Below are 119,637 nucleotides of genomic sequence, written 5' to 3'. Positions count from 1 at the left end.
AAAATAAGCATGCATATCTAACACCCCGGACTTTTAATATCACACGCAATATAAGTCTCCCGCAACATTATTTCACTTTTTTCCCTCCTTGGACAGAAACTGACACGATAAATATAGGGTCGATCGAATTTTTAGAATTCTTGCATTTTCTCATATCTCTCATGAGGGTTACAGAAATGATTCCCTGAAATCTTTTTGACTCGCAAGAGAAAAAGCTTAAAAAAGATTATTTCGAGTATCTTAAGGGGTCTCCCTAATTAGAATTTCAAAATATCGATTTTTTTTATTGCATTTTTCGAAAGTATACATATTTATTAAAATAATTACTAAAATAAAATCAACATGTCAACTAAAACTACTAAAGACAAAAAACATGTCAACAGAGTTTCTTTCATTAGAATTTGCCCGTAAGGATCTTTTGTGTAAAGGAATCTAATTTTCTACGAAAATTTGTAAGTGATATTGTATTGTAATTTTTCCTCAAGAGTTGTATCTCAATGTTTAGATTTATCCCATAATTTTCATAACTTATACTTTGGAAAACCTCCAAATGCAATACACTTCGCGAAATGTTTTAATTCCGCTAACTTAAAATCTAATAAATTAATCAACTTCGACTTACACGTGGCGTACACAAACAAAAAACATCCAAGAATTCAACAAAAGATATGTCGAGAAACTTTGGAATCACTCCATTACATTGCGAACACGTGAACTACTCGATCGAAAACTACATTCTCAAACGCATCAAATCCTTCGATATAACCAACTGTGGAAATCTCTAATTGACGCCGGATGGCTTACAACAGTCATAATGACCAAATATAATAACGGAGCTAATCAATACCCTTCATTGTAAAAAATTTGATTTCGTTAAGTGAAAAAAAAGTTATACACGCATATCGATTTTCAGGTATTTGTAATTTTACCCTAGCGGATTGTACGACCAGGCATTGGTCAAAAAAAGTACAAAAACGACCGAAGTTGGTCGTTTTTCGGTTGTTTTCGACCAATTTCGGTCGTTTTTGTACTTTTTTTGACCAATGCCTGGTCGTTCAATCCGCTAGGGTAAAGACTACATCGATATGGGTGCTAGAATGAACAATAGATTGAAATAAAAAGAACTTGTCATACTTCAACCAAATTTTATTTTACAGATCATTGGTATTAAACGATAAAAAAAACTTTCATTGACAAACATGAAACTACACAAGAAAAAGATAAACTTGCAAACATTTTCAGGGAAAAAATGATACCTTAACGAGTACAATTTGTTGGTTTATTGACCCTTTCTTTCTCTGTCCTTCTCGTTTCATTGGTGTGCTGAAAAATTCGAGTAAGAATTGCGAGGACAAGATCCGAAGCTTTGAAATTTTTATTTAGGAATTTCATCGCACATTGGTGAAGAAAAAAAGTTAGAAAACAAAAAAGGTAAAACAAAGTCCGCGAATCTATAAAATAATTTCGAACTTAAGTCTCGCGAAATTCGAATCGCGAACGCTAAAAATATTGTATTCGCGTATTATTTTTTTTTAACTGTTGGGAAAACGACGTTTTTATAGAAAAAAAGCTCCGACAAATGTTTTGTTTCCTGCACATGATTTTCATTCGCATTCATTTTTCTTCTTTGCATCATATTTTTCTACTATTTTTAAGTTTTACTCATTTTTTTTGTCTACTGTTGAAGATTGAGGACATTTTGGCTCGAAGGCAAATAAGTGACATTTCTTGAATGCGATAATGGGTAGACGATGTTCTTGGCAGCTTCGATTCTTTTCAATTTGACGAGACCATCACCCGCGTCTCCGAGCGATTTTGCCAATAAACTGGCCGCCTGAGCGTCACTTCGGCGCTGATAATCGATGCTTTCTTTTGTTGTTCCGCTCTTTTTACCAGAAACGAGCTTTTTTTGCGTCTTGCTGTGCTACTTGCTTCAATTCAATCGCCTGACTGAAGTCTTTGCCGAATGTCAAGTGTGTCTGTAGAGAAAATATCATTGATAACATTGGGATTTTTATATGAACAAAATATAAAATGTAGTTGAGTCGTTCCCATAAAAAATTAGCAATATTCTTTCTAATAAACTTTGACTATATTCTATAATTAGTAGAAGAATTAACTACTCGTAGAAGTTTTTTTATCACTCCAAAACTGTAACGATATTAATTCCGATTGATAAAATGAACAATGTTAAGATATGTATTTTCGTAAAATTAAAAAATCTTTTAAAAACATTTGTTCCGTCATAATTATTTGCATTCTTAAATGGATTGAAATTTAAATATTTTTTCTCGAAGGCTTTTCGAATATATTCTACCTATACTTGGTGGCTACTCTTCTGACTTGTTACAAGAAAAAAATGCATAGTGATAAATGCGTAAATAAGGAAAATAATTGTACTTACTTTTTTCACGACCCTGTCCACGTATAAATCGCTAAATGAGGCTCAATGCGAGTATTTGGAGTCGACCGAGTAATTTTTTTGTCAAGGTCGTTATATTTTTGCCAATGTCCTCCTATTCTTCGTGCGTGTGCAACGTAATGTTTTGGTAAGTATTCCACAATTCCCGCAAGACTGGAAACGTATAAAACACATTTTCAAACATACATGGATTCCAAGAACTATTGAAAAATAATCTTAAGTGATTCTACCTGTACTCTCGACTGTCTTTGTTAAGACCCAGACGCAGGAATAATGGAAACTGTCCTAATGATGTGTTTACGGTCTTTTTCAAATTTTTTCGCTCACGAACATCTAGTTCGATGAAAATATGGTGACCGCATTCCCTTGTAAGGGTGCATGTTTTCTGGTGACAAATCTGACATTCAATGTTTCCTTGTTGCGAAGAAAATTGTAGAGCTTCTTCGAGTGCTGAGAAACCTTGCTGCTCGATGATGCTGTGATTTGGAGCTATACTTGTATTGAACATTGAAGTCGTTCCACATTCCAGGCATTTTTTAATATTGATAACGCTGGGCTCAGAAGATAGCGCTTCCTGAATGATAAATGAAATATTGCACTCAGCATCGATTTCAAATGCAAACGGTTTTCCATTTACTGTTCCTTGCTGTTTGGGAGTAAATATATCGGCTAGAATTTTAGCTCTTTCTGTATACAAGTTCTTCGACACCCCGTTCTTAATAAACTCTGATATGAAATTCAATGTTTTGTTCGATGACTTTTCCAAAAAATAAAAATATTCCGGGTTATCCATTCCAGCAGTTGCCAAAAGTTGACTAACGGCGTCAAAAGAACATGTATTCCTGACGAAATAAGTGCACTTTTCGAATTTAACCGAAGTAGAAATCGACCCATTTTGCAGAAGTGCAGATTTCACCATGTGAGTATTTTTTTTTTCCGTTGCACGTAAATTTTGCTGTCGAATCTCTCGGTACGGTCCAAAGAATTTCGAGCATTTTGCAGGCTGATTTGAATTTTCAATCACAGGGGAAGAAACATTGGTCTGCAGGTCCAAACTTTTTTCGAAAATACTGTAAATGAGCTCACCATTATCCTTCAAAGGATCGAGTTTTTCATAACTGTGATCGAATTGAGTATGGATATGTAACTTATCTTGTATTTTTTCATTGGATCTATTTTGACAGTTGGTTTTTGATGTAGCAGCAGGAGTTTGATTGAATGTCGATGACGCATTTTCTAGGTTATGAATTTTGCAATCTTCAGCATTATGTCTACGTTTGTCGAAACACACTGCGTTTCCTCTTCCTCCCCAATCTTCGAAAGCGACGAAGTCAGAATCATCGACATTTTCTTCTTCTTTTTGATTATCAAGAGATATTTCCACAGTATGGGACACATTGTTGAGAATGTCAATATTCACATCTTCAATTTCTTTCATAACCTCAGAATTGACATGCCAGATATCGTGAATCTCAGTGTTCACGATTTCAGTCTCTTCCACAGCGTTTACACTTATGGCCGACTTTATCTTTTTTTTGTGCAAACGATCGTTATTGTACTGCACAATTTTACCGGAAAATATGCAGTTGGCTTCTTCATTATCTTTCATGTGTTCTATGAGAAATTTTTTAGCAGCAATTGGCAGAGTATAGTGTTTTAGTACATTTCTTTTCTGATCCTTAAAATACTCTTCAGCATAACAGGAAGTAGCTCGTGGAGTGTTTTTCGGCATTCCAACAGCCGTCCAAATAGGAAATTCTTTAGCCAATTTAATGAGAGGCTCAATAAAGTCCGGCAGGTAGAAAGCGTTGAGAGTCTCACCCTGACTAATCTCTTTCTGAGCTCGTGCTTGCACACCGTCCACCCATTTTCCTATACAAGAATCCTGGTCGTTCGCAATATCTTCTTCAGTTTCTATGACACCAGCAGCAGCTTTGGTTTTACTAAACTGATTACCGAATGGAGTGTCGCGTTTCTTTGAGTTACATTCCGTATCATCTGTGATACCTCCTTCAGAAATCAGATTTTCCAACATTTTTCTTGCATCCTTAGGAGATGATATTCCTGATAGATCAATGACAGAATCTTCGTGAGTGTTAAACGCAACAACGACAGTGAGCATCAAAACTTTTTCAAAGTTTTGTAAAATATGGCATTCTACCATTAGCGCAACACAACGCACGAAAAAGTCTTTGATAGCTCGTTGACTTGCAGCTTTCAAACTTTTCCAGTCGCATACCATACGAATAGTATGTGCCACATCTACTCTTATGAGTGATGGTGGTTGTACAGGAATACCATCAAGCGCAGCCATGATGGCAAGGAATCGATCATTTATATACTGCTTCAATGGTTTATTATTGAATGCCAAGCTAATAGCCATCAGAAGAGCACGAGAATAATCACAAACGGTCTCGCTAGGAATTGGTGCACCATTTAGAATCCATCTGGAGAGCCATGTTGCAAGTGTCAAGGCGTCATGTCGTTCAGATATCATTTGATATACGCACGCTGTAGTTCCATTGAAATTAATAACAACAGCATACAAAAAGATGTGACCAGACTTAGTACCATTCCTACGGCACAAGCGTGAGACCAAACTTCCTGTGGCGTCTATGCATACCGTTGCTTTATTTTCTTTAACACGACGAAACTCTTTGTATAGGCGATATTGCGCTGGCGATGCATATAAAACCGCAAATGGGATATTTCTAACTTCATCGATCACATCAATGAATTGCGAACTTAAAGCCATTTCTTCGATGGAAGCAACGACGTCAAGTCCGTGACTTTTCTCGATCCCAAGTTCTTTATCGTTTCCTTCTTTCTTAGCCTGACGACACACATTAGCTCCCGGGAGAATAGGCGGTTCGGTATCCCCTGGCAACATCAACTTACCCGCCAGATTTTTTCGATATTTGGTAGCTCCTTCTGTTTTTAAATCTTTATATGCTTCTAATCTTCTTTTTCCTCTGAAATCTCTCTTTACAGATTTATGTTTTGTTCCTCGCGTATCGTGCAATTTTAGTGAAAATATTATGCCTTTGTCGCCAATTTTTTTGTCAGCCCAACCGCGTATAACCGAATTAGGACACCGCTTATCTTTGCAGTATGCATAAAATTTTATGCGATAACCGCTATCATCTGGAAGTTCTCGTACCTTCGACCTCTTGAAATGAATTGCACAAGGTATTCTGAACTGGCACCAAATTGCACGGGTAACAACGTCAGCCCATACTCCTGATCGTAATTTCAACTTTTTTGTAGTGTCGTCTGGCTTCATTTTGTCCCATTCTTCTTCCGTTAAAGTAATGTTTTTCGTCAATCCATCATTATTTTTTTGAGGAGAATCATAACTCTCCGTGGTAGCATCACTGTTATTATTTTCATCGAATTCGCTTTCACTAGAAAATACTTTATATTCACTGTTCGAGTTATTAGGTTGAACAACAGTTATTCCCATTTCCTTCTTCGCTTTTGTCAAAATCTCTCGTCGGTCCTCCTTGACATTGGTGTACACACATTGTGCAGTCCATTTGAATCCTTTATCCACCAAATCTTTGGAAATTTGCTGCCATATTTGATCTGACCAGGAAGGGAATTTGTTTGAGCGAAAGCGGTCAATAAATTTTTTCACTGCCTCAATTGCAAATCTTTCCGGAACTGCACTTTGACGAGGCATTGCTTGCCGTTGAACCTGTATAATATAAACTTCAATTTAAAATATATTCAGCTTTTATTCACATATATTTAGCTTTTATTCACACATTTCCTGAATTCATAATATACAATAATTTGTATTTTTACTGTTTTTCTTACTCTATACATACTCTTAATGTACTTTAACGGAGAAAGAAAACTAAAAAACAAATCAAAACAATAAAAAGCGTGCACATTGTTTTGTGCAAAAAAAATCTCTTTAAATGTACATAACTTCATAGAAATTTATTGAATGTTTAGTGTAAATTGCAATGTTTTTTGCTAGATTTTTCAACGATCAGTAAGTCTTGATTTTTTCAATAAATAAAAACCCAATACAAAGGAAATAGACAGAATTATCACACAATCACTGTTCATACAGCGTGAACCGCTAAAAGTTACTTTCATTCATTCTCACTCTTTGGATGAATTCTTCGCAATGATGATTTCTCAAAATTGGTCTCTACTAGTACTTGAAATGACAACTATTCTTTTTGTCAAAAAAATATAGTTTTGATATTTGCTGTATGACGCTAAGCATAAACCCAATATTTGTTCAATATAATGGACCCCGTTTCGATAATGACACCTATTTTTTGTTCTTAAAATTTTTGGATACTGGAATATTTTTCATTTTGACAATTCAATCTAAAAATTGTTGAATAATATGAGTAATAATGTGGAATGGAATAATAATGCAGTTCCAATTTTGGGTGGAGAAATTTTTTTGTCGTCATAACTATTATAATTAATCAAATTTATTCAAATCGCAAATACCTTGAACAATGATGTCAGATGTCGAAGCACCTTGGCCACCCTTTGGAACTGCTGCCACAATCGCGATGTTTGTGCGTTTCAATTTGCGAAAACAAATATTTTTTCCCACGTTTACAAAACACACGTACCTTGGAAAGATTGTAAGCAAAAATAAGTTATTTCAGCCATTTATGTCGTGAATATCCATCGACATTAATTGACCTAATCGAAAATGTATATTTAGTTTTTCGTATTTCGTCTATTTTAAACTTCAATACACTAAATTCGGTTTGAAAATCCTCTTAGAAAATTGAGACAAAATGATGTTGGAAAGAATGGTCATTTGCAGTAGTGATAAAAATTCCGATAAGCATATAACCAATCTTGATTCGGTTAAATAAAAATATAATTTTTATATTTTTTTATCACAAATATACCGAACATAACTCGTAAAAAAATAAATCAGTTTTACAATTTTATGCGTATTTACTACTTTACCTCATTTGTGTTTCCATTCAGTTGCAAATTTATACAATGTAAGTGCCAAAAAACGCGGGAGACTTCTGATTTCTATTGTTTACATCTTTGGCCACTGTTGATATGGCGTTTCGCCACCGCTATTTCTGGTGGATTTCCATGTTTGCTGTTCAATCCAATTTTAACTAATCAAATTCAAGGATCAGCGAACAACGAAAAATATTGTTTTTAAAAAAGTTCAAATACGCAATTCAATAAAAATAAAAAGAACCTCAATAAAGACGTTTTTCAGGGACTCGGTTTTACTCTTTCTACATATTGAAAATTATAACGTGTAATATGTTATAACCCTTCAAGTAATCGAAAAATCTGGGTACAAAATGCCTTAGATTGTGACAGCAGGGTTGATGTACCATTAACATAATTAACGGGCAATAAACGAAATTATTTATTTATTTCTCATTCTTTTAAGAAAACCGAATAAACTCAAATAACGCCCATCAAGAAAATTGCAAATATTCGAAAGAAATACCATGAAGATCCGTCACAATCTTAGAACAACATCCATACAGTACCGTAATCTGTATACGACGTCCTCAATATACGTCTGTATGATTTCGGAGCTGTATAGGAAGTTACATAGACTCGATTGAAGATAAAAAAAATGATGTATCTGTTATACGTTTTATCTACCCCAAAATAGTTGACTTTACAGAAACAATGAAGAAAGTGCTTTAGTAGCCTAAATGTTTTTGCGTCATTAATCAATATTATTCTTTGTGCTTAAGCAAACATCATTTGAAATCAAATTGAAAGTGGCAACAATGCAATAGACATTATTCACTTATTCGTCTGAATAAGGCATGAAAATATTATGGAACAATCATAATCCAAGATACATGTATACAATCTAAAAAGAAGATTAACGGTATAAAAGATTTAATTGTTGAAATGTAATGAAATTAGTTTTTCTGTATTAATTAGAGCCAAGAATTTATATAGATTTTACACTGAATAATTTGTTCAGAATAGAAATATTTTATTTCTTCCATTCATGTAATGTTGTAAAGTCTCATATTTCAGAGAAGTCATCAGTCGTTAGTTGACCACGATAAAGATGAAAAATTAGTTTGTTTAATAATAGAAATAAAACGATAGAATTCTATTCCAAAAATGCAAAGATTATAGATAATGGTAATTGACAAGTGAATAAACTAATTATGTTTACCTTTGTATCTGACATGTTTATGATTCCACTCTATGCAAGTGATATTGGCAAGTGGTTCAAAATTCAACCAGCCCATTGTAAGATCCAGAGCCAGTGATGTCTTTTTATTTCTTCCAATGTGGGTCCGATTTAGAAAAAATTGATTAGCTAAAAATAAATTTTCATAAATTGAATTCAAATTGAAAAAACTTATGGTAGAGATACCTCCATTAATTACTATTATTATTATTATTATTATTATTATTATTATTATTATTATTATTATTATTTAAACATAACCTAGCACAAAAAAAATTATGTGCAAGGTTATGTGGCTTGATTTTTATAAAGGAGAAAACGCTATCTCGTTTCCTATTACTTTCTTGAAATCTCTCATAAGAAGCAAGAATTTCTATTTGAGGAAAAAACCTGGATCATAGTAAATTTGGAAAAATGATCCAAAAGTTTGTAATATTTTTCATGTGTCTCAACAGGTTCTGCAGTGAGATCACTGATTATGAAATATTTTGATGGATTGGAATCACTGTGAGTTCGAATTCCATTTTACTTGCTCCATTCACTTATGGAGTACAGAACAATTATTTTATGCATATTATAAATAATAATTAAAAAAATAAAATTTATGCATATATTGCATATGATAAAGATTGTGCAAAAAAATATCTTTGAGGTGTGTTTGTGTGATGGTGTTAGCAGATACGCTTGATAACAATTCCAGAATATTGCTCTAAATGCAAAAATAAAATACAACGAATTACGCTGTCAGTGGTATAACACTTCTGTTTGCTATACAAAAGAAGTTAAACCATTGAATAAATGGATAACAAAATTATACTTGCTTTCTGCATTTTTTTATTTCAATAATCTTACACAAGAACACTACGCTTATAAATCACAGTTTCAGTGATACGTTTTTATAAACAAATTGGAGCCACGTTTGTCGCTTTTTTCATTATATTGTGCTAATCGATGTTTTTCTAAACGGTGACTTCGACTTTCTTTAAAAAATAGCGAATTATTGTCTCATTTTTCACTTTTACATTGGAGTTATTGAGGTTAAACACGAAAAATTCAATTTGATTGAATTCTTTATTATTGATAAAGAATTCGAACTAATGCCTCCCTCACGAAATTTGAAATCAATGTTTAATTGGCCGATTCACTTTTATTTATTCTTTATAATCAACATAAAGCTATATCAACGAAATACAGCAGCCACTCAAAAGTTCGATTTGAAATAGGATTAAACATAAAATACACGCGATATGCGAATATGAGTATGATGGGTATGATGCAATACGGGAAAAAATCAGCTGCTACCACGCCTCTATCATATCGAGTGGTGAATCTGTTGCCAGCCAGAGAACTAATTGAACTCGATGCTACATAAAAAAGAGGATGAGCGATTCTTTTCTCATAGGATATTGTACCGTTACATGCACTTAATATGTAAATCAGATTAAAAAAATAGTGTTATGGCTTTTTACCAATGTAAATATTCTATTAAAAAATTGGGTTGTTGTAAACTATCTCTGAAACTATTCACAAAAACCACTCGATTTTTTTTCTCATTATCAGGTCAGAATCGACCTTGAAAATTTACATTGATAGTTATTAATATATGAAGCGAAGCATGGAAAAAAATATAAAAATCTTATCGATCGAAACCTAGCAATGAGGAAAAAAGTTTTAGAAAAGGTTCGGAAGAACACGATAAAAAAAACAGAAAATCTGCTCTATATACTTGGAATTTCAAATGAAATAAATCTTTTGCAAGGGAAACTGATTGTCTCATCTTTTTTTTCAAAACTTGCCATGAATAATTAACAATTATATAATCAATTATTAATCTACTTATTTTACAGCTTGATATAAAAAAAAAAGTAGGAATTAGGTTCTGACTTTGGGTGATTTATTGAGCAATCCCAATTGCATTCAATAAGCATTGTTTCATTATAGTCCCATAATTAGATAGCATTTGTAGCGGTATCAATTGGATAATATATTAATACAATAGAAGGATTTAAAAAAAAGCCGACAATACTCCATTTCGTTTTCAGAGCACGTTGATACAAACATTCAGCTTCAGACCAGTTTGCTTGCCAAACGTAGAAAATCAAACTCATTCAATATCAATCATCCATCCTCAATAAATACCTATTTTTTAGAATTATTACCTGTCACATACCTGATGCCTAGCAATCGCTTTTCACAATGCTACAAACTATAATGATGTCGGTTACAACTCACCATGAGCCCACGTTCATGTAGTATGAAAATTTCGACTCATCTGCCTCTCAACTCCACGTGTTTGAGGAAGAGGAAATTCTGACCATGATGTGTATTATAGTGCGCGCGCGTATATTCAAATATGTATCCAGACATATGCGCAAGTGAAAGTAGTATATTTTGCGTGTCTAATCCAGCCATTGTATTGCAAACGTCTCGGCGACGAGGTTGGCGATGCAAATGACGACGAAAACACCTAGAATTGAAAATAAAAAATAAATTATATATTTTGAAACTTCTGCCATTTCTGCTTGGTGAATGTTCTTATTTTGATAATAACATTATTTCATTTTCAAAACTGAAAAAATTCCGTTGATCTCGAAAAAAGAAATAACAGAAATGATTGTTAGGGATTTAAATAAATATGTGATCAGATTTGATTGATCGTTCAAATTGTATATTTATTATTGATTATTGATACAAAGAAAAATTAATGAATTAGCAATTGCTTGGGCATTTTGAATTGATTGAAGTATAATTTTTCTCCTTCTGGGTAATAAAAAATGAGGAATAACTGATCATGAGCAAGCATAAAATGATTTTCTTCAGTTATCTAATCTATTGCAGCTATTATTTCGATTAAAGTCAATTCAGGTGAGTGGTGTTTATGTATTCTCAAATGTTTGACATTGGCAACGATTGTTAACACTGCTTATGGAACAATTTATTCACTGATTCTCGGAAAATTTTGAACCTAAAAAATAGAATATAAAGTTTGATTACATGACATCACGAGAAGTATTTATTTATGGCTTATGCTTGAGAAGCATTTCAATTAATTTTTATAAGATTTCTGTTACTTAACATTTATTTGGATTTCATAAAATCAAGGAAATTATTGGAAATATCAAAATGTTTCACATAGGAAAAGTATTGATCCTCATTACTATTAGTTACAACTCATTATAAAAAAATATTTTCCGTAAATGAGTTAATTTCAGTACTACTTGTGTTACGAAATATATGATTTATCCTCAGGGCGCATGGATTTTCATTTGACTATTCAATTTATATTGGATGTCCGTTTGGAGAAATCATGAATTTAATGTATTTATTTTAAACATAATCATAAGAAAAAAAAACGGAATTTTAAAGTTATTCTAGAAAATCAACAAATTGATTTAATATGATTACTAGTACAATCATCTGATCGATTGCCATAAAAGTTTTCCAGTAGTTTTTCGATATTTCTCGGGTTTTTATTGTTCGATATCAATGCCTAACTACTTCCAGATATCTGAAGTTCCAGAGGTTTTATATATTCATGTTATTCATCCTCAAAGTAATTTGCTTACTTATTCGTAGAAATGGTCACCAGTGTTTAATCTTCGAATTCCATTCTGGTGCTTGCGATTGTACAGTATTAGTTGGTCTTTCCGTGAGAGCCGCAGCAGCGGCTGTAGAATTCGTGTAGTTTTGTTTTTCCTCGAGTGTTTCGACTTTCTTGATTCATCCTCTTTTTCACTGGCCACGTCATCCTAACTACTACGTCTTTGTTCTTCGCCACGATTTTCCTTCTCGAATACGCGTTTGAAATACACGAACTGAACGAGCTCGCTCACATTTTTTGACAACTTTATAAGGGTTTTCAAAATACGTGCTGCTATCTGCCTGTTGCGTCTGAAAATATTTACAACAGATGGAGAAATTTTATTTCTTTTTACTAAAAAAAGTACAAGGTGAATTTCGAACAAACCTTCGTAATATCTGATTCAGCCATGTTTTCCGATCTAAGTATTGGGTAGTAAATGTTTAAACTAAGCAATTGTTTTGCTCGCTTCTTTCGTGAACTTTGGCTTCACTGATCCAATCCAACGACGTGAATATGCTTTCATATGAATATAATGCTCAATAGTTGATCGCTGTAAAAACAAACAAATAATCAATCAATAGATTTTTCTCAATTACGGTAGTTAAAAGCGAACGACAGAATCACGTTCTTGCTTAGGATCTTCCGTGCAAAAGTGAATCATATTATTCCAAAACTGCATTATCGTTTTCCTGTATACTCTCAGCAACAGAATTTTCCTTATTCAAAATATCCACGTCACTGTGAAAAGCAAGTACCCAGCCATCTTCTTCCATTGAATTTCTATATTTGTTCATTCTCACAACATGATTGCTGATTACCTGATCTTGATCGGAATCTATGACACCCAACATCACAAACTGAAGATCAAATCGAGGCAATGAATCTTGAAGCCCGATATTTACCATTTTTCGTTCAAGAAATCCATTAAATCATTTTGTTTGCAATTTAAGCCTTGTGCCTTGAGCGTCGAATACAATACTCCGAATCGCAACGGACGTATAACGGTATAACGGACGAGCCCGAACTCAACAAACTGAAAATCATTTTGAATTTTATAATAAAACGGTAAATAATAATAGTAATAATATTAACGTAATTGCACAATCGAACACAATCTTATTTCAGCGGTGTGTTTTTACGTGCTTTTTTCATAATGGACATTTATAAATATTGAAAAATCACATTTTTTTCCAAAATTCAAAAATACCTCTCTTGTCCAGTATCGCGATCGGATTCCGAATCACTTAGATTATGAGCACTTATCCTTCCAGTTCTTTTAGGCGGAGGCTCTTCGTCATCGCCTTCTTCTACATTGTTGCATGTCCAGTGCATTTTTGTCCGGGCTTTTAGCTAGAACTTTTTGATGTAACTCATTGTAGATATGTTTCAATAACTGTCTGGCTCTTTTTCTTTTCTGCGGATTCATCCTATATTTATCTAATTCTCGCTGTAAAATAAACGAAAAACTATGAATAATTTGTATGGGAAAGTGCACATTCTCACACTGGAGATCAAGTTTTGTTGAGTCGTTCAAAAACTTCGATGAATGGATTTGACAAAAAAAATTTTCCTTTCAGGTAACCTAGCTTCGTTTGATAACGTCAAAATTTCGTAGAACTCAAAATTTGCATGCATTCACGAAATTTTTAGCTTCAACAGATCTTGTTTCCGGTATAGCTGAGTTTTGTACGTACTCAAAAGATATTATTCCATCATTTTTAAGAATTTTTCTACATTTTGTTGATGCATAATAAATTTACAGAATTAATATTCAATTTAGATTGAAGGTTAAGAGAATTTCGTTTTTTTCGGGATAATTTTGAAAATGAAACCACCGTGGAGCAGGTAAAAAAAAATCGAGTTCCGTACCTTCAATTCCCGTGTATCCATTTCATCATAATTCCTTGGTGTCGTGAGTTCCTGTGACACTGTCATTCTAGACTTTTTTTTGCGGTGTTTTTTGTCTTCCATGATTGTTCTTACTGGCAGAAGTTCTTTCGGACATTGAAACGGAGAGTGACATCAGTTTCCTCACAGAGTTCGAGGAATCAAAGTTAAAACATGGCGAATACCTCTGACGACTAGCGCAAGGCTCAAGTCTATGCAATTCCCCGAAATGAATGGGTGAAAATTGGTCGAAAGAATTTTCCTCACTAGTCTATAAATGGCCAGGACTTTCGTTATTTTCCTGTGAATTTTCTTTGTTCGGAGCTCCTGCGTTGTTCATGGGAAGGTCTCTAAGATTTTTACGATCTTTTCGTTTTTCAAAATCCGATGACGTGTCACTTGTTCCACGGTATATTGATCTTTTTTTCCATCTACGTGGAACAAACTGACTTTCGAGAAGAATAAATCTCGTTGTCTGGCGAAGGACTCACGGTTGTCTGAGAAAAATTATCTACGTTTTTGGAGCTTCATGTAAAAATTTCTACATTTCGTCTGAACGAGTCGAAATATAGGCGTTCCGACGTACTGTCTTTACTTGCCTTTCCCTCCTTATCCATTAAAAGTTCGCCTTCGTTTTCTGTTACTGAATAAAATTAATGCAAAAATTGTGGAGGATCAAATTGTATAATAATAAATTTGACAAGATTAGATTTTGCTTACCTCGATGTCGGTTATTTCGCTCCATTTGATGTCTAAACTGGTCAAACCACTTAGTGTTTTGACTGTCAAACTATCCACAAATTTCTAATACTTTTTTATGTCTATGGTAAATTTTCGCAGTGTGATACGATCGCCGAGGGGAACACGTTTGGATTGAACATCGGTGCACCATGTGCCCACACGATCTGAAGGTTCTCAAACTTATTATTGAAGTGATGAGAGCTTTCGAGACTTTCTTTTCGTTTCTTCTTTGAACTTTTTTCAATGGAATGCACTTCAGGCACCATGGGTGCTTCAGGTTTTATTTCGATGCGTTTTTTCATGACTTCTGCTAGAGGTGACGTTGATGTCGTTGGATTTCCATTGGATACTTGCTGATGAGTTGTATCGTTGCTACGTTCTTTAATATTACTCGCAGTTGTCGAATCTAGAACAAATCCACAATCTTATTTGGAAAAGCAAAACATTAGAAGCTTAAGTTAATTTCTCTGGCTGATTATATCTTATAATTGATATTTATGAACAGAGAACAAGAGCATTCTGTACCTTGGTTTTGCGATTGACGATTGTATCCTGTAGTATAATAATTCTGATTCAAAGTTGATTATTGATGAGAGCCATTGGAATACTGGGGAAAAGGCGTAAGATTGGTAGTAGCGTCGTTACTAGCTCTGGTATACCTTGAATTATTTCCCAGCTGGACATAAGCAGGTTATGCCCATCTTGTGGTAAACCGTACGAGTTCTTGTGGGTCATACTGCTAAGTGTAGTAATTTTGGAAATTTTAATAACCGGAACTGTAAAAATAAGTTTAAAGTTCTGAGTCGTACACATATCCGGGATGGCTTCAGTACAAGTCTGTTGAGGAAGATGAGATACTTTGTGAACTGTTGCCATAATTACGAGATGGTGATTGTTTTATTCTGATGAGTGCTCCCTGAGCAATTTTCTTGGTTGTAAGCAACTTGATGGTTCGATGGAACGCTGTCAAACGTCGATTTCTGCCTTGCTCTTTAAAACAAATAACCTGGAGCTCCTCAAACTTCAAACGGAATTGTTACGATACATCCTTAAGCAAAACATTGTACGGCAAGTAAACCATGGACACTTGCTTGTCAGTTACGTTAAGCACGTAGCCACTGGAAAGAGAAAAATAAAAAAAACTCAATAAACATTGCAAAACTCGAGCTGAATTCGCATGGAACGATATTCCGAGATTTGAAACTGACTTATCGGTTCGCTGAGGATTTATTCTGGGTTTTTATTCTGTCACGTTACTCACCAATACCAAAAACCATCATTGTTACGTTTCGCAGCTTAAAGTCGACCCTCTCTGACCGAGTCGAGAGGGAGATGTGAATCTTTCAAGTCCTGACAAACTTTCCAAAGTTTCACCATCAAATTCTGCACACAAAAATCAAATTTGAGCAAAATAGAAGTTTATAATCTTGAATTATTTTTAATTTATATACATTTGGAGTTCAAAATCAAAATTAAATTTTAGAGAAAACGAAAAATCGGTATTTCAATGAATATCAAAAAATCAAGATGAAATTGTTGAATAAAATTTGAATGAACAAAATAATTTCAATGAACATCAAAAAATCGAGATGAAATCGTTGAATAAAATTTGAATGAATAAAATAAAATGACATATCGATTTGCACTAAAAATACTTTTCGCAGTCTCAAAGAGTCATTAGCCCCGGCAATAATTTGACTAGGAAAGTGAAAAATTGTCACCTTCAATTCATCCTTACTTAGATTCGAGACGTTGAACGGTCAAGTTCTCCGGATTAGCAACCATCGTTACGTGGACGTCAAAATATTCAGACTTCTCCGATCTTCGAGGTCAGATAGGCCTTCGCGTATTCTTCGATATCGAAAGTGCTTCAAGAGCTTCGAGAGTTAATTCTCTCAACGAGTTTTGTGGATTTCACATTGTTGATTCCGTCCTCGTCGATGCTGTAATACCAAAAGTGACGCAAATACAAAACTGCGAATTATAGTGGCATGTCTATAGTCGGAAATATTTGAACACATTTAAAACTCACATTTTGATGCCTTTGTATTCATGAGCCAGAGTGTTATTGATCGATCCGAGAATATTATGGGGTGGTGATTTTCTCCGTGACCATATGTCCTCTAAAAATTCTTCGATTTCCGTCTTGTCAGGTCTTGTCTCACTCACAACCCAAACATGAATTATAGGTTATGTTCGTCGCCATAAGCGTCACAGCGGGATTTTGACAACATTTGATTTATCCATTTCTCGGATAAACAATGATCAAACAAACGTTCAAACAATATTATTTGTTTCAAACAAACGATTCCGAATCGATTGGCGTGTGAAAAAATCAATTTTGAAACAGTGGCGGCTAATTTAACGCTATTTTTTGTTTCGTTTGTTTGTCAACAAATATTGTCAAACAAACGTTTAAATTAATCAAACATTCACAAACTAACGCCAAACAATCAGAATGAATAAAAAAAAATGGTAAAAATCAAAATCGAGGGGCTAATTTTATATAGCTGCAGCACAGCTGGTAACAGCAGTCATAAATTCGATCGATATACATATATATATACAAACCAATACAAACCGTGTGTCAGTTTTTGATCGCATGAACAGAGTTTCGACATTACGAAGTGCGTGCGGGATAAATAAAAAAATAATTTTCGTCATCTAAAGAAGTGCATATAACTATTTATTTTGTTAAAATTTATGATATATTAAATCGGTATCAAAGCGGCCGCGTAAATGTAGTCTGTGATGTGTGTGTGAAAAAGAATATAAAAAATGCGCGATGCATATGTCAATGAAACTTTTCAAGATTTCATTATTTCGTTCGATTGGAAATAAGTGTTGACTGAAATAATCCTTCAATTAAACCAGATTACAAAATATTGTCCAGTGCGAATATATCGTCACTGGCGTGGTTATATATCATGTGTAAATAGGTTATACATACGAATAAATAGAACAAAAACACACGGAACTGTTAGAATGATATTAGAAACTTTACTTGAATAAATGTTCTCTAATTTATTTCTTGTGTCAACATTATATATAAACATTCCCATATTTTGCTTGATATTCAGTTTGGCTCTGCCCTCTCCGATCCTTGTTTTCACCCCATCAGTTTGCAGAGGATCGATACATATTATTAATTCGTTCCCTAATATGTGTCCTATGATTTTCTACTCCTTCTTCATGATGATAGTGGTAACATGATTCGAGAGGTTTCTAACCATAATCTTGAATTGCACATTTTGTAAATCAGATTTTCAAAAAAATTTCTGGTCTTGGTATACTGGGTAGTTATTCTTTTCCCATTAGGTCTGTCGAGTGATAAATTTGGAAACTAACTACAAATATGGAATTATTATAAAAAAAATTCATTCCGATAAGTCTACAGTTGCTCAGTTTTGGATGTGATCAAATATAATGCCTACCAACATCCCCAGAAACTTACAGAATTTCTGAATGCAATGTGCGCTATGTCATTTTAATGGGACATCATGACTTTTGACAACTTTTCATTATAATGCTGTAGATTCGGATCATTGAAATACAGCGAAAATCTGCAAACTATACAATTTATATACTGTGCCATTCATTTTACATTTTGACTCTAACCGTAACATATATATGAAGTAAAAAATTGATTATAAAAGTCTTCAGTTGCTCATTTATGGATAGATTTGAAATTGCTGTCTTCGAAGCTCATTGCGCAGATACATTGAACCGCAGCAGATACCTGCGAACTCTGAAATTTCTGTGGATAGATATATATGCTATGGATCACCCCTTATCTTTGATTATGGTAATATGTAATGGAACTTGGTTCAGCAAGTTTTAAGGTGTTTCTTTTCAAATAGTATTGAAAATGTATTACTGTGGTATGGAGCGAAAACCTTCAAACTTTCATATTTTTGTGGCGCAGCATGTGTGCTAATACTGCGGTATGGAGCGAATACCTGCAAACTTTCATATGTTTGTGTCGCAGCATGTGTGCCCATCATTTAAATTTTTTACTCCAACCGTAACATATAATCTCAAAAATTCATCCCAAAAGTCTTCAGCTTTACTAATTAACTTAATTTTCCTTTTTCTAAATTCTATGCTGAATTTCTGAATTTCTAAATTTATTTCTAAATTATCCTGAAATTAAATTGTTTACCTCCACAACCAATGCAGGTACCTTAAACGTCTTTGAATTCCGTTGCTCTGTTGAATTAAGTATGCTCAGTTTTTTTTGCTTCTTTGAGTTCTAACATAATAAATGTTTCCAGGTGCCTTTTTTCGGCAACTATCAAACTGTAGATAATTGGATCGCAGCGGCCACTTGCAAACTTTGGAAATATATTTCGTCGGGGGTACGTTTTGGAAGACACGAAAATGTCTAGATTCAGAATGCAAAAGCGACATTTAAAAATGGCCAATTCTGTTGGATTTGTTGAGTCTTGAATTTGATCTATCTTTCCTCTTTTCCTTTCTTTTTTCTAACGTTATAAGCTGAAAATCACATCTCGGGCCGCAACACGCATTGCTCCATGCTCTTGAGTTCCCAATGGACAAAACATATTAGAAGACAAGGAGAAAAATCACCAAAGTCCAAGAACAAACCTCTATCGAAATAGTTCCAATACAATTTTGACGAAAAATAGGTCTATTTTCGTGGAAACCAAAGTTACAAGCCGAAAAACATATCTCGGCCTCCAACCTGCTTTCCACCGTGCTCTTGGGTTCCTAATTGACAAAACATATTAGAGTTAAAGGAAAAAGATTGCCAAAGTCCAAGAACAGACCTGTGAAGAAATATTTGCAGTACATTTTTGACGAAAAATAGGTCTTTTTTTTGTGGAAACTAACGATATAAGCCGAAAATCATATCGCAGCCTCCAACCCGCTTTCGACCGTGCTCTTTGATTCCTAATTGATAAAACACATTAGAGTACATGGAAAAAAATCCTCAAAGTCCAAGGACAGACCTGTGACGAAATATTTTCAGTACTATTTTGACGAAAAATAGGTCTTTTTTCGTGAAAACCAACGTTATAAGCCGAAAATCATAAATAATTCGTAGAAATTTAAACTAAAATCCTATAGTCAACTGAACATAAATAAGGAACTTTAGAGAAAAAATACGTGATATCAAACCATAAACTTCCCCTAGGAAAAAAAAGGTTGGGACAAGTACATTGATGGTCCCTCGTTTGCTAATAAATCCATCCATAAAAAAACTTTAAAAAAAATTTTCTTTAAAAATTGTCAAAAAAATTATTTTATAAAAAAAAAATACAGTACAATTCGAAAAAAAATTCACAAATCTAGAAAAAACATTATGTTTAAAAAAAAAATATTCTGTATCTATTTTTTAAAGTTCAAAAAAATCAAATAACAAGTAAAAAATAAAAAACCGAAAAATCGCGTTTGAAATCATTATGCAAACCGATGCCTCATCCTTCTTATTTGATTCGAACAGCTAAATCAATTGAAAAAAATTCCATCTAATTTACGTGCAGCATTAAAATTTATTATATCAATTCGAGGCCAAGTATTTTCTAATGAATTGAAAAAAGTTACCACTTGAGTTACGTACAGCACTAAAATTTATGATATCAATCAGTGGACAAGTATTTTATTAGTAACTCCAAATTTTGACATTATTAAAATGTTCTAAGAAGCTTTTAAATCCAAAAAAAATCACATGAAAGCTAGTCATTCGTTACTCTATGGTGCCAAAGACTTATGAGAAAATCGATTTTTCTCAGACTTTCAGGATCCTTTGGTATTATTCACAAAATTCAACGTCGATTGGATCGATACAAATTATGTTTAAATATGTGTTAAAAGTACTTGTCCGGCCCATCACTATTCATTCAATAAAAAATCAATCATAAAAAAATGAAATTGTACGGCAGAATCTGGTTAAAAATTTGTTGAAATGCGATTCATTATTAGTTTAATGCTTTTAATAATAGTAGAGGTTAGTTCTTAGTCCGTATGGAATTCGTTCGCTGGAAGAATAAGTAGGAAGTAAGAATTGACATCATTGAATATAAACTGGAGAGTTATTTTGGAAGCATGAACATATATATTATGTACAATTTGTTTCATTTATCGATGCAGAATAAAATCCCTTGTATATTGCGGAATAATTTGTTTCCGTTTTTTATTAAATTAGTGCAACTAAGTAAAAATTACGTAAAGATAATTCTCTCAATTCCCTCTGCATGAATACTTGTGACTTGTGAACCATCAGTTCTAGACAAGCCCTGATTTTTATTTGGATAAACAATTTAAACGGAAAGTGATGGGCCGGACAAGTACTTTTAACACATATTTAAACATAATTTGTATCGATCCAATCGACGTTGAATTTTGTGAATAATACCAAAGGATCCTGAAAGTCTGAGAAAAATCGATTTTCTTATAAGTCTTTGCCACCATAGAGTAACGAATGACTAGCTTTCATGTGATTTTTTTTGGATTTAAAAGCTTCTTAGAACATTTTAATAATGTCAAAATTTGGAGTTACTAATAAAATACTTGTCCACTGATTGATATCATAAATTTTAGTGCTGTACGTAACTCAAGTGGTAACTTTTTTCAATTCATTAGAAAATACTTGGCCTCGAATTGATATAATAAATTTTAATGCTGCACGTAAATTAGATGGAATTTTTTTCAATTGATTTAGCTGTTCGAATCAAATAAGAAGGATGAGGCATCGGTTTGCATAATGATTTCAAACGCGATTTTTCGGTTTTTTATTTTTTACTTGTTATTTGATTTTTTTGAACTTTAAAAAATAGATACAGAATATTTTTTTTTTAAACATGTTTTTTCTAGATTTGTGAATTTTTTTTCGAATTGTACTGTATTTTTTTTTTATAAAATAATTTTTTTGACAATTTTTAAAGAAAATTTTTTTTAAAGTTTTTTTATGGATATGAATTTCTGCTTATAACATCCAATATCATGACAAAAACTCGTTATTTCACAAAATGGGAAGTGAAAACACGTTGCATTGGCGTGTCTCGATTGCAATGACAAATTTTTCCCTATTTCTTCAGTTTCTTTTGCCTATTTGGAACTGAAAATCATGGTGCAAGGTCGATTATCAGCGGAGACATGAATTTCGCCTTATAACATACAATTTCATGATAAAAACTCGTTTTGTCACGAAATTGGAAGTGAAAAAAAATTGCCTTGGCTTCTCTCAGGGTCGTGAGGATTTTTTCCCCGTTTCTTGAGTTCCTTTTGCCTATTTGAAATTGAAAATCATGGGAGATTCCCGACTTTTAGCGGAGATATGAATTTCTGCTTATAACATCCAATATCATGATAAAAACTCGTTATTTCACAAAATGGGAAGTGAAAACACGTTTCATCGGCGTGTCTCGATTGCAATGACAAATTTTTCCCTGTTTCTTCAGTTTCTTTTGCCTATTTGGAACTGAAGGTCATGGTGAAAGGTCGATTTCCAGCGGAGGCATGAATTTCGCCTTATAACATACAATTTCATGATAAAAACTCGTTTTTCCACGAAATTGGAAGTGAAAAAACATTGCCTTGGCTTCTCTCCAGGGTCGTGAGGATTTTTTTCCCGTTTCTTGAGTTCCTTTTCCCTATTTGAAATTGAAAATCATGTAAGAATCCCGAATCTTAGCGGAGATATGAATTTCTGCTTATAACATCCAATATCATGATAAAAACTCGTTATTTCACAAAATGGGAAGTGAAAACACGTTGCATTGGCGTGTCTCGATTGCAATGACAAATTTTTCCCTATTTCTTCAGTTTCTTTTGCCTATTTGGAACTGAAAATCATGGTGGAAGGTCGATTTCCAGCGGAGACATGAATTTCGCCTTATAACATACAATTTCATGATAAAAACTCGTTTTTCCACGAAAATGGAAGTGAAAAAACATTGCCTTGGCTTCTCTCCAGGGCCGTGAGGTTTTTTTCCCCGTTTCTTGAGTTCCTTTTGCCTATTTGAAATTGAAAATCATGGGAGATTCCCGACTTTTAGCGGAGATATGAATTTCTGCTTATAACATCCAATATCATGATAAAAACTCGTTATTTCACAAAATGGGAAGTGAAAACACGTTCCATTGGCGTGTCTCGATTGCAATGACAAATTTTTCCCGGTTTCTTCAGTTTCCTTTGTCTATTTGGAACTGAAGATCATGGGAGAATGTCGATTTTCAGCGGAGACATGAATTTCGCCTTATAAAGTTCAATTTCATGATATAAACTAGTTTTTTCACGAAATTGGAAGTGAAAACACGTTGCCTTGGAGTGTCTCGGGGGCAATGAGAAATTTTTCCTTGTTTCTTCAGTTTCTTTTGCCTATTTAGAACTGAAGATCATGGTGGAAGGTCGATTTCCAGCGGAGGCATGAATTTCGCTTTGTAACATACAATTTCATGATAAAAACTCGTTTTTTCCACGAAATTGGAAGTGAAAAAACGTTGCATTGGTTTCTCTCCAGGGTCGTGAGGTTTTTTTCCCGTTTCGTGAGTACCTATTGCCTATTTGAAATTGAAAATCATGGAAGAATCCCGACTTTTAGCGGAGATATGAATTTCTGCTTATAACATCCAATATCATGATGAAAACTCGTTATTTCACAAAATGGGAAGTGAAAACACGTTGCCTTGGCGTCTCTCGAGGGCAATGAGAAATTTCTCCCTGTTTCTTCAGTTTCTCTTGCCTATTTGGAACTGAAGAACATGGTGGAAGGCCAATTTTCAGCGGAGACATGAATTTCGCCTTACAACCTTCAATTTCATGATAAAAACTCGTTTTTCCACGAAAATGGAAGTGAAAAAACATTGCCTTGGCTTCTCTCCAGGGTCGTGAGGATTTTTTTCCCGGTTCTTGAGTTCCTTTTCCCTATTTGAAATTGAAAATCATGGAAGAATCCCGACTTTTAGCGGAGGTATGAATTTCTGCTTATAACATCCAATATCATGATAAAAACTCGTTTTTTCACGAAAATGGAAGTGAAAACTCTTTGCCTTGGCGTGTCTCGGGGGTAATGAGAAATTTTTCCTTGTTTCTTCAGATTCTTTTGGCTATTTGGAACTGAAGATCATGGTGGAAGGGCGATTTTCAGCAGCGACATGAATTTCGCCTTATAACATACAATTTCATGTTATAAACTAGTTTTTTCACGAAATTGGAAGTGAAAAAAAATTGCCTTGGCTTCTCTCCAGGGTCGTGAGGATTTTTTTCCCGTTTCTTGAGTTCCTTTTCCCTATTTGAAATTGAAAATCATGGAAGAATCCCGAATCTTAGCGGAGATATGAATTTCTGCTTATAACATCCAATATCATGATAAAAACTCGTTATTTCACAAAATGGGAAGTGAAAACACGTTGCATTGGCGTGTCTCGATTGCAATGACAAATTTTTCCCTATTTCTTCAGTTTCTTTTGCCTATTTGGAACTGAAAATCATGGTGGAAGGTCGATTTCCAGCGGAGACATGAATTTCGCCTTATAACATACAATTTCATGATAAAAACTCGTTATTTCACAAAATGGGAAGTGAAAACACGTTGCATTGGCGTGTCTCGATTGCAATGACAAATTTTTCCCGGTTTCTTCAGTTTCCTTTGCCTATTTGGAACTGAAGATCATGGGAGAATGTCGATTTTCAGCGGAGACATGAATTTCGCCTTATAAAGTTCAATTTCATGATATAAACTAGTTTTTTCACGAAATTGGAAGTGAAAACACTTTGCCTTGGCGTCTCTCGAGAGCAATGAGAAATTTCTTCCTGTTTCTACAGTTTCTTTTCCCTATTTGGAACTGAAAATCATGGTGGAAGGTCGATTTTCAGCAGCGACATGAATTTCGCCTTATAACATACAATTTCATGATAAAAACTCGTTTTTTCACGAAATTGGAAGTGAAAAAACGTTGCCTTGGTTTCTCTCCAGGGTCGTGAGGTTTTTTTCCCGTTTCGTGAGTTCCTTTTCCCTATTTGAAATTGAAAATCATGGAAGAATCCCGACTTTTAGCGGAGGTATGAATTTCTGCTCATAACATCCAATATCATGATAAAAACTCATTTTCTCACAAAATGGGAAGTGAAAACACGTTGCATTGGCGTGTCTCGATTTCAATGACAAATTTTTCCCTGTTTCTTCAGTTTCTTTTGTCTATTTGGAACTGAAGATCATGGTGGAAGGTCGATTTCCAGCGGAGACATGAATTTCGCCTTATAACATACAATTTCATGATAAATACTCGTTTTTCCACGAAATTGGAAGTGAAAAAACGTTGCCTTGGTTTCTCTCCAGGGTCGTGAGGTTTTTTTCCCGTTTCTTGAGTTCCTTTTGCCTATTTGAAATTGAAAATCATGGAAGAATGCCGACTTTTAGCGGAGATATGAATTTCTGCTTATAACATCCAATATAATGATAAAAACTCGTTATTTCAAAAAATGGGAAGTGAAAACACGTTGCCTTGGCGTGTCTCGGGGGCAATGAGGAATTTTTCCTTGTTTCTTCAGTTTTTTTTCCCTATTTGGAACTGAAGATCATGGTGGAAGGTCGATTTTCAGCAGCGACATGAATTTCGACTTATAACATACAATTTCATGATAAAAACTCGTTTTTTCACGAAATTCGAAGTGAAAAAACGTTGCCTTGGTTTCTCTCCAGGGTCGTGAGGTTTTTTTCCCGATTCTTGAGTTCCTTTTGCCTATTTGAAATTGAAAATCATGGAAGAATCCCGACTCTTAGCGGAGATATGAATTTCTGCTTATAACATCCAATATCATGATAAAAACTCGTTATTTCACAAAATGGGAAGTGAAAACACGTTGCATTGGCGTGTCTCGATTGCAATGACAAATTTTTCCCTATTTCTTCAGTTTCTTTTGCCTATTTGGAACTGAAAATCATGGTGGAAGGTCGATTTCCAGCGGAGACCTGAATTTCGCCTTATAACATACAATTTCATGATAAAAACTCGTTTTTCCACGAAAATGGAAGTGAAAAAACATTGCCTTGGCTTCTCTCCAGGGCCGTGAGGATATTTTCCCCGTTTCTTGAGTTCCTTTTGCCTATTTGAAATTGAAAATCATGGGAGATTCCCGACTTTTAGCGGAGATATGAATTTCTGCTTATAACATCCAATATCATGATAAAAACTCGTTATTTCACAAAATGGGAAGTGAAAACACGTTCCATTGGCGTGTCTCGATTGCAATGACAAATTTTTCCCGGTTTCTTCAGTTTCCTTTGTCTATTTGGAACTGAAGATCATGGGAGAATGTCGATTTTCAGCGGAGACATGAATTTCGCCTTATAAAGTTCAATTTCATGATATAAACTAGTTTTTTCACGAAATTGGAAGTGAAAACACGTTGCCTTGGCGTCTCTCGAGAGCAATGAGAAATTTCTCCCTGTTTCTACAGTTTCTTTTCCCTATTTGGAACTGAAGATCATGGTGGAAGGTCGATTTTCAGCAGCGACATGAATTTCGCCTTATAACATACAATTTCATGATAAAAACTCGTTTTTTCACGAAATTGGAAGTGAAAAAACGTTGCCTTGGTTTCTCTCCAGGGTCGTGAGGTTTTTTTCCCGTTTCTTGAGTTCCTTTTCCCTTTTTGAAATTGAAAATCATGGAAGAATATCGACTTTTAGCGGAGATATGAATTTCTGCTTATAACATCCAATATCATGATAAAAACTCGTTTTTTCACCAAATGGGAAGTGAAAACACGTTGCCTTGGCGTGTCTCGGGGGCAATGAGAAATTTTTCCTTGTTCCTTCAGTTTCTTTTGCCTATTTGGAACTGAAGATCATGGTGGAAGGTCGATTTCCAGCGGAGACATGAATTTCGCCTTATAACATACAATTTCATGATAAAAACTCGTTTTTCCACGAAATTGGAAGTGAAAAAACGTTGCCTTGGTTTCTCTCCAGGGTCGTGAGGTTTTTTTCCCGTTTCTTGAGTTCCTTTTGCCTATTTGAAATTGAAAATCATGGGAGATTCCCGACTTTTAGCGGAGATATGAATTTCTGCTTATAACATCCAATATCATGATAAAAACTCGTTTTTTCACGAAATTGGAAGTGAAAAAATATTGCCTTGGCTTCTCTCAGGGTCGTGAGGATTTTTTTCCCGTTTCTTGAGTTCCTTTTCCCTATTTGAAATTAAAAATCATGGAAGAATCCCGACTTTTAGCGGAGATATGAATTTCTGCTTATAACATCCAATATCATGATAAAAACTCGTTATTTCAAAAAATGGGAAGTGAAAACACGTTGCATTGGCGTGTCTCGATTGCAATGACAAATTTTTCCCTGTTTCTTCAGTTTCTTTTGCCTATTTGGAACTGAAGATCATGGTGGAAGGTCGATTTCCAGCGGAGGCATGAATTTCGCTTTGTAACATACAATTTCATGATAAAAACTCGTTTTTTCACGAAATTGGAAGTGAAAAAACGTTGCCTTGGTTTCTCTCCAGGGTCGTGAAGTTTTTTTCCCGTTTCTTGAGTTCCATTTCCCTATTTGAAATTAAAAATCATGGAAGAATCCCGACTTTTAGCGGAGATATGAATTTCTTTTATAACATCCAATATCATGATAAAAACTCGTTTTTTCACAAAATGGAAAGTGAAAACACGTTGCATTAGCGTGTCTTGATTGCAATGACAAATTTGTCCCTGTTTCTTCAGTTTCTTTTGACGATTTGGAACTGAAGATCATGGTGGAACGTCGATTTACAGCGGAGACATGACTTTCGCCTTACAACCTTCAATTTCATGATCTAAACTAGTTTTTTCACGAAATTGGAAGTGAAAACACGTTGCCTTGGCGTGTCTCGGGGGCAATGAGAAATTTTTCCTTTTTTCTTCAGTTTCTTTTGCCTATTTGGAACTGAAGATGATGGTGGAAGGTCGATTTTCAGCGGAGACATGAATTTCGCCTTATAACATCCAATATCATGATAAAAACTCGTTATTTCACAAACTGGGAAGTGAAAACATGTTGCATTAGCGTGTCTCGATTGCAATGACAAATTTTTCCCTGTTTGTTCAGTTTCTTTTGTCTATTTGGAACTGAAGATCATGGTGGAAGGTCGATTTACAGCGGAGACATGAATTTCGCCTTACAACCTTCAATTTCATGATATAAACTAGTTTTTTCACGAAATTGGAAGTGAAAAAAAATTGCCTTGGCTTCTCTCCAGGGTCGTGAAGTTTTTTTCCCGATTCTTGAGTTCCTTTTGCCTATTTGAAATTGAAAATCATGGAAGAATCCCGACTCCTAGCGGAGATATGAATTTCTGCTTATAACATCCAATATCATGACAAAAACTCGTTATTTCAAAAAATGGGAAGTGAAAACACGTTGCCTTGGCGTGTCTCGGGGGCAATGAGGAATTTTTCCTTGTTTCTTCAGTTTCTTTTCCCTATTTGGAACTGAAGATCATGGTGGAAGGTCGATTTTCAGCAGCGACATGAATTTCGCCTTATAACATACAATTTCATGATAAAAACTCGTTTTTTCACCAAATTGGAAGTGAAAAAACGTTGCCTTGGTTTCTCTCCAGGGTCGTGAGGTTTTTTTCCCGTTTCTTGAGTTCCTTTTCCCTTTTTGAAATTGAAAATCATGGAAGAATATCGACTTTTAGCGGAGATATGAATTTCTGATTATAACATCCAATATCATGATAAAAACTCGTTTTTTCACCAAATGGGAAGTGAAAACACGTTGCCTTGGCGTGTCTCGGGGGCAATGAGAAATTTTTCCTTGTTCCTTCAGTTTCTTTTGCCTATTTGGAACTGAAGATCATGGTGGAAGGTCGATTTCCAGCGGAGACATGAATTTCGCCTTATAACATACAATTTCATGATAAAAACTCGTTTTTCCACGAAATTGGAAGTGAAAAAACGTTGCCTTGATTTCTCTCCAGGGTCGTGAGGTTTTTTTTCCGTTTCTTGAGTTCCTTTTGCCTATTTGAAATTGAAAATCATGGGAGATTCCCGACTTTTAGCGGAGATATGAATTTCTGCTTATAACATCCAATATCATGATAAAAACTCGTTTTTTCACGAAATTGGAAGTGAAAAAAAATTGCCTTGGCTTCTCTCCAGGGTCGTGAGGTTTTTTTCCCGATTCTTGAGTTCCTTTTGCCTATTTGAAATTGAAAATCATGGAAGAATCCCGACTCTTAGCGGAGATATGAATTTCTGCTTATAACATCCAATATCATGACAAAAACTCGTTATTTCACAAAATGGGAAGTGAAAACACGTTGCATTGGCGTGTCTCGATTGCAATGACAAATTTTTCCCTATTTCTTCAGTTTCTTTTGCCTATTTGGAACTGAAAATCATGGTGCAAGGTCGATTATCAGCGGAGACATGAATTTCGCCTTATAACATACAATTTCATGATAAAAACTCGTTTTGTCACGAAATTGGAAGTGAAAAAAAATTGCCTTGGCTTCTCTCAGGGTCGTGAGGATTTTTTCCCCGTTTCTTGAGTTCCTTTTGCCTATTTGAAATTGAAAATCATGGGAGATTCCCGACTTTTAGCGGAGATATGAATTTCTGCTTATAACATCCAATATCATGATAAAAACTCGTTATTTCACAAAATGGGAAGTGAAAACACGTTTCATCGGCGTGTCTCGATTGCAATGACAAATTTTTCCCTGTTTCTTCAGTTTCTTTTGCCTATTTGGAACTGAAGGTCATGGTGGAAGGTCGATTTCCAGCGGAGGCATGAATTTCGCCTTATAACATACAATTTCATGATAAAAACTCGTTTTTCCACGAAATTGGAAGTGAAAAAACATTGCCTTGGCTTCTCTCCAGGGTCGTGAGGATTTTTTTCCCGTTTCTTGAGTTCCTTTTCCCTATTTGAAATTGAAAATCATGGAAGAATCCCGAATCTTAGCGGAGATATGAATTTCTGCTTATAACATCCAATATCATGATAAAAACTCGTTATTTCACAAAATGGGAAGTGAAAACACGTTGCATTGGCGTGTCTCGATTGCAATGACAAATTTTTCCCTATTTCTTCAGTTTCTTTTGCGTATTGGAACTGAAAATCATGGTGGAAGGTCGATTTCCAGCGGAGGCATGAATTTCGCTTTGTAACATACAATTTCATGATAAAAACTCGTTTTTTCCACGAAATTGGAAGTGAAAAAACGTTGCATTGGTTTCTCTCCAGGGTCGTGAGGTTTTTTTCCCGTTTCGTGAGTACCTATTGCCTATTTGAAATTGAAAATCATGGAAGAAGCCCGACTTTTAGCGGAGATATGAATTTCTGCTTATAACATCCAATATCATGATGAAAACTCGTTATTTCACAAAATGGGAAGTGAAAACACGTTGCCTTGGCGTCTCTCGAGGGCAATGAGAAATTTCTCCCTGTTTCTTCAGTTTCTCTTGCCTATTTGGAACTGAAGATCATGGTGGAAGGCCAATTTTCAGCGGAGACATGAATTTCGCCTTATAACATACAATTTCATGATAAAAACTCGTTTTTCTACGAAATCGGAAGTGAAAAACCATTGCCTTGGCTTCTCTCCAGGACCGTGAGGTTTTTTTCCCTTTTTCTTGAGTTCCTTATTTCTATTGGAAATTGAAAGTTATGGAAGAATCCCGGCTTTTAGCGGAGATATGGATTTCTGCTTATAACATCCAATATCATGATAAAAACTCGTTTTTTCACAAAATGGGAAGTGAAAACACGTTGCCTTGGCGTGTCTCGGGGGCAATGAGAAATTTTTCCTTGTTTCTTCAGTTTCTTTTGCCTATTTGGAACTGAAGATCATGGTGGAAGGTCGATTTCCAGCGGAGACATGAATTTCGCCTTATAACATACAATTTCATGATAAAAACTCGTTTTTCCACGAAATTGGAAGTGAAAAACCATTGCCTTGGCTTCTCTCCAGGGCCGTGAGGATTTTTTCCCTGTTTCTTGAGTTCCTTATTTCTATTGGAAATTGAAAATTATGGAAGAATCCCGGCTTTTAGCGGAGATATGGATTTCTGCTTATAACATCCAATATCATGATAAAAACTCGTTATTTCACAAAATGGGAAGTGAAAACTCGTTGCATTGGCGTGTCTCGATTGCAATGACAAATTTTTCCCTGTTTCTTCAGTTTCTTTTGTCTATTTGGAACTGAAGATCATGGTGGAAGGTCGATTTACAGCGGAGACATGAATTTCGCCTTACAACCTTCAATTTCATGATAAAAACTCGTTTTTCCACGAAAATGGAAGTGAAAAAACATTGCCTTGGCTTCTCTCCAGGGTCGTGAGGATTTTTTTCCCGGTTCTTGAGTTCCTTTTCCCTATTTGAAATTGAAAATCATGGAAGAATCCCGACTTTTAGCGGAGGTATGAATTTCTGCTTATAACATCCAATATCATGATAAAAACTCGTTTTTTCACGAAAATGGAAGTGAAAACTCTTTGCCTTGGCGTGTCTCGGGGGTAATGAGAAATTTTTCCTTGTTTCTTCAGATTCTTTTGGCTATTTGGAACTGAAGATCATGGTGGAAGGGCGATTTTCAGCAGCGACATGAATTTCGCCTTATAACATACAATTTCATGTTATAAACTAGTTTTTTCACGAAATTGGAAGTGAAAAAAAATTGCCTTGGCTTCTCTCCAGGGTCGTGAGGATTTTTTTCCCGTTTCTTGAGTTCCTTTTCCCTATTTGAAATTGAAAATCATGGAAGAATCCCGAATCTTAGCGGAGATATGAATTTCTGCTTATAACATCCAATATCATGATAAAAACTCGTTATTTCACAAAATGGGAAGTGAAAACACGTTGCATTGGCGTGTCTCGATTGCAATGACAAATTTTTCCCTATTTCTTCAGTTTCTTTTGCCTATTTGGAACTGAAAATCATGGTGGAAGGTCGATTTCCAGCGGAGACATGAATTTCGCCTTATAACATACAATTTCATGATAAAAACTCGTTATTTCACAAAATGGGAAGTGAAAACACGTTGCATTGGCGTGTCTCGATTGCAATGACAAATTTTGCCCGGTTTCTTCAGTTTCCTTTGCCTATTTGGAACTGAAGATCATGGGAGAATGTCGATTTTCAGCGGAGACATGAATTTCGCCTTATAAAGTTCAATTTCATGATATAAACTAGTTTTTTCACGAAATTGGAAGTGAAAACACTTTGCCTTGGCGTCTCTCGAGAGCAATGAGAAATTTCTTCCTGTTTCTACAGTTTCTTTTCCCTATTTGGAACTGAAGATCATGGTGGAAGGTCGATTTTCAGCAGCGACATGAATTTCGCCTTATAACATACAATTTCATGATAAAAACTCGTTTTTTCACGAAATTGGAAGTGAAAAAACGTTGCCTTGGTTTCTCTCCAGGGTCGTGAGGTTTTTTTCCCGTTTCGTGAGTTCCTTTTCCCTATTTGAAATTGAAAATCATGGAAGAATCCCGACTTTTAGCGGAGGTATGAATTTCTGCTCATAACATCCAATATCATGATAAAAACTCATTTTCTCACAAAATGGGAAGTGAAAACACGTTGCATTGGCGTGTCTCGATTTCAATGACAAATTTTTCCCTGTTTCTTCAGTTTCTTTTGTCTATTTGGAACTGAAGATCATGGTGGAAGGTCGATTTCCAGCGGAGACATGAATTTCGCCTTATAACATACAATTTCATGATAAATACTCGTTTTTCCACGAAATTGGAAGTGAAAAAACGTTGCCTTGGTTTCTCTCCAGGGTCGTGAGGTTTTTTTCCCGTTTCTTGAGTTCCTTTTGCCTATTTGAAATTGAAAATCATGGGAGATTCCCGACTTTTAGCGGAGATATGAATTTCTGCTTATAACATCCAATATCATGATAAAAACTCGTTATTTCACAAAATGGGAAGTGAAAACACGTTGCATTGGCGTGTCTCGATTGCAATGACAAATTTTTCCCTATTTCTTCAGTTTCTTTTGCCTATTTGGAACTGAAAATCATGGTGGAAGGTCGATTTCCAGCGGAGACCTGAATTTCGCCTTATAACATACAATTTCATGATAAAAACTCGTTTTTCCACGAAAATGGAAGTGAAAAAACATTGCCTTGGCTTCTCTCCAGGGCCGTGAGGATATTTTCCCCGTTTCTTGAGTTCCTTTTGCCTATTTGAAATTGAAAATCATGGGAGATTCCCGACTTTTAGCGGAGATATGAATTTCTGCTTATAACATCCAATATCATGATAAAAACTCGTTATTTCACAAAATGGGAAGTGAAAACACGTTCCATTGGCGTGTCTCGATTGCAATGACAAATTTTTCCCGGTTTCTTCAGTTTCCTTTGTCTATTTGGAACTGAAGATCATGGGAGAATGTCGATTTTCAGCGGAGACATGAATTTCGCCTTATAAAGTTCAATTTCATGATATAAACTAGTTTTTTCACGAAATTGGAAGTGAAAACACGTTGCCTTGGCGTCTCTCGAGAGCAATGAGAAATTTCTCCCTGTTTCTACAGTTTCTTTTCCCTATTTGGAACTGAAGATCATGGTGGAAGGTCGATTTTCAGCAGCGACATGAATTTCGCCTTATAACATACAATTTCATGATAAAAACTCGTTTTTTCACGAAATTGGAAGTGAAAAAACGTTGCCTTGGTTTCTCTCCAGGGTCGTGAGGTTTTTTTCCCGTTTCTTGAGTTCCTTTTCCCTTTTTGAAATTGAAAATCATGGAAGAATATCGACTTTTAGCGGAGATATGAATTTCTGCTTATAACATCCAATATCATGATAAAAACTCGTTTTTTCACCAAATGGGAAGTGAAAACACGTTGCCTTGGCGTGTCTCGGGGGCAATGAGAAATTTTTCCTTGTTCCTTCAGTTTCTTTTGCCTATTTGGAACTGAAGATCATGGTGGAAGGTCGATTTCCAGCGGAGACATGAATTTCGCCTTATAACATACAATTTCATGATAAAAACTCGTTTTTCCACGAAATTGGAAGTGAAAAAACGTTGCCTTGGTTTCTCTCCAGGGTCGTGAGGTTTTTTTCCCGTTTCTTGAGTTCCTTTTGCCTATTTGAAATTGAAAATCATGGGAGATTCCCGACTTTTAGCGGAGATATGAATTTCTGCTTATAACATCCAATATCATGATAAAAACTCGTTTTTTCACGAAATTGGAAGTGAAAAAATATTGCCTTGGCTTCTCTCAGGGTCGTGAGGATTTTTTTCCCGTTTCTTGAGTTCCTTTTCCCTATTTGAAATTAAAAATCATGGAAGAATCCCGACTTTTAGCGGAGATATGAATTTCTGCTTATAACATCCAATATCATGATAAAAACTCGTTATTTCAAAAAATGGGAAGTGAAAACACGTTGCATTGGCGTGTCTCGATTGCAATGACAAATTTTTCCCTGTTTCTTCAGTTTCTTTTGCCTATTTGGAACTGAAGATCATGGTGGAAGGTCGATTTCCAGCGGAGGCATGAATTTCGCTTTGTAACATACAATTTCATGATAAAAACTCGTTTTTTCACGAAATTGGAAGTGAAAAAACGTTGCCTTGGTTTCTCTCCAGGGTCGTGAAGTTTTTTTCCCGTTTCTTGAGTTCCATTTCCCTATTTGAAATTAAAAATCATGGAAGAATCCCGACTTTTAGCGGAGATATGAATTTCTTTTATAACATCCAATATCATGATAAAAACTCGTTTTTTCACAAAATGGAAAGTGAAAACACGTTGCATTAGCGTGTCTTGATTGCAATGACAAATTTGTCCCTGTTTCTTCAGTTTCTTTTGACGATTTGGAACTGAAGATCATGGTGGAACGTCGATTTACAGCGGAGACATGACTTTCGCCTTACAACCTTCAATTTCATGATCTAAACTAGTTTTTTCACGAAATTGGAAGTGAAAACACGTTGCCTTGGCGTGTCTCGGGGGCAATGAGAAATTTTTCCTTTTTTCTTCAGTTTCTTTTGCCTATTTGGAACTGAAGATGATGGTGGAAGGTCGATTTTCAGCGGAGACATGAATTTCGCCTTATAACATCCAATATCATGATAAAAACTCGTTATTTCACAAACTGGGAAGTGAAAACATGTTGCATTAGCGTGTCTCGATTGCAATGACAAATTTTTCCCTGTTTGTTCAGTTTCTTTTGTCTATTTGGAACTGAAGATCATGGTGGAAGGTCGATTTACAGCGGAGACATGAATTTCGCCTTACAACCTTCAATTTCATGATATAAACTAGTTTTTTCACGAAATTGGAAGTGAAAAAAAATTGCCTTGGCTTCTCTCCAGGGTCGTGAAGTTTTTTTCCCGATTCTTGAGTTCCTTTTGCCTATTTGAAATTGAAAATCATGGAAGAATCCCGACTCCTAGCGGAGATATGAATTTCTGCTTATAACATCCAATATCATGACAAAAACTCGTTATTTCAAAAAATGGGAAGTGAAAACACGTTGCCTTGGCGTGTCTCGGGGGCAATGAGGAATTTTTCCTTGTTTCTTCAGTTTCTTTTCCCTATTTGGAACTGAAGATCATGGTGGAAGGTCGATTTTCAGCAGCGACATGAATTTCGCCTTATAACATACAATTTCATGATAAAAACTCGTTTTTTCACCAAATTGGAAGTGAAAAAACGTTGCCTTGGTTTCTCTCCAGGGTCGTGAGGTTTTTTTCCCGTTTCTTGAGTTCCTTTTCCCTTTTTGAAATTGAAAATCATGGAAGAATATCGACTTTTAGCGGAGATATGAATTTCTGATTATAACATCCAATATCATGATAAAAACTCGTTTTTTCACCAAATGGGAAGTGAAAACACGTTGCCTTGGCGTGTCTCGGGGGCAATGAGAAATTTTTCCTTGTTCCTTCAGTTTCTTTTGCCTATTTGGAACTGAAGATCATGGTGGAAGGTCGATTTCCAGCGGAGACATGAATTTCGCCTTATAACATACAATTTCATGATAAAAACTCGTTTTTCCACGAAATTGGAAGTGAAAAAACGTTGCCTTGATTTCTCTCCAGGGTCGTGAGGTTTTTTTTCCGTTTCTTGAGTTCCTTTTGCCTATTTGAAATTGAAAATCATGGGAGATTCCCGACTTTTAGCGGAGATATGAATTTCTGCTTATAACATCCAATATCATGATAAAAACTCGTTTTTTCACGAAATTGGAAGTGAAAAAAAATTGCCTTGGCTTCTCTCCAGGGTCGTGAGGTTTTTTTCCCGATTCTTGAGTTCCTTTTGCCTATTTGAAATTGAAAATCATGGAAGAATCCCGACTCTTAGCGGAGATATGAATTTCTGCTTATAACATCCAATATCATGACAAAAACTCGTTATTTCACAAAATGGGAAGTGAAAACACGTTGCATTGGCGTGTCTCGATTGCAATGACAAATTTTTCCCTATTTCTTCAGTTTCTTTTGCCTATTTGGAACTGAAAATCATGGTGCAAGGTCGATTATCAGCGGAGACATGAATTTCGCCTTATAACATACAATTTCATGATAAAAACTCGTTTTGTCACGAAATTGGAAGTGAAAAAAAATTGCCTTGGCTTCTCTCAGGGTCGTGAGGATTTTTTCCCCGTTTCTTGAGTTCCTTTTGCCTATTTGAAATTGAAAATCATGGGAGATTCCCGACTTTTAGCGGAGATATGAATTTCTGCTTATAACATCCAATATCATGATAAAAACTCGTTATTTCACAAAATGGGAAGTGAAAACACGTTTCATCGGCGTGTCTCGATTGCAATGACAAATTTTTCCCTGTTTCTTCAGTTTCTTTTGCCTATTTGGAACTGAAGGTCATGGTGGAAGGTCGATTTCCAGCGGAGGCATGAATTTCGCCTTATAACATACAATTTCATGATAAAAACTCGTTTTTCCACGAAATTGGAAGTGAAAAAACATTGCCTTGGCTTCTCTCCAGGGTCGTGAGGATTTTTTTCCCGTTTCTTGAGTTCCTTTTCCCTATTTGAAATTGAAAATCATGGAAGAATCCCGAATCTTAGCGGAGATATGAATTTCTGCTTATAACATCCAATATCATGATAAAAACTCGTTATTTCACAAAATGGGAAGTGAAAACACGTTGCATTGGCGTGTCTCGATTGCAATGACAAATTTTTCCCTATTTCTTCAGTTTCTTTTGCGTATTGGAACTGAAAATCATGGTGGAAGGTCGATTTCCAGCGGAGGCATGAATTTCGCTTTGTAACATACAATTTCATGATAAAAACTCGTTTTTTCCACGAAATTGGAAGTGAAAAAACGTTGCATTGGTTTCTCTCCAGGGTCGTGAGGTTTTTTTCCCGTTTCGTGAGTACCTATTGCCTATTTGAAATTGAAAATCATGGAAGAAGCCCGACTTTTAGCGGAGATATGAATTTCTGCTTATAACATCCAATATCATGATGAAAACTCGTTATTTCACAAAATGGGAAGTGAAAACACGTTGCCTTGGCGTCTCTCGAGGGCAATGAGAAATTTCTCCCTGTTTCTTCAGTTTCTCTTGCCTATTTGGAACTGAAGATCATGGTGGAAGGCCAATTTTCAGCGGAGACATGAATTTCGCCTTATAACATACAATTTCATGATAAAAACTCGTTTTTCTACGAAATCGGAAGTGAAAAACCATTGCCTTGGCTTCTCTCCAGGACCGTGAGGTTTTTTTCCCTTTTTCTTGAGTTCCTTATTTCTATTGGAAATTGAAAGTTATGGAAGAATCCCGGCTTTTAGCGGAGATATGGATTTCTGCTTATAACATCCAATATCATGATAAAAACTCGTTTTTTCACAAAATGGGAAGTGAAAACACGTTGCCTTGGCGTGTCTCGGGGGCAATGAGAAATTTTTCCTTGTTTCTTCAGTTTCTTTTGCCTATTTGGAACTGAAGATCATGGTGGAAGGTCGATTTCCAGCGGAGACATGAATTTCGCCTTATAACATACAATTTCATGATAAAAACTCGTTTTTCCACGAAATTGGAAGTGAAAAACCATTGCCTTGGCTTCTCTCCAGGGCCGTGAGGATTTTTTCCCTGTTTCTTGAGTTCCTTATTTCTATTGGAAATTGAAAATTATGGAAGAATCCCGGCTTTTAGCGGAGATATGGATTTCTGCTTATAACATCCAATATCATGATAAAAACTCGTTATTTCACAAAATGGGAAGTGAAAACTCGTTGCATTGGCGTGTCTCGATTGCAATGACAAATTTTTCCCTGTTTCTTCAGTTTCTTTTGTCTATTTGGAACTGAAGATCATGGTGGAAGGTCGATTTACAGCGGAGACATGAATTTCGCCTTACAACCTTCAATTTCATGATAAAAACTCGTTTTTCCACGAAAATGGAAGTGAAAAAACATTGCCTTGGCTTCTCTCCAGGGTCGTGAGGATTTTTTTCCCGGTTCTTGAGTTCCTTTTCCCTATTTGAAATTGAAAATCATGGAAGAATCCCGACTTTTAGCGGAGGTATGAATTTCTGCTTATAACATCCAATATCATGATAAAAACTCGTTTTTTCACGAAAATGGAAGTGAAAACTCTTTGCCTTGGCGTGTCTCGGGGGTAATGAGAAATTTTTCCTTGTTTCTTCAGATTCTTTTGGCTATTTGGAACTGAAGATCATGGTGGAAGGGCGATTTTCAGCAGCGACATGAATTTCGCCTTATAACATACAATTTCATGTTATAAACTAGTTTTTTCACGAAATTGGAAGTGAAAAAAAATTGCCTTGGCTTCTCTCCAGGGTCGTGAGGATTTTTTTCCCGTTTCTTGAGTTCCTTTTCCCTATTTGAAATTGAAAATCATGGAAGAATCCCGAATCTTAGCGGAGATATGAATTTCTGCTTATAACATCCAATATCATGATAAAAACTCGTTATTTCACAAAATGGGAAGTGAAAACACGTTGCATTGGCGTGTCTCGATTGCAATGACAAATTTTTCCCTATTTCTTCAGTTTCTTTTGCCTATTTGGAACTGAAAATCATGGTGGAAGGTCGATTTCCAGCGGAGACATGAATTTCGCCTTATAACATACAATTTCATGATAAAAACTCGTTATTTCACAAAATGGGAAGTGAAAACACGTTGCATTGGCGTGTCTCGATTGCAATGACAAATTTTGCCCGGTTTCTTCAGTTTCCTTTGCCTATTTGGAACTGAAGATCATGGGAGAATGTCGATTTTCAGCGGAGACATGAATTTCGCCTTATAAAGTTCAATTTCATGATATAAACTAGTTTTTTCACGAAATTGGAAGTGAAAACACTTTGCCTTGGCGTCTCTCGAGAGCAATGAGAAATTTCTTCCTGTTTCTACAGTTTCTTTTCCCTATTTGGAACTGAAGATCATGGTGGAAGGTCGATTTTCAGCAGCGACATGAATTTCGCCTTATAACATACAATTTCATGATAAAAACTCGTTTTTTCACGAAATTGGAAGTGAAAAAACGTTGCCTTGGTTTCTCTCCAGGGTCGTGAGGTTTTTTTCCCGTTTCGTGAGTTCCTTTTCCCTATTTGAAATTGAAAATCATGGAAGAATCCCGACTTTTAGCGGAGGTATGAATTTCTGCTCATAACATCCAATATCATGATAAAAACTCATTTTCTCACAAAATGGGAAGTGAAAACACGTTGCATTGGCGTGTCTCGATTTCAATGACAAATTTTTCCCTGTTTCTTCAGTTTCTTTTGTCTATTTGGAACTGAAGATCATGGTGGAAGGTCGATTTCCAGCGGAGACATGAATTTCGCCTTATAACATACAATTTCATGATAAATACTCGTTTTTCCACGAAATTGGAAGTGAAAAAACGTTGCCTTGGTTTCTCTCCAGGGTCGTGAGGTTTTTTTCCCGTTTCTTGAGTTCCTTTTGCCTATTTGAAATTGAAAATCATGGGAGATTCCCGACTTTTAGCGGAGATATGAATTTCTGCTTATAACATCCAATATCATGATAAAAACTCGTTATTTCACAAAATGGGAAGTGAAAACACGTTGCATTGGCGTGTCTCGATTGCAATGACAAATTTTTCCCTATTTCTTCAGTTTCTTTTGCCTATTTGGAACTGAAAATCATGGTGGAAGGTCGATTTCCAGCGGAGACCTGAATTTCGCCTTATAACATACAATTTCATGATAAAAACTCGTTTTTCCACGAAAATGGAAGTGAAAAAACATTGCCTTGGCTTCTCTCCAGGGCCGTGAGGATATTTTCCCCGTTTCTTGAGTTCCTTTTGCCTATTTGAAATTGAAAATCATGGGAGATTCCCGACTTTTAGCGGAGATATGAATTTCTGCTTATAACATCCAATATCATGATAAAAACTCGTTATTTCACAAAATGGGAAGTGAAAACACGTTCCATTGGCGTGTCTCGATTGCAATGACAAATTTTTCCCGGTTTCTTCAGTTTCCTTTGTCTATTTGGAACTGAAGATCATGGGAGAATGTCGATTTTCAGCGGAGACATGAATTTCGCCTTATAAAGTTCAATTTCATGATATAAACTAGTTTTTTCACGAAATTGGAAGTGAAAACACGTTGCCTTGGCGTCTCTCGAGAGCAATGAGAAATTTCTCCCTGTTTCTACAGTTTCTTTTCCCTATTTGGAACTGAAGATCATGGTGGAAGGTCGATTTTCAGCAGCGACATGAATTTCGCCTTATAACATACAATTTCATGATAAAAACTCGTTTTTTCACGAAATTGGAAGTGAAAAAACGTTGCCTTGGTTTCTCTCCAGGGTCGTGAGGTTTTTTTCCCGTTTCTTGAGTTCCTTTTCCCTTTTTGAAATTGAAAATCATGGAAGAATATCGACTTTTAGCGGAGATATGAATTTCTGCTTATAACATCCAATATCATGATAAAAACTCGTTTTTTCACCAAATGGGAAGTGAAAACACGTTGCCTTGGCGTGTCTCGGGGGCAATGAGAAATTTTTCCTTGTTCCTTCAGTTTCTTTTGCCTATTTGGAACTGAAGATCATGGTGGAAGGTCGATTTCCAGCGGAGACATGAATTTCGCCTTATAACATACAATTTCATGATAAAAACTCGTTTTTCCACGAAATTGGAAGTGAAAAAACGTTGCCTTGGTTTCTCTCCAGGGTCGTGAGGTTTTTTTCCCGTTTCTTGAGTTCCTTTTGCCTATTTGAAATTGAAAATCATGGGAGATTCCCGACTTTTAGCGGAGATATGAATTTCTGCTTATAACATCCAATATCATGATAAAAACTCGTTTTTTCACGAAATTGGAAGTGAAAAAATATTGCCTTGGCTTCTCTCAGGGTCGTGAGGATTTTTTTCCCGTTTCTTGAGTTCCTTTTCCCTATTTGAAATTAAAAATCATGGAAGAATCCCGACTTTTAGCGGAGATATGAATTTCTGCTTATAACATCCAATATCATGATAAAAACTCGTTATTTCAAAAAATGGGAAGTGAAAACACGTTGCATTGGCGTGTCTCGATTGCAATGACAAATTTTTCCCTGTTTCTTCAGTTTCTTTTGCCTATTTGGAACTGAAGATCATGGTGGAAGGTCGATTTCCAGCGGAGGCATGAATTTCGCTTTGTAACATACAATTTCATGATAAAAACTCGTTTTTTCACGAAATTGGAAGTGAAAAAACGTTGCCTTGGTTTCTCTCCAGGGTCGTGAAGTTTTTTTCCCGTTTCTTGAGTTCCATTTCCCTATTTGAAATTAAAAATCATGGAAGAATCCCGACTTTTAGCGGAGATATGAATTTCTTTTATAACATCCAATATCATGATAAAAACTCGTTTTTTCACAAAATGGAAAGTGAAAACACGTTGCATTAGCGTGTCTTGATTGCAATGACAAATTTGTCCCTGTTTCTTCAGTTTCTTTTGACGATTTGGAACTGAAGATCATGGTGGAACGTCGATTTACAGCGGAGACATGACTTTCGCCTTACAACCTTCAATTTCATGATCTAAACTAGTTTTTTCACGAAATTGGAAGTGAAAACACGTTGCCTTGGCGTGTCTCGGGGGCAATGAGAAATTTTTCCTTTTTTCTTCAGTTTCTTTTGCCTATTTGGAACTGAAGATGATGGTGGAAGGTCGATTTTCAGCGGAGACATGAATTTCGCCTTATAACATCCAATATCATGATAAAAACTCGTTATTTCACAAACTGGGAAGTGAAAACATGTTGCATTAGCGTGTCTCGATTGCAATGACAAATTTTTCCCTGTTTGTTCAGTTTCTTTTGTCTATTTGGAACTGAAGATCATGGTGGAAGGTCGATTTACAGCGGAGACATGAATTTCGCCTTACAACCTTCAATTTCATGATATAAACTAGTTTTTTCACGAAATTGGAAGTGAAAAAAAATTGCCTTGGCTTCTCTCCAGGGTCGTGAAGTTTTTTTCCCGATTCTTGAGTTCCTTTTGCCTATTTGAAATTGAAAATCATGGAAGAATCCCGACTCCTAGCGGAGATATGAATTTCTGCTTATAACATCCAATATCATGACAAAAACTCGTTATTTCAAAAAATGGGAAGTGAAAACACGTTGCCTTGGCGTGTCTCGGGGGCAATGAGGAATTTTTCCTTGTTTCTTCAGTTTCTTTTCCCTATTTGGAACTGAAGATCATGGTGGAAGGTCGATTTTCAGCAGCGACATGAATTTCGCCTTATAACATACAATTTCATGATAAAAACTCGTTTTTTCACCAAATTGGAAGTGAAAAAACGTTGCCTTGGTTTCTCTCCAGGGTCGTGAGGTTTTTTTCCCGTTTCTTGAGTTCCTTTTCCCTTTTTGAAATTGAAAATCATGGAAGAATATCGACTTTTAGCGGAGATATGAATTTCTGATTATAACATCCAATATCATGATAAAAACTCGTTTTTTCACCAAATGGGAAGTGAAAACACGTTGCCTTGGCGTGTCTCGGGGGCAATGAGAAATTTTTCCTTGTTCCTTCAGTTTCTTTTGCCTATTTGGAACTGAAGATCATGGTGGAAGGTCGATTTCCAGCGGAGACATGAATTTCGCCTTATAACATACAATTTCATGATAAAAACTCGTTTTTCCACGAAATTGGAAGTGAAAAAACGTTGCCTTGATTTCTCTCCAGGGTCGTGAGGTTTTTTTTCCGTTTCTTGAGTTCCTTTTGCCTATTTGAAATTGAAAATCATGGGAGATTCCCGACTTTTAGCGGAGATATGAATTTCTGCTTATAACATCCAATATCATGATAAAAACTCGTTTTTTCACGAAATTGGAAGTGAAAAAAAATTGCCTTGGCTTCTCTCCAGGGTCGTGAGGTTTTTTTCCCGATTCTTGAGTTCCTTTTGCCTATTTGAAATTGAAAATCATGGAAGAATCCCGACTCTTAGCGGAGATATGAATTTCTGCTTATAACATCCAATATCATGACAAAAACTCGTTATTTCACAAAATGGGAAGTGAAAACACGTTGCATTGGCGTGTCTCGATTGCAATGACAAATTTTTCCCTATTTCTTCAGTTTCTTTTGCCTATTTGGAACTGAAAATCATGGTGCAAGGTCGATTATCAGCGGAGACATGAATTTCGCCTTATAACATACAATTTCATGATAAAAACTCGTTTTGTCACGAAATTGGAAGTGAAAAAAAATTGCCTTGGCTTCTCTCAGGGTCGTGAGGATTTTTTCCCCGTTTCTTGAGTTCCTTTTGCCTATTTGAAATTGAAAATCATGGGAGATTCCCGACTTTTAGCGGAGATATGAATTTCTGCTTATAACATCCAATATCATGATAAAAACTCGTTATTTCACAAAATGGGAAGTGAAAACACGTTTCATCGGCGTGTCTCGATTGCAATGACAAATTTTTCCCTGTTTCTTCAGTTTCTTTTGCCTATTTGGAACTGAAGGTCATGGTGGAAGGTCGATTTCCAGCGGAGGCATGAATTTCGCCTTATAACATACAATTTCATGATAAAAACTCGTTTTTCCACGAAATTGGAAGTGAAAAAACATTGCCTTGGCTTCTCTCCAGGGTCGTGAGGATTTTTTTCCCGTTTCTTGAGTTCCTTTTCCCTATTTGAAATTGAAAATCATGGAAGAATCCCGAATCTTAGCGGAGATATGAATTTCTGCTTATAACATCCAATATCATGATAAAAACTCGTTATTTCACAAAATGGGAAGTGAAAACACGTTGCATTGGCGTGTCTCGATTGCAATGACAAATTTTTCCCTATTTCTTCAGTTTCTTTTGCGTATTGGAACTGAAAATCATGGTGGAAGGTCGATTTCCAGCGGAGGCATGAATTTCGCTTTGTAACATACAATTTCATGATAAAAACTCGTTTTTTCCACGAAATTGGAAGTGAAAAAACGTTGCATTGGTTTCTCTCCAGGGTCGTGAGGTTTTTTTCCCGTTTCGTGAGTACCTATTGCCTATTTGAAATTGAAAATCATGGAAGAAGCCCGACTTTTAGCGGAGATATGAATTTCTGCTTATAACATCCAATATCATGATGAAAACTCGTTATTTCACAAAATGGGAAGTGAAAACACGTTGCCTTGGCGTCTCTCGAGGGCAATGAGAAATTTCTCCCTGTTTCTTCAGTTTCTCTTGCCTATTTGGAACTGAAGATCATGGTGGAAGGCCAATTTTCAGCGGAGACATGAATTTCGCCTTATAACATACAATTTCATGATAAAAACTCGTTTTTCTACGAAATCGGAAGTGAAAAACCATTGCCTTGGCTTCTCTCCAGGACCGTGAGGTTTTTTTCCCTTTTTCTTGAGTTCCTTATTTCTATTGGAAATTGAAAGTTATGGAAGAATCCCGGCTTTTAGCGGAGATATGGATTTCTGCTTATAACATCCAATATCATGATAAAAACTCGTTTTTTCACAAAATGGGAAGTGAAAACACGTTGCCTTGGCGTGTCTCGGGGGCAATGAGAAATTTTTCCTTGTTTCTTCAGTTTCTTTTGCCTATTTGGAACTGAAGATCATGGTGGAAGGTCGATTTCCAGCGGAGACATGAATTTCGCCTTATAACATACAATTTCATGATAAAAACTCGTTTTTCCACGAAATTGGAAGTGAAAAACCATTGCCTTGGCTTCTCTCCAGGGCCGTGAGGATTTTTTCCCTGTTTCTTGAGTTCCTTATTTCTATTGGAAATTGAAAATTATGGAAGAATCCCGGCTTTTAGCGGAGATATGGATTTCTGCTTATAACATCCAATATCATGATAAAAACTCGTTATTTCACAAAATGGGAAGTGAAAACTCGTTGCATTGGCGTGTCTCGATTGCAATGACAAATTTTTCCCTGTTTCTTCAGTTTCTTTTGTCTATTTGGAACTGAAGATCATGGTGGAAGGTCGATTTACAGCGGAGACATGAATTTCGCCTTACAACCTTCAATTTCATGATAAAAACTCGTTTTTCCACGAAAATGGAAGTGAAAAAACATTGCCTTGGCTTCTCTCCAGGGTCGTGAGGATTTTTTTCCCGGTTCTTGAGTTCCTTTTCCCTATTTGAAATTGAAAATCATGGAAGAATCCCGACTTTTAGCGGAGGTATGAATTTCTGCTTATAACATCCAATATCATGATAAAAACTCGTTTTTTCACGAAAATGGAAGTGAAAACTCTTTGCCTTGGCGTGTCTCGGGGGTAATGAGAAATTTTTCCTTGTTTCTTCAGATTCTTTTGGCTATTTGGAACTGAAGATCATGGTGGAAGGGCGATTTTCAGCAGCGACATGAATTTCGCCTTATAACATACAATTTCATGTTATAAACTAGTTTTTTCACGAAATTGGAAGTGAAAAAAAATTGCCTTGGCTTCTCTCCAGGGTCGTGAGGATTTTTTTCCCGTTTCTTGAGTTCCTTTTCCCTATTTGAAATTGAAAATCATGGAAGAATCCCGAATCTTAGCGGAGATATGAATTTCTGCTTATAACATCCAATATCATGATAAAAACTCGTTATTTCACAAAATGGGAAGTGAAAACACGTTGCATTGGCGTGTCTCGATTGCAATGACAAATTTTTCCCTATTTCTTCAGTTTCTTTTGCCTATTTGGAACTGAAAATCATGGTGGAAGGTCGATTTCCAGCGGAGACATGAATTTCGCCTTATAACATACAATTTCATGATAAAAACTCGTTATTTCACAAAATGGGAAGTGAAAACACGTTGCATTGGCGTGTCTCGATTGCAATGACAAATTTTGCCCGGTTTCTTCAGTTTCCTTTGCCTATTTGGAACTGAAGATCATGGGAGAATGTCGATTTTCAGCGGAGACATGAATTTCGCCTTATAAAGTTCAATTTCATGATATAAACTAGTTTTTTCACGAAATTGGAAGTGAAAACACTTTGCCTTGGCGTCTCTCGAGAGCAATGAGAAATTTCTTCCTGTTTCTACAGTTTCTTTTCCCTATTTGGAACTGAAGATCATGGTGGAAGGTCGATTTTCAGCAGCGACATGAATTTCGCCTTATAACATACAATTTCATGATAAAAACTCGTTTTTTCACGAAATTGGAAGTGAAAAAACGTTGCCTTGGTTTCTCTCCAGGGTCGTGAGGTTTTTTTCCCGTTTCGTGAGTTCCTTTTCCCTATTTGAAATTGAAAATCATGGAAGAATCCCGACTTTTAGCGGAGGTATGAATTTCTGCTCATAACATCCAATATCATGATAAAAACTCATTTTCTCACAAAATGGGAAGTGAAAACACGTTGCATTGGCGTGTCTCGATTTCAATGACAAATTTTTCCCTGTTTCTTCAGTTTCTTTTGTCTATTTGGAACTGAAGATCATGGTGGAAGGTCGATTTCCAGCGGAGACATGAATTTCGCCTTATAACATACAATTTCATGATAAATACTCGTTTTTCCACGAAATTGGAAGTGAAAAAACGTTGCCTTGGTTTCTCTCCAGGGTCGTGAGGTTTTTTTCCCGTTTCTTGAGTTCCTTTTGCCTATTTGAAATTGAAAATCATGGAAGAATCCCGACTTTTAGCGGAGATATGAATTTCTGCTTATAACATCCAATATAATGATAAAAACTCGTTATTTCAAAAAATGGGAAGTGAAAACACGTTGCCTTGGCGTGTCTCGGGGGCAATGAGGAATTTTTCCTTGTTTCTTCAGTTTTTTTTCCCTATTTGGAACTGAAGATCATGGTGGAAGGTCGATTTTCAGCAGCGACATGAATTTCGACTTAAAACATACAATTTCATGATAAAAACTCGTTTTTTCACGAAATTCGAAGTGAAAAAACGTTGCCTTGGTTTCTCTCCAGGGTCGTGAGGTTTTTTTCCCGATTCTTGAGTTCCTTTTGCCTATTTGAAATTGAAAATCATGGAAGAATCCCGACTCTTAGCGGAGATATGAATTTCTGCTTATAACATCCAATATCATGATAAAAACTCGTTATTTCACAAAATGGGAAGTGAAAACACGTTGCATTGGCGTGTCTCGATTGCAATGACAAATTTTTCCCTATTTCTTCAGTTTCTTTTGCCTATTTGGAACTGAAAATCATGGTGGAAGGTCGATTTCCAGCGGAGACCTGAATTTCGCCTTATAACATACAATTTCATGATAAAAACTCGTTTTTCCACGAAAATGGAAGTGAAAAAACATTGCCTTGGCTTCTCTCCAGGGCCGTGAGGATATTTTCCCCGTTTCTTGAGTTCCTTTTGCCTATTTGAAATTGAAAATCATGGGAGATTCCCGACTTTTAGCGGAGATATGAATTTCTGCTTATAACATCCAATATCATGATAAAAACTCGTTATTTCACAAAATGGGAAGTGAAAACACGTTCCATTGGCGTGTCTCGATTGCAATGACAAATTTTTCCCGGTTTCTTCAGTTTCCTTTGTCTATTTGGAACTGAAGATCATGGGAGAATGTCGATTTTCAGCGGAGACATGAATTTCGCCTTATAAAGTTCAATTTCATGATATAAACTAGTTTTTTCACGAAATTGGAAGTGAAAACACGTTGCCTTGGCGTCTCTCGAGAGCAATGAGAAATTTCTCCCTGTTTCTACAGTTTCTTTTCCCTATTTGGAACTGAAGATCATGGTGGAAGGTCGATTTTCAGCAGCGACATGAATTTCGCCTTATAACATACAATTTCATGATAAAAACTCGTTTTTTCACCAAATTGGAAGTGAAAAAACGTTGCCTTGGTTTCTCTCCAGGGTCGTGAGGTTTTTTTCCCGTTTCTTGAGTTCCTTTTCCCTTTTTGAAATTGAAAATCATGGAAGAATATCGACTTTTAGCGGAGATATGAATTTCTGATTATAACATCCAATATCATGATAAAAACTCGTTTTTTCACCAAATGGGAAGTGAAAACTCGTTGCCTTGGCGTGTCTCGGGGGCAATGAGAAATTTTTCCTTGTTCCTTCAGTTTCTTTTGCCTATTTGGAACTGAAGATCATGGTGGAAGGTCGATTTCCAGCGGAGACATGAATTTCGCCTTATAACATACAATTTCATGATAAAAACTCGTTTTTCCACGAAATTGGAAGTGAAAAAACGTTGCCTTGATTTCTCTCCAGGGTCGTGAGGTTTTTTTCCCGTTTCTTGAGTTCCTTTTGCCTATTTGAAATTGAAAATCATGGGAGATTCCCGACTTTTAGCGGAGATATGAATTTCTGCTTATAACATCCAATATCATGATAAAAACTCGTTTTTTCACGAAATTGGAAGTGAAAAAAAATTGCCTTGGCTTCTCTCCAGGGTCGTGAGGTTTTTTTCCCGATTCTTGAGTTCCTTTTGCCTATTTGAAATTGAAAATCATGGAAGAATCCCGACTCTTAGCGGAGATATGAATTTCTGCTTATAACATCCAATATCATGACAAAAACTCGTTATTTCACAAAATGGGAAGTGAAAACACGTTGCATTGGCGTGTCTCGATTGCAATGACAAATTTTTCCCTATTTCTTCAGTTTCTTTTGCCTATTTGGAACTGAAAATCATGGTGGAAGGTCGATTTCTAGCGGAGACATGAATTTCGCCTTATAACATACAATTTCATGATAAAAACTCGTTTTTCCACGAAAATGGAAGTGAAAAAACATTGCCTTGGCTTCTCTCCAGGGCCGTGAGGATATTTACCCCGTTTCTTGAGTTCCTTTTGCCTATTTGAAATAGAAAATTATGGGAGAATCCCGACTTTTAGCGGAGATATGAATTTCTGCTTATAACATCCAATATCATGATAAAAACTCGTTTTTTCACGAAATTGGAAGTGAAAACACGTTGCCTTGGCGTGTCTCGGGGGCAATGAGAAATTTTTTCTTGTTCCTTCAGTTTCTTTTGCCTATTTGGAACTGAAGATCATGATGGAAGGTCGATTTTCGGCGGAGACATGAATTTCGCCTTATAACATCCAATTTCATGATAAAAACTCGTTATTTCACAAAATGGGAAGTGAAAACACGTTCCATTGGCGTGTCTCGATTGCAATGACAAATTTTTCCCGGTTTCTTCAGTTTCCTTTGTCTATTTGGAACTGAAGATCATGGGAGAATGTCGATTTTCAGCGGAGACATGAATTTCGCCTTATAAAGTTCAATTTCATGATATAAACTAGTTTTTTCACGAAATTGGAAGTGAAAACACGTTGCCTTGGCGTCTCTCGAGAGCAATGAGAAATTTCTCCCTGTTTCTACAGTTTCTTTTCCCTATTTGGAACTGAAGATCATGGTGGAAGGTCGATTTTCAGCAGCGACATGAATTTCGCCTTATAACATACAATTTCATGATAAAAACTCGTTTTTTCACCAAATTGGAAGTGAAAAAACGTTGCCTTGGTTTCTCTCCAGGGTCGTGAGGTTTTTTTCCCGTTTCTTGAGTTCCTTTTCCCTTTTTGAAATTGAAAATCATGGAAGAATATCGATATTTAGCGGAGATATGAATTTCTTTTATAACATCCAATATCATGATAAAAACTCGTTTTTTCACAAAATGGAAAGTGAAAACACGTTGCATTAGCGTGTCTTGATTGCAATGACAAATTTGTCCCTGTTTCTTCAGTTTCTTTTGACGATTTGGAACTGAAGATCATGGTGGAACGTCGATTTACAGCGGAGACATGACTTTCGCCTTACAACCTTCAATTTCATGATCTAAACTAGTTTATTCACGAAATTGGAAGTGAAAACACGTTGCCTTGGCGTGTCTCGGGGGCAATGAGAAATTTTTCCTTTTTTCTTCAGTTTCTTTTGCCTATTTGGAACTGAAGATGATGGTGGAAGGTCGATTTTCAGCGGAGACATGAATTTCGCCTTACAACCTTCAATTTCATGATATAAACTAGTTTTTTCACGAAATTGGAAGTGAAAAAAAATTGCCTTGGCTTCTCTCCAGGGTCGTGAAGTTTTTTTCCCGATTCTTGAGTTCCTTTTGCCTATTTGAAATTGAAAATCATGGAAGAATCCCGACTCTTAGCGGAGATATGAATTTCTGCTTATAACATCCAATATCATGACAAAAACTCGTTATTTCAAAAAATGGGAAGTGAAAACACGTTGCCTTGGCGTGTCTCGATTGCAATGACAAATTTTTCCCTGTTTGTTCAGTTTCTTTTGTCTATTTGGAACTGAAGATCATGGTGGAAGGTCGATTTTCAGCAGCGACATGAATTTCGCCTTATAACATACAATTTCATGATAAAAACTCGTTTTTTCACCAAATTGGAAGTGAAAAAACGTTGCCTTGGTTTCTCTCCAGGGTCGTGAGGTTTTTTTCCCGTTTCTTGAGTTCCTTTTCCCTTTTTGAAATTGAAAATCATGGAAGAATATCGACTTTTAGCGGAGATATGAATTTCTGATTATAACATCCAATATCATGATAAAAACTCGTTTTTTCACCAAATGGGAAGTGAAAACACGTTGCCTTGGCGTGTCTCGGGGGCAATGAGAAATTTTTCCTTGTTCCTTCAGTTTCTTTTGCCTATTTGGAACTGAAGATCATGGTGGAAGGTCGATTTCCAGCGGAGACATGAATTTCGCCTTATAACATACAATTTCATGATAAAAACTCGTTTTTCCACGAAATTGGAAGTGAAAAAACGTTGCCTTGATTTCTCTCCAGGGTCGTGAGGTTTTTTTCCCGTTTCTTGAGTTCCTTTTGCCTATTTGAAATTGAAAATCATGGGAGATTCCCGACTTTTAGCGGAGATATGAATTTCTGCTTATAACATCCAATATCATGATAAAAACTCGTTTTTTCACGAAATTGGAAGTGAAAAAAAATTGCCTTGGCTTCTCTCCAGGGTCGTGAGGTTTTTTTCCCGATTCTTGAGTTCCTTTTGCCTATTTGAAATTGAAAATCATGGAAGAATCCCGACTCTTAGCGGAGATATGAATTTCTGCTTATAACATCCAATATCATGACAAAAACTCGTTATTTCACAAAATGGGAAGTGAAAACACGTTGCATTGGCGTGTCTCGATTGCAATGACAAATTTTTCCCTATTTCTTCAGTTTCTTTTGCCTATTTGGAACTGAAAATCATGGTGCAAGGTCGATTATCAGCGGAGACATGAATTTCGCCTTATAACATACAATTTCATGATAAAAACTCGTTTTGTCACGAAATTGGAAGTGAAAAAAAATTGCCTTGGCTTCTCTCAGGGTCGTGAGGATTTTTTCCCCGTTTCTTGAGTTCCTTTTGCCTATTTGAAATTGAAAATCATGGGAGATTCCCGACTTTTAGCGGAGATATGAATTTCTGCTTATAACATCCAATATCATGATAAAAACTCGTTATTTCACAAAATGGGAAGTGAAAACACGTTTCATCGGCGTGTCTCGATTGCAATGACAAATTTTTCCCTGTTTCTTCAGTTTCTTTTGCCTATTTGGAACTGAAGGTCATGGTGGAAGGTCGATTTCCAGCGGAGGCATGAATTTCGCCTTATAACATACAATTTCATGATAAAAACTCGTTTTTCCACGAAATTGGAAGTGAAAAAACATTGCCTTGGCTTCTCTCCAGGGTCGTGAGGATTTTTTTCCCGTTTCTTGAGTTCCTTTTCCCTATTTGAAATTGAAAATCATGGAAGAATCCCGAATCTTAGCGGAGATATGAATTTCTGCTTAAAACATCCAATATCATGATAAAAACTCGTTATTTCACAAAATGGGAAGTGAAAACACGTTGCATTGGCGTGTCTCGATTGCAATGACAAATTTTTCCCTATTTCTTCAGTTTCTTTTGCCTATTTGGAACTGAAAATCATGGTGGAAGGTCGATTTCCAGCGGAGACATGAATTTCGCCTTATAACATACAATTTCATGATAAAAACTCGTTTTTCCACGAAAATGGAAGTGAAAAAACATTGCCTTGGCTTCTCTCCAGGGCCGTGAGGATATTTTCCCCGTTTCTTGAGTTCCTTTTGCCTATTTGAAATTGAAAATCATGGGAGATTCCCGACTTTTAGCGGAGATATGAATTTCTGCTTATAACATCCAATATCATGATAAAAACTCGTTATTTCACAAAATGGGAAGTGAAAACACGTTCCATTGGCGTGTCTCGATTGCAATGACAAATTTTTCCCGGTTTCTTCAGTTTCCTTTGTCTATTTGGAACTGAAGATCATGGGAGAATGTCGATTTTCAGCGGAGACATGAATTTCGCCTTATAAAGTTCAATTTCATGATATAAACTAGTTTTTTCACGAAATTGGAAGTGAAAACACGTTGCCTTGGAGTGTCTCGGGGGCAATGAGAAATTTTTCCTTGTTTCTTCAGTTTCTTTTGCCTATTTAGAACTGAAGATCATGGTGGAAGGTCGATTTCCAGCGGAGGCATGAATTTCGCTTTGTAACATACAATTTCATGATAAAAACTCGTTTTTTCCACGAAATTGGAAGTGAAAAAACGTTGCATTGGTTTCTCTCCAGGGTCGTGAGGTTTTTTTTCCCGTTTCGTGAGTACCTATTGCCTATTTGAAATTGAAAATCATGGAAGAATCCCGACTTTTAGCGGAGATATGAATTTCTGCTTATAACATCCAATATCATGATGAAAACTCGTTATTTCACAAAATGGGAAGTGAAAACACGTTGCCTTGGCGTCTCTCGAGGGCAATGAGAAATTTCTCCCTGTTTCTTCAGTTTCTCTTGCCTATTTGGAACTGAAGAACATGGTGGAAGGCCAATTTTCAGCGGAGACATGAATTTCGCCTTACAACCTTCAATTTCATGATAAAAACTCGTTTTTCCACGAAAATGGAAGTGAAAAAACATTGCCTTGGCTTCTCTCCAGGGTCGTGAGGATTTTTTTCCCGGTTCTTGAGTTCCTTTTCCCTATTTGAAATTGAAAATCATGGAAGAATCCCGACTTTTAGCGGAGGTATGAATTTCTGCTTATAACATCCAATATCATGATAAAAACTCGTTTTTTCACGAAAATGGAAGTGAAAACTCTTTGCCTTGGCGTGTCTCGGGGGTAATGAGAAATTTTTCCTTGTTTCTTCAGATTCTTTTGGCTATTTGGAACTGAAGATCATGGTGGAAGGGCGATTTTCAGCAGCGACATGAATTTCGCCTTATAACATACAATTTCATGTTATAAACTAGTTTTTTCACGAAATTGGAAGTGAAAAAAAATTACCTTGGCTTCTCTCCAGGGTCGTGAGGATTTTTTTCCCGTTTCTTGAGTTCCTTTTCCCTATTTGAAATTGAAAATCATGGAAGAATCCCGAATCTTAGCGGAGATATGAATTTCTGCTTATAACATCCAATATCATGATAAAAACTCGTTATTTCACAAAATGGGAAGTGAAAACACGTTCCATTGGCGTGTCTCGATTGCAATGACAAATTTTTCCCGGTTTCTTCAGTTTCCTTTGTCTATTTGGAACTGAAGATCATGGGAGAATGTCGATTTTCAGCGGAGACATGAATTTCGCCTTATAAAGTTCAATTTCATGATATAAACTAGTTTTTTCACGAAATTGGAAGTGAAAACACGTTGCCTTGGCGTCTCTCGAGAGCAATGAGAAATTTCTCCCTGTTTCTACAGTTTCTTTTCCCTATTTGGAACTGAAGATCATGGTGGAAGGTCGATTTTCAGCAGCGACATGAATTTCGCCTTATAACATACAATTTCATGATAAAAACTCGTTTTTTCACCAAATTGGAAGTGAAAAAACGTTGCCTTGGTTTCTCTCCAGGGTCGTGAGGTTTTTTTCCCGTTTCTTGAGTTCCTTTTCCCTTTTTGAAATTGAAAATCATGGAAGAATATCGACTTTTAGCGGAGATATGAATTTCTGATTATAACATCCAATATCATGATAAAAACTCGTTTTTTCACCAAATGGGAAGTGAAAACACGTTGCCTTGGCGTGTCTCGGGGGCAATGAGAAATTTTTCCTTGTTCCTTCAGTTTCTTTTGCCTATTTGGAACTGAAGATCATGGTGGAAGGTCGATTTCCAGCGGAGACATGAATTTCGCCTTATAACATACAATTTCATGATAAAAACTCGTTTTTCCACGAAATTGGAAGTGAAAAAACGTTGCCTTGATTTCTCTCCAGGGTCGTGAGGTTTTTTTCCCGTTTCTTGAGTTCCTTTTGCCTATTTGAAATTGAAAATCATGGGAGATTCCCGACTTTTAGCGGAGATATGAATTTCTGCTTATAACATCCAATATCATGATAAAAACTCGTTTTTTCACGAAATTGGAAGTGAAAAAAAATTGCCTTGGCTTCTCTCCAGGGTCGTGAGGTTTTTTTCCCGATTCTTGAGTTCCTTTTGCCTATTTGAAATTGAAAATCATGGAAGAATCCCGACTCTTAGCGGAGATATGAATTTCTGCTTATAACATCCAATATCATGACAAAAACTCGTTATTTCACAAAATGAGAAGTGAAAACACGTTGCATTGGCGTGTCTCGATTGCAATGACAAATTTTTCCCTATTTCTTCAGTTTCTTTTGCCTATTTGGAACTGAAAATCATGGTGGAAGGTCGATTTCTAGCGGAGACATGAATTTCGCCTTATAACATACAATTTCATGATACAAACTCGTTTTTCCACGAAAATGGAAGTGAAAAAACATTGCCTTGGCTTCTCTCCAGGGCCGTGAGGATATTTACCCCGTTTCTTGAGTTCCTTTTGCCTATTTGAAATAGAAAATTATGGGAGAATCCCGACTTTTAGCGGAGATATGAATTTCTGCTTATAACATCCAATATCATGATAAAAACTCGTTTTTTCACGAAATTGGAAGTGAAAACACGTTGCCTTGGCGTGTCTCGGGGGCAATGAGAAATTTTTTCTTGTTCCTTCAGTTTCTTTTGCCTATTTGGAACTGAAGATCATGATGGAAGGTCGATTTTCAGCGGAGACATGAATTTCGCCTTATAACATCCAATTTCATGATAAAAACTCGTTATTTCACAAAATGGGAAGTGAAAACACGTTCCATTGGCGTGTCTCGATTGCAATGACAAATTTTTCCCGGTTTCTTCAGTTTCCTTTGTCTATTTGGAACTGAAGATCATGGGAGAATGTCGATTTTCAGCGGAGACATGAATTTCGCCTTATAAAGTTCAATTTCATGATATAAACTAGTTTTTTCACGAAATTGGAAGTGAAAACACGTTGCCTTGGCGTCTCTCGAGAGCAATGAGAAATTTCTCCCTGTTTCTACAGTTTCTTTTCCCTATTTGGAACTGAAGATCATGGTGGAAGGTCGATTTTCAGCAGCGACATGAATTTCGCCTTATAACATACAATTTCATGATAAAAACTCGTTTTTTCACGAAATTGGAAGTGAAAAAACGTTGCCTTGGTTTCTCTCCAGGGTCGTGAGGTTTTTTTCCCGTTTCTCGAGTTCCTTTTCCCTTTTTGAAATTGAAAATCATGGAAGAATATCGACTTTTAGCGGAGATATGAATTTCTGCTTATAACATCCAATATCATGATAAAAACTCGTTTTTTCACCAAATGGGAAGTGAAAACACGTTGCCTTGGCGTGTCTCGGGGGCAATGAGAAATTTTTCCTTGTTCCTTCAGTTTCTTTTGCCTATTTGGAACTGAAGATCATGGTGGAAGGTCGATTTCCAGCGGAGACATGAATTTCGCCTTATAACATACAATTTCATGATAAAAACTCGTTTTTCCACGAAATTGGAAGTGAAAAAACGTTGCCTTGGTTTCTCTCCAGGGTCGTGAGGTTTTTTTCCCGTTTCTTGAGTTCCTTTTGCCTATTTGAAATTGAAAATCATGGGAGATTCCCGACTTTTAGCGGAGATATGAATTTCTGCTTATAACATCCAATATCATGATAAAAACTCGTTTTTTCACGAAATTGGAAGTGAAAAAATATTGCCTTGGCTTCTCTCAGGGTCGTGAGGATTTTTTTCCCGTTTCTTGAGTTCCTTTTCCCTATTTGAAATTAAAAATCATGGAAGAATCCCGACTTTTAGCGGAGATATGAATTTCTGCTTATAACATCCAATATCATGATAAAAACTCGTTATTTCAAAAAATGGGAAGTGAAAACACGTTGCATTGGCGTGTCTCGATTGCAATGACAAATTTTTCCCTGTTTCTTCAGTTTCTTTTGCCTATTTGGAACTGAAGATCATGGTGGAAGGTCGATTTCCAGCGGAGGCATGAATTTCGCTTTGTAACATACAATTTCATGATAAAAACTCGTTTTTTCACGAAATTGGAAGTGAAAAAACGTTGCCTTGGTTTCTCTCCAGGGTCGTGAAGTTTTTTCCCGTTTCTTGAGTTCCATTTCCCTATTTGAAATTAAAAATCATGGAAGAATCCCGACTTTTAGCGGAGATATGAATTTCTTTTATAACATCCAATATCATGATAAAAACTCGTTTTTTCACAAAATGGAAAGTGAAAACACGTTGCATTAGCGTGTCTTGATTGCAATGACAAATTTGTCCCTGTTTCTTCAGTTTCTTTTGACGATTTGGAACTGAAGATCATGGTGGAACGTCGATTTACAGCGGAGACATGACTTTCGCCTTACAACCTTCAATTTCATGATCTAAACTAGTTTTTTCACGAAATTGGAAGTGAAAACACGTTGCCTTGGCGTGTCTCGGGGGCAATGAGGAATTTTTCCTTTTTTCTTCAGTTTCTTTTGCCTATTTGGAACTGAAGATGATGGTGGAAGGTCGATTTTCAGCGGAGACATGAATTTCGCCTTATAACATCCAATATCATGATAAAAACTCGTTATTTCACAAACTGGGAAGTGAAAACACGTTGCATTGGCGTGTCTCGATTGCAATGACAAATTTTTCCCTGTTTGTTCAGTTTCTTTTGTCTATTTGGAACTGAAGATCATGGTGGAAGGTCGATTTACAGCGGAGACATGAATTTCGCCTTACAACCTTCAATTTCATGATATAAACTAGTTTTTTCACGAAATTGGAAGTGAAAAAAAATTGCCTTGGCGTCTCTCGAGAGCAATGAGAAATTTCTCCCTGTTTCTACAGTTTCTTTTCCCTATTTGGAACTGAAGATCATGGTGGAAGGTCGATTTTCAGCAGCGACATGAATTTCGCCTTATAACATACAATTTCATGATAAAAACTCGTTTTTTCACGAAATTGGAAGTGAAAAAACGTTGCCTTGGTTTCTCTCCAGGGTCGTGAGGTTTTTTTCCCGTTTCTTGAGTTCCTTTTCCCTTTTTGAAATTGAAAATCATGGAAGAATATCGACTTTTAGCGGAGATATGAATTTCTGCTTATAACATCCAATATCATGATAAAAACTCGTTTTTTCACCAAATGGGAAGTGAAAACACGTTGCCTTGGCGTGTCTCGGGGGCAATGAGAAATTTTTCCTTGTTCCTTCAGTTTCTTTTGCCTATTTGGAACTGAAGATCATGGTGGAAGGTCGATTTCCAGCGGAAACATGAATTTCGCCTTATAACATACAATTTCATGATAAAAACTCGTTTTTCCACGAAATTGGAAGTGAAAAAACGTTGCCTTGGTTTCTCTCCAGGGTCGTGAGGTTTTTTTCCCGTTTCTTGAGTTCCTTTTGCCTATTTGAAATTGAAAATCATGGGAGATTCCCGACTTTTAGCGGAGATATGAATTTCTGCTTATAACATCCAATATCATGATAAAAACTCGTTTTTTCACGAAATTGGAAGTGAAAAAATATTGCCTTGGCTTCTCTCAGGGTCGTGAGGATTTTTTTCCCGTTTCTTGAGTTCCTTTTCCCTATTTGAAATTAAAAATCATGGAAGAATCCCGACTTTTAGCGGAGATATGAATTTCTGCTTATAACATCCAATATCATGATAAAAACTCGTTATTTCAAAAAATGGGAAGTGAAAACACGTTGCATTGGCGTGTCTCGATTGCAATGACAAATTTTTCCCTGTTTCTTCAGTTTCTTTTGCCTATTTGGAACTGAAGATCATGGTGGAAGGTCGATTTCCAGCGGAGGCATGAATTTCGCTTTGTAACATACAATTTCATGATAAAAACTCGTTTTTTCACGAAATTGGAAGTGAAAAAACGTTGCCTTGGTTTCTCTCCAGGGTCGTGAAGTTTTTTCCCGTTTCTTGAGTTCCATTTCCCTATTTGAAATTAAAAATCATGGAAGAATCCCGACTTTTAGCGGAGATATGAATTTCTTTTATAACATCCAATATCATGATAAAAACTCGTTTTTTCACAAAATGGAAAGTGAAAACACGTTGCATTAGCGTGTCTTGATTGCAATGACAAATTTGTCCCTGTTTCTTCAGTTTCTTTTGACGATTTGGAACTGAAGATCATGGTGGAACGTCGATTTACAGCGGAGACATGAATTTCGCCTTACAACCTTCAATTTCATGATCTAAACTAGTTTTTTCACGAAATTGGAAGTGAAAACACGTTGCCTTGGCGTGTCTCGGGGGCAATGAGAAATTTTTCCTTTTTTCTTCAGTTTCTTTTGCCTATTTGGAACTGAAGATGATGGTGGAAGGTCGATTTTCAGCGGAGACATGAATTTCGCCTTATAACATCCAATATCATGATAAAAACTCGTTATTTCACAAACTGGGAAGTGAAAACATGTTGCATTAGCGTGTCTCGATTGCAATGACAAATTTTTCCCTGTTTGTTCAGTTTCTTTTGTCTATTTGGAACTGAAGATCATGGTGGAAGGTCGATTTACAGCGGAGACATGAATTTCGCCTTACAACCTTCAATTTCATGATATAAACTAGTTTTTTCACGAAATTGGAAGTGAAAAAAAATTGCCTTGGCTTCTCTCCAGGGTCGTGAAGTTTTTTTCCCGATTCTTGAGTTCCTTTTGCCTATTTGAAATTGAAAATCATGGAAGAATCCCGACTCTTAGCGGAGATATGAATTTCTGCTTATAACATCCAATATCATGACAAAAACTCGTTTTTTCAAAAAATGGGAAGTGAAAACACGTTGCCTTGGCGTGTCTCGGGGGCAATGAGGAATTTTTCCTTGTTTCTTCAGTTTCTTTTCCCTATTTGGAACTGAAGATCATGGTGGAAGGTCGATTTTCAGCAGCGACATGAATTTCGCCTTATAACATACAATTTCATGATAAAAACTCGTTTTTTCACCAAATTGGAAGTGAAAAAACGTTGCCTTGGTTTCTCTCCAGGGTCGTGAGGTTTTTTTCCCGTTTCTTGAGTTCCTTTTCCCTTTTTGAAATTGAAAATCATGGAAGAATATCGACTTTTAGCGGAGATATGAATTTCTAATTATAACATCCAATATCATGATAAAAACTCGTTTTTTCACCAAATGGGAAGTGAAAACACGTTGCCTTGGCGTGTCTCGGGGGCAATGAGAAATTTTTCCTTGTTCCTTCAGTTTCTTTTGCCTATTTGGAACTGAAGATCATGGTGGAAGGTCGATTTCCAGCGGAGACATGAATTTCGCCTTATAACATACAATTTCATGATAAAAACTCGTTTTTCCACGAAATTGGAAGTGAAAAAACGTTGCCTTGATTTCTCTCCAGGGTCGTGAGGTTTTTTTCCCGTTTCTTGAGTTCCTTTTGCCTATTTGAAATTGAAAATCATGGGAGATTCCCGACTTTTAGCGGAGATATGAATTTCTGCTTATAACATCCAATATCATGATAAAAACTCGTTTTTTCACGAAATTGGAAGTGAAAAAAAATTGCCTTGGCTTCTCTCCAGGGTCGTGAGGTTTTTTTCCCGATTCTTGAGTTCCTTTTGCCTATTTGAAATTGAAAATCATGGAAGAATCCCGACTCTTAGCGGAGATATGAATTTCTGCTTATAACATCCAATATCATGACAAAAACTCGTTATTTCACAAAATGAGAAGTGAAAACACGTTGCATTGGCGTGTCTCGATTGCAATGACAAATTTTTCCCTATTTCTTCAGTTTCTTTTGCCTATTTGGAACTGAAAATCATGGTGCAAGGTCGATTATCAGCGGAGACATGAATTTCGCCTTATAACATACAATTTCATGATAAAAACTCGTTTTGTCACGAAATTGGAAGTGAAAAAAAATTGCCTTGGCTTCTCTCAGGGTCGTGAGGATTTTTTCCCCGTTTCTTGAGTTCCTTTTGCCTATTTGAAATTGAAAATCATGGGAGATTCCCGACTTTTAGCGGAGATATGAATTTCTGCTTATAACATCCAATATCATGATAAAAACTCGTTATTTCACAAAATGGGAAGTGAAAACACGTTTCATCGGCGTGTCTCGATTGCAATGACAAATTTTTCCCTGTTTCTTCAGTTTCTTTTGCCTATTTGGAACTGAAGGTCATGGTGGAAGGTCGATTTCCAGCGGAGGCATGAATTTCGCCTTATAACATACAATTTCATGATAAAAACTCGTTTTTCCACGAAATTGGAAGTGAAAAAACATTGCCTTGGCTTCTCTCCAGGGTCGTGAGGATTTTTTTCCCGTTTCTTGAGTTCCTTTTCCCTATTTGAAATTGAAAATCATGGAAGAATCCCGAATCTTAGCGGAGATATGAATTTCTGCTTATAACATCCAATATCATGATAAAAACTCGTTATTTCACAAAATGGGAAGTGAAAACACGTTGCATTGGCGTGTCTCGATTGCAATGACAAATTTTTCCCTATTTCTTCAGTTTCTTTTGCCTATTTGGAACTGAAAATCATGGTGGAAGGTCGATTTCCAGCGGAGACATGAATTTCGCCTTATAACATACAATTTCATGATAAAAACTCGTTTTTCCACGAAAATGGAAATGAAAAAACATTGCCTTGGCTTCTCTCCAGGGCCGTGAGGATATTTTCCCCGTTTCTTGAGTTCCTTTTGCCTATTTGAAATTGAAAATCATGGGAGATTCCCGACTTTTAGCGGAGATATGAATTTCTGCTTATAACATCCAATATCATGATAAAAACTCGTTATTTCACAAAATGGGAAGTGAAAACACGTTCCATTGGCGTGTCTCGATTGCAATGACAAATTTTTCCCGGTTTCTTCAGTTTCCTTTGTCTATTTGGAACTGAAGATCATGGGAGAATGTCGATTTTCAGCGGAGACATGAATTTCGCCTTATAAAGTTCAATTTCATGATATAAACTAGTTTTTTCACGAAATTGGAAGTGAAAACACGTTGCCTTGGCGTCTCTCGAGAGCAATGAGAAATTTCTCCCTGTTTCTACAGTTTCTTTTCCCTATTTGGAACTGAAGATCATGGTGGAAGGTCGATTTTCAGCAGCGACATGAATTTCGCCTTATAACATACAATTTCATGATAAAAACTCGTTTTTTCACGAAATTGGAAGTGAAAAAACGTTGCCTTGGTTTCTCTCCAGGGTCGTGAGGTTTTTTTCCCGTTTCTCGAGTTCCTTTTCCCTTTTTGAAATTGAAAATCATGGAAGAATATCGACTTTTAGCGGAGATATGAATTTCTGCTTATAACATCCAATATCATGATAAAAACTCGTTTTTTCACCAAATGGGAAGTGAAAACACGTTGCCTTGGCGTGTCTCGGGGGCAATGAGAAATTTTTCCTTGTTCCTTCAGTTTCTTTTGCCTATTTGGAACTGAAGATCATGGTGGAAGGTCGATTTCCAGCGGAGACATGAATTTCGCCTTATAACATACAATTTCATGATAAAAACTCGTTTTTCCACGAAATTGGAAGTGAAAAAACGTTGCCTTGGTTTCTCTCCAGGGTCGTGAGGTTTTTTTCCCGTTTCTTGAGTTCCTTTTGCCTATTTGAAATTGAAAATCATGGGAGATTCCCGACTTTTAGCGGAGATATGAATTTCTGCTTATAACATCCAATATCATGATAAAAACTCGTTTTTTCACGAAATTGGAAGTGAAAAAATATTGCCTTGGCTTCTCTCAGGGTCGTGAGGATTTTTTTCCCGTTTCTTGAGTTCCTTTTCCCTATTTGAAATTAAAAATCATGGAAGAATCCCGACTTTTAGCGGAGATATGAATTTCTGCTTATAACATCCAATATCATGATAAAAACTCGTTATTTCAAAAAATGGGAAGTGAAAACACGTTGCATTGGCGTGTCTCGATTGCAATGACAAATTTTTCCCTGTTTCTTCAGTTTCTTTTGCCTATTTGGAACTGAAGATCATGGTGGAAGGTCGATTTCCAGCGGAGGCATGAATTTCGCTTTGTAACATACAATTTCATGATAAAAACTCGTTTTTTCACGAAATTGGAAGTGAAAAAACGTTGCCTTGGTTTCTCTCCAGGGTCGTGAAGTTTTTTCCCGTTTCTTGAGTTCCATTTCCCTATTTGAAATTAAAAATCATGGAAGAATCCCGACTTTTAGCGGAGATATGAATTTCTTTTATAACATCCAATATCATGATAAAAACTCGTTTTTTCACAAAATGGAAAGTGAAAACACGTTGCATTAGCGTGTCTTGATTGCAATGACAAATTTGTCCCTGTTTCTTCAGTTTCTTTTGACGATTTGGAACTGAAGATCATGGTGGAACGTCGATTTACAGCGGAGACATGACTTTCGCCTTACAACCTTCAATTTCATGATCTAAACTAGTTTTTTCACGAAATTGGAAGTGAAAACACGTTGCCTTGGCGTGTCTCGGGGGCAATGAGGAATTTTTCCTTTTTTCTTCAGTTTCTTTTGCCTATTTGGAACTGAAGATGATGGTGGAAGGTCGATTTTCAGCGGAGACATGAATTTCGCCTTATAACATCCAATATCATGATAAAAACTCGTTATTTCACAAACTGGGAAGTGAAAACACGTTGCATTGGCGTGTCTCGATTGCAATGACAAATTTTTCCCTGTTTGTTCAGTTTCTTTTGTCTATTTGGAACTGAAGATCATGGTGGAAGGTCGATTTACAGCGGAGACATGAATTTCGCCTTACAACCTTCAATTTCATGATATAAACTAGTTTTTTCACGAAATTGGAAGTGAAAAAAAATTGCCTTGGCGTCTCTCGAGAGCAATGAGAAATTTCTCCCTGTTTCTACAGTTTCTTTTCCCTATTTGGAACTGAAGATCATGGTGGAAGGTCGATTTTCAGCAGCGACATGAATTTCGCCTTATAACATACAATTTCATGATAAAAACTCGTTTTTTCACGAAATTGGAAGTGAAAAAACGTTGCCTTGGTTTCTCTCCAGGGTCGTGAGGTTTTTTTCCCGTTTCTTGAGTTCCTTTTCCCTTTTTGAAATTGAAAATCATGGAAGAATATCGACTTTTAGCGGAGATATGAATTTCTGCTTATAACATCCAATATCATGATAAAAACTCGTTTTTTCACCAAATGGGAAGTGAAAACACGTTGCCTTGGCGTGTCTCGGGGGCAATGAGAAATTTTTCCTTGTTCCTTCAGTTTCTTTTGCCTATTTGGAACTGAAGATCATGGTGGAAGGTCGATTTCCAGCGGAAACATGAATTTCGCCTTATAACATACAATTTCATGATAAAAACTCGTTTTTCCACGAAATTGGAAGTGAAAAAACGTTGCCTTGGTTTCTCTCCAGGGTCGTGAGGTTTTTTTCCCGTTTCTTGAGTTCCTTTTGCCTATTTGAAATTGAAAATCATGGGAGATTCCCGACTTTTAGCGGAGATATGAATTTCTGCTTATAACATCCAATATCATGATAAAAACTCGTTTTTTCACGAAATTGGAAGTGAAAAAATATTGCCTTGGCTTCTCTCAGGGTCGTGAGGATTTTTTTCCCGTTTCTTGAGTTCCTTTTCCCTATTTGAAATTAAAAATCATGGAAGAATCCCGACTTTTAGCGGAGATATGAATTTCTGCTTATAACATCCAATATCATGATAAAAACTCGTTATTTCAAAAAATGGGAAGTGAAAACACGTTGCATTGGCGTGTCTCGATTGCAATGACAAATTTTTCCCTGTTTCTTCAGTTTCTTTTGCCTATTTGGAACTGAAGATCATGGTGGAAGGTCGATTTCCAGCGGAGGCATGAATTTCGCTTTGTAACATACAATTTCATGATAAAAACTCGTTTTTTCACGAAATTGGAAGTGAAAAAACGTTGCCTTGGTTTCTCTCCAGGGTCGTGAAGTTTTTTCCCGTTTCTTGAGTTCCATTTCCCTATTTGAAATTAAAAATCATGGAAGAATCCCGACTTTTAGCGGAGATATGAATTTCTTTTATAACATCCAATATCATGATAAAAACTCGTTTTTTCACAAAATGGAAAGTGAAAACACGTTGCATTAGCGTGTCTTGATTGCAATGACAAATTTGTCCCTGTTTCTTCAGTTTCTTTTGACGATTTGGAACTGAAGATCATGGTGGAACGTCGATTTACAGCGGAGACATGAATTTCGCCTTACAACCTTCAATTTCATGATCTAAACTAGTTTTTTCACGAAATTGGAAGTGAAAACACGTTGCCTTGGCGTGTCTCGGGGGCAATGAGAAATTTTTCCTTTTTTCTTCAGTTTCTTTTGCCTATTTGGAACTGAAGATGATGGTGGAAGGTCGATTTTCAGCGGAGACATGAATTTCGCCTTATAACATCCAATATCATGATAAAAACTCGTTATTTCACAAACTGGGAAGTGAAAACATGTTGCATTAGCGTGTCTCGATTGCAATGACAAATTTTTCCCTGTTTGTTCAGTTTCTTTTGTCTATTTGGAACTGAAGATCATGGTGGAAGGTCGATTTACAGCGGAGACATGAATTTCGCCTTACAACCTTCAATTTCATGATATAAACTAGTTTTTTCACGAAATTGGAAGTGAAAAAAAATTGCCTTGGCTTCTCTCCAGGGTCGTGAAGTTTTTTTCCCGATTCTTGAGTTCCTTTTGCCTATTTGAAATTGAAAATCATGGAAGAATCCCGACTCTTAGCGGAGATATGAATTTCTGCTTATAACATCCAATATCATGACAAAAACTCGTTATTTCAAAAAATGGGAAGTGAAAACACGTTGCCTTGGCGTGTCTCGGGGGCAATGAGGAATTTTTCCTTGTTTCTTCAGTTTCTTTTCCCTATTTGGAACTGAAGATCATGGTGGAAGGTCGATTTTCAGCAGCGACATGAATTTCGCCTTATAACATACAATTTCATGATAAAAACTCGTTTTTTCACCAAATTGGAAGTGAAAAAACGTTGCCTTGGTTTCTCTCCAGGGTCGTGAGGTTTTTTTCCCGTTTCTTGAGTTCCTTTTCCCTTTTTGAAATTGAAAATCATGGAAGAATATCGACTTTTAGCGGAGATATGAATTTCTGATTATAACATCCAATATCATGATAAAAACTCGTTTTTTCACCAAATGGGAAGTGAAAACACGTTGCCTTGGCGTGTCTCGGGGGCAATGAGAAATTTTTCCTTGTTCCTTCAGTTTCTTTTGCCTATTTGGAACTGAAGATCATGGGAGATTCCCGACTTTTAGCGGAGATATGAATTTCTGCTTATAACATCCAATATCATGATAAAAACTCGTTTTTTCACGAAATTGGAAGTGAAAAAAAATTGCCTTGGCTTCTCTCCAGGGTCGTGAGGTTTTTTTCCCGATTCTTGAGTTCCTTTTGCCTATTTGAAATTGAAAATCATGGAAGAATCCCGACTCTTAGCGGAGATATGAATTTCTGCTTATAACATCCAATATCATGACAAAAACTCGTTATTTCACAAAATGGGAAGTGAAAACACGTTGCATTGGCGTGTCTCGATTGCAATGACAAATTTTTCCCTATTTCTTCAGTTTCTTTTGCCTATTTGGAACTGAAAATCATGGTGCAAGGTCGATTATCAGCGGAGACATGAATTTCGCCTTATAACATACAATTTCATGATAAAAACTCGTTTTGTCACGAAATTGGAAGTGAAAAAAAATTGCCTTGGCTTCTCTCAGGGTCGTGAGGATTTTTTCCCCGTTTCTTGAGTTCCTTTTGCCTATTTGAAATTGAAAATCATGGGAGATTCCCGACTTTTAGCGGAGATATGAATTTCTGCTTATAACATCCAATATCATGATAAAAACTCGTTATTTCACAAAATGGGAAGTGAAAACACGTTTCATCGGCGTGTCTCGATTGCAATGACAAATTTTTCCCTGTTTCTTCAGTTTCTTTTGCCTATTTGGAACTGAAGGTCATGGTGGAAGGTCGATTTCCAGCGGAGGCATGAATTTCGCCTTATAACATACAATTTCATGATAAAAACTCGTTTTTCCACGAAATTGGAAGTGAAAAAACATTGCCTTGGCTTCTCTCCAGGGTCGTGAGGATTTTTTTCCCGTTTCTTGAGTTCCTTTTCCCTATTTGAAATTGAAAATCATGGAAGAATCCCGAATCTTAGCGGAGATATGAATTTCTGCTTATAACATCCAATATCATGATAAAAACTCGTTATTTCACAAAATGGGAAGTGAAAACACGTTGCATTGGCGTGTCTCGATTGCAATGACAAATTTTTCCCTATTTCTTCAGTTTCTTTTGCCTATTTGGAACTGAAAATCATGGTGGAAGGTCGATTTCCAGCGGAGACATGAATTTCGCCTTATAACATACAATTTCATGATAAAAACTCGTTTTTCCACGAAAATGGAAGTGAAAAAACATTGCCTTGGCTTCTCTCCAGGGCCGTGAGGATATTTTCCCCGTTTCTTGAGTTCCTTTTGCCTATTTGAAATTGAAAATCATGGGAGATTCCCGACTTTTAGCGGAGATATGAATTTCTGCTTATAACATCCAATATCATGATGAAAACTCGTTATTTCACAAAATGGGAAGTGAAAACACGTGGCTTTGGCGTCTCTCGAGGGCAATGAGAAATTTCTCCCTGTTTCTTCAGTTTCTCTTGCCTATTTGGAACTGAAGATCATGGTGGAAGGTCAATTTTCAGCGGAGACATGAATTTCGCCTTATAACATACAATTTCATGATAAAAACTCGTTATTTCACAAAATGGGAAGTGAAAACACGTTGCATTGGCGTGTCTCGATTGCAATGACAAATTTTTCCCTGTTTCTTCAGTTTCTTTTGTCTATTTGGAACTGAAGATCATGGTGGGAGGTCGATTTACAGCGGAGACATGAATTTCGTCTTACAACCTTCAATTTCATGATATAAACTAGTTTTTTCACGAAATTGGAAGTGAAAACACGTTGCCTTGGCGTCTCTCGAGAGCAATGAGAAATTTCTCCCTGTTTCTACAGTTTCTTTTCCCTATTTGGAACTGAAGATCATGGTCGAAGGTCGATTTTCAGCAGCGACATGAATTTCGCCTTATAACATACAATTTCATGATAAAAACTCGTTTTTCCACGAAATTGGAAGTGAAAAACCATTGCCTTGGCTTCTCTCCAGGGCCGTGAGGATTTTTTCCCTGTTTCTTGAGTTCCTTATTTCTATTGGAAATTGAAAATTATGGAAGAATCCCGGCTTTTAGCGGAGATATGGATTTCTGCTTATAACATCCAATATCATGATAAAAACTCGTTTTTTCACAAAATGGGAAGTGAAAACACGTTGCATTGGCGTGTCTCGATTTCAATGACAAATTTTTCCCTTTTTCTTCAGTTTCTTTTGTCTATTTAGAACTGAAGATCATGGTGGAAGGTCGATTTCCAGCGGAGACATGAATTTCGCCTTATAACATACAATTTCATGATAAAAACTCGTTTTTCCACGAAATTGGAAGTGAAAAAACGTTGCCTTGGTGTCTCTCCAGGTTCGTGAGGTTTTTTCCCGTTTCTTGAGTTGCTTTTGCCTATTTGAAATTGAAAATCATGGAAGAATCCCGACTTTTAGCGGAGGTATGAATTTCTGCTTATAACATCCAATATCATGATAAAAACTCGTTATTTCACAAAATGTGAAGTGAAAACACGTTGCATTGGCGTGTCTCGATTGCAATGACAAATTTTTCCCTGTTTCTTCAGTTTCTTTTGCCTATTTGGAACTGAAGATCATGGTGGAAGGTCGATTTCCAGCGGAGGCATGAATTTCGCTTTGTAACATACAATTTCATGATAAAAACTCGTTTTTCCACGAAATTGGAAGTGAAAAAACGTTGCCTTGATTTCTCTCCAGGGTCGTGAGGTTTTTTTCCCGTTTCTTGAGTTCCTTTTGCCTATTTGAAATTGAAAATCATGGGAGATTCCCGACTTTTAGCGGAGATATGAATTTCTGCTTATAACATCCAATATCATGATAAAAACTCGTTTTTTCACGAAATTGGAAGTGAAAAAAAATTGCCTTGGCTTCTCTCCAGGGTCGTGAGGTTTTTTTCCCGATTCTTGAGTTCCTTTTGCCTATTTGAAATTGAAAATCATGGAAGAATCCCGACTCTTAGCGGAGATATGAATTTCTGCTTATAACATCCAATATCATGACAAAAACTCGTTATTTCACAAAATGGGAAGTGAAAACACGTTGCATTGGCGTGTCTCGATTGCAATGACAAATTTTTCCCTGTTTCTTCAGTTTCTTTTGCCTATTTGGAACTGAAAATCATGGTGGAAGGTCGATTTCTAGCGGAGACATGAATTTCGCCTTATAACATACAATTTCATGATAAAAACTCGTTTTTCCACGAAAATGGAAGTGAAAAAACATTGCCTTGGCTTCTCTCCAGGGCCGTGAGGATATTTACCCCGTTTCTTGAGTTCCTTTTGCCTATTTGAAATAGAAAATTATGGGAGAATCCCGACTTTTAGCGGAGATATGAATTTCTGCTTATAACATCCAATATCATGATAAAAACTCGTTTTTTCACGAAATTGGAAGTGAAAACACGTTGCCTTGGCGTGTCTCGGGGGCAATGAGAAATTTTTTCTTGTTCCTTCAGTTTCTTTTGCCTATTTGGAACTGAAGATCATGATGGAAGGTCGATTTTCAGCGGAGACATGAATTTCGCCTTATAACATCCAATTTCATGATAAAAACTCGTTATTTCACAAAATGGGAAGTGAAAACACGTTCCATTGGCGTGTCTCGATTGCAATGACAAATTTTTCCCGGTTTCTTCAGTTTCCTTTGTCTATTTGGAACTGAAGATCATGGGAGAATGTCGATTTTCAGCGGAGACATGAATTTCGCCTTATAAAGTTCAATTTCATGATATAAACTAGTTTTTTCACGAAATTGGAAGTGAAAACACGTTGCCTTGGCGTCTCTCGAGAGCAATGAGAAATTTCTCCCTGTTTCTACAGTTTCTTTTCCCTATTTGGAACTGAAGATCATGGTGGAAGGTCGATTTTCAGCAGCGACATGAATTTCGCCTTATAACATACAATTTCATGATAAAAACTCGTTTTTTCACGAAATTGGAAGTGAAAAAACGTTGCCTTGGTTTCTCTCCAGGGTCGTGAGGTTTTTTTCCCGTTTCTTGAGTTCCTTTTCCCTTTTTGAAATTGAAAATCATGGAAGAATATCGACTTTTAGCGGAGATATGAATTTCTGCTTATAACATCCAATATCATAATAAAAACTCGTTTTTTCACCAAATGGGAAGTGAAAACACGTTGCCTTGGCGTGTCTCGGGGGCAATGAGAAATTTTTCCTTGTTCCTTCAGTTTCTTTTGCCTATTTGGAACTGAAGATCATGGTGGAAGGTCGATTTCCAGCGGAGACATGAATTTCGCCTTATAACATACAATTTCATGATAAAAACTCGTTTTTCCACGAAATTGGAAGTGAAAAAACGTTGCCTTGGTTTCTCTCCAGGGTCGTGAGGTTTTTTTCCCGTTTCTTGAGTTCCTTTTGCCTATTTGAAATTGAAAATCATGGAAGAATCCCGACTTTTAGCGGAGGTATGAATTTCTGCTTATAACATCCAATATCATGATAAAAACTCGTTTTTTCACGAAATTGGAAGTGAAAACACGTTGCCTTGGCGTCTCTTGATTGCAATGACAAATTTTTCCCTGTTTCTTCAGTTTCTTTTGCCTATTTGGAACTGAAGATCATGGTGGAAGGTCGATTTCCAGCGGAGACATGAATTTCGCCTTATAACATACAATTTCATGATAAAAACTCGTTATTTCACAAAATGTGAAGTGAAAACACGTTGCATTGGCGTGTCTCGATTGCAATGACAAATTTTTCCCTGTTTCTTCAGTTTCTTTTGCCTATTTGGAACTGAAGATCATGGTGGAAGGTCGATTTCCAGCGGAGGCATGAATTTCGCTTTGTAACATACAATTTCATGATAAAAACTCGTTTTTCCACGAAATTGGAAGTGAAAAAACGTTGCCTTGATTTCTCTCCAGGGTCGTGAGGTTTTTTTCCCGTTTCTTGAGTTCCTTTTGCCTATTTGAAATTGAAAATCATGGGAGATTCCCGACTTTTAGCGGAGATATGAATTTCTGCTTATAACATCCAATATCATGATAAAAACTCGTTTTTTCACGAAATTGGAAGTGAAAAAAAATTGCCTTGGCTTCTCTCCAGGGTCGTGAGGTTTTTTTCCCGATTCTTGAGTTCCTTTTGCCTATTTGAAATTGAAAATCATGGAAGAATCCCGACTCTTAGCGGAGATATGAATTTCTGCTTATAACATCCAATATCATGACAAAAACTCGTTATTTCACAAAATGGGAAGTGAAAACACGTTGCATTGGCGTGTCTCGATTGCAATGACAAATTTTTCCCTATTTCTTCAGTTTCTTTTGCCTATTTGGAACTGAAAATCATGGTGGAAGGTCGATTTCTAGCGGAGACATGAATTTCGCCTTATAACATACAATTTCATGATAAAAACTCGTTTTTCCACGAAAATGGAAGTGAAAAAACATTGCCTTGGCTTCTCTCCAGGGCCGTGAGGATATTTACCCCGTTTCTTGAGTTCCTTTTGCCTATTTGAAATAGAAAATTATGGGAGAATCCCGACTTTTAGCGGAGATATGAATTTCTGCTTATAACATCCAATATCATGATAAAAACTCGTTTTTTCACGAAATTGGAAGTGAAAACACGTTGCCTTGGCGTGTCTCGGGGGCAATGAGAAATTTTTTCTTGTTCCTTCAGTTTCTTTTGCCTATTTGGAACTGAAGATCATGATGGAAGGTCGATTTTCAGCGGAGACATGAATTTCGCCTTATAACATCCAATTTCATGATAAAAACTCGTTATTTCACAAAATGGGAAGTGAAAACACGTTCCATTGGCGTGTCTCGATTGCAATGACAAATTTTTCCCGGTTTCTTCAGTTTCCTTTGTCTATTTGGAACTGAAGATCATGGGAGAATGTCGATTTTCAGCGGAGACATGAATTTCGCCTTATAAAGTTCAATTTCATGATATAAACTAGTTTTTTCACGAAATTGGAAGTGAAAACACGTTGCCTTGGCGTCTCTCGAGAGCAATGAGAAATTTCTCCCTGTTTCTACAGTTTCTTTTCCCTATTTGGAACTGAAGATCATGGTGGAAGGTCGATTTTCAGCAGCGACATGAATTTCGCCTTATAACATACAATTTCATGATAAAAACTCGTTTTTTCACGAAATTGGAAGTGAAAAAACGTTGCCTTGGTTTCTCTCCAGGGTCGTGAGGTTTTTTTCCCGTTTCTTGAGTTCCTTTTCCCTTTTTGAAATTGAAAATCATGGAAGAATATCGACTTTTAGCGGAGATATGAATTTCTGCTTATAACATCCAATATCATAATAAAAACTCGTTTTTTCACCAAATGGGAAGTGAAAACACGTTGCCTTGGCGTGTCTCGGGGGCAATGAGAAATTTTTCCTTGTTCCTTCAGTTTCTTTTGCCTATTTGGAACTGAAGATCATGGTGGAAGGTCGATTTCCAGCGGAGACATGAATTTCGCCTTATAACATACAATTTCATGATAAAAACTCGTTTTTCCACGAAATTGGAAGTGAAAAAACGTTGCCTTGGTTTCTCTCCAGGGTCGTGAGGTTTTTTTCCCGTTTCTTGAGTTCCTTTTGCCTATTTGAAATTGAAAATCATGGGAGATTCCCGACTTTTAGCGGAGATATGAATTTCTGCTTATAACATCCAATATCATGATAAAAACTCGTTTTTTCACGAAATTGGAAGTGAAAAAATATTGCCTTGGCTTCTCTCAGGGTCGTGAGGATTTTTTTCCCGTTTCTTGAGTTCCTTTTCCCTATTTGAAATTAAAAATCATGGAAGAATCCCGACTTTTAGCGGAGATATGAATTTCTGCTTATAACATCCAATATCATGATAAAAACTCGTTATTTCAAAAAATGGGAAGTGAAAACACGTTGCATTGGCGTGTCTCGATTGCAATGACAAATTTTTCCCTGTTTCTTCAGTTTCTTTTGCCTATTTGGAACTGAAGATCATGGTGGAAGGTCGATTTCCAGCGGAGGCATGAATTTCGCTTTGTAACATACAATTTCATGATAAAAACTCGTTTTTTCACGAAATTGGAAGTGAAAAAACGTTGCCTTGGTTTCTCGCCAGGGTCGTGAAGTTTTTTCCCGTTTCTTGAGTTCCATTTCCCTATTTGAAATTAAAAATCATGGAAGAATCCCGACTTTTAGCGGAGATATGAATTTCTTTTATAACATCCAATATCATGATAAAAACTCGTTTTTTCACAAAATGGAAAGTGAAAACACGTTGCATTAGCGTGTCTTGATTGCAATGACAAATTTGTCCCTGTTTCTTCAGTTTCTTTTGACGATTTGGAACTGAAGATCATGGTGGAACGTCGATTTACAGCGGAGACATGACTTTCGCCTTACAACCTTCAATTTCATGATCTAAACTAGTTTTTTCACGAAATTGGAAGTGAAAACACGTTGCCTTGGCGTGTCTCGGGGGCAATGAGAAATTTTTCCTTTTTTCTTCAGTTTCTTTTGCCTATTTGGAACTGAAGATGATGGTGGAAGGTCGATTTTCAGCGGAGACATGAATTTCGCCTTATAACATCCAATATCATGATAAAAACTCGTTATTTCACAAACTGGGAAGTGAAAACATGTTGCATTAGCGTGTCTCGATTGCAATGACAAATTTTTCCCTGTTTGTTCAGTTTCTTTTGTCTATTTGGAACTGAAGATCATGGTGGAAGGTCGATTTACAGCGGAGACATGAATTTCGCCTTACAACCTTCAATTTCATGATATAAACTAGTTTTTTCACGAAATTGGAAGTGAAAAAAAATTGCCTTGGCTTCTCTCCAGGGTCGTGAAGTTTTTTTCCCGATTCTTGAGTTCCTTTTGCCTATTTGAAATTGAAAATCATGGAAGAATCCCGACTCTTAGCGGAGATATGAATTTCTGCTTATAACATCCAATATCATGACAAAAACTCGTTTTTTCAAAAAATGGGAAGTGAAAACACGTTGCCTTGGCGTGTCTCGGGGGCAATGAGGAATTTTTCCTTGTTTCTTCAGTTTCTTTTCCCTATTTGGAACTGAAGATCATGGTGGAAGGTCGATTTTCAGCAGCGACATGAATTTCGCCTTATAACATACAATTTCATGATAAAAACTCGTTTTTTCACCAAATTGGAAGTGAAAAAACGTTGCCTTGGTTTCTCTCCAGGGTCGTGAGGTTTTTTTCCCGTTTCTTGAGTTCCTTTTCCCTTTTTGAAATTGAAAATCATGGAAGAATATCGACTTTTAGCGGAGATATGAATTTCTAATTATAACATCCAATATCATGATAAAAACTCGTTTTTTCACCAAATGGGAAGTGAAAACACGTTGCCTTGGCGTGTCTCGGGGGCAATGAGAAATTTTTCCTTGTTCCTTCAGTTTCTTTTGCCTATTTGGAACTGAAGATCATGGTGGAAGGTCGATTTCCAGCGGAGACATGAATTTCGCCTTATAACATACAATTTCATGATAAAAACTCGTTTTTCCACGAAATTGGAAGTGAAAAAACGTTGCCTTGATTTCTCTCCAGGGTCGTGAGGTTTTTTTCCCGTTTCTTGAGTTCCTTTTGCCTATTTGAAATTGAAAATCATGGGAGATTCCCGACTTTTAGCGGAGATATGAATTTCTGCTTATAACATCCAATATCATGATAAAAACTCGTTTTTTCACGAAATTGGAAGTGAAAAAAAATGCCTTGGCTTCTCTCCAGGGTCGTGAGGTTTTTTTCCCGATTCTTGAGTTCCTTTTGCCTATTTGAAATTGAAAATCATGGAAGAATCCCGACTCTTAGCGGAGATATGAATTTCTGCTTATAACATCCAATATCATGACAAAAACTCGTTATTTCACAAAATGAGAAGTGAAAACACGTTGCATTGGCGTGTCTCGATTGCAATGACAAATTTTTCCCTATTTCTTCAGTTTCTTTTGCCTATTTGGAACTGAAAATCATGGTGCAAGGTCGATTATCAGCGGAGACATGAATTTCGCCTTATAACATACAATTTCATGATAAAAACTCGTTTTGTCACGAAATTGGAAGTGAAAAAAAATTGCCTTGGCTTCTCTCAGGGTCGTGAGGATTTTTTCCCCGTTTCTTGAGTTCCTTTTGCCTATTTGAAATTGAAAATCATGGGAGATTCCCGACTTTTAGCGGAGATATGAATTTCTGCTTATAACATCCAATATCATGATAAAAACTCGTTATTTCACAAAATGGGAAGTGAAAACACGTTTCATCGGCGTGTCTCGATTGCAATGACAAATTTTTCCCTGTTTCTTCAGTTTCTTTTGCCTATTTGGAACTGAAGGTCATGGTGGAAGGTCGATTTCCAGCGGAGGCATGAATTTCGCCTTATAACATACAATTTCATGATAAAAACTCGTTTTTCCACGAAATTGGAAGTGAAAAAACATTGCCTTGGCTTCTCTCCAGGGTCGTGAGGATTTTTTTCCCGTTTCTTGAGTTCCTTTTCCCTATTTGAAATTGAAAATCATGGAAGAATCCCGAATCTTAGCGGAGATATGAATTTCTGCTTATAACATCCAATATCATGATAAAAACTCGTTATTTCACAAAATGGGAAGTGAAAACACGTTGCATTGGCGTGTCTCGATTGCAATGACAAATTTTTCCCTATTTCTTCAGTTTCTTTTGCCTATTTGGAACTGAAAATCATGGTGGAAGGTCGATTTCCAGCGGAGACATGAATTTCGCCTTATAACATACAATTTCATGATAAAAACTCGTTTTTCCACGAAAATGGAAATGAAAAAACATTGCCTTGGCTTCTCTCCAGGGCCGTGAGGATATTTTCCCCGTTTCTTGAGTTCCTTTTGCCTATTTGAAATTGAAAATCATGGGAGATTCCCGACTTTTAGCGGAGATATGAATTTCTGCTTATAACATCCAATATCATGATAAAAACTCGTTATTTCACAAAATGGGAAGTGAAAACACGTTCCATTGGCGTGTCTCGATTGCAATGACAAATTTTTCCCGGTTTCTTCAGTTTCCTTTGTCTATTTGGAACTGAAGATCATGGGAGAATGTCGATTTTCAGCGGAGACATGAATTTCGCCTTATAAAGTTCAATTTCATGATATAAACTAGTTTTTTCACGAAATTGGAAGTGAAAACACGTTGCCTTGGCGTCTCTCGAGAGCAATGAGAAATTTCTCCCTGTTTCTACAGTTTCTTTTCCCTATTTGGAACTGAAGATCATGGTGGAAGGTCGATTTTCAGCAGCGACATGAATTTCGCCTTATAACATACAATTTCATGATAAAAACTCGTTTTTTCACCAAATTGGAAGTGAAAAAACGTTGCCTTGGTTTCTCTCCAGGGTCGTGAGGTTTTTTTCCCGTTTCTTGAGTTCCTTTTCCCTTTTTGAAATTGAAAATCATGGAAGAATATCGACTTTTAGCGGAGATATGAATTTCTGATTATAACATCCAATATCATGATAAAAACTCGTTTTTTCACCAAATGGGAAGTGAAAACACGTTGCCTTGGCGTGTCTCGGGGGCAATGAGAAATTTTTCCTTGTTCCTTCAGTTTCTTTTGCCTATTTGGAACTGAAGATCATGGTGGAAGGTCGATTTCCAGCGGAGACATGAATTTCGCCTTATAACATACAATTTCATGATAAAAACTCGTTTTTCCACGAAATTGGAAGTGAAAAAACGTTGCCTTGATTTCTCTCCAGGGTCGTGAGGTTTTTTTCCCGTTTCTTGAGTTCCTTTTGCCTATTTGAAATTGAAAATCATGGGAGATTCCCGACTTTTAGCGGAGATATGAATTTCTGCTTATAACATCCAATATCATGATAAAAACTCGTTTTTTCACGAAATTGGAAGTGAAAAAAAATTGCCTTGGCTTCTCTCCAGGGTCGTGAGGTTTTTTTCCCGATTCTTGAGTTCCTTTTGCCTATTTGAAATTGAAAATCATGGAAGAATCCCGACTCTTAGCGGAGATATGAATTTCTGCTTATAACATCCAATATCATGACAAAAACTCGTTATTTCACAAAATGAGAAGTGAAAACACGTTGCATTGGCGTGTCTCGATTGCAATGACAAATTTTTCCCTATTTCTTCAGTTTCTTTTGCCTATTTGGAACTGAAAATCATGGTGGAAGGTCGATTTCTAGCGGAGACATGAATTTCGCCTTATAACATACAATTTCATGATAAAAACTCGTTTTTCCACGAAAATGGAAGTGAAAAAACATTGCCTTGGCTTCTCTCCAGGGCCGTGAGGATATTTACCCCGTTTCTTGAGTTCCTTTTGCCTATTTGAAATAGAAAATTATGGGAGAATCCCGACTTTTAGCGGAGATATGAATTTCTGCTTATAACATCCAATATCATGATAAAAACTCGTTTTTTCACGAAATTGGAAGTGAAAACACGTTGCCTTGGCGTGTCTCGGGGGCAATGAGAAATTTTTTCTTGTTCCTTCAGTTTCTTTTGCCTATTTGGAACTGAAGATCATGATGGAAGGTCGATTTTCAGCGGAGACATGAATTTCGCCTTATAACATCCAATTTCATGATAAAAACTCGTTATTTCACAAAATGGGAAGTGAAAACACGTTCCATTGGCGTGTCTCGATTGCAATGACAAATTTTTCCCGGTTTCTTCAGTTTCCTTTGTCTATTTGGAACTGAAGATCATGGGAGAATGTCGATTTTCAGCGGAGACATGAATTTCGCCTTATAAAGTTCAATTTCATGATATAAACTAGTTTTTTCACGAAATTGGAAGTGAAAACACGTTGCCTTGGCGTCTCTCGAGAGCAATGAGAAATTTCTCCCTGTTTCTACAGTTTCTTTTCCCTATTTGGAACTGAAGATCATGGTGGAAGGTCGATTTTCAGCAGCGACATGAATTTCGCCTTATAACATACAATTTCATGATAAAAACTCGTTTTTTCACGAAATTGGAAGTGAAAAAACGTTGCCTTGGTTTCTCTCCAGGGTCGTGAGGTTTTTTTCCCGTTTCTTGAGTTCCTTTTCCCTTTTTGAAATTGAAAATCATGGAAGAATATCGACTTTTAGCGGAGATATGAATTTCTGCTTATAACATCCAATATCATGATAAAAACTCGTTTTTTCACCAAATGGGAAGTGAAAACACGTTGCCTTGGCGTGTCTCGGGGGCAATGAGAAATTTTTCCTTGTTCCTTCAGTTTCTTTTGCCTATTTGGAACTGAAGATCATGGTGGAAGGTCGATTTCCAGCGGAGACATGAATTTCGCCTTATAACATACAATTTCATGATAAAAACTCGTTTTTCCACGAAATTGGAAGTGAAAAAACGTTGCCTTGGTTTCTCTCCAGGGTCGTGAGGTTTTTTTCCCGTTTCTTGAGTTCCTTTTGCCTATTTGAAATTGAAAATCATGGGAGATTCCCGACTTTTAGCGGAGATATGAATTTCTGCTTATAACATCCAATATCATGATAAAAACTCGTTTTTTCACGAAATTGGAAGTGAAAAAACGTTGCCTTGGTTTCTCTCCAGGGTCGTGAAGTTTTTTCCCGTTTCTTGAGTTCCATTTCCCTATTTGAAATTAAAAATCATGGAAGAATCCCGACTTTTAGCGGAGATATGAATTTCTTTTATAACATCCAATATCATGATAAAAACTCGTTTTTTCACAAAATGGAAAGTGAAAACACGTTGCATTAGCGTGTCTTGATTGCAATGACAAATTTGTCCCTGTTTCTTCAGTTTCTTTTGACGATTTGGAACTGAAGATCATGGTGGAACGTCGATTTACAGCGGAGACATGACTTTCGCCTTACAACCTTCAATTTCATGATCTAAACTAGTTTTTTCACGAAATTGGAAGTGAAAACACGTTGCCTTGGCGTGTCTCGGGGGCAATGACGAATTTTTCCTTTTTTCTTCAGTTTCTTTTGCCTATTTGGAACTGAAGATGATGGTGGAAGGTCGATTTTCAGCGGAGACATGAATTTCGCCTTATAACATCCAATATCATGATAAAAACTCGTTATTTCACAAACTGGGAAGTGAAAACATGTTGCATTAGCGTGTCTCGATTGCAATGACAAATTTTTCCCTGTTTGTTCAGTTTCTTTTGTCTATTTGGAACTGAAGATCATGGTGGAAGGTCGATTTACAGCGGAGACATGAATATCGCCTTACAACCTTCAATTTCATGATATAAACTAGTTTTTTCACGAAATTGGAAGTGAAAAAAAATTGCCTTGGCTTCTCTCCAGGGTCGTGAAGTTTTTTTCCCCATTCTTGAGTTCCTTTTGCCTATTTGAAATTGAAAATCATGGAAGAATCCCGACTCTTAGCGGAGATATGAATTTCTGCTTATAACATCCAATATCATGACAAAAACTCGTTATTTCAAAAAATGGGAAGTGAAAACACGTTGCCTTGGCGTGTCTCGGGGGCAATGAGGAATTTTTCCTTGTTTCTTCAGTTTCTTTTCCCTATTTGGAACTGAAGATCATGGTGGAAGGTCGATTTTCAGCAGCGACATGAATTTCGCCTTATAACATACAATTTCATGATAAAAACTCGTTTTTTCACCAAATTGGAAGTGAAAAAACGTTGCCTTGGTTTCTCTCCAGGGTCGTGAGGTTTTTTTCCCGTTTCTTGAGTTCCTTTTCCCTTTTTGAAATTGAAAATCATGGAAGAATATCGACTTTTAGCGGAGATATGAATTTCTGATTATAACATCCAATATCATGATAAAAACTCGTTTTTTCACCAAATGGGAAGTGAAAACACGTTGCCTTGGCGTGTCTCGGGGGCAATGAGAAATTTTTCCTTGTTCCTTCAGTTTCTTTTGCCTATTTGGAACTGAAGATCATGGTGGAAGGTCGATTTCCAGCGGAGACATGAATTTCGCCTTATAACATACAATTTCATGATAAAAACTCGTTTTTCCACGAAATTGGAAGTGAAAAAACGTTGCCTTGATTTCTCTCCAGGGTCGTGAGGTTTTTTTCCCGTTTCTTGAGTTCCATTTCCCTATTTGAAATTAAAAATCATGGAAGAATCCCGACTTTTAGCGGAGATATGAATTTCTTTTATAACATCCAATATCATGATAAAAACTCGTTTTTTCACAAAATGGAAAGTGAAAACACGTTGCATTAGCGTGTCTTGATTGCAATGACAAATTTGTCCCTGTTTCTTCAGTTTCTTTTGACGATTTGGAACTGAAGATCATGGTGGAACGTCGATTTACAGCGGAGACATGACTTTCGCCTTACAACCTTCAATTTCATGATCTAAACTAGTTTTTTCACGAAATTGGAAGTGAAAACACGTTGCCTTGGCGTGTCTCGGGGGCAATGAGAAATTTTTCCTTTTTTCTTCAGTTTCTTTTGCCTATTTGGAACTGAAGATGATGGTGGAAGGTCGATTTTCAGCGGAGACATGAATTTCGCCTTATAACATCCAATATCATGATAAAAACTCGTTATTTCACAAACTGGGAAGTGAAAACATGTTGCATTAGCGTGTCTCGATTGCAATGACAAATTTTTCCCTGTTTGTTCAGTTTCTTTTGTCTATTTGGAACTGAAGATCATGGTGGAAGGTCGATTTACAGCGGAGACATGAATTTCGCCTTACAACCTTCAATTTCATGATATAAACTAGTTTTTTCACGAAATTGGAAGTGAAAAAAAATTGCCTTGGCTTCTCTCCAGGGTCGTGAAGTTTTTTTCCCGATTCTTGAGTTCCTTTTGCCTATTTGAAATTGAAAATCATGGAAGAATCCCGACTCTTAGCGGAGATATGAATTTCTGCTTATAACATCCAATATCATGACAAAAACTCGTTATTTCAAAAAATGGGAAGTGAAAACACGTTGCCTTGGCGTGTCTCGGGGGCAATGAGGAATTTTTCCTTGTTTCTTCAGTTTCTTTTCCCTATTTGGAACTGAAGATCATGGTGGAAGGTCGATTTTCAGCAGCGACATGAATTTCGCCTTATAACATACAATTTCATGATAAAAACTCGTTTTTTCACCAAATTGGAAGTGAAAAAACGTTGCCTTGGTTTCTCTCCAGGGTCGTGAGGTTTTTTTCCCGTTTCTTGAGTTCCTTTTCCCTTTTTGAAATTGAAAATCATGGAAGAATATCGACTTTTAGCGGAGATATGAATTTCTGATTATAACATCCAATATCATGATAAAAACTCGTTTTTTCACCAAATGGGAAGTGAAAACACGTTGCCTTGGCGTGTCTCGGGGGCAATGAGAAATTTTTCCTTGTTCCTTCAGTTTCTTTTGCCTATTTGGAACTGAAGATCATGGGAGATTCCCGACTTTTAGCGGAGATATGAATTTCTGCTTATAACATCCAATATCATGATAAAAACTCGTTTTTTCACGAAATTGGAAGTGAAAAAAAATTGCCTTGGCTTCTCTCCAGGGTCGTGAGGTTTTTTTCCCGATTCTTGAGTTCCTTTTGCCTATTTGAAATTGAAAATCATGGAAGAATCCCGACTCTTAGCGGAGATATGAATTTCTGCTTATAACATCCAATATCATGACAAAAACTCGTTATTTCACAAAATGGGAAGTGAAAACACGTTGCATTGGCGTGTCTCGATTGCAATGACAAATTTTTCCCTATTTCTTCAGTTTCTTTTGCCTATTTGGAACTGAAAATCATGGTGCAAGGTCGATTATCAGCGGAGACATGAATTTCGCCTTATAACATACAATTTCATGATAAAAACTCGTTTTGTCACGAAATTGGAAGTGAAAAAAAATTGCCTTGGCTTCTCTCAGGGTCGTGAGGATTTTTTCCCCGTTTCTTGAGTTCCTTTTGCCTATTTGAAATTGAAAATCATGGGAGATTCCCGACTTTTAGCGGAGATATGAATTTCTGCTTATAACATCCAATATCATGATAAAAACTCGTTATTTCACAAAATGGGAAGTGAAAACACGTTTCATCGGCGTGTCTCGATTGCAATGACAAATTTTTCCCTGTTTCTTCAGTTTCTTTTGCCTATTTGGAACTGAAGGTCATGGTGGAAGGTCGATTTCCAGCGGAGGCATGAATTTCGCCTTATAACATACAATTTCATGATAAAAACTCGTTTTTCCACGAAATTGGAAGTGAAAAAACATTGCCTTGGCTTCTCTCCAGGGTCGTGAGGATTTTTTTCCCGTTTCTTGAGTTCCTTTTCCCTATTTGAAATTGAAAATCATGGAAGAATCCCGAATCTTAGCGGAGATATGAATTTCTGCTTATAACATCCAATATCATGATAAAAACTCGTTATTTCACAAAATGGGAAGTGAAAACACGTTGCATTGGCGTGTCTCGATTGCAATGACAAATTTTTCCCTATTTCTTCAGTTTCTTTTGCCTATTTGGAACTGAAAATCATGGTGGAAGGTCGATTTCCAGCGGAGACATGAATTTCGCCTTATAACATACAATTTCATGATAAAAACTCGTTTTTCCACGAAAATGGAAGTGAAAAAACATTGCCTTGGCTTCTCTCCAGGGCCGTGAGGATATTTTCCCCGTTTCTTGAGTTCCTTTTGCCTATTTGAAATTGAAAATCATGGGAGATTCCCGACTTTTAGCGGAGATATGAATTTCTGCTTATAACATCCAATATCATGATGAAAACTCGTTATTTCACAAAATGGGAAGTGAAAACACGTGGCTTTGGCGTCTCTCGAGGGCAATGAGAAATTTCTCCCTGTTTCTTCAGTTTCTCTTGCCTATTTGGAACTGAAGATCATGGTGGAAGGTCAATTTTCAGCGGAGACATGAATTTCGCCTTATAACATACAATTTCATGATAAAAACTCGTTTTTCTACGAAATTGGAAGTGAAAAACCATTGCCTTGGCTTCTCTCCAGGGCCGTGAGGATTTTTTCCCTGTTTCTTGAGTTCCTTATTTCTATTGGAAATTGAAAGTTATGGAAGAATCCCGGCTTTTAGCGGAGATATGGATTTCTGCTTATAACATCCAATATCATGATAAAAACTCGTTTTTTCAAAAATGGGAAGTGAAAACACGTTGCATTGGCGTGTCTCGATTGCAATGACAAATTTTTCCCTGTTTCTTCAGTTTCTTTTGTCTATTTAGAACTGAAGATCATGGTGGGAGGTCGATTTACAGCGGAGACATTAAATTCGTCTTACAACCTTCAATTTCATGAAATAAACTAGTTTTTTCACGAAATTGGAAATGAAAACACGTTGCCCTGGAGTGTCTCGGGGGCAATTAGAAATTTTTCCTTGTTTCTTCAGTTTCTTTTGCCTATTTGGAACTGAAGATCATGGTGGAAGGTCAGTTTTCAGCAGAGACATGAATTTCGCCTTATAACATACAATTTCATGATAAAAACTCGTTATTTCACAAAATGTGAAGTGAAAACACGTTGCATTGGCGTGTCTCGATTGCAATGACAAATTTTTCCCGGTTGCTTCAGTTTCCTTTGCCTATTTGGAACTGAAGATCATGGGAGAATGTCGATTTTCAGCGGAGACATGAATTTCGCCTTATAAAGTTCAATTTCATGATATAAACTAGTTTTTTCACGAAATTGGAAGTGAAAACACGTTGCCTTGGTTCCTTTCCAGGGTCGTGAGGTTCTTTTCCCGTTTCTTGAGTTCCTTTTGGCTATTTGAAATTGAAAATCATGGAAGAATAACGACTTTTAGCGGAGATATGAATTTCTGCTTATAACATCCAATATCATGATCAAGAGACTCGGTAGAGTCTCGGGACAAGTACATTGACAGCCCTGTCGTCTGCTGGCCCGAGGCTCTCGCCGAGACTATACTTTCTCTGAATAAAACGATTCGCGGTGGTGGGGGTGAAATTGGCATGTGATTTTCTTTAATTGCGAAGCCTATGAGTTATGTACGACTTTGTAAATTGAACTTTCAGCTAATTGAGAAATTCTCTATCGAATGAGCCAAAAATCAGCATTATTGGTGGCGTAATTGCTGAGAAAAAACTTTGCACGGGCTCAAGATTATGCAAAAGTTACGAACACATTCAAAAATTTATGTGATTGGTTGTTGAAATTAGTTGTTGATGATTGGAAATCTGACGTCAACTTCATAACGTAGCACACGACGCAGCACAGCTGGTAACAACAGTCATAAATTCGATCGATATACATATATATATACAAACCGTGTGTCAGTTTTTGATCGCATGAACAGAGTTTCGACATTACGAAGTGCGTGCGGGATAAATAAAAAAATAATTTTCGTCATCTAAAGAAGTGCATATTACTATTTATTTTGTTAAAATTTATGATATATTAAATCGGTATCAAAGCGGCCGCGTAAATGTAGTCTGTGATGTGTGTGTGAAAAAGAATATAAAAAATGCGCGATGCATATGTCAATGAAACTTTTCAAGATTTCATTATTTCGTTCGATTGGAAATAAGTGTTGACTGAAATAATCCTTCAATTAAACCAGATTACAAAATATTGTCCAGTGCGAATATATCGTCACTGGCGTGGTTATATATCATGTGTAAATAGGTTATACATACGAATAAATAGAACAAAAACACACGGAACTGTTAGAATGATATTAGAAACTTTACTTGAATAAATGTTTTCTAATTTATTTCTTGTATCAACATTATTTATAAACATTCCCATATTTTGCTTGATATTCAGGTTGGCTCTGCCCTCTCCGATCCTTGTTTTCACCCCATCAGTTTGCAGAGGATCGATACATATTATTAATTCGTTCCCTAATATGTGTCCTATGATTTTCTACTCTTTCTTCATGATGATAGTGGTAACATGATTCGAGAGGTTTCTAACCATAATCTTGAATTGCACATTTTGTAAATCAGATTTTCAAAAAAATTTCTGGTCTTGGTATACTGGGTAGTTATTCTTTTCCCTGTCTGTCGAGTGATAAATTTGGAAACTAACTACAAATATGGAATTATTATAAAAAAAATTCATTCCGATAAGTCTACAGTTGCTCAGTTTTGGATGTGATCAAATATAATGCCTACCAACATCCCCAGAAACTTACAGAATTTCTGAATGCAATGTGCGCTATGTCATTTTAATGGGACATCATGACTTTTGACAACTTTTCATTATAATGCTGTAGATTCGGATCATTGAAATACAGCGAAAATCTGCAAACTATACAATTTATATACTGTGCCATTCATTTTACATTTTGACTCTAACCGTAACATATATATGAAGTAAAAAATTGATTATAAAAGTCTTCAGTTGCTCATTTATGGATAGATTTGAAATTGCTGTCTTCGAAGCTCATTGCGCAGATACATTGAACCGCAGCAGATACCTGCGAACTCTGAAATTTCTGTGCATAAATATGTGTGCTAAGTATCACACCCTATTTTTGATTATGGTAATATGTAATGGAACTTGGTTCAGCAAGTTTTAAGGTGTTTCTTTTCAAATAGTATTGAAAATGTATTACTGTGGTATGGAGCGAAAACTTTCAAACTTTCATATTTTTGTGGCGCAGCATGTGTGCCAATACTGCGGTATGGAGCGAATACCTGCAAACTTTCATATGTTTGTGTCGCAGCATGTGTGCCCATCATTTAAATTTTTTACTCCAACCGTAACATATAATCTCAAAAATTCATCCCAAAAGTCTTCAGCTTTACTAATTAACTTAATTTTCCTTTTTCTAAATTCTATGCTGAATTTCTGAATTTCTAAATTTATTTCTAAATTATCCTGAAATTAAATTGTTTACCTCCACAACCAATGCAGGTACCTTAAACGTCTTTAAATTCCGTTGCTCTGTTGAATTAAGTACGCTCAGTTTTTTTTGCTTCTTTGAGTTCTAACATAATAAATGTTTCCAGGTGCCTTTTTTCGGCAACTATCAAACTGTAGATAATTGGATCGCAGCGGCCACTTGCAAACTTTGGAAATATATTTCGTCGGGGGTACGTTTTGGAAGACACGAAAATGTCTAGATTCAGAATGCAAAAGCGACATTTAAAAATGGCCAATTCTGTTGGATTTGTTGAGTCTTGAATTTGATCTATCTTTCCTCTTTTCCTTTCTTTTTTCTAACGTTATAAGCTGAAAATCACATCTCGGGCCGCAACACGCATTGCTCCATGCTCTTGAGTTCCCAATGGACAAAACATATTAGAAGACAAGGAGAAAAATCACCAAAGTCCAAGAACAAACCTCTGTCGAAATAGTTCCAATACAATTTTGACGAAAAATGGGTCTATTTTCGTGGAAACCAAAGTTACAAGCCGAAAAACATATCTCGGCCTCCAACCTGCTTTCCACCGTGCTCTTGTGTTCCTAATTGACAAAACATATTAGAGTTAAAGGAAAAAGATTGCCAAAGTCCAAGAACAGACCTGTGAAGAAATATTTGCAGTACATTTTTGACGAAAAATAGGTCTTTTTTTTGTGGAAACTAACGATATAAGCCGAAAATCATATCGCAGCCTCCAACCCGCTTTCGACCGTGCTCTTTGATTCCTAATTGATAAAACACATTAGAGTACATGGAAAAAAATCCTCAAAGTCCAAGGACAGACCTGTGACGAAATATTTTCAGTACTATTTTGACGAAAAATAGGTCTTTTTTGGAGAAAACCAACGTTATAAGCCGAAAATCATAAATAATTCGTAGAAATTTAAACTAAAATCCTATAGTCAACTGAACATAAATAAGGAACTTTAGAAAAAAAATACGTGATATCAAACCATAAACTTCCCCTAGGAAAAAAAAGGTTGGGACAAGTACATTGATGGTCCCTCGTTTGCTAATAAATCCATCCATAAAAAAACTTTAAAAAAAATTTTCTTTAAAAATTGTCAAAAAAATTATTTTATAAAAAAAAATACAGTACAATTCGAAAAAAAATTGACAAATCTAGAAAAAACATTATGTTTAAAAAAAAAATATTCTGTATCTATTTTTTAAAGTTCAAAAAAATCAAATAACAAGTAAAAAATAAAAAACCGAAAAATCGCGTTTGAAATCATTATGCAAACCGATGCCTCATCCTTCTTATTTGATTCGAACAGCTAAATCAATTGAAAAAAATTCCATCTAATTTACGTGCAGCATTAAAATTTATTATATCAATTCGAGGCTAAGTATTTTCTAATGAATTGAAAAAAGTTACCACTTGAGTTACGTACAGCACTAAAATTTATGATATCAATCAGTGGACAAGTATTTTATTAGTAACTCCAAATTTTGACATTATTAAAATGTTCTAAGAAGCTTTTAAATCCAAAAAAAATCACATGAAAGCTAGTCATTCGTTACTCTATGGTGCCAAAGACTTATGAGAAAATCGATTTTTCTCAGACTTTCAGGATCCTTTGGTATTATTCACAAAATTCAACGTCGATTGGATCGATACAAATTATGTTTAAATATGTGTTAAAAGTACTTGTCCGGCCCATCACTATTCATTCAATAAAAAATCAATCATAAAAAAATGAAATTGTACGGCAGAATCTGGTTAAAAATTTGTTGAAATGCGATTCATTATTAGTTTAATGCTTTTAATAATAGTAGAGGTTAGTTCTTAGTCCGTATGGAATTCGTTCGCTGGAAGAATAAGTAGGAAGTAAGAATTGACATCATTGAATATAAACTGGAGAGTTATTTTGGAAGCATGAACATATATATTATGTACAATTTGTTTCATTTATCGATGCAGAACAAAATCCCTTGTATATTGCGGAATAATTTGTTTCCGTTTTTTATTAAATTAGTGCAACTAAGTAAAAATTACGTAAAGATAATTCTCTCAATTCCCTCTGCATGAATACTTGTGACTTGTGAACCATCAGTTCTAGACAAGCCCTGATTTTTATTTGGATAAACAATTTAAACGGAAAGTGATGGGCCGGACAAGTACTTTTAACACATATTTAAACATAATTTGTATCGATCCAATCGACGATGAATTTTGTGAATAATACCAAAGGATCCTGAAAGTCTGAGAAAAATCGATTTTCTCATAAGTCTTTGGCACCATAGAGTAACGAATGACTAGCTTTCATGTGATTTTTTTTGGATTTAAAAGCTTCTTAGAACATTTTAATAATGTCAAAATTTGGAGTTACTAATAAAATACTTGTCCACTGATTGATATCATAAATTTTAGTGCTGTACGTAACTCAAGTGGTAACTTTTTTCAATTCATTAGAAAATACTTAGCCTCGAATTGATATAATAAATTTTAATGCTGCACGTAAATTAGATGGAATTTTTTTCAATTGATTTAGCTGTTCGAATCAAATAAGAAGGATGAGGCATCGGTTTGCATAATGATTTCAAACGCGATTTTTCGGTTTTTTATTTTTTACTTGTTATTTGATTTTTTTGAACTTTAAAAAATAGATACAGAATATTTTTTTTTTAAACATAATGTTTTTTCTAGATTTGTCAATTTTTTTTCGAATTGTACTGTATTTTTTTTTATAAAATAATTTTTTTGACAATTTTTAAAGAAAATTTTTTTTAAGGTTTTTTTATGGATGGATTTATTAGCAAACGAGGGACCATCAATGTACTTGTCCCAACCTTTTTTTTCCTAGGGGTAAAAACTCGTTTTTTCACAAAATGGGAAGTGAAAACACGTTGCATTGGCGTGTCTCGATTGCAATGACAAATTTTTCCCTGTTTCTTCAGTTTCTTTTGTCTATTTGGAACTGAAGATCATGGTGGGAGGTCGATTTACAGCGGAGACATGAATTTCGTCTTACAACCTTCAATTTCATGATATAAACTAGTTTTTTCACGAAATTGGAAGTGAAAACACGTTGCCTTGGCGTCTCTCGAGAGCAATGAGAAATTTCTCCCTGTTTCTACAGTTTCTTTTCCCTATTTGGAACTGAAGATCATGGTCGAAGGTCGATTTTCAGCAGCGACATGAATTTCGCCTTATAACATACAATTTCATGATAAAAACTCGTTTTTCCACGAAATTGGAAGTGAAAAACCATTGCCTTGGCTTCTCTCCAGGGCCGTGAGGATTTTTTCCCTGTTTCTTGAGTTCCTTATTTCTATTGGAAATTGAAAATTATGGAAGAATCCCGGCTTTTAGCGGAGATATGGATTTCTGCTTATAACATCCAATATCATGATAAAAACTCGTTTTTTCACAAAATGGGAAGTGAAAACACGTTGCATTGGCGTGTCTCGATTGCAATGACAGATTTTTCCCTGTTTCTTCAGTTTCTTTTGTCTATTTGGAACTGAAGATCATGGTGGAAGGTCGATTTCCAGCGGAGACATGAATTTCGCCTTATAACATACAATTTCATGATAGAAACTAGTTTTTTCACGAAATTGGAAGTGAAAAACCATTGCCTTGGCTTCTCTCCAGGGCCGTGAGGATTTTTTCCCTGTTTCTTGAGTTCCTTATTTCTATTGGAAATTGAAAATTATGGAAGAATCCCGGCTTTTAGCGGAGATATGGATTTCTGCTTATAACATCCAATATCATGATAAAAACTCGTTTTTTCACAAAATGGGAAGTGAAAACACGTTGCATTGGCGTGTCTCGATTTCAATGACAAATTTTTCCCTTTTTCTTCAGTTTCTTTTGTCTATTTGGAACTGAAGATCATGGTGGAAGGTCGATTTCCAGCGGAGACATGAATTTCGCCTTATAACATACAATTTCATGATAAAAACTCGTTTTTCCACGAAATTGGAAGTGAAAAAACGTTGCCTTGGTGTCTCTCCAGGTTCGTGAGGTTTTTTCCCGTTTCTTGAGTTGCTTTTGCCTATTTGAAATTGAAAATCATGGAAGAATCCCGACTTTTAGCGGAGGTATGAATTTCTGCTTATAACATCCAATATAATGATAAAAACTCGTTTTTTCACGAAATTGGAAGTGAAAACACGTTGCCTTGGCGTCTCTTGATTGCAATGACAAATTTTTCCCTGTTTCTTCAGGTTCTTTTGCCTATTTGGAACTGAAGATCATGGTGGAAGGTCGATTTCCAGCGGAGACATGAATTTCGCCTTATAACATACAATTTCATGATAAAAACTCGTTATTTCACAAAATGTGAAGTGAAAACACGTTGCATTGGCGTGTCTCGATTGCAATGACAAATTTTTCCCTGTTTCTTCAGTTTCTTTTGCCTATTTGGAACTGAAGATCATGGTGGAAGGTCGATTTCCAGCGGAGGCATGAATTTCGCTTTGTAACATACAATTTCATGATAAAAACTCGTTTTTCCACGAAATTGGAAGTGAAAAAACGTTGCCTTGGTTTCTCTCCAGGGTCGTGCGGTTTTTTTCCCGTTTCTTGAGTTCCTTTTCCCTATTTGAAATTGAAAATCATGGAAAAATAACGACATTTAGCGGAGATATGAATTTCTGCTTATAACATACAATTTCATGATAAAAACTCGTTATTTCACAAAATGTGAAGTGAAAACACGTTGCATTGGCGTGTCTCGATTGCAATGACAAATTTTTCCCGGTTGCTTCAGTTTCCTTTGCCTATTTGGAACTGAAGATCATGGTGGAAGGTCGATTTTCAGCAGCGACATGAATTTTGCCTTATAACATACAATTTCATGATAAAAACTGGTTTTTTCACGAAATTGGAAGTGAAAAAACGATGCCTTGGCTTCTCTCAGGGTCGTGAGGATTTTTTTCCTGTTTCTTGAGTTCCTTTTCCCTATTTGAAATTAAAAATCATGGAAGAATTCCGACTTTTAGCGGAGACATGAATTTCGCCTTATAACATACAATTTCATGATAAAAACTCGTTATTTCACAAAATGGGAAGTGAAAACACGTTGCATTGGCGTGTCACGATTGCAATGACAAATTTTTCCCGGTTTCTTCAGTTTCCTTTGTCTATTTGGAACTGAAGATCATGGGAGAATGTCGATTTTCAGCGGAGACATGAATTTCGCCTTATAAAGTTCAAATTCATGATATAAACTAGTTTTTTCACGAAATTGGAAGTGAAAACACGTTGCCTTGGCGTCTCTCAAGAGCAATGAGAAATTTCTCCCTGTTTCTACACTTTCTTTTCCCTATTTGGAACTGAAGATCATGGTGGAAGGTCGATTTTCAGTAGCGACATGAATTTCGCCTTATAACATACAATTTCATGATAAAAACTCGTTTTTTCATGAAATTGGAAGTGAAAAAACGTTGCCTTGGTTTCTCTCCAGGGTCGTGAGGTTTTTTTCCCGTTTCTTGAGTTCCTTTTCCCTATTTGAAATTGAAAATCATGGAAGAATAACGACTTTTAGCGGAGATATGAATTTCTGCTTATAACATCCAATATCATGATAAAAACTCGTTTTTTCACAAAATGGGAAGTGAAAACACGTTGCCTTGGCGTGTCTCGGGGGCAATGAGAAATTTTTCCTTGTTTCTTCAGTTTCTTTTGCCTATTTGGAACTGAAGATCATGGTGGAAGGTCGATTTCCAGCGGAGACATGAATTTCGCCTTATAACATACAATTTCATGATAAAAACTCGTTTTTCCACGAAATTGGAAGTGAAAAAACGTTGCCTTGGTTTCTCTCCAGGGTCGTGAGGTTTTTTTCCCGTTTCTTGAGTTCCTTTTTCCTATTTGGAACTGAAGATCATTGGTGGAAGGTCGATTTCCAGCGGAGACATGAATTTCGCCTTATAACATACAATTTCATGATAAAAACTCGTTTTTTCACGAAATTGGAAGTGAAAAAACGATGCCTTGGCTTCTCTCAGGGTCGTGAGGATTTTTTTCCCGTTTCTTGAGTTCCTTTTCCCTATTTGAAATTAAAAATCATGGAAGAATCCCGACTTTTAGCGGAGATATGAATTTCTGCTTATAACATCCAATATCATGATAAAAACTCGTTATTTCAAAAAATGGGAAGTGAAAACACGTTGCATTGGCGTGTCTCGATTGCAATGACAAATTTTTCCCTGTTTCTTCAGTTTCTTTTGTCTATTTGGAACTGAAGATCATGGTGGGAGGTCGATTTACAGCGGAGACATGAATTTCGTCTTACAACCTTCAATTTCATGATATAAACTAGTTTTTTCACGAAATTGGAAGTGAAAACACGTTGCCTTGGAGTGTCTCGGGGGCAATAAGAAATTTTTCCTTGTTTCTTCAGTTTCTTTTGCCTATTTGGAACTGAAGACCATGGTGGAAGGTCAGTTTTCAGCGGAGACATGAATTTCGCCTTATTACCTACAATTTCATGATAAAAACTCGTTATTTCACAAAATGTGAAGTGAAAACACGTTGCATTGGCGTGTCTCGATTGCAATGACAAATTTTTCCCGGTTGCTTCAGTTTCCTTTGCCTATTTGGAACGGAAGATCATGGTGGAAGGTCGATTTTCAACAGCGACATGAATTTCGCCTTATAACATACAATTTCATGATAAAAACTCGTTTTTCTACGAAATTGGAAGTGAAAAAACGTTGCCTTGGTTTCTCTCCAGGGTCGTGAGGTTTTTTTCCCGTTTCGTGAGTTCCTTTTGCCTATTTGAAATTGAAAATCATGGAAGAATCACGACATTTAGCGGAGATATGAATTTCTGCTTATAACATCCAATATCATGATGAAAACTCGTTATTTCACAAAATGGGAAGTGAAAACACGTGGCTTTGGCGTCTCTCGAGGGCAATGAGAAATTTCTCCCTGTTTCTTCAGTTTCTCTTGCCTATTTGGAACTGAAGATCATGGTGGAAGGTCAATTTTCAGCGGAGACATGAATTTCGCCTTATAACATACAATTTCATGATAAAAACTCGTTTTTCTACGAAATTGGAAGTGAAAAACCATTGCCTTGGCTTCTCTCCAGGGCCGTGAGGATTTTTTCCCTGTTTCTTGAGTTCCTTATTTCTATTGGAAATTGAAAGTTATGGAAGAATCCCGGCTTTTAGCGGAGATATGGATTTCTGCTTATAACATCCAATATCATGATAAAAACTCGTTTTTTCAAAAATGGGAAGTGAAAACACGTTGCATTGGCGTGTCTCGATTGCAATGACAAATTTTTCCCTGTTTCTTCAGTTTCTTTTGTCTATTTAGAACTGAAGATCATGGTGGGAGGTCGATTTACAGCGGAGACATTAAATTCGTCTTACAACCTTCAATTTCATGAAATAAACTAGTTTTTTCACGAAATTGGAAATGAAAACACGTTGCCCTGGAGTGTCTCGGGGGCAATTAGAAATTTTTCCTTGTTTCTTCAGTTTCTTTTGCCTATTTGGAACTGAAGATCATGGTGGAAGGTCAGTTTTCAGCAGAGACATGAATTTCGCCTTATAACATACAATTTCATGATAAAAACTCGTTATTTCACAAAATGTGAAGTGAAAACACGTTGCATTGGCGTGTCTCGATTGCAATGACAAATTTTTCCCGGTTGCTTCAGTTTCCTTTGCCTATTTGGAACTGAAGATCATGGGAGAATGTCGATTTTCAGCGGAGACATGAATTTCGCCTTATAAAGTTCAATTTCATGATATAAACTAGTTTTTTCACGAAATTGGAAGTGAAAACACGTTGCCTTGGTTCCTTTCCAGGGTCGTGAGGTTCTTTTCCCGTTTCTTGAGTTCCTTTTGGCTATTTGAAATTGAAAATCATGGAAGAATAACGACTTTTAGCGGATATATGAATTTCTGCTTATAACATCCAATATCATGATAAAAACTCGTTTTTTCACAAAATGGGAAGTGAAAACACGTTGCATTGGCGTGTCTCGATTGCAATGACAAATTTTTCCCTGTTTCTTCAGTTTCTTTTGTCTATTTGGAACTGAAGATCATGGTGGGAGGTCGATTTACAGCGGAGACATGAATTTCGTCTTACAACCTTCAATTTCATGATATAAACTAGTTTTTTCACGAAATTGGAAGTGAAAACACGTTGCCTTGGCGTCTCTCGAGAGCAATGAGAAATTTCTCCCTGTTTCTACAGTTTCTTTTCCCTATTTGGAACTGAAGATCATGGTCGAAGGTCGATTTTCAGCAGCGACATGAATTTCGCCTTATAACATACAATTTCATGATAAAAACTCGTTTTTCCACGAAATTGGAAGTGAAAAACCATTGCCTTGGCTTCTCTCCAGGGCCGTGAGGATTTTTTCCCTGTTTCTTGAGTTCCTTATTTCTATTGGGAATTGAAAATTATGGAAGAATCCCGGCTTTTAGCGGAGATATGGATTTCTGCTTATAACATCCAATATCATGATAAAAACTCGTTTTTTCACAAAATGGGAAGTGAAAACACGTTGCATTGGCGTGTCTCGATTGCAATGACAGATTTTTCCCTGTTTCTTCAGTTTCTTTTGTCTATTTGGAACTGAAGATCATGGTGGAAGGTCGATTTCCAGCGGAGACATGAATTTCGCCTTATAACATACAATTTCATGATAAAAACTAGTTTTTTCACGAAATTGGAAGTGAAAAACCATTGCCTTGGCTTCTCTCCAGGGCCGTGAGGATTTTTTCCCTGTTTCTTGAGTTCCTTATTTCTATTGGAAATTGAAAATTATGGAAGAATCCCGGCTTTTAGCGGAGATATGGATTTCTGCTTATAACATCCAATATCATGATAAAAACTCGTTTTTTCACAAAATGGGAAGTGAAAACACGTTGCATTGGCGTGTCTCGATTTCAATGACAAATTTTTCCCTTTTTCTTCAGTTTCTTTTGTCTATTTGGAACTGAAGATCATGGTGGAAGGTCGATTTCCAGCGGAGACATGAATTTCGCCTTATAACATACAATTTCATGATAAAAACTCGTTTTTCCACGAAATTGGAAGTGAAAAAACGTTGCCTTGGTGTCTCTCCAGGTTCGTGAGGTTTTTTCCCGTTTCTTGAGTTGCTTTTGCCTATTTGAAATTGAAAATCATGGAAGAATCCCGACTTTTAGCGGAGGTATGAATTTCTGCTTATAACATCCAATATCATGATAAAAACTCGTTTTTTCACGAAATTGGAAGTGAAAACACGTTGCCTTGGCGTCTCTTGATTGCAATGACAAATTTTTCCCTGTTTCTTCAGTTTCTTTTGCCTATTTGGAACTGAAGATCATGGTGGAAGGTCGATTTCCAGCGGAGACATGAATTTCGCCTTATAACATACAATTTCATGATAAAAACTCGTTATTTCACAAAATGTGAAGTGAAAACACGTTGCATTGGCGTGTCTCGATTGCAATGACAAATTTTTCCCTGTTTCTTCAGTTTCTTTTGCCTATTTGGAACTGAAGATCATGGTGGAAGGTCGATTTCCAGCGGAGGCATGAATTTCGCTTTGTAACATACAATTTCATGATAAAAACTCGTTTTTCCACGAAATTGGAAGTGAAAAAACGTTGCCTTGGTTTCTCTCCAGGGTCGTGCGGTTTTTTTCCCGTTTCTTGAGTTCCTTTTCCCTATTTGAAATTGAAAATCATGGAAAAATAACGACATTTAGCGGAGATATGAATTTCTGCTTATAACATACAATTTCATGATAAAAACTCGTTTTTTCACAAAATGGGAAGTGAAAACACGTTGCCTTGGCGTGTCTCGGGGGCAATGAGAAATTTTTCCTTGTTTCTTCAGTTTCTTTTGCCTATTTGGAACTGAAGATCATGGTGGAAGGTCGATTTCCAGCGGAGACATGAATTTCGCCTTATAACATACAATTTCATGATAAAAACTCGTTTTTCCACGAAATTGGAAGTGAAAAAACGATGCCTTGGCTTCTCTCAGGGTCGTGAGGATTTTTTTCCCGTTTCTTGTGTTCCTTTTCCCTATTTGAAATTAAAAATCATGGAAGAATCCCGACTTTTAGCGGAGATATGAATTTCTGCTTATAACATCCAATATCATGATAAAAACTCGTTATTTCAAAAAATGGGAAGTGAAAACACGTTGCATTGGCGTGTCTCAATTGCAATGACAAATTTTTCCCTGTTTCTTCAGTTTCTTTTGCCTATTTGGAACTGAAGATCATGGTGGAAGGTCGATTTCCAGCGGAGGCATGAATTTCGCTTTGTAACATACAATTTCATGATAAAAACTCGTTTTTCCACGAAATTGGAAGTGAAAAAACGTTGCCTTGGTTTCTCTCCAGGGTCGTGAGGTTTTTTTCCCGTTTCGTGAGTTCCTTTTGCCTATTTGAAATTGAAAATCATGGAAGAATCACGACTTTTAGCGGAGATATGAATTTCTGCTTATAACATCCAATATCATGATGAAAACTCGTTATTTCACAAAATGGGAAGTGAAAACACGTGGCTTTGGCGTCTCTCGAGGGCAATGAGAAATTTCTCCCTGTTTCTTCAGTTTCTCTTGCCTATTTGGAACTGAAGATCATGGTGGAAGGTCAATTTTCAGCGGAGACATGAATTTCGCCTTATAACATACAATTTCATGATAAAAACTCGTTTTTCTACGAAATTGGAAGTGAAAAACCATTGCCTTGGCTTCTCTCCAGGGCCGTGAGGATTTTTTCCCTGTTTCTTGAGTTCCTTATTTCTATTGGAAATTGAAAGTTATGGAAGAATCCCGGCTTTTAGCGGAGATATGGATTTCTGCTTATAACATCCAATATCATGATAAAAACTCGTTTTTTCAAAAATGGGAAGTGAAAACACGTTGCATTGGCGTGTCTCGATTGCAATGACAAATTTTTCCCTGTTTCTTCAGTTTCTTTTGTCTATTTAGAACTGAAGATCATGGTGGGAGGTCGATTTACAGCGGAGACATTAAATTCGTCTTACAACCTTCAATTTCATGATATAAACTAGTTTTTTCACGAAATTGGAAATGAAAACACGTTGCCCTGGAGTGTCTCGGGGGCAATTAGAAATTTTTCCTTGTTTCTTCAGTTTCTTTTGCCTATTTGGAACTGAAGATCATGGTGGAAGGTCAGTTTTCAGCAGAGACATGAATTTCGCCTTATAACATACAATTTTATGATAAAAACTCGTTATTTCACAAAATGTGAAGTGAAAACACGTTGCATTGGCGTGTCTCGATTGCAATGACAAATTTTTCCCGGTTGCTTCAGTTTCCTTTGCCTATTTGGAACTGAAGATCATGCGAGAATGTCAATTTTCAGCGGAGACATGAATTTCGCCTTATAAAGTTCAATTTCATGATATAAACTAGTTTTTTCACGAAATTGGAAGTGAAAACACGTTGCCTTGGTTCCTTTCCAGGGTCGTGAGGTTTTTTTCCCGTTTCTTGAGTTCCTTTTGGCTATTTGAAATTGAAAATCATGGAAGAATAACGACTTTTAGCGGAGATATGAATTTCTGCTTATAACATCCAATATCATGATAAAAACTCGTTTTTTCACAAAATGGGAAGTGAAAACACGTTGCATTGGCGTGTCTCGATTGCAATGACAAATTTTTCCCGGTTGCTTCAGTTTCCTTTGCCTATTTGGAACTGAAGATCATGGTGGAAGGTCGATTTTCAGCAGCGACATGAATTTTGCCTTATAACATACAATTTCATGATAAAAACTCGTTTTTTCACGAAATTGGAAGTGAAAAAATGATGCCTTGGCTTCTCTCAGGGTCGTGAGGATTTTTTTCCTGTTTCTTGAGTTCCTTTTCCCTATTTGAAATTAAAAATCATGGAAGAATTCCGACTTTTAGCGGAGATATGAATTTCTGCTTATAACATCCAATATCATGATAAAAACTCGTTATTTCAAAAAATGGGAAGTGAAAACACGAGTAGTAAGGCTATACCAGTTCTAACTCAGGGATCTCAGGGGGGAGCGGGGACGGGGGAGCGCGGGGACCGTTGCGGGGCTGCATGGTATGTGGAGGGGGAAGGTTCTCGGACAGCGGGGGTGCGGCGGCACTTTGATGACAAAAGATTGCCGCACTTCTCGAATGACTGATTTATGTTTCCGGTGTGATCATCAGATTGCATTGGACGGAATTTTCTTTTGAAAAAGTGACCTGCTCTTTTCGAAAATGATCTCAATTATCGGACCAAAGCACTACTCTAATGACAAATTTATGTGTCCTACATATTTTTGCATTCCTGAGATGGTGCCAGTTTCCATGAGATTTCTTTTTCAAAATGCCCCTCCCCCGACTTTTCACTTGAGACTTGTATCTTTGAAAAAATATATTGTTATTCCGAGAATTGCACGTCACACGACGTCTAATGATAAATGTCCAGTGTTACATATCTCTACATTCCTGAGACGGCGCAAGATCCGACGAGATTTCTTTTTCGAAATGCACCTGCCCTTCCCCGAACTTTTGACTTGAGAGTTGTTTGAATGTTTTCCGAGAAAAAAAAAATTTTCACATCGAACGCTTATTCTGAAAGTAAACGTCGCGATGGAAAGGTGTGCTAGTATGTATGCTATCCATCCAGCAAAAGATCCATCGACATTAACGGAAAATGAACTTGAGTCATTGCCGAAGGCTTTGCTTTTAAAGTACTATAGTAATTCTATTCCTACGTTATGGGATCGTTTACCCAAGTATTTGCAGTGTGATGCTGATGTGCAATCATATCAATTGTGTTTCGATCATTTCAATCAACCCTGGGTGCGAACTCATGTTGATTCAGCTAGACCCAGACGTAGAAATTGTGAAAAGTGCTCGATTATGGAACGACTTGTAAACATCTATGGGACTTTACGGATAAAAAATCCCTGTGAAATGACATCGGAGGAGCTCCAAATTATATCTCCAACCATCTTCAAGGAATACTTTGGTGAATATACAGATATTCTGTGGGATCGTTTACCCGAATACTACAAATCCGATAGTGAGATTGCATTATTACGTCGTTGCGTTGAACATTGGAATATATCATCGATGGACGATCATATTGACGGTCCGGCTCCGCAACGTCGAAATTGTAGGAAATGCTGTGAACGTGTTTAAACAAGTTTAGAATGCACGTGTTCATAACGTCGGCGGAATCAAAGAGCCTGTACAGAAAAAAGGACCACCGGAAGAGATTGGATCGATTCCAATATAGATCACGTTTGAACCTGTTTGAAAGCGTGTGGAAGGGGATGGTTCAGTTTTGGGGTAGGGATAGATGGAAAAACTACAAATAGCAGAGTCCAGAAGAAAAAAGCATCACTTCACGTCTTCGTAAAGTTGAGTCAAGACTTGCTCTTTAAAGAAAATCTCAAAAAACTATATCCATAATGGAGTTCTCCGCCATCAACAATATCATTGCAAAGTCAGAGTATCTCCCCGCCAAGAAGCTGAAAGAACTCCAAGTCAACGAGGAATATCTCATCTCGGACGTGAGGACAGCAAATACCAAATGGGGAAAAAGATACGTCGCCGAAATCAGGAATGAATTCACCGTATTCCTGCCACCGCGAGTTGTCAAGGCATTCGACCAGAATCCAGCGGTATTCGAGAAACTTCTGGAAACGGCTCATTGTGGACAACTATACATGAAATATCTCGGTGGTGATTGGAACGCTATTGAATTTTCTCAAAGAGATTTCTAATATTCTCAACGCAAAAAATGTATATATCTGAATCACCGATGAAATGTATGTTGAAGGAGGAGGAGGAGGAATATTGTATAAATAAAATTACACATTTATGAAAAAATTGTTTTGTTTATTCCAAGATCCCTCTATTGCATAATGCATGATATACGTATAACCAGCTTTGCAAAGATTTTACATTCTTCGTTGCACAATTAAATTTCGATTCGTTGATGTGGTGGTGATGGTCGCATTTCGATGGACTTTTCGGCAGTTTTTTCAACGATGGGCAGTCCAAAGTCTCCAAATCGATAATCTCCGTTGACAGATCCAAAAAGTTCGTCAGCCATAAAGACTTTTCGCCGCCTTTTACGAAGATGGTATGAGCGCCGCGTAAGATAGTTTGAATTATTCCTCTTGCAGCATCGTATGGTATTACACCAAAATCCCATGGCAATCCATGAAAATTACGTTCCAGCCATTTGTTTGTCGTTTTATACTTTGTCGGCAGAGAATCCCATGCATACGGTGGTGCGAAGAAAAGTGTGAGAGGTTCAGCATTCTTCACGTCCGCACGAATGATTGAAATTTCTTTGAGTATAAACTCATTGATGGGTCCTTTGAAGCCTTGTAGATCGATGACAAAATCCATGATGACTGTTGGCCGAAGAAGTTGATGGTACGGTTTTATACCAATTTTCTCACCCCACCACTCACAGGATTGTATTCAACGATGCGATCGTGTAGAATAAGGCAGTATGCGCATGTTTGTGCTGGAATATTTGTGCTTGTTTCAAATTCGAGGCGCACATCAACAGGTCCAGACTTGAGAGAATCGTTCTGCTTCGAGCAGTCAATCACAATGAGAGGTGCAAATTTGAGAAAATCCGCTTTTGTAAGCCATGGTTCGGCCTCCTTATTGTAGTACATCGGTTGAAAGTTTGTATACATATCGTAGAGTACTGCATACTGATTTTGTTCTATATTCAAATTCATATTACCATAAGGATAACATTGTGAATTCAAGTATAATTTTACATCAGTAACGTTGCAATGATCAAAATTACTCGCATTTTGCCTCTTATTATTCTTTCGTCCTGTTTGGAATGCCAGGATCACATATCGAGGTTTTTCCAGCTGCGTTGATGTCTTGACTGACCACACGTGTTTCGATGTCGCCGGTAACATTGGATATTCATACAATTCCCACGTACGAAAACTCATTGGAATTGGGGTATCTTTGGCGATGAATTTCAGCAATTGAATTTTCCGTTTATCCGCCACGGTGACGTATGGAACGAGCCATTCAATTTTCCGTAGTGTAATTTTATAATCTTCAGCGGCTGGTTGAACTATGGCATTATCATCGGAACGTGATCTAGTCAAAATCAATTCGTGCTTTGCATTCACCACCATTTTTCGATAATCTTCAGCAAATCCCAGCAGCATGCTCAGTGGTATGCATACGTCAAAGTTGCCTGCTACGTCTACAATTTGTTTAGTCTCCTCAACATCGAGCCAACCGGTGTTCTCAAGCATTGCACTTCTCGCCGACGAATGAGATGTATATCCTTTCATAAGAGATGTGATTCCCACATTTTTATTACGATCGATTTCAACTGCGTTAAGTTCATAACGCACCTCCTCGAATAAATGACAAATGGCATTGTTGACGAGGCTCGTTGCAGCTAACGCTGCACCATCCGCCTTTGTCAGTTTGCCGCAAATGTGAATTGAACTTTTGCTCGGTAGAATTGATAAATCTTGATGTTGGATTGAAATACGTATTTCATCACTATTGTTGTATGTTGACGATGCGTATGGTTGATGAGCATGAACCTCATAATGTATGATGGATTCGTCAAACATGACGGGTGTCTGGATGTTTACGATTTCTTCCTCCATTGCAGGCAGCAGATGCACAACGAGCAAAGCAGATAATTTCTCACACGCGAACTCCACGAATTTTGAGACCCAAACTCTTCAATAGCAGAAGGTTTTGAGGTGTTAGCTCTTTGAGCGTTGATCGACGACTGCTTTCGCGATCCCATGTTGGCTTATTAATATTGCCAATACGATGATTGTAAATTATGCCCATTGAGATTTTATATGAAGTCTTATGGTGATGACTTCACCGCGGAAATTGATCAAATCTCCGTCTTGATCGACAATACGAAGCTGTATATTGTCAATGCGACGAGTTGTGATTGGTAGATAAATGACGCTCGACGGTACTTCGATGATTTTATAGCCGGCCGGTACAGATGGGAAAAATTCGTGAATTGTATGAACTTTTCGCCCGTTGATGTATGCACCAGTGGTTATGTTACACTCGACTCGAATGGCGTTCACTTTGAGAATGGACACGGGTAGATCGGACACATGTCTTTTATTGGGCTCCAATCGACGCGACGTAAAACCCAGCAAAGGTCCAATCGAATTTTTGGATGTAAAATCAATCGATTGATTGCACTCAATTTCACTGCGTAGCGTATAATTATTCGGCTTAAGCTGAATTTGTATGTTTTTAGATGCCAACTCAGTTTTCAAATATTTTTCAATATCTTCAATTTCATAGCTGCCCGTTGGAATGGTCACCACATGATTTCCAACGTGAAATTCATTGCAACCAATGTCGATATTTGGAATCGAATTGAATGTGAGCAGCTCGACGAGTCCAAGAGTATAATTTTTGTCGGGCGATAGTTCGATGGGTGGAAAAAATTGTGCCTCGAGTATGGAGGATGATCCAGTAATGGTGATCGTCAAACTATCATCCATGATGCTCGCAGATTTAGAACTAAACACGCAGCTCCATAGTCCTCATTTATATAGTGCATAATTGTCTCGTCGATTTAGTTGTCCACACAAAAATTTCAAGCATAAATGCCCGCATATTATTGTATCGTATTCCTGATACTTTTTATAATTGTATTTCACGCTACCAACATTGAAGTATTTCATGAGTTCGGGTGGAGGTGGGAGATTACCGAAGCTGTCAAAGTATGTGACTCGTTGACCATTCTTTTTATATGCAACCCAGTGTGTCCCAGGGCCCACATTTTTATCCAAATTCACGATTGCTGATTCTTGCTTGTGTGGTCCATTTTCAGGCAAAGTGTCACGCATGAAAACCCCACGAAAGTTACGAATTTTCATGGCTCTCGCATACTTTAGCAGATCGATGTCGGTGAGTGGTTGATGTGGTAGCGTGATTATACGTTTTTTGTCCCGAGGTAAAGACCCAAACCCTGTTTGTATGGTTTCAGATGTAAACCTTTACCCAAAGCGATGGCCTCGAGTGTTCTGTTGTGACGTTTACTTTCCTCCAATTCCTTTTTAGCCGCTTGAGCAGCATTTACAGCTTTGACTATTGCAGCACTTCCACCAGACAGTGCACCAACGGCGCTAAGGCCGGCAAAGATGGGTACGAGGAAGGGCAATAAACCGCCGATTTTGCGAGGTACAGGTAGAACCCGAGGCGTGCGTACTTTAACACCTTTAACACTGGCACGCGCACCTTTCAATGCTGACATGACGATTTCACGGGGGTCACCACTACGAATCATGGCTTTCTTTGCGGCACTAATGATCTTTTTCAGGCAAACACTTTTTTTGGTCTTTTTCGTCACTCCTTTCATACCTAGACCAAATTTCTTTTTCGCCTTCATAATGTTTGTCACGGCCCAAGCACTTGCTCTTTCACCAAGACTTGCGTCTTTCGAGGTTACACGTTGCCAGGCTTGTTCAGCCAAAATTTTATCCGCCAGATGTCGTGCTTCCAAGTTTTCACGATTTTTCGAATATGCGATATCGTGTTCTTTACACGCAGCGTCCAGCGCGTTTATACCAGGATCACCACGAGCAAGACGTTTGATCAATTTCGTACCGGGTCCACAATATTGATATCCCGGTAGATGTAGTTCCACGGGGAGATTGTTGATTATACTGTTTACCAAACCTTTACCAGGTTTATCATGTACAATCATCACTCCGCAGTGGTTACAATTCGACTGACTATTCCAACATTATAAAGTTGCATTTATATGATTTTTTCAATCAGTCGCATGCGAGATGAAGTCGAAGAAACAAGTTTCGAGCGGTCAACTCCCCATAATAAATTTCGATGAATTTATTGTTGGAGCGGGTAGTGTGAAGAAGCGTCATGGAAACTTACTACCTAACAGCATTCGAGCCGTATTTTGTGGCCCCTCGAATTGTGGAAAAACGAATGCCTTACTCACGCTCCTAATACATCCAAATGGTTTGAGATTTGAGAATATATATCTATACTCGAAATCTTTGAAGCAGCCTAAATACCGATTGCTCGAGCAAATGCTTAAACCTGTGGAAGGAGTGGAATTTTTTCAATTTAACGAGCATGAACAAGTTGTGGCACCTAGTGAAGCTCGCCCAAACTCCATATTCATTTTTGACGATATAGCGTGTGAGAAACAGGACAACGTGAGAGCATTTTTTTCCATGGGAAGACACGAGATTGTGGATAGTTTTTATCTCTGTCAGACGTATACTCGTATTCCGAAACATCTCGTGAGAGACAATGCAAATTTTATAGTGCTATTCAAACAAGATGATATGAACCTCAAGCATGTATATAATGATCATGTCAATACGGATATGACTTATGCAAGTTTCAAAAAAATGTGTGTCAAGTGTTGGAAATCGGACAAGTATGGATTCATCACGATTGACAAGGACAGTGAGTTGAATGCTGGAAGATATAGAAGGGGATTTGATTCTTTCCTCACTATCGATGATGATGATGATGATGATGATAAATAATTGTTCCCCTGGATTTTACAAGACAGTCTAAAGTCTGACTTACTCGTGTCAACATGAAGCGTAAAGAACTTTTAAAGGAGACGGCTGTATTGAGTGAACTTGCCAAGGCGAGTGATGCAATCAGACGAAAACATCGAATGTTGAAAAGTGGACGTGATAGTGCTCAGCAGAAAATGCAAGATGTGTTTAAACCGATTGTTGAACCATTAGAAGAACTAGTTTCATATACGAAAAAACCTAAAATTAAGAATGAACGTGTAAATGTTAAAAAGGAGGAAGAGGAGGAGGAGCAGGAGGAGAAGAAGGAAGAGTCTCCAAATTTCGGAGAAAATAGCATGAAGCAAGATATTTCTTTCAAAGATGATATTTGGCATGATGCAATTACTGATGAGAATGTCGGTGTACCCTTAACTAAAAATAGTGATAATGATATTCATGAAGATAATAATGATGATGATGAGGACGATGATAACTTGGAATCATCTGGAGATGTTGATAATTTGATACGTGAATATCTGGGCTTACTGCGTAGTAATAACAAAACAAGATTAGATGGCGTGTATGGAGTACGAAATCTCGCTCAAAACAGATTAATGATTGGTGATTCACCAATTCATTTCGAACTCGATCATATAGTGGTTGGAGATGAAAAGTATCCCAAAAGTATTGGCTTGGTGGAACTGTTGTTTAAAAAAGAGCCCGAACTCAAATATCTAACACCAAATGACTTGGAGAAATATCAGAAAATTATCATCACAACGAATGCTCATAAAAAATTTTATAAACGCACGGGTGCGGTACGTCAGGATAAAAATACTAAATTTAAAAATTATATATCCCAAATGCTCGGTAGCAACGATAAGAAAGGTGGTGCTCTGCCTCAGTATAAGGTAGCACGAAAGCATACCTCTGTCGACTATGTTCATTGGGATGATCCAAATGAGCTGGTAGATCGTCTTCGCTTATTGCTCGCATCGCAAGCTGCTGGAAATTCATCACATTCGAATGAAATTATATCGATTATCGAGGAGTTGCGTGAAGCTGAAATCATTTATTAACATGTGATGGCTTGCTTTCATCCACATTCCCAACATGAGCGTCGATGTGTTTGGACGAAAGTTGAGTAGACGTGGTGCAGGTCCTCCGGGTAAACCAGGTGCTGGATTCAAAATTACATCGGACGGTCATTACGACTTGGAACGAAAACGACTGAGCAACGTTGGCGAGCCAGTAAATGCTCGAGATGTTGTAACACTCGGTGCATTCAGCAAACACATTCATTCTATAACTCATAGTGTGACTCATACAACGAATCAAAAGTGTGAATCGAATGTGGCGGCTGCAGAAAAGCGTGTGAGAACCGAGCTCGCCCATCTCCGTGAAGAAATTGATAATATAAAGAGAGAAATCTCAGAACTTCATGATGATATGAAGTTTTTACGAGATCATCTAATGATAAGTCAGTGAAAAATCCTCCAGACTCTTATCTTCTGCAATTGATGAGGACTGTGGGGGGGAGAAGAAAAAATGAGTGAAAAGAAGCTTGCGGTGGTTGAAGAACTGCATAAGCCAGCTCGGCGGAATTATCCACGTCGACATGTGGATATACGCGGCCTGGATGAGACTTGGCAAGCTGATCTTGTAGATATGTCTGCATATGCACAACACAACTCCAACCATAAATTTCTCCTCACCGTCATCGATATATTCTCCAAATTCGCCTGGGCCGCACCGTTGAAGAGTAAAAGTGGAAAAGATGTGAGTGCTGCAATGGAGACGATTCTCAGCAAAGGGCGCATACCGAAAAATCTTCACGTCGATCAAGGAAAAGAATTTTATAATACTGACTTTAAGGCTTTGATGAAAAAGTATAATATACACTTGTATTCTACATTTAGTAATTTGAAAGCATCAATTTGTGAGCGCTTCAATCGTACACTTAAGAATAAAATGTGGATTCAATTTAGTTTTCGCGGAAACTGGAAATGGATCGATATTCTCGATACATTAATTATAAAATATAATGATACATTACATCGTACGATAAAAATGAAACCGAAAGATGTGAACACTGCGAATGAAAAACGCCTGTTGCGTAATGTATACAATAGATCAGAAGTTGGAAACCAAGCAAAATTTAAAATCGGTGATAAAGTACGCATAAGTAAATTTAAGAATGTATTCGAAAAAGGTTATACACCAAACTGGACAACGGAAATATTTACAATATATCGAGTTAGAAAAACTAATCCAGTTACTTATAATATAAAAGATCATCAAGATGAACCCATCGCAGGTAGTTTCTATGAGCAAGAGCTGCTTCGAGCAAAATATCCCGACATATATCTTATTGAAAAAGTATTGAAGAAACGTGGTAGTCAGTTGTTTGTAAAATGGCTAGGTTTCGACAAAACACACAATAGTTGGATAAGTAAAAATGATTTGTAAACAATAAAGATGGAAAATTCAAAAGTCTGATTGATTTTTACGACCTTTCCCCAACTCCGCATGAAAAGCAGATTAAAGAAAAAGAATGACAGATTTTCACAAAAAATTTTTATTTTACATAAATTACAACATATATTTACAAATTTACAAGTTTTTGAGGAAAAGTCCTCTCGCACAAAATTTTTTTTATTTCATATCAATGTTGAGAACAAGTTCTCACTCTCACAATTTTTTTTTTTCGCTTTCAATGTACAAATATTCTCGCAATCTCTAACATTCACAAGCACACATTCGTATTTACAATGATCTATGCCTCCATAGCTTCTGGAAATTCGGGAATATTGTAATGGCCCCATGGTAACGTGTCTACCGTTCCAGGTATAACATAACGCTTGTCATCGTGTGGACTTAGAGCAATTTTTGTCTCCGTGATGGTATAGACATTGTGTAATGTCGAGCGAATTGAAGATTGAGAACGCTTCATTTCGATCTGCTCATTGAGACATTTCACGTAATCTTCGAATGTTATGGTCCTCGCCACAACATTACTTTTTACTCCTTTTGCTTTTTTAACATCGTTCTCACCCTCAACTCGCGTCGCATACATCTTCGATCTAAGTCCAACGAATTCGGTCATTATGGCCCCATTGTTCTCATCTTTCATGAGACCCGGGACCTTTTTGTTGACTAGCGGTATACCATAAACGTTGTCATGGGGATAGTCACTGGTGTCATATTTGTCGAGATTACATTTCATGTCCTCGTACACATCTTCACATTCAATGTGGTAAATTAAACTATCAGTATCCGTATACATGACTTTACATTTATTTTGATACGACGGCATCATGAACTCGTGATGGAATTCATATAAACAAGTTTTTGAAATATCTAAAATAGACATGCCAACATATATCGGTTTATTGAATTTGACTTGTAGATTTCGCAACTCTACAGCGATTAAATTTTCCGCAAAAATACTTCGACTGTGAAAGTTAGGTTTAGCAATCATAGCCTCTGCTCCGTATCGACCTGCCCATTCCGTTAACAGTTTAACTTGGACGTGACTACGAACATCCTCCATGGTTTTTCCAAACACGGCATTATTCATTAATTTGAATAGATTTTTTTCAAAATCATTTTTCGCACGTGTACGAAACTGTGTATTCAAATCAATGTATGTTTTGAGCCAGGAAGATTGCTTAAACTTCAAGACTCTATGAATTTTAGTGATTGTCAAACCATGTTTCAAACACTGCTGCAATGCACGATAGTGGATGACATATCGTTTTTTCGCATTCACCGTGGCAAGAAGCTTCTCTTGCTTCGCGCCCGGAGGTTTGTCATGCGTTGGACAAAATGGCAAATCACTATGTGCATCGTGCAAGTGTTTCGGATATTCCAGATCAACCTCAAGAATATAGCCAATTTCAGATTCAAATGGATGAGACTCGATGTTGAAGTTGGCAAGGTCTTCAATCCATTCGAAATCTGCATACGGCAGTGGTTGACTCATTGCCCAACCATACAAATTGTTCACATCAAAATACATCAAGTATGACGATGGAATAGATGGGTCATACGAGTTCATGTACTTGTTATTGGCACGGGCATGTCTTTTGGAGCATTGACTAAGACCACCTCGGATACCTCTCTCCACAAACAATACCATGTCGATGTCTGTGAGCAATTCAAACTTTACTTTTGTATATTTCATCATGGCATCCCAGGTATATCCGGGGAGAGTGTAGTAAAACGCAGGGTCAAGACCATAACTTTTCAGGCAAGTATCGCGAAAATTCTCAAAGATATCGGCTAATAGTAATACGTCAGTCTTCAAGTATAAATCGCTGTATTCGCCGAGCGTTCGCGTTGAAAATCGTTCCCACACATTTTTCGCATGTGCATACTCCTTCTCGGAAACTATTGAATCAGTTAAAGAGCTGTAAAATGCTTCCCGCGGTGGAAGCTCCGTTTCATCCAACTTTTCGAAACTGTCAATATACTCGTACGGGAAGACACCTTTCCGTGTTAATAAATGAAAATGGTCTACATCTTGGAATTGCGACTTTAACGTCGCGAGTTTATCTACAGTTAAAAAGGATGCTAATTTGTCTAGGCTCGTATTGAGAAATCTGAGCGAGTCAATGAAACGCAATTTTATATTTTTCCGCGTGTCTTTGCCTGTTTGAACCGTTTTCGAGAAGGAGATGTACTTTTCTTTTGTTATTGGGAGCAAGTCGATTTTCCCCGCGAACGCAGTTGCTACTTCTTTAATTATAAAATGTGCATCATAACCGGATAAATTGTGGAAAACTATTGGCATGAAAAACGAATTCTGATAGTTTAAATTACAATTTGAATGAGCCGGACCTCTGAATTGCCCTGTCAAGTGGCAATGATCGCGAACACGCTCGTCACCCTCGACAAAAGGTTTCTCACAAATATGGCACTCTTTTTCTTCCCGAAATTTCCTCCACTCTTGCGGAGACAATTCTTTCATCGGTACGTTCGTAAGAAGAATCTTTTCTACGCGCAAAGCTAATTGTTTAAGTTCTTCTACGAACCATTCCACGCAGTCCTCACCTCGGCGTTCGTGGTATCCCGAAAGCGAATCATCGTAGGAGCACTTTACATAATATCCAACGCTGAAGACGCGATGATGTTGGCTCTTATTTTTCTCCCTTTCTTCAGCGCTGGTCTTCTCCAAGATGCATTCGAGGTCGGCGTATACCACGAACGGGAGACGCTCCTTCCGATTGGCATTGGTAAACTCCAACCATTTGTCGTTCTCAGCTGGTAGTCGAACGGCACAATCGTTGATAACGCCACAATCCACCTCATGGAACTGCAGCTTATCAATGGTTGGGAAGTAATGAAGGCATCTATAACAATAAAAAATTTCAAATATTTACAGTATATTATCATAATCGTAAAGAAATGTATACAGTTGTATATTAAAAATACTTACCGATCACAGATGTATTTCTTGTGCCCATCAGAATTGAGCTGTGAGTTGACGAGCCGGGATAAATTCTTGATCCACGCGAAGTGTCCAATTCCACATCCCGACACGTCTTCGATGTAAAGCAAGTTGAAGTGTCGCTCTTTCTTCTCCTTGCTCACGCGGACTGGTAGAATGACTTCCTCCTTCTCGCTATAGACATTGATTGAGAGATTATTCATCTTCTCAAATTTCCCAATCTGGTCCAACGTCATAGGGAAGTTGATGCCTTGGAAGTTGAATATCGTTGAATAATGCGGGTAAGAGGATGTGCGATCGCTGTTTTTTTCTGCTGGATAAAGTGCAGCAGTCATAGCCCATCCAAAACACGCATTATCCGCCGATTTCACATTTACCACCGCTCTTTTCAACTGTATACGTTTCGCCAATGAAACGTGACATCCCGCCCGCAAAGCGTTGTACTTGTTGATGTTCACAGTTAAATTTGTTATTGATGTTAATGTCCAGCCACTGTCACTCTCCTGGAACTCCTCGAGCGATCTCAGAGTCGGCTCCACGACTCGCTTCCGATACCACTCACTCAAGTCCGATGTTGTGAAAAGTTCAACATTTCCCGTGTTGACACTTTTATTTGCCCGCTTATCGCCCACGGTAAACTCTCCGTTAAACGAAGTGTTCACTTTTATACTATTATATTTGCAAATATGAGCCTGCACTTGTTCTTCAACAAGCTCATACGCATCCAATAGAAACTTTCGTGGGTCGATATGATCACGATTAATCACAGCACCGGTTGACAAGCGATTTTCAAATGCGCTGTCAATTTCACGCCATGTTAATCCATGATCATTTAATCCTCCGCCCCAATGTATGAAGCGTTGGCGTGTTGCCTGCTTCAAACATTCGAGACGCAAGATTTGCGAAGTGACCGAGTGGTGATATCCCAGTCGCGGTCGTTTCGATCGAACTTGCTCCTCCAGCGATTCGATAAGGGTATCACACTGGTGTTCCCACACCAAAAATTGCTCCAACGTCCGCAGAAGAGTTGCTTGCATACGCAGCAATTGCTCGGTAGCGATGTCGACGGTGAGAGACATGATGCGCTGAACGAAATTTGACTCGAAATGTAACTGTTACGTCGTCTCAACAGAGTCTGAACCTTCCTCAAAATTGTTTCATTTTATATACGCGTTTTTTCGTTTCTGAGGTGGGGATGAGTAGGAGGGAGGAAAAATCTTGACTTTTCTGGAAACTCGAATGTGGTACCCAGGATCTAATCGAGGAAGTGCGGTTGACTTCAAAAATCCCTTCTTGCGCCTTTTGAGAAATGCCTCTGCAGGTTAAAAATGTGCAACACCGGACACATAAATCTGTCATTGAGCGAGTGCATCTCTGTAAAGATTTCTAGTCCAATGTGAACATTTTTTTTTTCTCGGAAAACATTCTTCTAAACATCTCTCAAGTCAAAAGTTGGAGGGAAGGGCAGGTGCATTTTTAAAGAAATCTCATCACCATCTCACGAATGTAAAAATATGTAATATGGGACACATAAATTTCTCATTAGGGGTCTCCGTCACGGATTCCAATAATTGAGAGCACTTTTCTTCTCAACTGACTTTTCTTAAAACTCCGCAGGAAACATAAATCAGTCATTCGAGGGGGGGAGGGGGGGGGGGCGGGGGCATCCACGAGTTCTTTTTATTCCTGAAAATATACTTTGTCTATGCAATGCCGCAAACAGGACCGCTGCTCCCCTCTCCCCCTCTTTGTTACCCTGAGAACCTCCACACACCATGCAGCCCCCGCAATGCGCTTCCCCGTTGTCGCACTCCCCCTAAGAGCCCATCGGTTAAAACTGGTTTTGAAAACAGAAATCTTGTCGGAACTTGCACCACCTCAAGAATACAAAATACGTAACACCGGACACATAAATTTGTCATTAGTGTGACATGTAAACATCTTTCGTCACGGAGTCCGATAATTAAGATCATCTTCGGCAAGAGCACTTTAAAAAGAAAATTCCGTTCAATCTGATATACCAGAAACATAAATCAGTCATTGGAGGGTGTAAAAAAATCTTTTGTCTCTTCAAAGTGCCGCCGCACCCCCGCTGTGCGAGAACCTTCCCCCTCCACATACCATGCAGCCCCGCAACGGTCCCCGCGCTCCCCCGTCCCCGCTCCCCCCTGAGATCCCTGAGTTAGAACTGGTATAGCCTTACTACTAACACGTTGCATTGGCGTGTCTCGATTGCAATGACAAATTTTTCCCTGTTTCTTCAGTTTCTTTTGCCTATTTGGAACTGAAGATCATGGTGGAAGGTCGATTTCCAGCGGAGGCATGAATTTCGCTTTGTAACATACAATTTCATGATAAAAACTCGTTTTTCCACGAAATTGGAAGTGAAAAAACGTTGCCTTGGTTTCTCTCCAGGGTCGTGCGGTTTTTTTCCCGTTTCGTGAGTTCCTTTTGCCTATTTGAAATTGAAAATCATGGAAGAATCCCGACTTTTAGCGGAGATATGAATTTCTGCTTATAACATCCAATATCATGATGAAAACTCGTTATTTCACAAAATGGGAAGTGAAAACACGTTGCCTTGGCGTCTCTCGAGGGCAATGACAAATTTCTCCCTGTTTCTTCAGTTTCTCTTGCCTATTTGGAACTGAAGATCATGGTGGAAGGTCAATTTTCAGCGGAGACATGAATTTCGCCTTATAACATACAATTTCATGATAAAAACTCGTTTTTCTACGAAATTGGAAGTGAAAAACCATTGCCTTGGCTTCTCTCCAGGGCCGTGAGGATTTTTTCCCTGTTTCTTGAGTTCCTTATTTCTATTGGAAATTGAAAGTTATGGAAGAATCCCGGCTTTTAGCGGAGATATGGATTTCTGCTTATAACATCCAATATCATGATAAAAACTCGTTTTTTCAAAAATGGGAAGTGAAAACACGTTGCATTGGCGTGTCTCGATTGCAATGACAAATTTTTCCCTGTTTCTTCAGTTTCTTTTGTCTATTTGGAACTGAAGATCATGGTGGGAGGTCGATTTACAGCGGAGACATGAATTTCGTCTTACAACCTTCAATTTCATGATATAAACTAGTTTTTTCACGAAATTGGAAGTGAAAACACGTTGCCTTGGAGTGTCTCGGGGGCAATGAGAAATTTTTCCTTGTTTCTTCAGTTTCTTTTGCCTATTTGGAACTGAAGATCATGGTGGAAGGTCAGTTTTCAGCGGAGACATGAATTTCGCCTTATAACCTGGAATTTCATGATAAAAACTCGTTATTTCACAAAATGTGAAGTGAAAACACGTTGCATTGGCGTGTCTCGATTGCAATGACAAATTTTTCCCGGTTGCTTCAGTTTCCTTTGCCTATTTGGAACTGAAGATCATGGTGGAAGGTCGATTTTCAGCAGCGACATGAATTTCGCCTTATAACATACAATTTCATGATAAAAACTCGTTTTTTCACGAAATTGGAAGTGAATAAACGTTGCCTTGGTTTCTCTCCAGGGTCGTGAGGTTTTTTTCCCGTTTCTTGAGTTCCTTTTCCCTATTTGAAATTGAAAATCATGGAAGAATAACGACTTTTAGCGGAGATATGAATTTCTGCTTATAACATCCAATATCATGATAAAAACTCGTTTTTTCACAAAATGGGAAGTGAAAACACGTTGCATTGGCGTGTCTCGATTGCAATGCCAAATTTTTCCCTGTTTCTTCAGTTTCTTTTGTCTATTTGGAACTGAAGATCATGGTGGAAGGTCGATTTACAGCGGAGACATGAATATCGCCTTACAACCTTCAATTTCATTATATAAACTAGTTTTTTCACGAAATTGGAAGTGAAAACACGTTGCCTTGGCGTGTCTCGGGGGCAATGAGAAATTTTTCCTTGTTTCTTCAGTTTCTTTTGCCTATTTAGAACTGAAGATCATGGTGGAAGGTCGATTTTCAGCGGAGACATGAATTTCGCCTTATAACATACAATTTCATGATAAAAACTCGTTTTTTCACGAAATTGGAAGTGAAAAAAAATTGCCTTGGCTTCTTTCAGGGTCGTGAGGATTTTTTTCCCGTTTCTTGAGTTCCTTTTCCCTATTTGAAATTAAAAATCATGGAAGAATCCCGACTTTTAGCGGAGATATGAATTTCTGCTTATAACATCCAATATCATGATAAAAACTCGTTTTTTCACAAAATGGGAAGTGAAAACACGTTGCCTTGGCGTGTCTCGGGGGCAATGAGAAATTTTTCCTTGTTTCTTCAGTTTCTTTTGCCTATTTGGAACTGAAGATCATGGTGGAAGGTCGATTTCCAGCGGAGACATGAATTTCGCCTTATAACATACAATTTCATGATAAAAACTCGTTTTTCCACGAAATTGGAAGTGAAAAAACGTTGCCTTGGTTTCTCTCCAGGGTCGTGAGGTTTTTTTCCCGTTTCTTGAGTTCCTTTTTCCTATTTGGAACTGAAGATCATTGGTGGAAGGTCGATTTCCAGCGGAGACATGAATTTCGCCTTATAACATACAATTTCATGATAAAAACTCGTTTTTTCACGAAATTGGAAGTGAAAAAACGATGGCTTGGCTTCTCTCAGGGTCGTGAGGATTTTTTTCCCGTTTCTTGAGTTCCTTTTCCCTATTTGAAATTAAAAATCATGGAAGAATCCCGACCTTTAGCGGAGATATGAATTTCTGCTTATAACATCCAATATCATGATAAAAACTCGTTATTTCAAAAAATGGGAAATGAAAACACGTTGCATTGGCGTGTCTCGATTGCAATGACAAATTTTTCCCTGTTTCTTCAGTTTCTTTTGTCTATTTGGAACTGAAGATCATGGTGGGAGGTCGATTTACAGCGGAGACATGAATTTCGTCTTACAACCTTCAATTTCATGATATAAACTAGTTTTTTCACGAAATTGGAAGTGAAAACACGTTGCCTTGGAGTGTCTCGGGGGCAATGAGAAATTTTTCCTTGTTTCTTCAGTTTCTTTTGCCTATTTGGAACTGAAGACCATGGTGGAAGGTCAGTTTTCAGCGGAGACATGAATTTCGCCTTATTACCTACAATTTCATGATAAAAACTCGTTATTTCACAAAATGTGAAGTGAAAACACGTTGCATTGGCGTGTCTCGATTGCAATGACAAATTTTTCCCGGTTGTTTCAGTTTCCTTTGCCGATTTGGAACGGAAGATCATGGTGGAAGGTCGATTTTCAGCAGCGACATGAGATTCGCCTTATAACATACAATTTCATGATAAAAACTCGTTTTTTCACGATATTGGAAGTGAAAAAACGTTGCCTTGGTTTCTCTCCAGGGTCGTGAGGTTTTTTTCCCGTTGCTTGAGTTCCTTTTCCCTATTTGAAATTGAAAATCATGGAAGAATAACGACTTTTAGCGGAGATATGAATTTCTGCTTATAACATCCAATATCATGATAAAAACTCGTTTTTTCACAAAATGGGAAGTGAAAACACGTTGCCTTGGCGTGTCTCGGGGGCAATGAGAAATTTTTCCTTGTTTCTTCAGTTTCTTTTGCCTATTTGGAACTGAAGATCATGGTGAAAGGTCGATTTCCAGCGGAGACATGAATTTCGCCTTATAACATACAATTTCATGATAAAAACTCGTTTTTCCACGAAATTGGAAGTGAAAAAACGTTGCCTTGGTTTCTCTCCAGGGTCGTGAGGTTTTTTTCCCGTTTCTTGAGTTCCTTTTTCCTATTTGGAACTGAAGATCATGGTGGAAGGTCGATTTCCAGCGGAGACATGAATTTCGCCTTATAACATACAATTTCATGATAAAAACTCGTTTTTTCACGAAATTGGAAGTGAAAAAACGATGCCTTGGCTTCTCTCAGGGTCGTGAGGATTTTTTTCCCGTTTCTTGTGTTCCTTTTCCCTATTTGAAATTAAAAATCATGGAAGAATCCCGACTTTTAGCGGAGATATGGATTTCTGCTTATAACATCCAATATCATGATAAAAACTCGTTATTTCAAAAAATGGGAAGTGAAAACACGTTGCATTGGCGTGTCTCGATTGCAATGACAAATTTTTCCCTGTTTCTTCACTTTCTTTTGCCTATTTGGAACTGAAGATCATGGTGGAAGGTCGATTTCCAGCGGAGGCATGAATTTCGCTTTGTAACATACAATTTCATGATAAAAACTCGTTTTTCCACGAAATTGGAAGTGAAAAAACGTTGCCTTGGTTTCTCTCCAGGGTCGTGAGGTTTTTTCCCCGTTTCGTGAGTTCCTTTTGCCTATTTGAAATTGAAAATCATGGAAGAATCCCGACTTTTAGCGGAGATATGAATTTCTGCTTATAACATCCAATATCATGATGAAAACTCGTTATTTCACAAAATGGGAAGTGAAAACACGTTGCCTTGGCGTCTCTCGAGGGCAATGAGAAATTTCTCCCTGTTTCTTCGGTTTCTCTTGCCTATTTGGAACTGAAGATCATGGTGGAAGGTCAATTTTCAGCGGAGACATGAATTTCGCCTTATAACATACAATTTCATGATAAAAATTCGTTTTTCTACGAAATTGGAAGTGAAAAACCATTGCCTTGGCTTCTCTCCAGGGCCGTGAGGATTTTTCCCCTATTTCTTGAGTTCCTTATTTCTATTGGAAATTGAAAGTTATGGAAGAATCCCGGCTTTTAGCGGAGATATGGATTTCTGCTTATAACATCCAATATCATGATAAAAACTCGTTTTTTCAAAAATGGGAAGTGAAAACACGTTGCATTGGCGTGTCTCGATTGCAATGACAAATTTTTCCCTGTTTCTTCAGTTTCTTTTGTCTATTTGGAACTGAAGATCATGGTGGGAGGTCGATTTACAGCGGAGACATGAAATTCGTCTTACAACCTTCAATTTCATGATATAAACTAGTTTTTTCACGAAATTGGAAATGAAAACACGTTGCCTTGGAGTGTCTCGGGGGCAATTAGAAGTTTTTCCTTGTTTCTTCAGTTTCTTTTGCCTATTTGGAACTGAAGATCATGGTGGAAGGTCAGTTTTCAGCAGAGACATGAATTTCGCCTTATAACATACAATTTCATGATAAAAACTCGTTATTTCACAAAATGTGAAGTGAAAACACGTTGCATTGGCGTGTCTCGATTGCAATGACAAATTTTTCCCTGTTTTTTCAGTTTCTTTTGTCTATTTGGAACTGAAGATCATGGTGGGAGGTCGATTTACAGCGGAGACATGAATTTCGTCTTACAACCTTCAATTTCATGATATAAACTAGTTTTTTCACGAAATTGGAAGTGAAAACACGTTGCCTTGGCGTGTCTCGATTGCAATGACAAATTTTTCCCTGTTTCTTCAGTTTCTTTTGTCTATTTAGAACTGAAGATCATGGTGGGAGGTCGATTTACAGCGGAGACATGAAATTCGTCTTACAACCTTCAATTTCATGATATAAACTAGTTTTTTCACGAAATTGGAAATGAAAACACGTTGCCTTGGAGTGTCTCGGGGGCAATTAGAAGTTTTTCCTTGTTTCTTCAGTTTCTTTTGCCTATTTGGAACTGAAGATCATGGTGGAAGGTCAGTTTTCAGCAGAGACATGAATTTCGCCTTATAACATACAATTTCATGATAAAAACTCGTTATTTCACAAAATGTGAAGTGAAAACACGTTGCATTGGCGTGTCTCGATTGCAATGACAAATTTTTCCCTGTTTTTTCAGTTTCTTTTGTCTATTTGGAACTGAAGATCATGGTGGGAGGTCGATTTACAGCGGAGACATGAATTTCGTCTTACAACCTTCAATTTCATGATATAAACTAGTTTTTTCACGAAATTGGAAGTGAAAACACGTTGCCTTGGAGTGTCTCGGGGGCAATGAGAAATTTTTCCTTGTTTCTTCAGTTTCTTTTGCCTATTTGGAACTGAAGATCATGGTGGAAGGTCAGTTTTCAGCGGAGACATGAATTTCGCCTTATTACCTACAATTTCATGATAAAAACTCGTTATTTCACAAAATGTGAAGTGAAAACACGTTGCATTGGCGTGTCTCGATTGCAATGACAAATTTTTCCCGGTTGCTTCAGTTTCCTTTGCCTATTTGGAACGGAAGATCATGGTGGAAGGTCGATTTTCAGCAGCGACATGAATTTCGCCTTATAACATACAATTTCATGATAAAAACTCGTTTTTTCACGATATTGGAAGTGAAAAAACGTTGCCTTGGTTTCTCTCCAGGGTCGTGAGGTTTTTTTCCCGTTTCGTGAGTTCCTTTTGCCTATTTGAAATTGAAAATCATGGAAGAATCACGACTTTTAGCGGAGATATGAATTTCTGCTTATAACATCCAATATCATGATGAAAACTCGTTATTTCACAAAATGGGAAGTGAAAACACGTGGCTTTGGCGTCTCTCGAGGGCAATGAGAAATTTCTCTCTGTTTCTTCAGTTTCTCTTGCCTATTTGGAACTGAAGATCATGGTGGAAGGTCAATTTTCAGCGGAGACATGAATTTCGCCTTATAACATACAATTTCATGATAAAAACTCGTTTTTCTACGAAATTGGAAGTGAAAAACCATTGCCTTGGCTTCTCTCCAGGGCCGTGAGGATTTTTTCCCTGTTTCTTGAGTTCCTTATTTCTATTGGAAATTGAAAGTTATGGAAGAATCCCGGCTTTTAGCGGAGATATGGATTTCTGCTTATAACATCCAATATCATGATAAAAACTCGTTTTTTCAAAAATGGGAAGTGAAAACACGTTGCATTGGCGTGTCTCGATTGCAATGACAAATTTTTCCCTGTTTCTTCAGTTTTTTTTGTCTATTTGGAACTGAAGATCATGGTGGGAGGTCGATTTACAGCGGAGACATGAATTTCGTCTTACAACCTTCAATTTCATGATATAAACAAGTTTTTTCACGAAATTGGAAGTGAAAACACGTTGCCTTGGAGTGTCTCGGGGGCAATGAGAAATTTTTCCTTGTTTCTTCAGTTTCTTTTGCCTATTTGGAACTGAAGATCATGGTGGAAGGTCAGTTTTCAGCGGAGACATGAATTTCGCCTTATAACCTGGAATTTCATGATAAAAACTCGTTATTTCACAAAATGTGAAGTGAAAACACGTTGCATTGGCGTGTCTCGATTGCAATGACAAATTTTTCCCGGTTGCTTCAGTTTCCTTTGCCTATTTGGAACTGAAGATCATGGTGGAAGGTCGATTTTCAGCAGCGACATGAATTTCGCCTTATAACATACAATTTCATGATAAAAACTCGTTTTTTCACGAAATTGGAAGTGAATAAACGTTGCCTTGGTTTCTCTCCAGGGTCGTGAGGTATTTTTCCCGTTTCTTGAGTTCCTTTTCCCTATTTGAAATTAAAAATCATGGAAGAATCCCGACTTTTAGCGGAGATATGAATTTCTGCTTATAACATCCAATATCATGATAAAAACTCGTTTTTTCACAAAATGGGAAGTGAAAACACGTTGCCTTGGCGTGTCTCGGGGGCAATGATAAATTTTTCCTTGTTTCTTCAGTTTCTTTTGCCTATTTGGAACTGAAGATCATGGTGGAAGGTCGATTTCCAGCGGAGACATGAATTTCGCCTTATAACATACAATTTCATGATAAAAACTCGTTTTTTCACGAAATTGGAAGTGAAAAAACGATGCCTTGGCTTCTCTCAGGGTCGTGAGGATTTTTTTCCCGTTTCTTGAGTTCCTTTTCCCTATTTGAAATTAAAAATCATGGAAGAATCCCGACCTTTAGCGGAGATATGAATTTCTGCTTATAACATCCAATATCATGATAAAAACTCGTTATTTCAAAAAATGGGAAGTGAAAACACGTTGCATTGGCGTGTCTCGATTGCAATGACAAATTTTTCCCTGTTTCTTCAGTTTCTTTTGTCTATTTGGAACTGAAGATCATGGTGGGAGGTCGATTTACAGCGGAGACATGAATTTCGTCTTACAACCTTCAATTTCATGATATAAACTAGTTTTTTCACGAAATTGGAAGTGAAAACACGTTGCCTTGGAGTGTCTCGGGGGCAATGAGAAATTTTTCCTTGTTTCTTCAGTTTCTTTTGCCTATTTGGAACTGAAGACCATGGTGGAAGGTCAGTTTTCAGCGGAGACATGAATTTCGCCTTATTACCTACAATTTCATGATAAAAACTCGTTATTTCACAAAATGTGAAGTGAAAACACGTTGCATTGGCGTGTCTCGATTGCAATGACAAATTTTTCCCGGTTGTTTCAGTTTCCTTTGCCTATTTGGAACGGAAGATCATGGTGGAAGGTCGATTTTCAGCAGCGACATGAGATTCGC

The 119,637-nt window shown here is 37.0% G+C and overlaps 1 protein-coding gene across 1 annotated transcript; it reads right to left on the bottom strand.

The window, feature by feature from the left end:
* Positions 1-14,891: 14,891 nt before the first annotated feature.
* On the bottom strand, positions 14,892-109,746 carry LOC122418616 (uncharacterized). The gene is made up of 7 exons (XM_043432889.1): positions 109,299-109,746; positions 108,814-109,212; positions 16,844-16,975; positions 16,730-16,754; positions 15,670-15,832; positions 15,471-15,587; positions 14,892-15,217 (listed from the first exon to the last, which is right to left on the bottom strand). Exons 1-7 carry the CDS (start codon positions 109,643-109,645, stop codon positions 14,892-14,894), a joined length of 1,509 nt encoding a protein of 502 aa, XP_043288824.1. The 5' UTR covers positions 109,646-109,746.
* Positions 109,747-119,637: the final 9,891 nt, after the last annotated feature.

This window comes from Venturia canescens, unplaced genomic scaffold (genome assembly GCF_019457755.1).
Source record: "Venturia canescens isolate UGA unplaced genomic scaffold, ASM1945775v1 PGA_scaffold_15__1_contigs__length_3012046, whole genome shotgun sequence".
NCBI lineage: Eukaryota > Metazoa > Arthropoda > Insecta > Hymenoptera > Ichneumonidae > Venturia > Venturia canescens.
Note: the sequence above shows the minus strand (reverse complement) of the source record. Positions and strands in the feature narration are given on the sequence as shown.

What these genes read in the sequence shown, in the direction of transcription:
- LOC122418616 (XM_043432889.1), bottom strand. Translation starts at nt 109,645, where the DNA reads ATGACTGCTGCACTTTATCCAGCAGAAAAAAACAGCGATCGCACATCC. An exon ending in GAATACAAAGGCATCAAAAT is followed by an intron (nt 16,755 to 16,843) that starts GTGAGTTTTAAA and finishes TTGGTATTACAG; the next exon opens with CATCGACGAGGACGGAATCA. An exon ending in ACGAGGACGGAATCAACAAT is followed by an intron (nt 15,833 to 16,729) that starts GTGAAATCCACA and finishes TTCCGTTTGAAG; the next exon opens with TTTGAGGAGCTCCAGGTTAT.